This window comes from Schistocerca gregaria, chromosome X (assembly GCF_023897955.1).
Source record: "Schistocerca gregaria isolate iqSchGreg1 chromosome X, iqSchGreg1.2, whole genome shotgun sequence".
NCBI lineage: Eukaryota > Metazoa > Arthropoda > Insecta > Orthoptera > Acrididae > Schistocerca > Schistocerca gregaria.
This window is the reverse complement of record NC_064931.1, coordinates 402,958,016-403,102,194: the sequence shown is the minus strand read 5'-3', so window position 1 is coordinate 403,102,194 and position 144,179 is coordinate 402,958,016.

Below are 144,179 nucleotides of genomic sequence, written 5' to 3'. Positions count from 1 at the left end.
CTGGGACGGTTATCAACGGAGTCTGTGGATGACTCCGAGCTTGGAGCCCTTTGAAGCAGGGTCCCTTGGGCAGGCCAGTTCCAGAGTGGAAATGAAACCCTGATGATGGCGTTCCAAATGGTGTGGCGTTTTGGTTTCAGCGGCAACGAAGTCCAAGACGAGACTGATGGAGTGAGGGGCTGCATGAGCTTATAAAGTCCTGGCCTGCGTAGGAATATCTACATTGTCGATGCCTCTACATTGCACTGTAGCATAGCGTGATTTGTGCAGTAGCATCGTGTAGCCATTTTACATGGGTAAACCGGCCAGGCATTGCTATGTTACCATGGTGGCAGCTACGTGCATCGGCCGCACCTGCGCTGTCCAGCTCCTGGAATTGAGCCTCTGCTAAGAGCAGCTGGCCGAGGGCTGTCTGACATGTGCCCTGTGGTCCCATGGTGGTCGTGAACCGCTATCGGATATAATTTAAGTTGGAAATCTCTCTCGGCAGATTATTGTCGCTAAAGCTCGAATCATGGTGGCCGATGTCATGGAATTCAGAAAACTTGGAAAAAGTATCCGCAACAATAAGCCACAATGAATCCCAAAATGGCCCCTTGAAATTAGAGTGAATTAATTGCCAAGGGACATCCGGTCAGGGACAGTCGAAAACTGTTGGATAGGAGCAAGGAGGTTCTCAGCGCATTCCTTGCAATGTGAGATCATACGTTCAATGTCCTTGTCCATACACAACCACGTGCAGTGCTGCCTGGCCAATTGCTTTGTACAGACGATATCCCAATGTCCTTTATGAAGTAAAGCGAACACCTGCTGCCACAAAGTTGCTGGGATCAGCATGAGAGATTTTTCATTTGATGAGTATAAAAGCACAACTCCATTTCAGACCAAAAAGGTGTCCCGCTGGGAAAACCAACGCGAGGCTTATGCTCTGTGGATAGAAAAAATTTCCGGCCTAGAAGATATTGATGAAACTTGGAAACGCTGTAGATGATTGCCAAGGCCTCTTTATCCACTTTCTTGTATTATACCTCAGCTTTGTTAAGCAGCTCTAATGTGAAAGTACTTGGGCGGTCTGCGGTGCCAATCTTGTGGGTCAGCAATACTCCAGTGCTGTAGTGTGGTAGTGGATCACAGGTGTCGTAGGATCAAAGTGCGAAGTGGACTAGACATCTGTAGCTAAGCAAGACTGTTTAATGTCTTGCTCACACAACGAGACGAAAGGGGCATTTTTCTACAGAAGAGCCTGTAAGGGTGTCACAATCTGAGCTGCGATAGGTATGAAGCCAAGATAATATGGTATCCTGCCAAGAACAGCCTGAAGTTCTATGAGATTTTTCTGGGAAGGGAACTTCCGAATAGCCTTCAAGTGTTTGGCAGAAGGGTGAACCCCATAGGGCCATAGTATTCGATTTGGCTGCAGAAAAATTCGCATTTCTCGCGATTGCACCTGAGACCAATGTCGATGTGGGTTTTTAAAAGGCAATCCAAGTTCCTGAGGTGCTCATCTGGAGTCCTGCCTGAGATGACGATGTCGTACACATCACTGGAGGAGGAAGGCACCTTCGACATTAGTTCTCCAAAAACTGTTGGAAGATGGCCAGGACAAAGCGTTGTAAAATTCGAGACGCTGATATTGGAACAGAATTTAGTCGCGTCATCCAAAATGACTGCAAATAGGTGTCCTCGAGATCGATCTTCGAGAGAAAGCGCCGCCTTGTAATTTGTCCATTAACTGTTCAGAGCGAGGGAAAGAGTATGAGGGTACGAATACACGATAGAACGTGCATTAATGGTGGACTTAATATCTGCACAAGAGCGAAGTTGGCCATTGGGTTTTCTGACTATGATGACGTTTGACGCTCACTAACTGGAACAATTGGGCGTGATAGCCCTCAGATCCTGCATACATCTTAATTCTTCTGGGATGGTATCTTTCAAAGTAATGTGAGCGGAAATGTCTTTTTCCGTACCTAATTGGTCTTCAAAATGCTGACAGTATTTGTCACCGAGCTTCATGATACTGTCATAGGGGTGTGGAAGTTAATCGTTGCCACATTATCATAGATTTGGAATTTGAAGATGTCAAAGGCATTTAAGCCACAAATTTTAGGACTGTCATAAGAGTGAAGCACTGTGACAGGAACTGCCTTCGATGTAGATCGGTACTCCACCTGTAGAAGACAAGTGTCTAGGATCGTGATGCGATAGCCGTTGTTAGTGGTGATGCTCTGTGTCAGACCAATTGATGAACTTCAGAAAAGCCCCGGCATCCACCTCGAATTTTACAACCTAATTCTGAATACGCAGCTGAAAGAAAAGTCCCTTTGCTCACGCAGAAACACAGGAGGACACTCGAACCGCCCTACAACCTGGGGCGAGTCCTGCCTAGTCGAAATATTATAGCACGTCTGAACCGGGAACGACTCGTCAGAATCCAAATGGTTCAGGAGTGCGACATCGTCGACGTCGATCTGATAGGCACCAGCTGCCTCAGAACCGCGGGTGGCCGTGGGAACAGACAGGCCCTGCAATTTCTTTGAACATAGGTCTTCGATGTTCCAAACATTTCTGCAAAACAAACATTTGGCGGGGCGGAAAAGACAAGCGTCCCTATCATAAGATATGTAGCACTGAGGGTAGGATTGCAATTTACCTCCATTACGTGACTGAAACGGGCGTGCCGTAGATTGTTTACATTGCCCAGAAGAAGCAGACTTACCATGTGGGGAAACTGTCAAGAGTGGCCACCACAGAAGGCGGGTAGGTCCAGCTATGCGGTGTCAAACAATTCACAACCGAAGGATCCTATAGTTTGAGGACCTGTTCCCGCTATCGGGAATCAGTAATGTTGTGAATAACAGGGTCCTGCAACATGCCGTCCGCGAAAGACTTAGCACAAGGACATACAAATTTGCAGGTGCAGATCATACTGAGTAGCTCCATTGCCACTGCTGATATGACTGGGTAAGTTGGAGACTCGTTTGAAAGAAGTTACATCGAGAGGCGACCGACACATGTGTCGAAATACTTATCGCGAGCGGAAATGACTTCCGAGGAAGTAACAGATTCGGCTGAGTAAGGAGGAAGAAGAGGTTCCTCCTGAATGGTGGCCGCCATGGGGAAAAAGAGTAAACGACAAGTAAGAGAAGCGCAAGAACAAAGAGAAGGTCCCCCAAAACTTAAAGCTCAACGTCATCCGCTCTGGAAATCAACAAAAGAAGAAGATCCCTTTAGAGGAGATGAGACACAGCCACAGCCGTGTCTCCAGGGCAGAAAGCAGAAGCAATACTACCCCATCCTCGCTACCACTATTCGTCGTGTCCATGAATAGGCAACAATTAACAACAGCTGGCGTGAGTAGACAACAAGTTTATTCCACAATAAGGAAAAAGTCGAAAGAGCATAATACTGTGCACTAATGACTGATCTAGAGCAGCCAATGGGATGGCTATCAGCAGAGTCCGTGGTTGACACCGAGCCAGGAGTGCTGTGTCGCAGAATCGCTTGGGTAGGCTAGTTCCAGAGCAGGGTTGAAATCCTGATGATGGTGATCCGAATGGTGTGGCGTCATGGTTTCAGCAGTAGTGAAGTCCAAGACGAGACTGCTGGAGTGAGGCGGTGCACGCACTTCTATGGCCCCTGGCAGCGTAGGAATATCCCGCTGTCGATGAGTTTACTGCGGCGTGGCATAGCGTGAATGGTGCGGTACCATCGTGTAGCTGTTTGGCGTTAAGTGTGTCAGCCGGGCGTGCTATGTTACTGTGTAGGCAGAGAGAGAGAGAGAGAGAGAGGGGGGGGGAGAAGTCTCCACAAAATGTCTATTTGTTAGTTTTTATTATTTGGGATAAGATGCAGTTACAGATCAACACTTTTTCATCATTTTATAAATTGTCATATTTTTGGCGACATTTACATTATTCTTTTGCTTTCTATTCGTACAGAAAATCATTATATAACTTGTGATGGATTCAAGTGTGTGGCTGTTTATACAATAAAACCAAGAAACAAATGTCTGGGCATACTACTGGCTGCTATTTTCATAAGCACACTTCTTTGATTTGCTTGCTGTATGAACATTTCACTTCTATAAATATTTTTGAAGAGTTAAGTAAACAAATGAAACACATGTGAGAACATCATTGCTTGGATATGTTACAGCTTCCCTTTCGTTTGAATCATGTACTTGTTTTGTTTCAGTCTGGAACCGGGCAACCGCTACGGTCGCAGGTTCGAATCCTGCCTCGGGCATGGGTGTGTGTGATGTCCTTAGGTTAATTAAGTTTAAGTAGTTCTAAGTTCTAGGGGTCTTCTTTTTGTTTCTTGAGATGTGACAAACTCTTTACAATATGTACACTGATTTTTAATCACCTGTTGTGAACGATAACCTGGTGTATAACGGAGCAGTAGCTATGTGTCTTCCTCTGTTTCATCAACATCATTATCATCTACTACTAAATTTAAAAGCTCTGAGGCAGCTGTATCTTTAAAGCCTGTAATTCCACAACCAACAGCATCAACATCAAAAAGGCTAACAGCAGCATCACGAAATACTTTGGGCATTAGTCCAAGAGGACACATACTCTGGACCTTTAGTTTTCTTCCGTTTCAAATACTTGCCTTAAAGAGACAATTTTCTCCACTTAGCTGGCAGTATTTCTCGAACATGTTTTCTAAACTGTCTGTCTGTATTTTCCCAAAAAGCAAATATGCTCTGTTTTTCTCACACAAAGAGTAAATGCTAAAATCAATAAAGGCTGTAGCTGAGTGTCTGAGAGCAAAGTGTGTTTCCTTGGACAGTTTCCGTACATCAGTGGAATCTCCCATGCACACGAGGACAGAAAGTTTGTGTGTTTCTCTGGACAGTTTCCTTACATCAGTGGAATCTTTCCATGCACACAACAATGACATAAAGATTCTCAAAAAATTACGAATATATTTTGACTCGACAGGTTCCTGGAAAACGTTTTCATTAACTAGACCACTGATTTATTATTTTTATAAATGTATCAATACTCTTCCTTTTTCAATTCATTTCCTTTATCCTAACCGATGCAAAGCTACAACTGTCACGTTGTTAAAACATCCAGTGGTATCTTCACACTTTGCTGTTCAACTGAATTTGGATATAAAGACCTAAGTGTTAAAGTAATGTCATATTGAAACAGTTCATCTTTTTCTATTAAATATAGTTCCTTCACTGCTGTGATAGAAGAAAAGTATGAAATAGCTTTTTTGTTAATTGAATTTTTATCAGCTACTACTCTCACCACGTGAAATCCAACTACTTCTTGTTTAATAATTACATTTTTTTTATGACTGGAAAAAGAACACCAGCTTGAATTATGTGAACTGGGGGAGTATTCACCACATCTTTGTAAACTGAACCCTTGCTCTAGATATGAAATCACACGTTGCACAAAAAAATTATCAGCGTTAGAAGCATCACCTACGACATTCTCGCCTTTATAATCAATTTGGTGCTTTAAATGGATCTCAACAAGCAATAGGAGGAGAGTTTTGTTTTTTTATAGAGAAAACTTTAACATTGATTGTTATGTAATCAAGAAGCTGGTCACTCTATTGTTCAATGGATGGGTTTGTCGAAAGCCTGCTGTGAGGTCTTGATAAAGTATTGGTACTTGGTATGGAAAAATTGTAGGCACTTCTCAAAAACCTGTAAGCATGCGCACTGATCGAATACACTAATGACCACAGAATCAATTAAACACTTTCATACCTGAACCATGTTGAACTTTTGCATCTTATAAATGAAACTTCTTCTTCAAAAAATTAATTTTATCTTCACTTACAGGTAATGTCCAAATGTCTTCAATGCAGGACAAAGTCGCCTCAAAAGGAGAGTCAGTTACATCAGACATCACACACATTTATTTCAGAACATTCCTGACTGCGTGAATATTACTTACTTTCATGGGTAACTTCATCTTTACAGGACACTTTAAGTCTGCATCACCAACACAGGCACTCAACAATAAATAACTATTTATAACTACATAGCACACAACTCTTGGATAAGGTTCATCCCCCAACAGACAAGAAGCAAACTGTTTTGTTTGTTTATCATGACCTAGCCAATGTGCTTTTTACTATCACACATTTTAGTTTTGTATTCTTCTAAACTGCTAAATGAAATCGTCTCAAACATTTTTGCAAGCGATTTCACCCTCTGTTGAATGGCCACCTCGAGTGCCTTGTTTTCCAAAATTTCTCGACTACTATCTTCGAAGACAAATAAGTAGGGCACCCTGGAAAATTTAGTGCGACAGCATCTGGAAATAAAGAGATAAAAATGACATTAATACAGCAGTTTTTATAATGTACGTGCCTGTGCTGGACCACTAACAACATAGGAACAAAATTAAGGAATCGGTATTTCAATTTCGATTTTTTTAAAGTGATTACAAGTATTTCCTGCTAAGTAATAAGTAAATGTTCACCCAACTTCTTTATATGTGGACGGTCTACAGGTGCCCTAAGAAATTTACCAGCTAGTTAGTCATAGGCGCTGGTACTCCTTAAAGTGTCATCTGTATTGATATGCAGTTTACGTACCTAAAAAGAAAGAAAGATACACCTTACTGTTAATCTAGAGATAGGATGCAAACTGACAAAGGAAAATTGACTCAAGGCTGCACAAAGTAACGTTATATAATGCTTTGTTATAGTTGGCTTATTGGTTAGTATTGTCAGTTTTTCAGCATTACTTTACTAAAAAGAGTAACCATATATTAATCAAGATAACGTGCAGGTACTTATAACGGGTGCTTTACTGGTGGTCCAGTCTTTTTTGTGAACTGCTAAGATCCATTTCTGTCTTAAGGCTTTGTCAAACAAGAATGTAAGCAAACTAACTTTAGAATCATTATCATAATTTCCCCTAGAATTGGGCATACAACACTTACGTGACATACTGAAAAGACACTAGGTAACAATGCGAAGCGGGTATTTCAACAGTGACGTACAAGATTTCCATCAAAAATGTTACAAACGTTGCGTCTAGGAATCCGTGCTTTAAAATTGCGGCGTGTAGAAGAGATCATAATCTTCAGCCGCAGACGAAGCCCCAGAGAAAGAAGTAGGCCCCGATTGCGAAACGGTGACGTGACAGATCTCTCAGACGTACGTGTGTAGGCTTTCTTTCTAGGTGACGTTGGTATGAACTGCGCCTCCAGTGTCCAACTAGCCTGCACTGCGCGTAAGCAGAGAACGGTTGGTCGTGGGCTGTCTAAAATGTGGCAGCCGGCACCATGATGTACGCATTGATGATACTACATCCACTTCTAAGTGGTGTGCGAGATAAACGTTAGAAGAAGCCACCGTTTTTTTTTAATTTTGGAAGTATTTTGTAGTTACTTGCGCTCTGGTCAGCCGTAATGGAAAATGTCTCTGAGAAGACGCCATGAGGGAACAAGGCCGGTGTCCAGATTCGAGATCTTGAGTTATTTTCACTTCGTGATGGTTCAGTTCATAGCAAGAACGGCAGTGCACGGAAGAAAGCATGCTATTATAAATGATCACTTTTGCTAAAATTTTGCTAGTTGGCGAGCACATTTTTGCCTTTTATCCGGCGTAGTTTTCCTTTTTACAATACATTGCCCAAGACAATTATAGCCTCAAGTCATTCAAGAGACATGTTCTCGTGTTTATCAGATTTAAAATTTACATTCTTACTTTGTTATTCTATGTTATTCAGTGCATTTTGTCTTACAGCCACCTTTGTTGCACATTCCATACTTAACTTTTCTAATAGAATTTTGTGATTTTTTTTTAATCCAAGTAATCTGTTTATTTTCTCTAGCACTAGTTTTCCCACCTAGAATTTGATGGCAACATCCTTTGAAAATTAGTCATTTTGCTGTCCCTCTCAATCAGGCACTGGAATCAGTAACAGCCCTAAATGACCTAGGAACGATTTAAGTTAGATCGAAGGTAGATGAAAGAGTCAGATTTGTTATAGAAATTCAGGCTCATTCGGGAGGATACTGAAAGGCTTTCTTCCCATTTACCATCAGCGAACAGAATGAGAAGATGGGGAATATATTGGAACAATATCAACCTTGTGTCACACACCGTTCAGTGGATTACCGAGTAGAGCTGTGCATGTAGAGAAAGGTTGTTACCGATGGGCACCTAATGAAAATGTATAATAAAATCCTCGCATATTGTAACAAATATTTTATTTCCAGTGTAACTTGACCGATATCTCTTACATTTAACTATAGTGACACATAGATCATAAAAATTCACTATTAATAAAACATTTGAAAAATAAAAACATGTGACATTACCCCAATGAAGGGATTCGTTTCCTTCATTAGGCCAGGCAGTTTCGTAAATGGGATGTAGTGTAATAGCTGTTAAATACTATACACCTATAAATGAGTTTCAATACATTTCACATATTTTGTTTTTAGAAGTTTTTTGTTGGCATCTGAAGCCGAGTAATATGTATTCGAAACCAATGAGGGTAAAAGTATAAATATCGCCTTCGAAGCCAGACAGAAAGCTGGGCGACTGCCAAAACACTTACGGACTATTATCAAACAACTTAATTAAATTTTGACATAGTGGCGTACTTACTTAGGCCTAAGACTTGACAGAATTCGAGGTGACTCACTCAAGGCAACTCGCACTGCATGTCTTAACAATTCCTAGTCTCCGTCCACAGCACGTAACTTTATATTGTGAATATGACAAAATGGTATGACCTGCTCGTACTTTCCACCGATGGCTGCAGAAATTTAATCACTGTTACCATATCGTTACGCCATTTCCATCACTAATACTATTCAATTTGAGGAACATAGTGCAAATTTTACCTTTTTTCACTCTTGCTTTTTCTCTTCATGGAACAATTCACCATTAATATGGTGCATCATTGGCAACTCGGGGTGCACTTAATGACTGTCAGCATACGCCTATCGTCAATAACCACAGAAAAATCAATCCAGTCCATCGATGAAACCGGCCCATCATTAGTAAACTTACCTGAGATGAGGATGCAGATGCAGATGTGGAACTATTTTCTTTTACTTATCCGGAGCCTGCTGTGTGTCAAATGACTTGCAGCAAAAATAATGTTCTGGACGTAGGCCCCAGAGTCTTGATTATGCTTAACTCTGTGAAACTTGTGATACCAAAGACGAGCGTAGGTTCATACATCTTGACTACGAAAGCTCTTCTGTCATCTTGAAAACTGATTCCTTCCCTTAGCAAAGAAAAAAATATTGTGTTTTACATTTAATTATTTTGTGTAGGGCCCAATTTTGTATGTAAAATGGAGCTTTTTGTGGGACTGATTTTTATTATGTTTATGGGCATGAGATAAAAAAAGGTAAGATGGAACTCTGTGCCTGCCTACAATATTACCAAGGGGTCCATCGAACGTAAAGTCGGCATCCGGCGTACAGATCACCATCAACAGCCCCTGTTGCTCTGGGTTTACGACAGTGAGCAGTCGTAACTGTAAATCCCTTTAGAACCAGTATGCAATTTGTCTTTTGTCATAAAAACGTTGTTACAACCTCGTTCACAGAAAAAGGTGTTACAGATAGTTTCTCGTAAGAGGACTGTAACTTCGCTCGTGCCTTAATCCTGTCTGAAACGTAGGGGAAGCTCCTGCATGGCACCTTATTGCTTCCAGCCCCACCACAATCCTAACTAAACTGTAAAGCGCTCTCTCAAAGCACCGACGCGGATTTCAATCAATTTGCGTCGCACTATAACCAGAACATCCTCTGCCTTCCTTAATCTTATACTGGTGATCTGCGTGGTTCTTTTTTTACTGTGGTTAGGCTAAATTATTTTCATCCTGAATTTTCGAATTGAATTCTCTTAAGATCACTGAATATTTATTTCATCTGACAGTCATTTCATTTCTTGATTTTTCAGTAATGAAACCCTACTCCACTCTCTGTTCTGTCAAAGGCTACGTGCGAATCAGATTTTATTGTTTTCTTATTTTTCATTCTATACTAAGAACTGAGAATTGTAGACTATCCGAAAGAAAAGTCTTTATTTATTATAAACACTTTTGTTTAGTGTGTCCATTTGCAAACTGAACCATCAAAAAGTCTCTTGTGTGAGTCTGCAACTTCCAAAAAAAGGGATAACAATTCCAATATCCATCCTAGTTGAACGTGATACCGTAGTAGTAACGTACCTGAAGTCATAAACATCACGCGAACTATGTTCGATGATTCAGTGGATCAGGAGTGTATCGGTTAAGAACTACCCCGATCTTCATTTGTGAGTCGTTGTCACAATAAGTTCCTTTCCGTTTACTGGCCAACATGCGCTCTGTTGCTCTTGGCAGTTGGCTATTCAATGAAAATAAACAAATAGGTGACCTTAGCTATAGAAACTATTGTAAGAATGACCTAACGTGATTTTACAGGATTTGAACCACTCTTCGAAAATAAAAACAAGGCGATAAACAGAAATTTAATGTCAATGAGTATGAAATGTGGGGAAGAGGAAACCTGTAAGGTTAGGTCACTAACGTGGCGGCCGTTTTGAAAATCACCATCTTCAATGCAACTTGTTGTTGTTGTTGTTGTGGTCTTCAGTCCTGAGACTGGTTTGATGCAGCTCTCCATGCTACTCTATCCTGTGCAAGCTTCTTCATCTCCCAGTACCTACTGCAACCTACATCCTTCTGAATCTGCTTAGTGTACTCATCTCTCGGTCTCCCTCTACGATTTTTACCCTCCACACTGCCCTCCAATGCTAAATTTGTGATCCCTTGATGCCTCAAAACATGTCCTACCAACCGATCCCTTCTTCTAGTCAAGTTGTGCCACAAACTTCTCTTCTCCCCAATCCTATTCAATACCTCCTCATTAGTTACGTGATCTATCCACCTTATCTTCAGTATTCTTCTGTAGCACCACATTTCGAAAGCTTCTATTCTCTTCTTGTCCAAACTAGTTATCGTCCATGTTTCACTTCCATACATGGCTACACTCCAAACAAATATTTTCAGAAATGACTTCCTGACACTTAAATCTGTATTCGATGTTAACAAATTTCTCTTCTTCAGAAACGCTTTCCTTGCCACTGCCAGTCTACATTTTATATCCTCTCTACTTCGACCATCATCAGTTATTTTACTTCCTAAATAGCAAACCTCCTTTACTACTTTAAGTGTCTCATTTCCTAATCTAATTCCCTCAGCATCACCCGATTTAATTGGACTACATTCCATTATCCTCGTTTTGCTTTTGTTGATGTTCATCTTATATCCTCCTTTCAAGACACTGTCCATTCCGTTCAACTGCTCTTCCAAGTCCTTTGCCGTCTCTGACAGAATTACAATGTCATCGGCGAACCTCAAAGTTTTTACTTCGTCTCCATGAATTTTAATACCTACTCCAAATTTTTCTTTTGTTTCCTTTTTCTGCTTGCTCAATATACAGATTGAATAACATCGGGGAGAGGCTACAACCCTGTCTCACTCCTTTCCCAACCACTGCTTCCCTTTCATGCCCCTCGACTCTTATGACTGCCATCTGGTTTCTGTACAAATTGTAAATAGCCTTTCGCTCCCTGTATTTTACCCCTGCCACCTTCAGAATTTGAAAAAGAGTATTCCAGTCAACATTGTCAAAAGCTTTCTCTAAGTCTACAAATGCTAGAAACGTAGGTTTGCCTTTTCTTAATCTTTCTTCTAAGATAAGTCGTAAGGTCAGTATTGCCTCACGTGTTCCAACATTTCGACGGAATCCAAACTGATCCTCCCCGAGGTCCGCATCTACCAGTTTTTCCATTCGTCTGTAAAGAATTCGCGTTAGTATTTTGCACCTGTGACTTATTAAACTGATAGTTCGGTAATTTTCACATCTGTCAGCACCTGCTTTCTTTGGGATTGGAATTATTATATTCTTCTTGAAGTCTGAGGGTATTTCGCCTGTCTCATACATCTTGCTCACCAGCTGGTAGAGTTTTGTCATGACTGGCTCTCCCAAGGCCGTCAGTAGTTCTAATGGAATGTTGTCTACTCCGGGGGCCTTGTTTCGACTCAGGTCTTTCAGTGCTCTGTCAAACTCTTCACGCAGTATCGTATTTCCCATTTCATCTTCATCCACATCCTCTTCTATTACCATAATATTGTCGTCAAGTACATCGCCCCTGTATAGACCCTCTATGTACTCCTTCCACCTTTCTGCTTTCCCTTCTTTGGTTATAACTGGGTTTCCATCTGAGCACTTGATATTCATACACGTGGTTCTCTTCTCTCCAAAGGTCTCTTTAATTTTCCTGTATGCAGTATCAATCTTACCCCTAGTGAAATAAGCTTCTACATCCTTACATTTGTCCTCTAGCCATCCCTGTTTAGCCATTTTGCACTTCCTGTCGATCTCATTTTTGAGACGTTTGTATTCCTTTTTGCCTGCTTCATTTACTGCATTTTTATATTTTCTCCTTTCATCAATTAAATTCAATATTTCTTCTGTTACCCAAGGATTTCTAGCAGCCCTCGTCTTTTTACCTACTTTATCCTCTGCTGCCTTCACTACTTCATCCCTCAGAGCTACCCATTCTTCTTCTACTGTATTTCTTTCCCCTATTCCTGTCAATTGTTCCCTTATGCTCTCCCTGAAACTCTGTACAACCTCTGATTCTTTCAGTTTATCCAGGTCCCATCTCCTTAATTTCCCACATTTTTGCAGTTTCTTCAGTTTTAATCTACAGGTCATAACCAATAGATTGTGGTCAGAGTCCACATCTGCCCCTGGAAATGTCTTACAACTTAAAACCTGGTTCCTAAATCTCTGTCTTACCATTATATAATCTATCTGATACCTTTTAGTATCTCCAGGGTTCTTCCACGTATACAACCTTCTTTCATGATTTTTAAACCAAGTGTTACCTATGACTAAGTTGTGCTCTGTACAAAATTCTACTAGGCGGCTTCCTCTTTCATTTCTTAGCCCCAATCCATATTCACCTACTATGTTTCCTTCTCTCCCTTTTCCTACACTCGAATTCCAGTCACCCATTAGTATTAAATTTTCGTCTCCCTTCACTATCTGAATAATTTCTTTTATTTCATCGTACATTTCTTCAATTTCTTCGTCATCTGCAGAGCTAGTTGGCATATAAACTTGTACTACTGTAGTAGGTGTGGGCTTCGTATCTATCTTGGCCACAATAATGCGTTCACTATGCTGTTTGTAGTAGCTTACCCGCATTCCTATTTTCCTATTCATTATTAAACCTACTCCTGCATTACCCCTATTTGATTTTGTGTTTATAACCCTGTAATCACCTGACCAGAAGTCTTGTTCCTCCTGCCACCGAACTTCACTAATTCCCACTATATCTAACTTTAACCTATCCATTTCCCTTTTTAAATTTTCTAACCTACCTGCCCGATTAAGGGATCTGACATTCCACGCTCCGATCCGTAGAACGCCAGTTTTCTTTCTCCTGATAACGACATCCTCCTGAGTAGTCCCCGCCCGGAGATCCGAATGGGGGACTATTTTACCTCCGAAATATTTTACCCAAGAGGATGCCATCATCATTTAATCATACAGTAAAGCTGCATGTCCTCGGGAAAAATTACGCCTGTAGTTTCCCCTTGCTTTCAGCCGTTCGCAGTACCAGCACAGCAAGGCCGTTTTGGTTAATGTTGCAAGGCCAGATCAGTCAATCATCCAGACTGTTGCCCCCGCAACTACTGAAAAGGCTGCTGCCCCTCTTCAGGAACCACACGTTTGTCTGGCCTCTGAACAGATACCCCTCCGTTGTGGTTGCACCTACGGTACGGCCATCTGTATCGCTGAGGCACGCAAGCCTCCCCACCAACGGCAAGGTCCATGGTTCATGGGGGGGACAATGCAACTTATAACTTTCAAATTGAAAGGTTCTAAATGACATCAAACAGACATGTAACTACACGAGAAGAATATTGATGTATCTATCAACTGAGCATATTTTTATTCACTCTAGATTTATGTCGCATGTTGTACAGAACAAGGCAAATACTGGTGTCTGACGACACATAAAAGCTACAAGGGTAGTAGGGCAAAGAGGGCACCACCCATGTTGCATTGTTGCCAAATTTATTCAAGATGGCGGATCCAAGATGCCAGCAATAGATGTGGCAACATCGAAATGACGTCATGGCGGGAAGTTCAAAGTTTGCTGGGAAAATGGTTCAAATTAGCTACCTGCACTAGCTGAACCCCACCCCTACCCTCCCAATTCCCCTCCTCTCCCCCCATGAGAAAATCGTGGGAAAATTTTGGCACGAGAAAAGATCACTTGGGATACCTCCTCTAACCTAACAAAATGGAGGCAAAATTTGGAGGGAAAACAGGTCACTTGAGCTACCTCCACTAAACTACAAGGTGGAATCCAAAATTTTCCCGACTGGTGCTGCCATCTGGAAAGTAGGAGTAGTAGATATCTGCACTGCTAGGTGGCGAGAGGTGCATATCTGATGAGTCAGTGTGCAGAGTGGCATTCAACTGGGAGGACCTGTTGTGTGTCCACAGTGATATCCATAGTACTCTGTGTTTGGTGTGTGGCGATTTTACAATGGATCCGCAAACAGAGCAGTGTGTGTGTATCAAATTCTGTTCGACTCTCAGGAAAAGTGTTATGGAGACCCTTGCAATGATTGAACAAGTGTTTGGGGGACAGAGCATGAGCCATACAATCGTCCCAGTGGAAGAGCCCGGGCTCTCCAAGACCCAAAAAAGCGAGACAGGTGAAAAGCAAAGTGAAGAGCATGATCATCGTTTTCTTTGATACCGAGGGAATTGTGCACAAAGAATTCATCCCACCCAACCAAACAGTGAATTCCACATACTACTGTGGCGTTTTTTGACAGCTCCATGAAAAAGTGCAGCAACGATCTCCCGAACTTTGGCGTCAAGGGAACTGGCTGCTGCCTCACAAGGACACGCCGTATCACACTTCCTTGCTCACCAGGATCTTTTGACAAAAAACAACATAGCGGCTGTACCCCACCCACTCTACTCACATGATTTGGCACCTTGCAACTTCTCACTGTTCCCAAAACTGAAACTCAGGTTGAAAGCCTATCACATTGACACTCCAGAGAGTATTCAAGAAGCATCATTGATGGTGATAAACACCCTCAAAGAACAGGACCAGAAAACGTTTGATCAGTGGCAGAAGCACTGGGACTGGTGTGTACATACGGATGGGAACTACTTCAAGGGTGATGGTGACTATTAGTTCAAAGGTAAGGTTTTCAAGAGATGGCAGCACCAGTCACAAAAATTTTGGATAGCACCTTGTAAGTCATCCAACCACCACCTCTTCCTTGGAATTGGCGGGAAAAGGACTCAGCCTGCGTTGGGCTGCTGGATAGGATGGTTGTAAGTTTTTATTTTGCATGCAGTGTCTACTTAAACAATTTGACTTGTCATCGGCAATAGCTGCATCCAGTATGTTCAGCATGAGGTAGAGAGTCCTACTGACATAGTACATAGTACCGCCACCAGAGGGCGCTGTCGTCCCTCCCACGACAAAATCCAAGATGGTGGTCTGAGGAAAATGGTGGGAAAAGGACTCAGTCTGTGTCCAGCTCCTGGAGAGAGGAAGGAGTGTACTTTATTTCAGTGGGAAGTTGAAACAATTTATTAAGGGACAGACTTCACGTAGTTTATTTATTTATTTCACTGATAGAAAACACTCATCCTGATGTGCTTTGGGTCACAATCAAAGTCTACAGACCTCGAAACTGCTCGTAAATTACCGAAATAATTCAGTACACTGATGTACAGATACGCAGTCGGCCGCAGTGGACATGCGGTTCTAGGGACCTCAGTCTGGAACAGCGGACTGCTACGGACGCAGGTTCGAATCCCGCCTCGGGCATGGATGTGTGTGATGTCCTTAGGTTAGTTAGGTTTAAGTAGTTCTAAGTTGTAGGTGACTGATGACCTTAGATGTTAAGTCCCATAGTGCTCAGAGCCATTTCAACCATTTGAACAGACACGCAAATAACTCGTAAATTGTCAAAATAATGCATGTAAAACGCTCTGCAAACACGCTCACTAAATGTAAACTGTCGAAATAATGCATCGCACAGCCCACAGACCTGCAAACTACTCGTAAATTACCGAACTAATGCAGTACACTGATGTACAAACACGTTCGCTACATGTAAAATAATGAATGTATATCGCTCTGCAAACACGCTCACAACGCTTAAACAGAGGAAAATAATGCAGTGCACAAACACTCATTGTATGTAAAAACGCTTTCGAATTATCGTTAAGAAATTCGACCACGACGTATCAGCAATCTGTTCCCTACAGAGCTCCAAGGCGCGCACGCTGGGGCGGCACGCACACACTGGTCCAGCCATGTCCCACATGCGAGACACCTCTGGCTGCACGCACTTCTTTACCTAAGCACCGTTGCTGGCGCAATGACGCGTAGTTACGAGATGTTGGTCTAGCGACTCACCATTACAGCCGTAGCTAAAAGGATGTCAGTGTTATACTGACATCATATGTCTATGTAAATAAGGGCCAATTCTCGCTTTCGGAAATCGTAAAGTATCGCAGAAATAGTTAACGGCCGCCTATGTTGTTGTAATACCTTTCCTGATGTCTCAGCTTCTCCACAGGGAAATTCTTGTCCTAACAGGACATGTTTACGAAAATAGCCTAGAATATCACCGAATGCATTCTTCCTGATGGTCCTAAATAGGCACCCCGTCCATCACGTGTTAGCTTTCCCAGAAACCATAATGACCTGCTTCCAACATATGTCTCAGAAATGATAAACGTTCACATCTCTAAAAGCCTTCATCATGTCTGTGCACTTTTGTGAAAACACTGCTAATCATAGAACCTTTCTTGTTGTTTGCAAAGAGAGCACTGTCTAAGCACAGACGGGAAAATCGGAACAATTACACAAACGGAATCCGAAGCACTGCCCTACAGAAGAGGAAAATGGCTGGAATTTTCGGTGTCCTACAGCTGTTGGTCTGGAGATGTCCTAATGTTACAGTGGCGGATAAGGGACAGCATCCTGCCAGAGATGGATGGTCTGTTTCAACTTGTCTTTGAACACTTGAAGAAAGATGATATCATATTACTCTCAGAACTTCCCATAGATACCAGTACCTTACCCCACCCATTTTGATCAAACCAGTCTGTAGAGGCTCCTATGCCCCAGCACAAAGGATGTCTTGAGAATGAGTGGAGCATTATGATTTTCTCTTACTGAATTTACCTGCCAAATAACTGATGTTGCCAGTGTGGGAGCAGTGTCCACCATTTTTCTCTGCAGATGAGACTTTCAGTGACAAAACTATTTAGTACAGATCGCCATATCACATTGACAGCTAAACATTGCAAAAGTGGTCTACAGATCATGAAATATGGAAAGACGTTCCCTCAATTACACTGCTCTGCCACTGTCGAGGAAAGCTTGAATATTACAGCGTGAAACCGATCTCCAACCTGGCTATAAATCACCACATAGTGTATCGATATAGTAAACACACAATTCGTATTCTGCACCAAAGAAGATCATCACTTATGCATCCTGCATATAGCTAACGACCATCAGACACTCGTACATATATCACAGAGACAGACGGCATAAGCACATGGACTGTATATACACTCCTGGAAATTGAAATAAGAACACCGTGAATTCATTGTCCCAGGAAGGGGAAACTTTATTGACACATTCCTGGGGACAGATACATCACATGATCACACTGACAGAACCACAGGCACATAGACACAGGCAACAGAGCATGCACAATGTCGGCACTAGTACAGTGTACATCCACCTTTCGCAGCAATGCAGGCTGCTATTCTCCCATGGAGACGATCGTAGAGATGCTGACTGTAGTCCTGTGGAACGGCTTGCCATGCCATTTCCACCTGGCGCCTCAGTTGGACCAGCGTCCGTGCTGGACGTGCAGACCGCGTGAGACGACGCTTCATCCAGTCCCAAACATGCTCAATGGGGGACAGATCCGGAGATCTTGCTGGCCAGGGTAGTTGACTTACACCTTCTAGAGCACGTTGGGTGGCACGGGATACATGCGGACGTGCATTATCCTGTTGGAACAGCAAGTTCCCTTGCCGGTCTAGGAATGGTAGAACTATGGGTTCGATGACGGTTTGGATGTACCGTGCACTATTCAGTGTCTCCTCGACGATCACCAGAGGTGTACGGCCAGTGTAGGAGATCGCTCCCCACACCATGATGCCAGGTGTTGGCCCTGTGTGCCTCGGTCGTATGCAGTCCTGATTGTGGCGCTCACCTGCACGGCGCCAAACACGCATACGACCATCATTGGCACCAAGGCAGAAGCAACTCTCATCGCTGAAGACGACACGTCTCCATTCGTCCCTCCATTCACGCCTGTCGCGACACCACTGGAGGCGGGCTGCACGATGTTGGGGCGTGAGCGGAAGACGGCCTAACGGTGTGCGGGAGCGTAGCCCAGCTTCATGGAGACGGTTGCGAATGGTCCTCGCCGATACCCCAGAAGCAACAGTGTCCCTAATTTGCTGGGAAGTGGCGGTGCGGTCCCCTACGGCACTGCATAGGATCCTACGGTCTTGGCGTGCATCCGTGCGTCGCTGGGGTCCGGTCCCAGGTCGACGGGCACGTGCACCTTCCGCCGACCACTGACGACAACATCGATGTACTGTGGAGACCTCACGCCCCACGTGTTGAGCAATTCGGCGGTACGTCCACCCGGCCTCCCGCATGCCCACTATACGCCCTCGCTCAAAGTCCGTCAACTGCACATACGGTTCACGTCCACGCTGTCGCGGCATGCTACCAGTGTTAAAGACTGCGATGGAGCTCCGTATGCCACGGCAAACTGACTGACACTGACGGCGGCGGTGCACAAATGCTGCGCAGCTAGCGCCATTCGACGGCCAAGACCGCGGTTCCTGGTGTGTCCGCTGTGCCGTGCGTGTGATCATTGCTTGTACAGCCCTCTCGCAGTGTCCGGAGCAAGTATGGTGGGTCTGACACACCGGTGTCAATGTGTTCTTTTTTCCGTTTCCAGGAGTGTAGTTGCCGCAGCACTAGATATTTCCTGAGAGCTCGGTAGGTCATCCACCGCAGCTGACGGTCACAAGTCATCTGCCCTTGCACATACATTGGCCAGACGCATGACCAGAGGGCCCTCAGTGGAGCGAGGTCACTCTCCGAATTGTTGTACAAAGGCTGAGTTTGTTCCCATTGGCACAAAGGCGTTACTGTTTCTGGCGTCGACCTGCTTGTTTGCTTCCTTTCTACAACCATCTCCAGACTCTGGGATTACAAGAACGTATATATTTTCACGTGGTCTGCCAGAAAATCATACTATTTACGCGATACTTCTCTATATCAAGCACGTAGAAATATCGCTTGCACAGCAGTATCGCTTTCACAGTATAATTCCGAAGATACAGACCGGAAATTATTTTTCTAGAAACCCGAAACTTTAGCGAGGTGTAGCGTGCTGTAAACCACTGAGTAATTAGAAACTTATCTCCTCTGCGAAGATCTTAACGTGAAAACTCGAAAAAAATACTCACGAATACCGATGTCGGTGATATATCAGATTCCAAATCATCCTAATAATTTACAAAGTCAACTAAAATGCTTCTCATGTCTAGAGAACCAGAAAATGTGTCTTCTTCCTTACTTTCGTCTGCTAGATTCAAGGTTAGGAAAAGATATGCTGCTGTCTGAAAATGGGGCACTTCTTACTTTTTTTCATCATGAACGTCCTGCCACCTCATTACTAAACAGCTATCTAGTCAAACCTGCATATCCAGTTTCCCTGTCGATGGAGATGTCGTAGAGGTCTGGTGGAGTGGCTGCAACGCTCACCAGATTCTAGTCCATAAAATTTCTAGTTGTTGGATATGCAAAGGTTGTTTTGTATGCGGTGAAGATCAGGAACATTCCCAATAAACGAGCATCACTTTCTAGAATTGGCAAGTCTGAGCACAAGCCTACCTAGCCGTATATATCACAACATGTGGTGCTTAAATTTCATTAGGAATGGCTGAAGAGGCTTCCAGAGTCGTCAACATGTTGGTAACATAGCCTCACAGGTTGTCTCTTCCCCCTGTCTCATGATACAAGGTGCGTAAAGTGAAAGTGGCCCACACATTTTGAAACCGTTTGTGGCAGGATTGACGGAGAAGGAAAATACTTACAGTTACTTCCAACACGACGGAGCAACTGCCCATACAGCCAGCCGAACCTTGGAGCACATGTACACAATCTTCCACGCCTGACAGTGTTGTTAGGAAAGGTCAGTCTGGTCACGTCCCTAGCTGACCACCCAAGTCACCTGATCTGTTAGTGTACGATTATTTTGTGTGGGGAGCCCTCACGTCTAAGGTGTATTAAAACAACCCTCATAGTCCTCAAGAACTGCAGTAGAACATTTCGGATGAGACTGCAGCAACTCCAGCGTTCCAGCTTTCATCCAACTTCAGCAACTTGCTGACCAGGGTCCAATAGTCCCACGAGATGAATTGTGATCACGTTCAACATCTGCTATAGTCAGGTTAGTACTGTGTATCATTTTCTCTGCTGTGTTTTTTTTTTTTTACTTGGAACTCCGTTCTCCGGGCCACTTTTATTTGCCTCTCTCTGTACTTGATTTTAAACTTCTGTTTATCCATCTGTTTTTATTTTACAAGGGCGGTTTCACACCTATTTTGCTTGAATACTCGTCCAGTCATGCAATTCTCAATATGCCGGCCTGAAAAAAGAAATAGAAGTACTTCAGATATTTGTTTCTAGTGCTGTATCCGTATCTTTAATAGATACAAACCTGGATAGAAAATTTAAACGGATATCGTCGGACGCAGGTCATGTTTGTATCATCCAGCACTATGGGCTATTCTTCGTCCATCATACGCTGATAAGCAATTGAATCAGAAGCACTTGGCCACTAGAATGTAGTAAGCCTCCTTGCCCTATGGATGACGGCAACGGCTCATGAGATGCTGACATGGCACTGAAAGCATTGGGAAACATCCTAATAGATGGCTGGTCAGTGGCTATACACAGCTGATAGTGATTAGTTCCAGCTGCGTCTGAGGTTTCGCTGATATCTCGCTCGATGGAACGCCAGATGCGCTTAATAATAATGGGGTAAGTGTAGCTATGGGCCACAGAAGCACCCAAGCACCATTCTGACCGTGGGATGTTTCTCAAGCTATTTTGACACAGTTAGGGGGTGATAGGGTGCTGTATTGTCTTGCTAAGAGCAGTTGTCGCCCGTGGGCTGATGTGGGTGCACAAACGGGCATATATGATCGGTCGGTTTTTATGTCTTTCGTAGGGGAAGGGCAATGAAAGCTTTGTTGGGATACAGTTTCAATCCATGCAAATGTCTCCGACTAGAGAATACTTGCAAGATTTGTGTGAATGTTGCTCTAATGCTACGCATGATGCATCATTTTACATAGTTTTTAACATGCATAATCTGCCACCGACACATACCATGCCTCATTCTTACAGGCGACAGTTTTCATCTCTATGTCCTGTGTTGTATAGGCGAATGGAGATACACGTCTGGGGTTTTGGCTTTTGTATGCTGTGGATGGTCTGACTGCTCACCACTTATGGTAGCCCAAATGTAAACTGCTGCGAAGTGGTCCGTCTACCACTGTTGATATCCTCTATAGTCGCCAGGGATAATCTTTCCTCATCATCGTATTGCCCTGGAGAGCTGAATCTAGTGACGCCGCTTGTCTCAAAATCGAATCACTCGTGGTTCATTCCTGGCGCAGTGGCACGTGAAAATCTTGGAGTTTTATACACTGGACATCCATCATCTGGTGGCGATCAAATGCAGCTATACCGTGCATCTTGTCTGTTCTTTGCTCGACTGTCCTACGGACATTCACTACAAACTCCAATGTCCTGCATTTCATATAAAAGAATAGATTCCTGACAGCTTGTAGAACTGTTGCCATCTTTCAAAACCAAAGCGAAATAGGCTGCTGCCGGTTGTGAGACTCGGTAGGCAGCTAAGAAGGTCATATGAAACCTGCTCCCAGTGAAATTTTCACCCACAGAAGAATCTGTGAAGTCTGTGAATTTATTCATGAGAACTATCTGCTGACTAAGTCACGGTGTACAACATCCTGCTGTCGGAGTAAAATTGCCACGATTAGTTAACATAGCCTTCTGCGATATGCTCTCTTTCACACGCATATTATACTGGTTATAGTTAATTTAACATTTAGATAGTGCTTTAATTTCCTTTATGATGCCCTAATGACAAAGACTGTGATGCATTGTCATCTTATAAATTTTGTTTGTTTGTATCACGTAAGTTGTTTTATGACTGATGCTCTGTCCCTTTAAACTACAGGATGTCACAGAATTGTTGCAACAAATTCGAGGGGCTTTAGAAGGTCTCTTGAGGAACAAATCGAGAATGGGAATCCTTGAAAAGAAACATCATCCAACAACGCTTGAGAGCGTCGAAACTTTATGCTCCAGTACCTACTACTAGACCACCGCTTCGGCGGCAAACGTGACTTTGTACGCTGACGGACCGTAGGCGAAGCGTCGCGCAGCGTTGTTCCCTTATTTAGTGATAACGACAGAAATCCCATGATCACCAGTGGAAAAGATGGGGCTAGCTGCTGCATAGAAAGGCCTTGTCTCCTATATATCCGATGCTCTGTTACCACTGTGTATGATGGTTGCGGACATGTTTTCCCATCCATAGTTTATTCTTCTACTGGAACCCTCTAAAAGCTCCAATGTTTTTCTATCTACTTGAGAAAAAATAAACTGCAGATGGAAGCCCGTGTCTCAAACCGTCATACACTAAGGCAACAGAGTATCACATTCATAGGAGACAAGGCCCCTCAATGCAGCAGCTAGTTCCATCTTCCTCATCTTCCCAATCAGTAGCTTTTACTGAATAGCAAACGACATCGCGATGCATTCCATCCATGGTCCGTCAGCGTAAAGGGTCACGTTTGCTGTCGAAGAGGTGCCCTAATGCCAGACGCTGGCGCCTATAACTTAGACGCTCTGTAGCGTCCTTGGATGACATTTCATGACATTGGTTCCTATACTCGGTTTGTTCCTTAAGACACCCACCAAAACACGGCGAAGTTTGTCGCAACGTTTATGGGACATCCTGTATATCTTACTTAATAAACAATTTTATAACACTTACGTGCCTTCCAGTTGTCAAAAATGTCAGTGTTATGCTGAATTATAATAATAAATTGGTTTCATGTTTTGAGGTTACATATAGAGGACGCGCATGCAACGCTAGATGTGCGAGGAAAATCTGTGTACATCTTATATCACCTAGTTAGCACGACAATGTATATTATATGCCGGTTGGTCAGCTGGGTTAAGAAGGGGGGGGGAGGGGAGGGGGAAGGGACCAAACTGCTTGGTCATCGGTCCCTGTGCCGGTACATTATATGTACCATAGATTGATCCGTGGGTATGGGACATATTTTATTTAATGTTCATTTTAAAGCTTGATTGATTAAGTAGAAGAGATGCATTTTTAAATTCCGCTTTGCAGTTTCGTGTTTTACCGTTTACATGACAGTTTCCGAGGATACAGTCACCAGTAAGAATTTTGTTGATCGCGTCAGACAGAAGATAAAATAAATTATGACTACTTCTAGTTCCAAAAACTTGGTGTTACAGTTCTTGTTCGAGCACTTTCAGTGCTGTACATTATTTGTTGTTATAAAGTAAAACGCTTCGTAAGACCCCTTGACTCTTCTATCCGCCATGTAAGTTGCGGAGCTGGGACAGAGGAATCAATGGACTTTCCTCGACCTTTTATGGGCGCAAATCTCATTGGGAAAATTTCACTGGACAACAGCTGAGAAGATAACCTTTATGGGCTGACGTGTGGAGCGGGGATGCAGTCCTTCTCACCCCACGACAGTATATTTTCAGTGGTGCTGATCATCGAAATATTGCCTCACTATTAGACATCATTGCCAGCCTAGTCGTGTTTCATCGTTTGCTACTCATGGTATCGCAGTTTCTTTTGCTTTTTATGTACAGCACCAGTGGGAAAGAGGAGAGTCCCAGTGAAATGTGGAAACAGACATAGCATCCACGCTGTTAGGCAGAACCTAAAAAGATCACTTTCACTAACAATTTTTAGAGTGAAATAAATTAATTTGTGCTTATTTTAATTAATGTGTTAGAAGTAGCAATATGAAAGAATTATTTCCCGTCTTTTAGTTTACCATTGACTGGAGGGGTGCGATGTACGGGGTGTCACAGTACACTCTCTGATCAAACTATCTGTAAACCTTTTGGTGGACATTAATATGGAGGTTGTCCACTTTTCGTCTTTATGATCTCTTGAACTCTGCTGCAGACACTTTCAGTGAGGTGTCTGCATGTCTATGAAGGAGTGGCATCCGGTTCTTCTTCAAGAGCCGAAACCAACAAAGATAGTGATGTTGGACATTGAGGTCTGGAACGAACTTCACGTTCTAACTCATCCCAAAAGTGTCCCATTGGGTTCAGGTCTGGGCTCTAGGCAGTCAGTCCACTTCAGGAATTTTATCGTCGACAAACCATTATCTCATAGTTGCTACTTTATAACCATGTCCATAAAAAAATCATTAATCTCCGATATGATCCTCAACGCAGTACACAATTTTGTAAAATGTATTCATATCTTTCCACATTTAGCGTTTTCTTAGTCGCAATAAGGGCACCATATCGCGTACTCCAGACATTCACCAAATCCTAACCCTTCCATCCGATTGCCAGTTGATATGGAGTGATTCGTCACTCCAAACCAACGTTTTCAGTCATCTGCTCTCCAGTGGCATCACTCAAGTGTCGCTTAGTAGTGACTACAGGAATGTGGGGATAACTCTGAGCTGACAAAAGTCATGCGATACCTCCTAATATCGTGTCGGACCTCTTTTTGCCCAGCGTAGCACAACAACTCGGCAGGGCATGGATTCAGCATGTCACTGGATGTTCCCCGCAGAAATACTGAGACATTCTGCCTCTACCACAGTACATAAATGCGGAAGTTTTACTCGTGCAGGATTTTGTGCACGAACTGACCTCTCGATTGTGTCCTATAAATTGTCAATGAGATTCATGTCGCGCAATCCGGGTGGCCAGATCATGCGTTGGAATTGTCCAGAATGTTCTTCAAACCAATCGCAAGCAGTTGTGGCCTAGTGACATGAGGCACTGTCATCCACAACAGTTTCATCGTTGGTTGGTGCACTAGTGGCTGCCAATGGTCTGCAAGTAATTAAGATAAACATTTCCACTCAATGATCGGTTCAGTTGGACCAGAGGACCCAGTCCACTCCATATAAACACAGCCTTCACCATCATGATGGATCCATTACCAGTTTGCACAGTGTCTTGTTAACAACTTGGGCCAACCTCGATCCATATCATCGGGTCTCATCTGACCAACCGATATGGTCACGGGACCAGGAGAGACGCTGCAGGTGATGTGCTGTTAGAAAAGGCACTCGCGTCGGTCGTCTGCTGCCATAGCCCATTAACGTCGAATTTCACCGCAGTGTCATAGCGGATACGTTAGTCGTACGTCGTATACTGATTTCTGCGATTATTTCACGCACTGTTTTGTATATTTTAGCGCTGAGGACTCTACGCATAGGCCACAGCTCTCAGCCGTTAAGTAAAGGCCGTCAGCCACTGTGTTGTCCGTATTCTCGGTGCACCCTTGACATTGTGGATCTCGGAATACTGAATTCCCTAGCGATTTACGAACTGGAATGTCCCATATGTCTAGCTCCAATTACCATTCCGCGTTCAAAGTCTATTGATGCCCGTCGTGCGGCCATAACCACATCGAAAACCTTTTCACCTGAGTAAAAATGACAGCACCGCCAATGAACTGCTCTTTTACACCTTGTGTACGCCATACTACCACCATCTGTATATGTGCGTGTCGCTATCCCATGACTTTTGTCTGCTCAGTCATTACACCGTATTCTTCCTAATTCCCTACCCACAGTCATTGTTGTAGCTGGACTGCTGGTAGCACATTGGAACTCACGAGTGATTCCTTCTACTGATTTCATGAGATTTTTTACAACCAGTCTGCAATGCCCGACGGTACCTGTCGGTCAGTACACGAGATCTACCTTATCTTGATCTATCTGCGGCTGTGTCTTCGCGTTTCCACTTCACTATCACATCATCAACTGTCGATATGGGCAGGTTTAGAAAGGTTGAAATGACCCTGATGGAATTCTTACTCAGGTTACAAGGAATGACAAGCCCACGCACAAAGCCACTGGGCTCTTCTGACTCATCCGTTTCTTGTTACTGCTTCACTACTGCAAACATATTACCCCCCCCCCCCCCTTTCTCCTTTTATATTGGCGGGTCCACCTTTCGTAACATCCGGTGGTTAATTCTACATTACATGGGGGTGTGCAGATAGTGTAAGTCTGGGGTTTCAGAAGACAACTGCACAAAAGCATTCACAAAAGAGACACGCATCTGTGGATAGAGTATCTTTCCAAGTTTATGACTCACATTGCAGATTCTCAACAGAGGCACAGTTTGTGAGGCAGCAAACGTCAATACGTGCTTGCTATTCATTGACACGAGAAGTCAGGGAAGGAGAGCCAGCAGCTCTCTTTTCAAGTCTGCTCTGGAGTTTCTTATCTGCACACACGAACAATATGGAGAAATGGAGCAGAGGATTAGCAATGAAACTTGAAGACAGCACAGCCTGCAGGTACAAACTGTAATTATGCTAATTCGGCAAGCCACTAACATGTTCCCTTTACCTGGGGAACATTAATACATAGCAACAATGTGCAGCAAATTCCCACTGGTTATCTGGTAATCTATGGTGCGATACTAGTCCCAGTTAATAGTGAATAGATTAACTGAATAAAACGACACATGTATCTTGACGAAAAAGCGGGCTCTTCCCGTCGAAGGTTCGAGTCCTCCCTCGGGCATGGGTGTGTGTGCTGTCCTTAGCGTAAGTTCGTTTAAGTTAGATTAAGTAGTGTGTAAGCTTAGGGACCAATGAACTCAGGAAAAAAAATCAAATGGCTCTGAGCACTATGGGACTTAACATCTGAGGTCATCAGTCCCCTAGAACCTAGAACTACTTAAACCTAACTAACCAAAGGACATCACACACATCAATGCCCGAGGCAGGATTAGAAACTGCGACCGTAGCGGTAGCGCGGTTCCAGACGTCAGCAGTTTGGCCCCATAAGACCTTACCGTAAATGTCTAAAAAAAAAATCCATACAGCAGCTACTGATAACATATGCATACAAATGAGAACTTGTCCTACATCATTTTGGAAGTAGCAATACACTGACAATATTTGATTATTTACGTCATCCTAACGTCTTCAATTACAATGTTGATGTAACTGCATTCAAGAGAACTTTTAATAATAGCGCTTACTATTCTGTCTATGATATGTCAGACACGATCGTGTCACATACTTTCTTCTCATTTGCTAACAGTATGCGACTGAAAACAATAGTGGTCTATCGAGCTGCAACAGCACTGACACGTTGCTATAGACAAGTACGCAAACCCACATTACGTTACTGGCTGCGCTAGATTTGTTACCGAATTCTGTGAGTGGTACTGAAAATGGAACACTCTCCTTGATTCTTAAACATATTGATGTCTTTTCTCTTCTGCAGAAGAAAGGTTAAAGATTAATTTCCCGTCGAAATCAATATCTAAGCCACTAAAACACAGAAAATTAGCTGATCTGGAAAGTGGGCCGGGAGGGCAGAGGGGAGCGGAACTGGCCTTGCTGTTCTTTAAGAGACTCTGTATTCTCCGCTGATTCGAGACATTCACCGAAAGGCTAAATGAGGACAGATTAACTGTACTTTGAATCCCGCAAGTCCCGATATTACATTCTCTCGTTCGGAATTTTTCTGTTATGATCATCTCCTCATCAAGTGCATGACACACTTGTATGTTCTAAAACAAGAAATTTCAGCTGTACAATGTTTCTGATTGCATGTTGTCTGATGATGGAAATAGCACCGAACAACATGGCTTAGCACCTGGATGCTAGATATCTTTCTTTTAATTGTACTTTGAATCCCGCAAGTCCCGATATTACATTCTCTCGTTCGGAATTTTTCTGTTATGATCATCTCCTCATCAAGTGCATGATACACTTGTATGTTCTAAAACAAGAGATTTCAGCTGTACAATGTTTCTGATTGCATGTTGTCTGATGATGGAAATAGCACCGAACAACATGGCTTAGCACCTGGATGCTACATATCTTTCTGGGATTTGTAAAAACCAGTTTTCGACGTAATTATCCAGTTAGACATGTCTATTAAACTTTGTGTACCTTCAAGACTGATGTTGCGTCACTGAAAATCTGGAAAATACATAATACTGCTCCACTTCGTGTCTGCACCGCTTTCAGTTTACCCTTCTATATTTACCAGGTACCAGTGAAAGGTCATAATTACAGCTTATGTCTAGCCAAGTTAAGCATAGACACGAAAAGCGTCATGTAAGTGAATATTCCACGCAACTGTCCATTTATTTGACACAACAATGTAAATGTTTTCTCAATGTAAAGTTATTTTACTCTTCACATTTGGCGTTTTAAATGTGTAAGGAAGTATATGGAGCAGAATGACTTCCGTACCATCCAGTATGAATTTCTATAACATCGGTCTTGCGCAACACAACACGCGCTTTTCTCATACGACATCCAGAAAGCTATGCATTGAGGCAGTCAATGGCTGCTGTAGTTCTTCATTTCCGAAATCCATTTGACCCAGTTTCACAACAACGTTTATTAACGAAAGTAAGATCATATGTGGTATGAAACGACGTTTGACTGAACGTGACTGGACTGAGGATTTCCTGGAAGGGAGGAGGCAGCATGTTATCTTAGACGAACCGTCATCGGAAAACGTAGGGGACCAATATTGTTCATGTTCTTTATTAAATACCTGGCTGACAATAATAACATCCGAAATTTTGAATATGATTCAGTTGTCTATAGGGTTGCTCTCTACCAAAAATACGGTCCAGTAATGTTGGTAGAGTATACAAATGATGCAGTAAATGGTAGGATGATCGGTAGTGAACGTAGCATTAGTAGCGAAGCAAACATAATTTAATGGATTAGAGAGGAACTGGGAGCTGACTACTTCTCTTTGTTTTTTGTTTGTTTATTTTTCAGATAACTGGAACCGCACATCATTCAGTGTTAATCCATTGTGTGTTTTATATCCCTACAAAATATAAAGTGCCTTTTATAAGTAACAACTTAGCTGCTAACGTAATTTCTGCGCCTTCGTGTATCCAAAATAATAATTTCTGATGCAAGTACAGTTTACATGCACAACCAAAAAAAAATCCATTTAATTATTGTTGTTATATTGTGCTCAATAGAACGTTCTTCAGCTTGGTCAAAGGCAAGAGTTTCATGTTATAACTGATAACTGCGAAAGTTGTGGAGCAATAACAGAAATATGTTTTATATAAGCTCGACGAAGTATTGAAATCATGTTTCATATGTTTGTTTTTTGCATTTTTTTTATTTACAAACGTAGTATTCTACGCCTACGATATCAGTGAGTCACAAGTGCAATCAGTCAACACATACTAATACCGGGGTGTAACCGTTTGTGAGAATATCAAACGAAGTACTGAACGTCGGAATAAAGGGCAGCTCGAACGAGCACGTCTTACTTTTTCTCTCGGTAGAACGTCACGAAAATGCCGCAGAACCTGAACAAGATGACGCTTGAAGAGAGACGTCATCTGTCCCGCGAACATTTACTTACAAAGTTCAGAGAACCAGTATTAGGTGAGCTATCTCGGAGCATACTACTGGCCCCCTGTGTATCGCTACCGTAGGAACTGCGAGGGCGAGATTAGGATAATTCTAACGCCCACATTGGTATTTATTACACATTCATTCTCCCCTCCCTCCATGCCCGAATTAAACGGAATAATACCCTAATGCCTGATACAACGAGAAGTACCTTCTGCCATGCACTTCGCAGTGATTTGCAGAGTACAGATGTAGATGTAGAGTTACTTTTTGTAAGTCTCCTTCAACATCACAGATTTTACTAAACACAAATTACCTATAGACATATCACAGAAATAATAGTTCATCAATCTTTTGGAAATACACAAAACTGAAGATCTCCACAGGCGAATACCTCTTGAGTGACACAGTAGTGTGGATGTTTGTTGAATAACTCACACGGTTGGGCAGGAGAAAAATTTAGTACTCTGGCCAGTCAGATTTAAGTAACCTCTTGTCAAAAGCCTGAATAATCAGCTTTTGCAGCGCGAACCGCTGCGAGCCGTGCAGGAATAGAGTCAGGGAAGTTCTGGATGGTACCAACAAAGATGTGGAGCCATGCCGATGCAGAGCCGTGGCCAGCTGCGCTAGGTTTCTCGGTTGAGGACCCATGGTCCGAAAAGCCCGATCCAGGTGCTCCCAAAGATTATCGACTGGGTTTACAGCGTGGGCAGTACGGCAAAATCATCCTGGTGCTCTCCAAACCGTGCGCGGACACTGCGAACTGTGTCACACGTTGCACTGTCCTGCTCGTATACCATCGAGCCGAGGAAAAACAAAGCACGTAGGGGTGGACATGGTCCATAAGGATAGATACACATTCCTATTGATCCATTGTGCCTTCCAGGGAATACCCCGAAAACATTCCGCAGATAATAATGCTTCCTCCTCCAGCGTGGACCTTTCCGACGATTGTTCAGAGTGTTTACTTTTTGTCCAATGGAGCAAACAACGTTGTGTATCTGAAAACGCCACTCAGTGGATAGCCTGTTGCGGTGTTGGCGTGCAAATTCCAGACATCGTCGCCGATGAACAGCAGTCAACATGGATGTATGAACCAGGTGCTTGCTGCGGAGGCCCGTACACAGTAACGTTCGCTGAACGGTCGTTGAGGAGACACTGTTGATAGCCCCTTGGTTCACCTGAGCAGTCAGTTGCTCAACAGTTTCACGTCTGTTCGCCCTTACCGATCTCCGCAGCCGTCATTCACCCTTGACATCTTTTGTCCAATGTGCATCACAGTTTCCTCGGCGCCTGTTTTGAATAGCGCCATTTTTGTCACGTACGTTATACAACACAACACAGAATACAACAGAACACGAACAGTGTACAAACTTAGCCATTTTGGAAGTGGTTCAAACCTTGGCCCGAAAGCCAACGATCATGCCCTTTTGTACGTAGGGTAAATCGCTCTGTTTGCTCATTGCGACAACGACTGCAGTGTTGTCCGTGTGCCCCCAACACGTTTTATATACCCTCCACTGGCAGTGCTGCCACCTGCCGTCTGTAAGTAGTAATTTGACGTTGATGTCAGACACAGATGGTGGACACATTACTGTTACTGGGTAGTGTAGCTTCGACTAGGAAGCCCTCGAATACGAAAGATGCTCTCGGTGCACCCATATGCTATGGTTTGCTCGGTGAAAATACAACTCCCGATTAAGAGGTGAGTGAGGACAGTATCGCACTAGGCAGACTGGCTTTCTGTGTGCTGGGTACATGTCGTAAGTTAGTGCAACGATGTCCATAATGTCAAAACCATAGTCCAAGAGTAAATCACGTAGTGCAGAATCGTTGTCAGTTGGTATACTGGAGAGCTTGCTGTAAACATCAGCTGGTTGACAAGTGAGACCCTGACATACGGTGGCAGCCCTTAAGTCTGTCTCAGATGATTGAGCGTGTGAGCCGGCCGGAGTGGCCGAGCGGTTCTAGGCGCTTCAGTCTGGAACCGCGTGACCGCAACGTTCGCAGATTCGAATCCTGCCTCGGGCATGGATGTTTGTGATGTCCTTAGGTTAGTTAGGTCTAAGTAGTTCTAAGTTCTAGGGGACTGATGATCTCAGAATTTAAGTCCCATAGTTCTCAGAGCCATTTGAACCATTTTTTTTTAAATTGAGCGTGCGACATGGGGCGTGGGGATCTATCCACGCCAAACGACTTCACCAGATTTATGCATAGCTGTATCGATTTATCCATCTGATGCGCCCCGGAAAATTTCGGCCTACGAATTCTAAATTTTTTTATAGTTTTATTCCAGCCACTGCCATGCAATTGAGATCTGCTTGTCCCGATGTACTAATCAAGTATGCGACTGGGCAATACTGCTAACATTACGCCAAATGCTCCAGGCGGAAGGGTTTGCGACACCATCCACAATGAAGTGCATAGAACAGCTAACACCGAAACACAGTAGGACCAAGAACGGAGTAACATCTTGTAACTCAGAGCACTTGCTTGCTACCACATGCTCACACAGTGAAAATGTGACCACATCTAGCAACATGCACTTCCTGCGGAGCCCGCGAGTGTGCCAGAAAATCTGACAGGACAAGTAATGTTGAACAAACCCACTCATCGCTCCCAGTAAGACTACATCAGAAGCGTAGCAGTAAGTGCGTAAATAGCTGAGTCTAGAGGCTCAGGATATTCAGTCATGCCAATATTTTGTCCGTCCCTTGAACCTGAGGAAATGATGGTATGTTGAGTTTCAGAGAAACCGTGACAAACATTTTGGTGATGAAGATCTGCCCACTGATAAATTTGTTAATCTCCAGTCAGAGGCATGCCACACCCAAAGCGTAGCAATTAATGGACTTGGAAACTTCACCAATACGAGAGGTTGGTGTGCAGTCAACCTTTGCCCGCTAAGGGACTTCGGTCGACGAACAACAAGCTGTCTACAGTCTGGCTGGAAGAGGTGCGCCCTCACACCCTGCTAAAAACCCAGATGTGATCGGCCACTAACTTGGGCGACCTGTGGTGGGTGCCTAGGGCAAGTGCTGTTCAGCATAGAACGTCTAGTGTAAGCTATCGCACCCAAACACACGACATTGGGACCACAAGGAAGCACGTGTATGCATAGCTGTGCACACTCTGGAGGCTCTGAGCAGATCATGCCCATTTATTCGCCTGCTAGTGGGCTAAATGGCACCGTTGTAGCAGCTACCCACAGTCCAGGGCAACGGACGTAACGGTCTCCGACGGGGCAACAGCTGCACTGGCACACGCCCTGGACAGCCTAGAGGACGGCCATTGTGATGTACACTGTCCCTGGAAATAAAAGACTTGTTACTACTACCACACATTCATTGTGGGCCCCAGTGCAAACCAGCGTCTCCAGCACCAATTCTCTTGCCCATCCTGACGTGTAGGGGCGCCGAACCGGTCGGGTTGCTTAACGTTAATATGCCTGGTGAGATTACAGGATTACTTGATCACAGATCATTATAGTGATTTGACGGTTGCCAGTTACTGGTACAAAGTTTGTTCAAAAGGGTGTTTACGCATCCACGGTTTTAAAATGAGAGATCTTAAGCATCCGTTAGTGTATTCCATCACTGAGTTGTTGCCACGATCTTTCATATAAAAGTTCTATCAACAAAAGACAGTGGGAAATGCTAACTGTAGCCAGACTGCAACCACTTGCACAGGCAGTTCAGGATCCTTTGTTCTAGCCCCTTGATACTGAGTTATTATGGAGAGTACGAGTTCTAAGATATGCGAGCTCAATAGCACATTTTTCATTAGTTAGTAGGGGAGTCAGCAACCACGTCAGGCTCCAGCTTTGTTCTGCTGTCACCCCATCTGTGGGGGTAGTCTGGGTCGGCAGTAGCGAAGCGAGGGAAGCGATATCACTAAATCCTTTCGTTGGCCGTCAGCTTCGTTCACTGATGTGTCAAAATATTATGACTACCTTAATATCGCGTTGGTGCAGCCATGGAACTCAGTAGAGGAGCGATTGCTGCTTGGATATGGGGTCGACAGTTCCTTGATAGGTCTACGGTGGTATGGTGCACCAAATGTCTACGCAAAGATCACGAAATTCCTGTAAATTGTGGGTCGGTGGTTTGTCAGGTCGGAGCTGACGTCCGATTGCATCCGAGATGTGTTCCATCGAGGTCTGATCAGGCGAATTTGTGATCAGTGCATCAACATGTCATCTCTACCACGGTCCTTCAAAGCTTTATCGTTCTACCCTTATGAGACAGACAGTTATCGTTCTAGAAAATGCTATCGCCGTCGTGGAAGGCTTCAAGGCGGGAACAGTCGACGACCATCACCTTCCCGAGAAGCTCGTTTCCAGGCACGGTGCCGTAACAATTTGTTCTTTGCTAGAGTCGGTTATGTCAGTGTTGTTCCCTATTTGCGACACGTATCATAGCTAGAATCATACCCATTCGTCTTTGCTCCGAACGGCCATGACTTAACACTGAATCTGGCAGCGGGCAGTGATCATAATGTGCAGTACGTGCACTTACGCTTTTAGTTGTGGCCTTCTTTTAGTCATAGTTGTCTAAAACGACCGTGTGCAAATGAAAACAAATAGGTAAGACTATTTCTGAACATAGAGAACCTCTTTCTTGTCAGATGTGCTCTGGCAGAGGGACTGTAGTGTCTCCTCCCCTCTAGCTCGTAGTCTTCCGCTGGGGAGGTTCAGAAAACCTCCTGGGCGTTTAACTCACCTCCAAATCGTTGTCTTAGTTATATGTTCACTCGGTCTGTACTGCCATCTTGAGGAACGAAAATTATTCGGTTGACTCATGCATCAATAGTCCCTCCTTTGACACAAAAAGTGGTTCTCTTCATGAGGATACTAGTTAAAATTTATAGTAAGCCTCATATTTTAATACTGTACTAGAAACTTTAAAGATGAAGAAATACGGCTTTTAGATTGAAAAGTCATGGGACAATCACATGTAGATTTGACACAAGTTTTCATTTCCCAAACACGGATAAAGCCGAAGGTGTGCAGCTGAGATTGCTGTTTATTGGTGTTATTCATGGCGAGCTTAGATCACACATTTTCGTTCCACGGGACACGTGACCTTTATGCGACCATGGCTGCTGCTCTTTGAACTCAAATTAGCCAGAGAAAGGCATTCTAACAGTAAGCACACGGGCTGGAAAAGGTCACTTGAGGGCAGCAAAACGCGATGACACTTGCCCTCTAGCTTTTTGCTGTTATTTTCTTTTACTATGTCTTCATCTCCGCCAGAGAGGTTTTGTTGCTCTTCACCCAACGATATACGTAGTTTTACAATGAGAAAAACAAACTTATAAGATGATCATTGTGACTTTAAAATTATAGACAAACAAAGGACGATGCAATGAGATGCCTAGAAGATGCGATATGAGTGTAATGGCGATGAAAGGTACCTGTACTGGTGTCTATATGATAGGATATTGGAGGCTGTGACTACTTATTGCGGTTAATATTTTGGATTCCAAGGTGATGCAGTAAGACAATAAATATGTGGGAACTGAACGATTTGGAATAGTTTAAGGGTTGGGGAAAGTAGGTGGAACTGGGAGAAGAGGTAGAGTGGAAGTCTTTCGAGGACCAAAACACCAAAAAAACGTCGAGTAAACGTGGGCGCTGAAGTGATTCCTCAAGAGCTACGAGCGTTCGTTCATCTTTGATACAGTAAAACATATCTCATACGCTGAACAAGTGCTCATAGATTATAAGGTATCCATTTTAGAGCCCATATTTACTACACAATTCCTTCTTTCTTGTCCATACTACCTCCTCCCAAAACATGTAAAGCAAAGAGCTTACGGCAGATAAGGTCCTCCGCAAGAACTATAAGAATCATTTTCGCTTATAAATGTCGACTCGATCGTTTCCGGACGAATGTCCTTTACCTCAAATTGATACATTTAAGGTTCCACATTATCCCTGAAAGTCTGTTACATCGTAATGGAAGGAATAACACTACATATGCGGAACAGAGAAGAATGGGAAATCATTCTAGAGACGAAACCGGGCTCAAATATATAAACCCACTTACATAAGTGAATTTGACAAGTGATAGTTTGTTATGGGCCGTTGCATGAAAAAAAAGCATCTCCGAAACGGCGAAGCTGATGGACTGTTCACGTGCTACTGTCGTGAACATCCCACAGACTGTGGTTGAAGAACGGTGGAACCATGGGTACCCGAGAAGATGTTGGACGTCCTCGAAGCTCCGCAGAACCTCAAAGTCAGAGGCTTGCTCGCACCGAAGAGCACTGTAGGCGGCGGTCTGTGACTGGTCTGACGACGTAGAACCATGCTGGTACAGGCACAAATGTTTCGGAACGCACCCTTTACCGCACGTTGCTGAATACGGCACCTCACAAGAGACGATCCCTGCGTGTTCTCATAGTGTCTCTGCGACATCATAAACTACGATTGCAGTGACCATAGAGGCTGTACTTTGGATCAGTGAGAACGCTTCGCCTGGTCTCATAATTCTCGTTTCATTTTACAACAGGTCGATGGTCGAGGACCGGATACACCGTCTCTCAGGCGAACGGCTGGTCGAAACATGCACCGCAACACAGGCTCTGGCCGGTGGGGGAATTGTTATGCTATGGGGAACATTCCCCTGGCGCCCGCTGAACCTTTAGTACTGTAATAGCAGTAGGCATGATACAGCTGTGAACTACGTGCATATTACTGCAGAACACCAGCATACCTTCATGTTTGATGTCTGCCCTCAACGGTGATGCTATATTTCAACACGATACCTGTCACTGTGACATGGCTAGAATCGTGCAGCATAGTTTATACGAGTATGACAGTGAACTCACTTTAAGGTATTGGCCAGGAAATTAGTTTGATTTGAACCCGATGGAACAATTCTGGGATGTTATCTGGCGACAGCTCCACACCCACAAACAACTGTTAGACGTGTAGTGCCATATACACCCAGAAACTTGGCAAGTATTCATCAAATTCATGTCATGCAGAATTGCTGCTGCAATCCGTAGCAAAAGTGGGCGAACACTCTGTTAAGTAGGTGTTCTTAATGTTTTGGCTCGTCATTGTAGAACGGTTGTAAGGCTCACGGTCATACAGTCTTGAAGGATATGTGTGTGTGAATTCCTAAGGGACCAAACTGCTGAGTTCATTGGTCCCTAGACTTGCACACTACTCAAGCTAACTTATGCTAAGAACAACACACACAGCCATGCCCGAGGGAGGACTCGAATTTGCAGCGGGAAGGGCTGCTCAATCCATAGCATGGGGCCTCGAAAGCGCGCGGCCACTCCGCGCGGCAAGCTTGAAGGGTGAAAACAAAAATGAAGAGAGCTGTATCGATCGTTGTGTATGGTTATCAGCCAGTAGTAAATTTTCTATGAAACATCATTACACTTCATCGCGGAAAAGCAGTGTCACACATACAACTTACCTCTTTGAAAGGGAGTGTTAGTGGAACTTGAATGGGAATCTTTAGAAGAAAGGCTATGTTCTAACGACAATCTGTTGGGTAAATGTAGAGAAATCTGAGGACGATCGTGCAACACTTCTGATTATCCAATATAAAGTTTAGACGATGCTTAAAACAAGTAAGATATATTCGATAAAACAGGACAACCTCGGCTTTAAACCGTTTAACACCGAGAACTAATGGTATAATTGGGTATATTAGAAGTTTGAATGCGCCTTAAGAAAAATACCATATCAAAAATGTTACAGTGGGTACTATACTTTTTAGATACAGTCCATAGTCAAAAATATAGGAACACATTATTACTCAACATTTAACTCCAAATTGTGTGTAAACCATACTTGAAATATTAGAAAAAGGAAATACATTATAAGAAAACACTATCAAATGTCTATCTCATATAGGCCACTGTACATGATAGCAAAATAAAAACAAATAACTTTCATTGAAGCAACGCAACAGTAACATTAAATCTCTGGAGCAAACGTAAATATACTTTCTGGAAGTCTCTTATCATAATAACAGTCAGATTTGTCTTCATACTATGACCGGAATATTTCGATGACCTGTGTGTCTCCCACATACTTCAGGTTCCGCTGTATATAAACCAGTTCCTCAGATGTAGTTAGAGATAGTCTGTTTGGCAATGGAGTGTTAATTTGTCTGTGAGCTGACCATTTACGCTCACTTTCTGCCGAGGAAGGTGATACATTCAGAATTCTCGAAGCAACTGAATATAAGGGCTGTTTAGTACACGAGCCTTTCCACCACGCAGAAGAAGGTCATACATGTATTACTGCAGTCCTTAAAGCATTGTGTTGGAAAATGCCTTCGACTATCTGAAATGACGTCATATTTCCCATAATAACGTCACTATCATACGCCAACATTCACTCATTTTAACGACGTAATCTAGAGTCTGTGAGTGAGTCTCCCCCGTGAAACAGCTATCCAACATAATTGCCGCAGAATGAATAGCTTTACATGCATAACTGTGCCTGAGGCTTACGGCATCTTTAATTGAAGATTTATTTACTGGTAAATGAGTGTAACATTCTAGGAGTACAGCGTCTACTTCCCTAGAATTTCTGTCAAAGACTTCATGTACATTCGGAAGTACAGCATTATCGGCTTCAAGCTTCCTTATGACTTCTGACACTGATCGCAAGGGACGTTATCTCTCATCACATCGCTACCATGCTTCGTCCGATAACACAGAAGCTTTAAGTGTTTTGTCGCACTGCACAGCTGGACATACAACAATATCTGATACAGCCTGTTTATTCTTAAGTGAGATTTCCAAACAAATCACAGTAGCTGCCCAGCAGGTTGGTGGCGCAAGGTTTAGTGTCATAAGGGTATGACTGAATTTCTCTTTCCTCTTTGTTTTCGATAAACCATTGGGGACATGGATCTCCTTGAAGAATTTTACTCTTTCTTCGCTGAATGGAAGCCTCTTCCCGCGTTCTCAGTGACATTGTGTCCTTCAGTAGTATATTAAATATACGTGCTGCATAGACTAAGCAGTATATATATATATATATATATATATATATATATATATATATATATATATATATATATATATATATGCATACTGACCCTCTCCTATTTTCCAAACAGCAATTATAATAGGCACGGCGCTTAAATGCTGACAAATGAAACATTTTTAAAAGCAAATTTATTAAAATAAAAATAACATGAAAATCCTTTTACTTATAAGTAGTGGCATTTTTCAAGGGTAAAATCACTCGATGTAGCCCCCGTCAGCGGCAATGTCCGCCTCCAATCTTGTCCTGAAACTATCACATGCACTTTTTAAAACGGCGCTGTCCATATTCGCGAAAGCCTTGCAGACAAACAAAAATTACGCGAAGCGAAATGTAGTGCGAGGAGGGTAGTGTGAGGAGGGCTATGCGAGAGGCGTTTAGTGAATTCGAAAGTAAAGTTCTATGTACTTACTTGGCAGAAAATCGTAAGAAATTTTGGTCTTATGTCAAAGCGGTAGGTAGATCAAACCAAATGTCCACACACTCTGTGACCAAAATGGTACTGAAACAGAGGATGACAGACTAAAGGCCGAAATACTAAATGTCTTTTTCCAAAGCTGTTTTACAGAGGAAGACTGCACTGTAGTTCCTTCTCTAGATTGTCGCACAGATTACAAAATGGTAGGTATCGAAATAGACGACAGAGGGATAGAGAAACAATTACAATCGCTCTAAAGAGGAAAGGCCGCTGGACCTGATGGGATACCAGTTCGATTTTACACAGAGTACGCGAAGGAACTTGCCCCCCTTCTTGCAGCCGTGTACCGTAGGTCTCTAGAAGAGCGTAGCGTTCCAAAGGATTGGAAAAGGGGACAGGTCATCCCCGTTTTCAAGAAAGGACGTCGAATAGATGTGCATAACTATAGACCTGTATCTCTCACGTAAATCAGTTGTAGAATTTTGGAACACGTATTATGTTCAAGTATAATGACTTTCCTGGAGACTAGAAATCTACTCTGTAGAAATCAGCATGGGTTTTGAAAAAGACGGTCGTGTGAAACCCAGCTCGCGCTATTCGTCCACGAGACTCAGAGGGCCATAGACACGGGTTCACAGGTAGATGCCGTGTTTCTTGACTTCCGCAAGGCGTTCGATACAGTTCCCCACAGTCGTTTAATGAACAAAGTAAGAGCATATGGACTATCAGACGAATTGTGTGATTGGATTGAAGAGTTCCTAGCTAACAGAACGCAGCATGTCATTCTCAATTGAGAGAAGTCTTCCGAAGTAAGAGTGATTTCAGGTGTGCCGCAGGGGAGTGTCATAGCACCGTTGCAATTCACAATATACCTAAATGACCTTGTGGATGACACTGGTAGTTCACTGAGGCTTTTTGCAGATGATGCTGTGGTGTATCGAGAGGTTGTAACAAAGGAAAATTGTACTGAAATGCAGGAGGACCTGCAGCGAATTGACGCATGGTGCAGGGAATGGCAATTGAATCTCAATGTAGACAAGTGTAATGTCCTGCGAATACATAGAAAGATAGATCCCTCATCGTTTAGCTACAAAATTCTATAAATTATCTTGGAGTACGCATTAGGAGTGATTTAAAATGGAATGATCATATAAAGTTGATCGTCGGTAAAGCAGATGCCAGACTGAGATTGATTGGAAGAATCCTAAGGAAATGCAATTCTAAAAGAAAGGAAGTAGGTTACAGTACGCCTGTTCGCTCACTGCTTGAATACTGCTCAGCGGTGTGGGATCCGTGCCAGATAGGGTTGATAGAAGAGATAGAGAAGATCCAACGGACAGCAGCGCGCTTGGTTACAGGATCATTTAGTAATCGCGAAAGCGTTACGGAGATGATAGATAAACTTCAGTGGAAGACTCTGCACGAGAGACGCTCAGTACCTCGGTACGGGGTTTTGTTAATGTTTCGAGAACATACCTTCACCGAAGAGTCAAGCAGTATATTGCTCCCTCCTACGTTTATCTCGAGAAGAGACCATGAGGATAAAATCAGAGAGATTAGAGCCCATACAGAAGCATACCGACAATCCTTCTTTCCACGAACAATACGAGACAGGAATAGAAGGGAGAACCGATAGAGGTACTCAGGGTACCCTCCGCACACAGCGTCAGGTGCATAGAGATGCGAAATTACAATGCCTCGTCTTATTGGTAACTCTTTCGACTGCGCTCCAAATATAGTAGTCGAGGGGGTTCAAAGCTGGACTATTCGGGGGCCAGAATTCCTTAGACCAGAACATGTCAACGCCATCCGAGAGCCAGTTTTGGACTAAATGGTTCGTATGAGGCCCTCATCTGCCAGCCGACGCATTGTTCGCTCGCTGATATTCAATATTGACGCCAATTTCCTCAGTAATTGCCCCGGGTCCTCCGAAATCACCACCTGAGGCTTCTCGATGACTACGGCAGTTCGTGAAACGCGTTTCCTCGAATGAGGTTTCCTGGCCGGGTTACCGGAACCATCCACTGACTTCTCCAGAGCATTATACTCGGCCACAATATCGTACACAGGTGATCTCGGGTACCCGAAGAATCGAACTATTTCGGTGGTCGAACGCCCAAATCGAAGACTTTCAATAATCGCGGCTCTTCGTTTGTACTCCGCACTTGTCAGTAACATCTCGGCCATTTTGAGGTTCTGGCTGTTTACTAGATGATTTTGGGTTTCAAGAACGCCAATCACGACCTCCGGCGAAACTACGACATGGCGGGAAATTCAAATTGAAATTTGTACGGATTTAAACGCCGTACCTTGTACTTCGGTCGTTGTCTGTGACCACGGATACGAACCCTTCAAAACCTGTTTCACTAATAACTTCAATTAGTTACGAAGCAGTATACTTCGTAGTTTCCATGTCCTCTCAGGTCGTATACTTTTATAGAGTGTTGGCTGAGGTGTTGTGACGATAAAGTTCACGACATTATTCCCCAGTACATCAGTCAGTCCATCCGAAATCAATGCAACATCAGTTTATCAATCCAACTTCATTGTGACAAAGTTTTCGCACAAAATGATATTCCGCAGAAAGTAAAGATGTGCTAAGCAGGTGGAGAATAAGAGGCTCCTAGTCTGGCCGTATTTTCTAAAATGATTCCAGCCAATATTTCGAATTCAGCATATACATTGGAGCAGTTGAAGCATATATAATCCTGCTAACGGCTCCGTTAATGTCACTATCATTTGACTGATCGGTATCCTTATACCTAGATGAAGAGGGTTGTGATGTTTCTGTCGTAAGTTGTTCACTGAGAGAAGAACTGCAAGACACTGATGTTAGCGTAGATCAAAACGCCGCCCATGATACTTTAATATTCTGCATCCCATTGTTTCTTGGCATATTTTGCCATGCATCTTCCATAGCTACTCGCTGAACATACCGAGGGCAAAGATCGTTTCAAAGAAGCTGTTCTTTTAAATGTGACACCAGAGCGTTGTGATATTTAGTTACAGAATATTTACATGTTGCCTCTGTCATACCATAAACTTTGAAAGGTCTCTGTTGGATTCCTTTCATGTTAATTTCTTAAATCTGTTGTCATTTACGGCATAAATTCCACTTCTAAATTTACTGTGGTGTTTCTGACTCTATCTGGGAGGAGACTGAGCAGTGTAACGTGTTACTTTTACACATAAACAAGAACGATCTGTCACACTACTACACTTTAACACACAGCTTATATGTAATTCATGTCACACAGTCTCATATGGAACCTACATGCGCTTTCTTTTATATAGTGTATATGATAAGATACTGTCATCCCCCTTCCCTTCTGTGTGAAAGGATGAATGAGCAAATATATTTCTAGTTGCATGCTTGATGATAGCAGACAAGCCTGTCTGCTAGAGAACAGTAGGACCAACGTCGGAACAGATAGCTACGCTTTCTAAAAGCAGAGAGGTTTCTATTCTTAGTGTGGTCCTTTCTGTCCCTTGTCATGTTGGTATAGGAAGCTGCCTCTCTGGTCACTTCCGTTTGTATCTGTTAAGCACCCTCAGTAGGGCCCAGGCAGTCTGTCCGCGGCGAGCGTCTGAAGCGGTAAGATCTCCGGCTAAGCACGTGTCTGCTATGTCTGTAGGACAATGGATTTCTTAAGTTAAGCCTAACTGAAAATTTAATTACCTTTATTTCAGGTTTAGATCTAAAATATCTAATGTTATCTTACATTGCAACGCAGTGTAGTTCGAGTGTGAAATTCAGAATATCTTCCAGTAGTTGCTTTGTCGCTACTTTGTGAGTAAAGTGAAACAACGTGTGGATGATCCGTAACTCTAACTATGATCATCAATCTTAAATGCGAATTTGCGTGAGATTATAACGTCTCGTCTTAACGATATTTTTCAATATAGCAACTTTTCTTTATGTTCAACCCACGTGGGGTGTACTTTGTGAGACCAGTACCACATGCTTATATAATTGTTTGACCCAACAGGTTAATAGTATGATTATAGTAACCAGTTTGAGGTTTTGCTTTTGTAAATTGCGTTTCGATGTAATTCATTTTAATTATCAAAATTATTATGGAGTTACACTCTTTGTGTAAACCAAGTTTACCACGTGAAGCATGTGGTGTAATCATCAAAGTAGCCCTCAGCTACTCTTTTTGGGAAGATTTCACAGAGAGTTAGTATGAATTTAGTATACCAGTGTGTGGTAATTACATGACAGACAGGATTGCGCTACGAACGTAACTTCTTTGGGTGAAAATTGAATCGGATGGTTGTGGTTAATTTCCTCTTGCATATGCTTCAACGTTCTTCGTGTCTTATTTTATGAATAAGTGTTGTATGCAGTCTCCCAATCTTGGCTCCATATTTGATGTGTTCTGTAAGATTACAAACTCCCGTTTTCACAATCCTAAATAAGGCACCATTTTAGTTATGAATCAAGTTTAATATGCTAAAATTTTAAAGGAACAATGATCAATCTTAAAATAAATGTCCAATTATAAAGTGATTTTTTCTTTTTTTCTTTTTATTTAAATTATATATATATATATATATATATATATATATATATATGTCCAATTATAAAGTGATTTTTTCTTTTTATTTAAATTATATATATATATATATATATATATATATATATATATATATATATATATATATATAATTTAAATAAAAAGAAAAAAAGAAAAAATCACTTTATAATTGGACATTTATTTTAAGATTGATCATTGTTCCTTTAAAATTTTAGCATATTAAACTTGATTCATAACTAAAATGGTGCCTTATTTAGGATTGTGAAAACGGGAGTTTGTAATCTTACAGAACACATCAAATATGGAGCCAAGATTGGGAGACTGCATACAACACTTATTCATAAAATAATATATATATATAAAATATATATATATAAAATATATATATAAAAAAAATATATAAAATATATAAAATATATAATAAATATAATATATATATATATATATATATATATATATATATATATATAAAATAATATATATATATATATATATATCACCGATTGTCGTAAGATGACTGTTAAAAGATTATAATTAATATTAGTCTGGTTGGGAATTTGGTAAGCTAGACTGGATACCTAGTGAAACAGTTGCTCAGTAATGCAAGGTTAACTTCACCAGATAGCTCACAGCTTTTAACCCGCTTTTATTGTCTTGAATATCAGCACCGCTTTCAGAACAACTTAATGCATCAACATTACAACTTGTCTTACAGTGAAGTGATTCCGCACCATTGATCTAGGACGCAATCCACTAACTAAACAGTCCATTTCGATTGCATGAGACAGTTCAACATAACGTCAAGTGAGGCGTGTCAGAACTGTCTGGCTTGATATGGACCTGTGGTCTGTTAGCATACTTCTCTTACAGCGAGGAACCCCTTGAGTCTAAGATCGCAAGTTCAATCTTTAGTAAGGCTAACTTGAAAGTGTTGTGTCAGCATTACACTTCTCAAAATGGACATCGTCGAGTTTGAAGGAGTTTTCAATATGTACCATCAGCTAGCACCATAAACGCCGAATGAAAAATGGCGTGCCACAGTGATGACAAAGTTTCGCACTATCAAGATCGAAGACGAACTCCTTGGGAACTAAAAATGGTTCCGGACGTTCAGCTGGGTATCCGCCCTTGAAGAACGCATATAGAACTGATGGAATGTGATGGCATACAGCCAAATGCGAAACACTCGTCGTGAAGCATATCATGAAACTTGCTATCCTTTAGGGTGTATCAGTAGATAATGCGACTATATGTTTTATAGGTACGGAAAAAAGAGGCTAAATTTGTCCAGTGGTTCAAGGTAGTATGACTGCAATGTCACAAGCTTTTCAGGAGCGGTAGTTTTCTCTAAAGGAGTCAAGGAATCAAGCAAAAGCAAATTATTTTGACTAGATAGTGGCCAAAAGCAGTGCTCATACCATAGCTGTAGTTCTCGTACGCCCGTTTTCCCACTCTTGCTTGCAGTGATGTTAATATTCCCTACTGTTCTTGCAAGATCACGCACACCAGAGAGAGTCGTAGGGAGCAGAACACCTGCAACTCCTCCCAGCACAATAAATAAATTTCCAGCCAATTTACAATCCAGATTAAAACCGGGAATAATTGCATACGAATGCGTGAGGGCATTGATGTTAGTTGATCTTGATACAACTCCTTGGAGCCTCTAATTTCCAGGGTTCCTTCCATACGCATTTTCTCCTCAAATCCCGATTCGTCGGATTTTAAAACAAATTCCTTACTGAATAGTGGGATGTTAAGTACCCACATTCAGGACGATTATCCATTAGTACGTTTCACTGGAGACGGGATTTGTGGCTCATGATGAACTTGTTCAAAATGGTTCAAATGGTTCCGAGCACTATGAGACTTAACATCTGAGGTCATCAGTCCCCTAGAACTTAGAACTACTTAAACCTAACTAACCTAAGGACATCACACACATCCATGCCCGAGGTAGGATTCGAACCTGCGACCGTAACAGTCGCGCTGTTCCAGACTGAAGCGCCTAGAACCGCTCGGCCACAACGGCCGGTTGATGAACTTGTTAAGCAGGTATCGTCATTATTGAACTCCTCATATACACTTTCCGCACTGTCGAGCATATGATACACCATGCATTCTACTCACTCATCTTGCAGAAACGCTATATTTCATCTGTCTCTTCTTTCTCACTCTTCGAAATTTCTTGGGTTCGTTACTGACGAAATGTCAACTTCGGCATCCGTTGTTGTAGATATAATGCAATGTTTGTTTTGTTTATCGTTGTCATTGCTCTGCTAGGTATCAACTACACAACCACTGTAACACTGTTGTGAGATACTCGTCGACTATGGAGCTCAACTATGCTCCATAGCCTCATGCTGTGCTCACAATTGGATACCTGCTGTCCGACCCCCTGTTGGTATTAACAGTCAATATTGTGGTTGCATGGTAAACAATATGTGGGATGTCGAATGCAGTGAACGTCATTGACCTTTTGCGATCTCCTTGTAGGAATTCCCGGATTCATTCCGTTCATTCCAGTATGATTGCCCCTGATGTGTATGCACTACATTCTGTTGTATGGTATTGCAGGTTGCGTGACAACTGGGATGAAAAGAACCATTCCTACCAACCTTAAATAGTTTTAAACTATTCAAAACAACATGCTCATCAAAATCAACGACATTAAATCGTATTTTTTTTCTCTGATGCCATTATGTTTTTCTCGTAAGGACCATTCCAAAAAGACGATGGAAATTAGGACGCATACAGAGCGTCATTGACATTTACTTTTCTCCCACTTCAAACGTAAACTGAATAGGACAGAAGAGGATTAATATTAGTAATAAGTATCCAGTGTCATTCACAATACGATACCAGTGAAGTCTACAGTATATCTAGATATGAGTGTCGATGTTATTTCTATTACGGCAAAGTGCCGTCAATACGTGTGTGCAACGCATAGCCCGAAGAGAAATTGCTGAATCGGATCTGACATCCCTAGGAATGACAGAGTTCTCATCTACACGGCAAATTACAAACTACGGAGATTTAACTCGAGTGTTGGCATAATAGCGTTGGATTACCACTCCAGATATGATTTTCTCTATCTAAACTTGCTCCATGGAGTATTGCGTGTACGTATTCATTTGGGCCTTTACGTCAAACCAAAGACTGTAGGTACATCAGTGCATAGAATTATGCATCATTCCATGAAACGTCGTCTTTTGTGAAGAGGTTAACTACAATTTGGACTGTAGTGACTGCTGTTGTCTGCAGTTATGAGCACACTTTATTGAATTGAGCACAAATACACAGGACAGACACACAGTTGATCCAAGTAGATGTAAGACTGTCGTGACGCAAAGAGAATACAGCCGGCTGCAAGTGAGGTCCCTACAAATCCAGATTCATAGCCAAGCGTTACCACAAGATATCGGCCAGTGTACTGAATGTTCCATGAGCACGATCCCACGAGCGAGCGGGTTGGGGTGCACAGGTAACCACAGCTGGCGTTTACGGGGTCCCACCAGGTGTCAGGACGTCAGGTCCCGAGGCGTGACGTAGGCTGAGAGCTCCGCTTGCGATGAACTCTCGTTTATCGTGGCACTACCGTTGGTGAGGGCTGCTAGTGATGCTCGATTTCCAACACCTACTATAATTCCATATCGCTGTGGCAGTCGGTTGCAGCAACTATAGTGGAGATCAGGGCTGTTGTAGAGATGAACAGCATCTCCCACTTCTTAATATCGATCGAACACCGTCGGTGTCAAATATGACGGCGGTTGCTGTGGTACCTATCTGTCTGTGCATTCCCAGAACTGTATTACCAAGAAAAAAAGAAAACGAAAAAGATCGCATTACTAACAGGCATGGATCCGGGGTTCATTTCTGGGAAGGCTCAAAATCTCTTACTATTCCCCCTGTCAAGTGCAATTTGCTACCATTCCCACATTTAACGTAGCAGAGTTGCCTAGGGATTAATAACAGTACTAACATATGTAATACCAGCAAGAATATTATATATAAAAATGACTTTTAAAAGACATGTACGGAAATACGCGTGTGATGTTTCCGTCACTGAAAATAATAGAATTCTGATTCAGTACCAAGGAAAAAACTGAAATTTGAACAGAAAATTAATTACTCCTCCCACGAACTACAAAGAAATCGATACTTAACAATCTGACTGCGAGTTTTAAAATATCCTCTAAAGTCTCTGTTCTGCAATGCTTCTGTACGCAACAGACAAATTACCTCTTCTTACCGCCGCAACTGCGCGGTCAACAACATGCTAAAATATTTCAAAAAGCAATACTGCGATACAAGCTGAGTGCGATGCATGGACTAACTGCAACAATTACTGCTATACTTTCACACGTAGAAAATGAATGACCAGGAGGAGTTTGGACAACTAACCTTAAAAGTTGTAAAGAAAAATTAAAGAAACCAATAAAAATTGTTACTATACTCAGAAAATTGATTATTTAAATGCTGACAAACTATACGCAGACTTTAATTATTCCACAATGTCTATACTCAATAAACACGTTCCTGGCCGCAACAAAGGTACGGATATTACTCTGAGTGTATGCATACAAAAATCTGACAAAATCCCTCCAGTTCGCAATCAACCAACAACCAAGTGTAACAAAAAGGCAAATTAGCAAAAAATCATCAATTAACACAAAAATCTCCCCCAGCGCTACTAGCACGACCACGGCACACTGCGACCTCTCATGTCGCACGGCTTCCCTCCACCGACCCTGTGACAACTCATTTAACGAAATCCACTTTGCGTCTAACTTGAACCAAATCGCAATGCCATCGGTGTCTGCACTTAGAGATGCGGCCATAACTTAAAAATCTGAAACTAAGCCCTGCAGGCTTAATCACAGTGGTTTGTTTTACAAATCAATCCTGTAAGTCCAAGCACAACAGTGAAGTGAACAATGAGGAGGTAACAAATCAACCATCAGTGGCGGATTGTGGGAGGAAAAGATTGAGAACCTTATATCTCAGATCAGAGGATGTCGGAGTCCTTTGGCTGTTTTTAGTCAAAACTCAAAACTTTCTCTGGCGCAATTAACGTTAATTTACTTCTAAAGCCAGGAAATCTCTAAAAACCAGGGGAAACATGTAAAGAAAAAAATTAAAAATTTTACCTATAGAAGAAACAACATTGTCAGATGCGGTCGCCATGGTGTTACAACCACCCGAGCTCACGGGCTGTAAATTCTCAGAACAACCGAGGTATGGTTTGCGAGAGAGGGGTGACTCACGCCGAAGCATGCAGAGAAACACTGGCAAGTGTGTCATTGACTTTTTTACGTCGACGTCAAACAGCGGGCCTTCCATTGAACCTGGGGATGCCACCGCACAGCGTGCGTGCGTGGGTCGGAGCCAATGCCCATGCTGGCATATGCAGCGGCGGCGTACGGCCGCTCACCCTTGCTGACGTAGCGCTCTTGCTCACATCACGGCCAAGTGGGCGCTAAGTGCGTTAGTTGCGAACACGGCTGACTTCCATCAAGCGCGGCTCGTGGACTCCCTTGCAGAGCGCCAAAGGGAAGCACCCGATCGCCGTCGTTGTAGTGAGCCTTAGCAGCTCCGAGCGTCCACACAGTTCAGCTCAGTCAGTTACCACAGACAGCTCTGCACCCAGGAGGCCGCGAGTTCGCGCCCAGGTCTCGCCCCTGCGGACAGCAGCTTGCAATCTGCCGGACAATGTCACCCAGGGAGCGCAGTCAGTAGCCCTCTCGCTCCTCGCGACGGTGCAGCTCCAAAGTGCGGCGCTCCCCGCCGCAGTTATGACGGGTCCGGTGTAGTGGAGCTTGGGGATGGTTTCAAAGGGTGGATTGGCGGCCGATATCCATCACCAGAGGTCGTCGTGCCTGACCTTCAGTTTTAAAAATTGTCGTTCTCTCCTGTTCTAGACGCTTACAGAAGGGCGACACGATTGCTTGAGCCTTTGGGCTCACTTATTTATACGGTTTTTTTTTCCTACGCCTTTGACGTAGTTCCTATGGAGGGGACAAGTGGAGTGCTCTTTGATAATTCCAACATCATCTTTCCTCAGACCGCTTCGCCCCTACGCACAGGTCACTAGGCGCTGTTATAACTGCAACATATGGGTACTCTATAGCTCGTTAGTGCCCTATGTTTCCCTGATTACTTCACACTTGCATACAGTGTAGGCTGGAGAGTGGCATCTCGCCTGCGAGCGGTGGTGTAAACTTACCTCGCAGAATCGTTTGCAAAATGTGAACATCGCCAGCAGCTGCCATCCGATGTGCCAATCGGTCGTTTAACTACTACCTTCCAGCCATACCTGCGCAAAATTTACAAGTATTTCCCAAATCCATGCCTGTACTTATTCGTGACGCACCATACCACCTGTCCCGAATCTTTAACATCGTGCTCCCTCGCAGCTACCTTAACTCTAATAATTTACATACTGAGGGCAATCTCTCGAATTCACCGTACAGGACTTACGCTCACACTTTACTGCTACCATGTACCCCTTGTGATACTCTTAAGCACTAATTAAGACCTTAAAACTAATTGCTTCCCCGACCAGTGCCGATCAACCATTCTATTGAAAATTGGTGTGTTGGAACGTCCACAGCCTGTGCCCCCTTGCGTCTTGCCCAGAAATACAGTACGCAAAAGCCTGCTAGAAACACGCCACAACTGGTGGCCGATACGATCACCACTAATACTTTGTGCCCCTGTTCTTTCCGGAAATGGCGTACATGCCGCGACAATTGTTCCATCGAAATCCCCCTTGTTAGGACTCCATTAATCAGTCCAAGGACTGCAGAAGTTCTGAATTGAGTGTGTCATTTAAATACGTTAAATTTTGAACTGGTAATACCCTCAAAGTTCCTTCTGGCTAATACAACGTATTCTGTGACAGTGTCATTATAGTTGAGCCCGTAAGAGTACCCGGAAGACGAAAATCCATTCCACTACCTTACAGGTTGTGCCATTAATGACCATTCCGCTTCCCCCAGCTCTAGTTTCTTCAAACAGACCAGTCTGCCTCCTTCCCAACAGTTCAACCATACAGCTTCCGGCGTGAATACAGAGTATTTTCAATGTGCACCCACTCTCAGGAAGTACCTTCGGGTTGGGTTGTGTTGTTTTGTGCGAGGAGACCAGACAGCGAGGTCATTGGTCTCATCGGATTGGGGAAGGATGGGGAAGTAAATCGGCCGTGCACTTTGATACGAACCATCCGGGTATTTGCCTGCAGCGATTTTAGGGAAATCACGGAAAACCTAAATCAGGATGGCCGGACGTGAGGCTGAACCGTCGTCCTCCGGAATGCAAGTCCAGTGTGCTAACCTCTGGGCCACCTCGCTCGGTCGGGCTAGTAGGAGCTTCTTCCCACAACTCGTACCAGAACAAACTCGCTTCACATGTCGTATATCAGCCAGTACTTGGGCAAAAATTACTCTGTCACCACCTCCTTCCCTCCGAGTACGCAAATCAACAAATAAATAACATCAGTAATAATGCTATGAAAAACTAACAACAACAACAAACAACCCTATGACAATAAAAGTACATACCCCCTGATATACTAAACCAAAAAAGATAAACCAACAAATTACAATTACACAACTTACTTTCGTGACCTTAGTCTATACGGCAAATCACGCACCTTAAGTTGCACACCAATTCCTGATTCCTTTTGTTTACCCTTTGCAGCTTTCATCTCCTGGTTGGTGTCTGTTCCTTCGGACATGTACGAAAGAAGAGACACCACGCATTTATATAATTTGATTGACCTAGCTGGGCAATGGATCCATCTTTTTCTGTGAGGATGTACAAATACGTCCGACCTCCTCGCTCTATGGGAATGTGGATCGGCAGTGAGGCCTGCCGATATAGTCTGCGCAGGAACGAGGACGCTGTGTCCCAGATAGCGCAGTGGTTAACGCACCTGCCTAGTACGCAGGAGATCCCGGGTTCGAATCCCTGGCCGGTACATATGTTCACTCGTCGACGCACATTCCTCATAATGCCCCGATGCAACTGACAGCAGTGTTCCCCTTCCTTTTCTTTCCTTTCTTCCCCTCTCCACGTTCAATTTACATACCTCTTCTCATTTCGCCACCATACACGCTGACAATGGTCATTTGGGGTAGCACAGAACCGTGATTCATCGCTTAACACAATGCGACGCCAGTCATCAGCGATCCATGCTTCCCAGGACCACTCCAATCACAGGTTTTAGTGTTATGGTGTTAATAGCAAGGTACGGATGGGGCGGTAATTCCCTAGTCTGGCTGATGCTAGTCTCCGATCTGCGGTGTGAGATGTCTCATAATGTTGCCGGGTGACTGTTATCTGTTCACGGTAGGCGCAGATGAGAAGGGGTTATGACGTGCTTGGTCAGACTTGATCGACCGAAATCTTGAGCACGACTACGACGTTCCCATGCGGTCAAACGTCGGGCCACTGTCACATCCGAACGCCTGATAAATCTTCATATTACATAATACGACTATCCGGCGAAATGGAGACACACAGTCAGCCACCTGCAAACTGACAAGTACTGATAACGCTGTCTCACATGTGTACTCGATAGCTCCGTGTCCTTCACAGTGGTCACTCAACATCTGACTCTGTTCACGCCCCTTATATATCCTATGCAAAAAGTGAAGTAATGTCCTTGGAGAAAATCCGCAGCAACTGGTTTTAAAACAATTTTTTATTGTTTGTCTTAATTGCATCAATTTTTTAAAACGACTGGTTTCAATTCAACATGAAACAGCCAAAGATGTATAGACAACAGACAAATGCGACAAATGTACCAGACGCCACCTCTTAGCTGTAACATTACAGGCTACATTAATAACGTGGATTCTACCAGACCACTATTTTATTCTGTTCCGTAAAATGTAAATTTCTGATGATAGATGAGTGAGCTATTCTTGTAGGCTATACAGTCTGGTACATTCAGGTGTATATGATGTCTGCTGCTGCTACGGTATGATAACATTAAATATTCCTTAGAGTAACAGTTGATTAATTACTGTACTTTTGTCTACAGGTCTGAGGGTGGCTTATATTAAACAAAGCCATTAAATTAATGTAATCGAGTTCTAAAATAAAAAAATCGGTCTTATATACCCTACAACACCTAGTAACAACAATAAACACGAACAACACTAATGCCGGCCGGGGTGGCCGTGCGGTTCTAGGCGCTACAGTCTGGAACCGCGCAACCGCTACGGTCGCAGGTTCGAATCCTGCCTCGGGCATGGATGTGTGTGATGTCCTTAGGTTAGTTAGGTTTATATAGTTCTAGGGGACTGATGACCTTAGAAGTTACGTCCCATAGTGCTCAGAGCCATTTGAACCATTTTTGAACAACACTAATGCATTCTGGTGGCCATTTCTACCTGTCACAGAGAAGTTCAACTTAAAGGATTTACACATCGACTAGTTGGGTGTACTTGTATGAATGTTTTCATTACGTCGCACCTTGATGCTCTTATTTGTTGAGGACATTTTATTCTTACGCAGAGCCTGTAAATGAGTATCTCGAAAACGGCGAAGCTGGTCGAATGTTCACATGCTACCGTTGTGAGCATCTACAGAAAGAGGATGGACAGTGAAACCACAACTAGACGATAAATGGTTGGACGTCCCGACTCTTCACAGAACGTGGCGGTCGGAGACTTGTCTGCTCTGTAAAGTAGGACAGATGGTGATCTGTGGCATCTCCACTGAAAAAACACAGTACTGGAGCACGCACAAGAGTTTCGGAGCACATCGTTCATAGTACATTGTTGAACACGGAGCTCCACAGCAGACCACCCCTACGCCTTTGCATGTTGATCCAACGACGTAGTCAACTGCGATTGTAGTGGGCACTGGACCATCGGGATTCGACCGTCAATTAATTGAAACGTGTCCTCTCTTCGGGTGAATCACATTTTTGCTATACTAGGTTGATGGTCGTCTCCACAAACGCCGTTATCGAGGTGAACGGCTGCTCCAAACGAGCACCGCGCCACGGAAGCAGGCTGGTGGGAGCAGGATTATTCTACAGAAGACATTCTCCTGCACTATCGTGGGACCTGTGGTAGTAATCGAAGACACGCTGATAGCTGCGAACCTGTCGCATCCCTTTGTGCTTCATGTCATCCCCGACGGTGATCTCGTCTTCCAGCAGTATAACTGTCCGTGTCTCGGAGCCAGAACCTATTACAGTTGTTTGAGGAGTATTATAGTGAACTAACGTTGATAACTCATCGACCAAGTTCGCCCGACGTAAATCCTGTGGAACCCATCTGGGTCGCTGTAGGGCACCATCACCGCGCACGCACATCAGCAGCCCATTACTTACGTAAATTACATGACCTGTGCGTAGACGTCTAATGCCACATACCTACACAAACCTACCAACAAACAGCCGAGAGACGGACAAACGAGCAATTAAGTTAGTGGTCATAATGTCTTGGCTCATCTGATCGTCCACTCATGGTCCGTGTCTCTATGAACTGCCCGAGTAATGTTAAGGTGCTCTCGTGGCCATCCAGATTCCCAGATCTGCCATGATGGAACATGTGTGGTAGCAGTTCTGCTCTCAACTCAGTCTCAGTGCCAGCATCGGGATGTTAACGGCCAATTGCAACAATAATGGACCACCTTGCTCCAGAAGAGGACACGACTGCTTCATGACACACATCCCAACAAAATATGTACGTTCGTCCAAGCCAGAGGGAGTGCAATGCCATACTGATAAGTGAGCTTATACTACGGTGTTCTTTGTGAATTTAAGTATTTTTTTAACCATCGAAATTTCATAGTATACCCTATTGACCGGTAAAAGTTTATTTCGTTTCTTCCTCGCCTTCTGGGTGATTCCTTTTTTTGTTAGGAAGTGTATTTACACTACTGGCCATCAAAATTGCTACACCAAGAAGAAATGCAAATGATAAACGGGTATTCATTGGACAAATATATTATACTAGAACTGACATGTGATTATATTTTCACGCAGTTTGGGTTCATAGATCCTGAGAAATCAATACGCAGAACAACCACCTCTGGCCGTAATAACGGCCTTGGTACGCCTGGGCATTGATTCAAACAGAGCTTGGATGGCGTGTAGAGGTACAGCTGCCAATGCAGCTTCAACACGATACCACAGTTCATCAACAGTAGTGACTGGCGTCTTGTGACGAACCAGTTGCTCGGTCACCATTGACCAGACGTTTTCAATAGGTGAGAGATCTGGAGAATGTGCTGGCCTGGGCAGCAATCGAACATTTTCTGTATCCAGAAAGGCCCGTACAGGACCTGCAACATGTGGTCGTATATTATCCTGCTGAATTGTAGGGTTTCGCAGGGATCGAACGAAGGGTAGAGCCACGGGTCGTAACACATCTGAAATGAAACGTCCAGTGTTCAAAGTGCCGTCAATGCGAACAAGAGGTGACCGAAACGTGTAACCAATGCCACCCCATACCATCATGCTTCCAATGTGCGTTCACCGCGATGTCGCCAAACACGGATGCGAACATCATGATGCTGTAAACAGAATCTGGGTTCATCCGAAAAAATGAAGTTTTGCTATTCGTGAACCCAGGTTCGTCGTTGAGTACACCATCGCAGGCGCTCCTGTCTGTGATGGAGCGTCAAGGGCAACCGCAGCCATGATCTCCGAGCTGGTAGTCCATGCTGCTTCAAACGTCGTCGAACTGTTCGTGCAGATGGTTGTTGTCTTGCAAACGTCCCCTTCTGTTGACTCAGGGATAGAGACGTGGCTGCATGATCCGTTACAGCCATGCGGATAAGATTCCTGTCATCTCGACTGCTAGTGATACGAGGCCGTTGGGATCAAGCACGGCGTTCCGTATTACCCTCCTGAACCCACCGATTCCATATTCTGCTAACAGTTATTGCATCTCCACCAACGCGAGCAGCAATGTCGCAATACGAGAAGCCGCAATCGCGATAGGCTACAATCCGACCTTTATCAAAGTCGGAAACGTGATGGTACGTATTTCTTGTCCTTACACGAGGCATCACAACAACGTTTCACCAGGCAACGCCGGTCAACTGCTATTTGTGTATGAGAAATCGGTTGGAAACTTTCCTTATGTCAGCACGTTGTAGGTGTCGCCACCGGCGCCAATCTTGTGTGAATGCTCTGAAAAGCTAATCATTTACATTTCACAGCACCTTCTTCCTGTCGGTTAAATTTCACGTCTGTAACACGTCATCTTCGTGGTGTAACAATTTTAATGGCCTATAGCGTATTTTTTCTGCGTATATTTTATTTTCTTGGTTGATGGGCATATGTGTCATTAATTACTGTGTAGAACTTATTTGCACATTTCAAGAAAATTGTCATTATTCTGTTGGTGACAGGCTTTGCCTGCTGAGTTGCACTCTCTTCAGTTGCTTCATATGGTGCCTCAGACCTGGTGGAACCCTGGTATGCATGCACTGTTTTTATGAAATAATTTTTGCTCCCTTGGTCATATTTTGATAATACTTATTAGCACTGTTTCTTGTCCACCGTGAGACTCAGAGACACTATGTGTTACTATGAACATTTCTTAAGCTCTCGTCGTATTTATGATGTGTAATATGCGTGCAAATTACCAATCCGCCACTCCAATTGCGTCTTCATTACCCAGTATATAAATTATACATAGTTTTTGATGCAGCTGGTTAACAACGTTCACAGGATTAACTGGCTTCCGCCTACTCATGTCTGCTGTTATTACGTGCACTCAATTACCACACACAACACAAGGCTTACTAGTAGTGTGCGTAGAGCTACAACGCAGTGAGTCTAGTACCATCAGCCTCAGATGGTTCCAGTAGCTGCACACGTAATTTACAAAAATGGTTCAAATGGCTCTGAGCACTATGGGACTCAACTGCTGTGGTTATCAGTCCCCTAGAACTTAGAACTACTTAAACCTAACTAACCTAAGGACATCACACACATCCATGCCCGAGGCAGGATTCGAACCTGCGACCGTAGCATTCGCACGGTTCCGGACTGCGCGCCTAGAACCGCGAGACCACCGCGGCCGGCGTAATTTACAAATGAGTGTCATTGATAGCTATTAAAATAGGCGGAACGTAATATTCTAAGAGTGTTTACAGTCGGTTTAGGCCTTTCGAGCAGGATTTGGTAACGAAAAATTCTGTTATGGCAAATTCTAGTACGATTCAATTTTCTTGTACCCTGTACATGATAATTATTACAATTGGCAAGCCAGCAGTGATAGCTTCTCTAGATTCTTCGCACAATGGATTACTAACCGTGTAGGAATATTTCTCCGTATTGCAGTTTGGTATATCCAGAACACTATATTTAGCCCTCAAATGGTTCAAATGGCTCTGAGCACTACGGGACTTAACATCTGTGATCATCAGTCCCCTAGAACTTAGAACTACTTAAACCTAACTAACCTATGGACATCACACACATCCATGCCCGAGGCAGAATTCGAACCTGCGACCGTAGCGGTCACGGGGTTCCCGACTGAAGCGCCTAGAACCGCAAGGCCACACCGGCCGGCATTTAGCCCTCAATTTATGTCAGTAGCTCCTCTCTTGACTTTCTTTAGATCGCCATTTCGACCAACTCCCATCTCCCAACAACGAAATTCTTCCTGAGATTCATGCTTTCATCCAACCCCAGTCAACAACAGTCCTCCTCAACACATTCTTCTGCCTCGTTCTTATTCCTTGCATTCCCTTAGTAACTGTTAGTTGATTCCTGTGGTTCCACTGGGTTCCATTGCACTGCACATCAGTCTACCTCCGTTATAAACATGGGAGCATTCATGAAACGTCAGCGTCTCCATTATATCATATCAGCATCAATATCATCATAAATAATTACATCTTAGCTGCTGTGCAAAATCATCTAATTTTTTAATCATAAGAAATGTTCAGTTATATACTCTTTAAAATAGACTTTACTTAATATAAAATTAAAACTTTATCAGCAATGCGAAACGTTTGGCAGAAGAGCTCGTCAGCTATCCGAAAACGAAGTAACAGTAAAGGAAAAACTTGATGTTGTTTTTGTTTTTCTTCCATTTTCTTCATTGGGACGAGTATTACATTTTGCACTTTGCTAAGCACCTATCATTAGGAATCAATCGGCAGTGTGCAGTACCCGTGAGGTTCCTGCATCACAACCAAGCGTGGAGACCGTTGCACCATATCACTTTGATAATCAAGTTCCATTTATAATTTAATTTAAATAACGTTGGATAAACAATGGCGATCAGTTGGCCTGTTACTCTAAGGTAGATGTCTGATGCACCTTGTTAACGTTACTCTTCAGTTTGACTAGTCTCTGTTTGCTATAGCACCTGAACACTGGTTCTAGATTACGAAAGAGATATTACACGTGTAACTACAGTTTAGATTTACAGCATCTAAGATTTAACACAAGATTCCCTACTTCTTAATGGAATGCGCATACGTACTCGTGAATTTCAATAGAATAGATAACAGTACTCAAAAGTAATAACATTTAGCTGTATGGTTATGTTAATGTGGTAAAGGTAAATTATCTGTTTAACAATACTGGTTCAAGCCTACAGGAGTTCATTTCACAGTGGTAAGAAACTTAAATATTTTTAAAGCCTATCGCACTGCACGAGGTATATGTCGCAGACTTGTACGAATGTATTACAGAAAATCTATTCACACTGATCCCATTCAAAATTAATGTAGGAATAGATATTAAAAATAAAACCCCTAACTCGTCAATATCACGTCAATTTCGGTAGCAAAAAATTACTTACGTAATCCTTTTATTAACGGAAATTCAGTCCCGCGAAAATTACACTCTTTTGTGCTGTAAATTTATCACAGTATCAGAGATTAAGCGACAAGCCAAGTCAGCGATATAATTTAACACCTATATCGGCTTTATTTTATTTTGCTTTTAAGCTAATAATCTGATTTCATTTATCTTTTCTGTCTTTGTCGTATATAATCAGTTTGCAGTATTAATTTGGAAGTAAGTGTCTGTTAATAAAAAATATCTTTCTATTTCAATTTCGATACTCGTAATAAAATTCTAAATCTTTGTGTCAGCTTTATTCCAATTACGTCTATCTATAATACACTCCTGGAAATTGAAATAAGAACACCGTGAATTCATTGTCCCAGGTAGGGGAAACTTTATTGACACATTCTTGGGGTCAGATACATCACATGATCACACTGACAGAACCACAGGCACATAGACACAGGCAACAGAGCATGCACAATGTCGGCACTAGTACAGTGTATATCCACCTTTCGCAGCAATGCAGGCTGCTATTCTCCCATGGAGACGATCGTAGAGATGCTGGATGTAGTCCTGTGGAATGGCTTGCCATGCCATTTCCACCTGGCGCCTCAGTTGGACAGCGTTCGTGCTGGACGTGCAGACCGCGTGAGACGACGCTTCATCCAGTCCCAAACATGCTCCATGGGGGACAGATCCGGAGATCTTGCTGGCCAGGGTAGTTGACTTACACCTTCTAGAGCACGTTGGGTGGCACGGGATACATGCGGACGTGCATTGTCCTGTTGGAACAGCAAGTTCCCTTGCCGCTCTAGGAATGGTAGAACGATGGGTTCGATGACGGTTTGGATGTACCGTGCGCTATTCAGTGTCCCTTCGACGATCACCAGAGGTGTACGGCCAGTGTAGGAGATCGCTCCCCACACCATGATGCCGGGTGTTGGCCCTGTGTGCCTCGGTCGTATGCAGTCCTGATTGTGGCGCTCACCTGCACGGCGCCAAACACGCATACGACCATCATTGGCACCAAGGCAGAAGCGACTCTCATCGCTGAAGGCGACACGTCTCCATTCGTCCCTCCATTCACGCCTGTCGCGACACCACTGGAGGCGGGCTGCACGATGTTGGGGCGTGAGCGGAAGACGGCCTAACGGTGTGCGTGAGCGTAGCCCAGCTTCATGGAGACGGTTGCGAATGGTCCTCGCCGATACCCCAGGAGCAACAGTGTCCCTAATTTGCTGGGAAGTGGCGGTGCGGTCCCCTACGGCACTGCGTAGGATCCTACGGTCTTGGCGTGCATCCGTGCGTCGCTGCGGTCCGGTCCCAGGTCGACGGGCACGTGCACCTTCCGCCGACCACTGGCGACAACATCGATGTACTGTGGAGACCTCACGCCCCACGTGTTGAGCAATTCGGCGGTACGTCCACCCGGCCTCCCGCATGCCCACTATACGCCCTCGCTCAAAGTCCGTCAACTGCACATACGGTTCACGTCCACGCTGTCGCGGCATGCTACCAGTGTTAAAGACTGCGATGGAGCTCCGTATGCCACGACAAACTGGCTGACACTGACGGCGGCGGTGCACAAATGCTGCGCAGCCAGCGCCATTCGACGGCCAACACCGCGGTTCCTGGTGTGTCCGCTGTGCCGTGCGTGTGATCATTGCTTGTACAGCCCTCTCGCAGTGTCCGGAGCAAGTATGGTGGGTCTGACACACCGGTGTCAATGTGTTCTTTTTACCATTTCCAGGAGTGTATATTCAATCTCTCCGTAGCACTTCACAGACATTTTCAACATGCTGTTGGTCAACACTTTTAAGCTTGTTTCCGTAAAACAGACAGGTGAAGGGTGATGTATTTTTAAATTGTAAGGCAAATTTTAATTTTCAGTACCTTGCCTTTATTTTCTTTCTTCAATTTCAAAATTCAGTTCAGCCAGTTCGTCTTAAGTGTATGATACCCAGAAAAAGTATAAGTCCCCACTGACGTACAGTAAACATTAAGATGAAGGACAAACAAGTAGCATAGGTGCCGCCTCCATTTTAGTTCATGCAGTTAAATAATCATATCAAATTAAAACCTCTTAAGATGTTGGCAACACGCGCCCCACTAAAAATCCATATATGAAATGGTCACTCGCCACTGTTAATCATACGTAACAGCTTTACTATTTCATGTCTTTTAGGGTGGCTCCTTCGAAAGTCCTCGCCTTTCTTTAACTATGTTAGGGAAGATCTTCACGAACTAACAGGTAAATCATCACTAGAATAACAAGATAACCTTCCACTTTGAAATGCTAGGATCTTTGACCTGAAATAAAACGCTCATGAGTCATTTCTTCACTCAAAGCCTAAAACCTTACAATACACGACCAATAACCTGCCACAAATTTATCTTCTAAGAGTGCACCACACAACAACAGAAAACCACAATTCATTTCCCTCTGAGTATGCTTTCAGAACCCAAAACGCATAACCACAATCAATAACTCTTGTTCCTTATAGCCTCTTAATATACCTCAATGCCAATAAATAATTACGCCGGCCCGTCAGATTCGCAATCTCGCAAGCGAAAATCTCCCTGCATCACATAAATCGTAAGGCGAATCCTACCTGTTCATCCAAAAAACTAGTAAACCAAATCCTCCCAAATTTATGTTGGCAGGATACTCGAAGCAGCATGTATTGTCGGCAATCTCTCCCAATTACGACTTCCCTACACAGTAGCTCGATCCCGACAACTAGCGTACCCAAGACTATCCCTTCAAGACTTGAACCGACTTCTCGTTCGGTTGAAGCAATACTGCCTACCTATACCACATGAAACACGATGGGAAGCGTTAATTCTGAGACATGAACAACGCCACTATTCCTTTTAACAATTTAATATTGTTGTTGGAGGCCGTCGGCTTCGCACTCAGCGGCCAGCTACGGTAGGCTGTAACGTCTCTGGACTGCGGGCTCAAAGGTTGTGGTCCACCGCAGCAACTCCCGAAAACACGCATTTACTGCATCTCGACATTATGTAATAAAGCACAGTTACAAAATACAAATTTGAAAACTTTTTTTTCATTTCCTTGTGTATTATCTTATTTCCGGATGCAAATTTCTGCAATTAGAGGCGACATTATAAAAAAGTGCGTTTTCAACATGACACAGTATACCGTTGTAAGGTCGCAGTTTTGCTCTATACATTACTCAGCATTCATTATATACTGGTCTTCGACGCAGTTTGATTATGGGTTTCATTTTCCAATTAACGTGAACCCTATACTGAATTAAACCGACGCTGCACCCTAATTTAGAATTAAAAGCGCCGCAACGAGAACTGCAGTCGAAGATAATACAATTTTGCAACGGGCTTTCGCGACTGGAAATTCACGCTTGATTATTTTACTCGCACCCCTGCACACTTACAGCCCTATTAGTGTGTACTGAAAATGTATAACACCAAGGTTAGACAACGGTCACATCTTGTAGGTACACGTATTCCGCTCATCACATTTCTCATGTCTAATACGCGGGCTATCCACAAAGTACATTACGTTTTGGAATTAAAAATAAATAAAGTATTCATAATCTTTCTATTATATACAGATGAAAGCCACACTCAAATACTACTTTTCTACATAGTTGGCATTTAAATTAAGGCACTTATCGTAGCGATGGACGAGCTTGGAAATTCCTTCGTCGTAAAATTCGGCCGCCTGCGCCTTCAACCACGTGGTTACCTCTTCTTGCAGTTGTGCGTCGTCATCAAAACGCTGCATAGCGAACCACTTCTTCATTGCTGGGAATAAGTGGAAGTCGCTCGGTGCCAGGTCGGGAGTGTACGGCGGATGAGGAAACAACTCCCACTTAAAACATTCGAGAACTTCACGCGTAGCATTTGCCGCGTGGGCCCGGGCGTTGTCGTGAATCAGCAAGATCTTTGAGCCCAACTTTCCCCTGCGCTTGTTTTGTATTGCTCTTCTGAGGTTGTGCAGAGTTTGGCAATACCTTTGAGAGTTTATTGTAGTGCCTCTTTCCAGGAAATCCACAAAAATCACAACTTTTCTGTCCGAAAAGAGGTAACCACGTGGTTGAAAGCGGAGGTGGCCGAATTTTACGACGAAGGAATTTCCAAGCTCGTCCATCGCTACGATCAGTGACTTAATTTAAATGGCAACTATGTAGAAAAGTAATATTTAAGTGTGGCTTTCATCTGTATGTTGTTGTTGTGGTCCTCAGTCCTGATACTGGTTTGAAGCAGCTCTCCATGCTACTCTATCCTGTGCAAGCTTCTTCATCTCCCAGTAACTACTGCAACCTACATCCTCCTGAATCTGCTTAGTGTATTCATCTCTTGATCTCCTTCTACGATTTTTACCCTCCACACTGCCCTCCAATACTAAATTGGTGATCCCTTGATGCCTCAGAACATGTCCTACCAACCGATCCCTTCTTCTAGTCAAGTTGTGCTACAAATTTCTCTTCTCCCCAATCCTATTCAATACCTCCTCATTAGTTATGTGATCTACCCTTTCTAACCTTCAGCATTCTTCTGTAGCACCACATTTCAAAAGCTTCTATCCTCTTCTTGTCCAAACTATTTATTGTCCATGTTTCACTTCCATACATGGCTACACTCCATACAAATACTTTCAGAAACGACTTCCTGACACTTAAATCTATACTCAATGTTAACATATTTCTCTTCTTCAGAAACGCTTTCCTTGCCATTGACAGTCTACATTTTATATCCTCTCTACTTCGACCATCATCAGTTATTTTCCTCCCCAAATAGCAAAACTCCTTTACTACTTTAAGTGTCTCATTTCCTAATCTAATTCCCTTAGCATCACCCGACTTAATTCGACTACATTCCATGATCCTCGTTTTGCTTTTGTTGATGTTCATCTGATATCCTCCTTTCAAGACACTATCCATTCCGGTCAACTGCTCTTCCAAGTCATTTGCTGTCTCTGACAGAATTACAATGTCATCGGCGAACCTCAAAGTTTTTATTTCTTCTCCATGGATTTTAATACCTACTTCTCTTGTTTCCTTCAGTGCTTGCTCAATATACAGATTGAATAACATCGAAGGGAGGCTACAACCGTGTATCACTCCCTTCCCAACAACTGCTTCCCTTTCATATCCCTCAACTCTTACAACTGCCATCTGGTTTTGTACAAATTGTAAATAGCCCCCGCCACCTTCAGAATTTGAAAGAGAGTACTCCAATTTACATTGTCAAAAGCTTTCTCTAAGTCTACAAATGCTAGAAACGTAGGTTTGCCTTTCCTTAATCTAGCTTCTAAGATAAGTCGTAGGATCAGTATTGCCTCACGTGTTCCAATATTTCTATGGATCCAAACTGATCTTCCCCGAGGTCGGCTTCTATCAGTTTTTCCATTCGTCTGTAAGGAATTCGTGTTAGTATTTTGCAGCCGTGACTTATTAAACTGATAGTTCGGTAATTTTCACATCTGTCAACACCGGTTTTCTTTGGGATTGGAATTATTATATTCTTCTTGAAGTCTGAGGGTATTTTGCCTGTCTCATATATCTTACTCACCAGATGGTAGAGTTTTGTCAGGCTTTGATCTGTATATAATAAAAAAATTTCAAATACTTTGTTTATTTTTAAATCCAAAACGTAATGTACTTTGTGGATTGCCCTCGTATAATATTTACTACCCCCCCATGAACCATGGACCTTGCCGTTGGTGGGAAGGCTTGCGTGCCTCAACGATACAGATGGCCGTTCCGTAGGTGCAACCACAACGGAGGGGTATCTGTTGAGAGGCCAGACAAACGAGTAGTTCCTGAAGAGGGGCAGTAGCCTTTTCAGTAGTTGCAGGGGCAACAGTCTGGATGATTGACTGATCTGGGTGATCTGGCCCTGTAACACTAACCAAAACGGCCTTGCTGTTTTGGTACTGCGAACGGCTGAAATCAAGGGGAAACTACAGCCGTAATTTTTTCCCGAGGGCATGCAGCTTTACTGTATGAGTAAATGATGATGGCGTCCTCTTGGGTAAAATATTCCGGAGGTAAAATAGTCCCCCATTCGGATCTCCGGGCAGGGACTACTCAGGAGGACGTCGTTATCAGGAGAAAGAAAACTGGCGTTCTACGGACCGAGCACTGAAAGACCTGAGTCGAAACAAGGCCCCGGGAGTAGACAACATTCTATTAGAACTACTGACAGCCTTGGGAGAGCCAGTCCTGACAAAACTCTACCACCTGGTGAGCAAGATGTACGAGACAGGTGAAATACCCTCAGACTTCATGAAGAATATAATAATTCCAATCGCAAAGAAAGCAGGTGTTGACAGGTGTGAAAATTACCGAACTATCAGTTTAATAAGTCACAGCTGCAAAATACTAACTCCAATTCTTTACAGACGAATGGAAAAACTGATAGAAGCCGACCTCGGGGAAGATCAGTTTGGATTCCGTAGAAATGTTGGAACACGTGAGGCAATACTGACCTTACAACTTATCTTAGAAGGAAGATTAAGGAAAGCAAACCTACGTTTCTAGCATTTGTAGACTTGGAGAAAGCTTTTGACAATGTTGACTGGAATACTCTGTTTCAAATTTTAAAGGTGGCAGGGGTAAAATACAGGGAGCGAAAGGCTATTTACAATTTATGCAGAAACCAGATGGCAGTTATAAGAGTCGAGGGGCATGAAAGGGAAGCAGTGGTTGGGAAGGGAGTGAGACAGGTTTGTAGCCTCTCCCCGATGTTATTCAATCTGTATATTGGGCAAGCAGTGAAGGAAACAAAAGAAAAATTCGGAGTAGGTATTAAAATCCATGGAGAAGAAATAAAAACTTTGAGGTTCGGCGATGACATTGTAATTCTGTCAGAGACGGCAAAGGACTTGGAAGAGCAGTTGAACGGAATGGACAGTGTCTTGAAAGGAGGGTATAAGATGAACATCAACAAAAGCAAAACGAGGATAATGGTATGTAGTCGAATTAAGTCGGGTGATGCTAAGGGAATTAGATTAGGAAATGAGACACTTAAAGTAGTAAAGGAGTTTTGCTATTTTGGGAGCAAAATAACTGATGATGGTCGAAGTAGAGAGGATATAAAATGTAGACTGGCAATGGCAAGGAAAGTATTTCTGAAGAAGAGAAATATGTTAACATCGAGTATAGATTTATGTGTCAGGAAGTCGTTTCTGAAAGTATTTGTATGGAGTGTAGCCATGTATGGAAGTGACACATGTACAATAAATAGTTTGGACAAGAAGAGAATAGAAGCTTTGAAATGTGGTGCTACAGAAGAATGTTGAAGATTAGGTGAGTATATCACGTAACTAATGAGGAGGTATTGAATAGGATTGGGGAGAAGAGGAGTTTGTGGCACAACGTGACTAGAAGAAGGGATCGGTTGGTAGGATATGTCCTGAGGCATCAAGAGATCACAAATTTAGCATTGGAGGGCAGTGTGGAGGGTAAAAATTGTAGAGGGAGACCAAGAGATGAATACACAACCAGATTCAGAAGGATGTAGGTTGCAGTACGTACTGGGAGACGAAGAAGCTTGCACAGGATAGATTAGCATGGAGAGCTGCATCAAACCAGTCTCAGGACTGAAGACCACAACAACAACAATATTTACTAATTCTCGTAGATACTTAATACGCAGAATAACGGCAAATATTCAGGATTGAGTCAACGAAGTCTCTAGGTGTACTAGTAACACATAATTTCTAAAAAAAAAAAGGTGAGTAAACACTAAACTCTGCGGTACCAGATCAAGCAAGTAAACTTCACAGTAAAAGACATAACATTACAGGCATGGTAATTTTTTTTATATGTCGTAGCAATCTAGATGACAGTTCGATAGTTTAATTCTGGAGGAAGTCGAGCGATTGCTACAACACATACAAAAAATATTAGTTCCGACCAGCAAAGCTTTTTAACCTACGAATAATTAACTTGGATGAAATCCGTACTCACATAATTGACGGCATTGTACAAGACGCTCAGCAACAGTCTCAAAAGGTTGTAAAGATGTTGCACGTTAGGTTGTGTCGAGAAATAACTGTTAAGAAAAAATTCAGTACTTGGCGCCGTTTCCGAGTTAATTAGCATTGAAGTTAGCCAGACAGTTGCGCGCGCTACGTCAAGCGGCCCAGCAAATGCAGTTTTTGTCAGTTGATCTCGTGGCGTAGATGGCAGCGCAAGAGTTCGCTCAGTGTTTGGCTAGTGTTTTATACTTACTACCGTCCTATGTCCAATTTTTATATCGCTCTCTATTTCGGTTTTAGGAAACGAGACGAAGAACACGTTTGACGATGCAGTCTGACAGGCCGCTTGATTTTGAGTGTGACAACCTGATTGGCTAACTTAAGTGTTAATAAACTCGTAGACGGTACAACGTAGCGATTTTTTTTAACAATTATTTGTCAGCAAGCTCTATCCCTGCAACAGTATTAGAAGCCTTTAAGACTATTTCTGACAACCCCGTTTCCGCAGCCGATGGTCGTGCGGTAGCGTTCTCGCTTCCCACGCCCGGGTTCCCGGGTTCGATTCCCGGCGGGGTTAGGGATTTTCTCTGCCTCGTGATGACTGGGTGTTGTGTGCTGTCCTTAGGTTAGTTAGGTTTAAGTAGTTCTAAGTTCAAGGGGACTGATGACCATAGATGTTAAGTCCCATAGTGCTCAGAGCCATTTTGACAACCCTGTGTATTTAGTAATGTCGCTGAACGCAATAATAACTGTTCAAATGATTCAAATGGCTCTGAGCACTATGGGACTTAACATCGGAGGTCATCAGTCCCCTAGAACTTAAAACTACTTAAACCTTACTAAGGTAAGGACATAACACACATACATGCCGGAGGTAGGATGCGAACCTGAGACCGTAGCGGTCATGCGGTTCCAGACTGAAGCGCCTAGAACTGCTCGGCAACACTGGCCGACAATAATTGTTTATTACTTGAATAGTACTGAATGACAGTCAAACATCACATCGCATTTAACTGTGACCTTCGGCACACAGAACTGAGTAATAATACTAGCTCGATCCTGGATCTGAACTACGATGAGTCTGCTATCAGAGTGGAGCGAGCAGCTCTGCGCTCTGACGCAAGTAGACTTCCAGCAGCGGCGGCGTACGGAACCTCTTGGGGGCATGTCTTCGTCGACGTGTCATTCGTGACTGAGTCTCGCTGCAGCCGTCCTTAGTTTGTGCTTCTGTCATGGGACGGTACTTTTACTACGGGACCTTACTCTCCGGATGTCACCACAATGATGAACGTGACTTCCTGGCATATAAAAACTGGCTGCCAGATCGGAACTCCATTCTGGAATCTAGCATTTTAGGCTACTTCTCTTGTGCGCTGAGCTTTCTAGGCAGATGCAAGACTCGTCCTAGCAGATTCACTGCTGCCAATAATTCTCTCCTAATTTGCTATCCTTACGGACTTTCTGCTGTATAATTTGTGGAACTAGCACTCCTGGAGGGAAGTATATCGCTCAGACTATCATTCCCTACAAGCACTATTGGTCTATAGAATGATAAGGCAGTTCTTATATTTCAGTTGTTTCAGTTAGCAACTTTAAAATCTGATTGCAGACCTATAGAGAAGATATAATCACTATTTCACTGATTAATTGAAAATATTTATTGAATGAAACCAATTTGCATCTAACATATTGGCATTAATATTATTGTTTGTATCTCAAAGAGTTGTAGATGTTTTTGGAAACTTTTTGTACAGAAAAATTAATTATTACTTCTATATTCAGATATTACGAAGCTTTTTCTCTTGTGCTACAAGTGGAAAAATATTTTTTCTTATTGGTAAGTAATTTTTTCATTGCCTGACAGAAAAAGTGAAGCCCACAGAAGGCATGGCCGGATATCGTTGTAACTTCACACACAAACACACACCATCAGTGGATATGTAAATGATTAGAACTGGAGTTCTCTGTGACAGGTAAAACGGTCTCCACAGTGCATTAATGTTGTTCGTGCTTAGCGTTGTTACCACTCCTCGCAGAGTATACACTGGCCGAGAACAACGTCAGATGTTGAAAGAACACTGTGAAGGATACGGAGAGGCCACGCACTCGTATGAGACAATGTTATCGGCGCCTGACAGAGTATGAAGGTGACATCACAGTGGGACTCCATTTTGTCGGCTGATCGAACCGTCCAATATCCAGATTTGTGGGGCAGTCGGATCTGACAGTAGCCTGATGTTCGCTTGCGAGGGACCGTGATGGCAGCCAAACTCGTCCTCAACGTTCCTGTCGACCACATCTGACGACCACAAGGGAGGATCGTCGTGTTGTGCACCAGCCACATCGCGATTCTGCACTACCCCCGATGACTATCGTCGGCGAATATGACGGCGAACTGGAAAGTGGTCCGATTCTGGTTCGAACTTTTCCGGTGCAAATATGGTCCATCCTCAGTTTTTTGCCAGGAAGAAGATGGTAGGTGCTGGGTGTTGCTTCTGATCTCGAGATCATACACCTTTGTTCACTATCTAATCCAGATCTCCATATCAGTATTTAATAGAGTGATTGCGAATGTCATTGTTTGCGGTAGTCGAATAGAAAGGAGAACAATAAGCTTCATGGGTTCCTCGAAACTACTGCAACGGCTCAGATTATTATTTTGATACATCTACATAATTACTCCGCAATTCATACTTAAGTGCTTGGCAGTTGGTTCATAGGACCACTCTCTTTCTTTGCCCTTTCTCTCTCGAACAGCGCGTGGGAAAAACGAACATTTCAATATTTTCGTGCGAGCTCCGATTTATCATATTTTAATAAGACAGTCTTTTCTCCTCATGTAGGTGGGAGCGGACAAAATATCCAGAGTTGTCTGAGTATATATTGATCCCAGTCTTCTATCAGCCCATCTCTCTCTCTTTCTCTCTCTGTCTCTCTCTTTCTCCTTACTCTATCCATCTCCTCTTCTCATGCCGGCCGGTGTCGCCGTGCGGTTCTAGGCGCTTTAATCTGGAAGCGCGTGACCACTACTGTCGAAGGTTCGAATCCTGCCTCGGGCATGGATGTGTGTGATGTCCTTAGGTTAGTTAGGTTTAATTAGTTCTAAGTTCTAGGCGACTGATGACCTCAGCAGCTAAGGCGCATAGTTCTCAGAGCCATTTGAACCATTTTGAACCTCTTCTCATCTGCAAAACTCTTTCTCCCACTCTCTCTGTCAATCTCCTCCCCTCTCTCTGTCCATCTCCTCCTATCCCTCCCCCTGTCCTCCTCCTCCTCTTACGTTACATTCCTACTCCCCACACCTCTTTTTGTCCATCACCTCTACTACTCTCTCTCTCTCTCTCTCTCTCTCTCTCTCTGTCCATCTCATCTTCAACCCCTCTCTCGGCCAATCTTCTCCTCAGAAAGACTGCAATCGCATATATTTTCCTCACCATTCTCTATATCCATCTCCTCTAGTCTCGTTCATTGTCCTTCTCTTCCTCTTCACTATATCTGTCCACTTCCTTCTCCCCTTATCTCTCTCCAGACAGCCGGCCGAAGTGGCCGAGCTATTCTAGGCGCTAAAGTCTGGAACTGCACAACCGCTACGGTCTCAGGTTCGAATTCTTCCTCGGGCATGGATGTATGTGATGTCCTTAGGTTAGTTAGGTCTAAGTAGTTCTAAGTTCTAGGGGACTGATGACCTCAGCAGTTAAGTCCCTGCCGGACGGGGTAGCCGAGCAGTTCTAGGCGCTACAGTCTGGAACCGCGCGACCGCTACGGTCGCAGGTTCGAATCGTGCCTCGGGACTGGATGTGTATGATGTCCTTAGGTTAGTTAGGTTTAAGTAGTTCTAAGTTCTAGGGGACTGATGTCCTTAGAAGTTAAGTCGCACAGTGCTCAGAGCCATTTGAAGTTAAGTCCCATATCGCTCAGAGCCATTTGAACCATTTTTTCCTCTCCAGTCTCCAGCTCCTCATCTCTCTGTCCATCTCCTCCTTTCCCCTCTCTGTCTCTCCATCTCCCTCTCCCCCATCCTTCTCTGTCCATGACCCCCAACCCAATAGGTTGGTGGTTCCTACCTCACAGCATTTCTTTTCAGACAGTAAATAACAATTGTACCAAGTTGGTTAACATCGATCCTTTGACTTAAAAGGAGTTCCTTATCCGTATCTTTACCCGCGTACGTACATGTCACATATACACTGAAGAGCCAAAGAAACTGGTACACCCGCCTAATATCGTGTAGGGCCCCCGCAGCCACGCTGCAGTGCCGTAACACGACGTGGCATGGACTCAACTAATGTCTGAAGTAGTGCTGGAGGTAATTGACACCATTAATCCTGCAGGGCTCTCCGTAGATCCGTAAGAGTGCGAGGGGGTGGAGATCTCTTCTGAACAGCACGTTGCAAGGCATCCCAGATATGATCAATAACGTTCATGCCTAGGGAGTTTGGTTACCAACGGAAGTGTTTCAACTCAGAAGAGTTCCTGGAGCCACTCTTTAGCAATTCTGAACATGTGGGGTGTCGCACTGTCCTGCTGGATTTGCCCAAGTGCATCGGAATGCGCAATGGGCATGAATGGATGCAGGTGATCACACAGGGTGCTTACGTACATGTTACCTGTCAGAGTCGTAACTAGACGTATCAGGGGTCCCTTATCACTCCAACGGCACATGTCCCACACCATTACAGAGCCTCCACCAGCTTAACAGTCCCCTGCTGAAATGCAGGGTCCATGGATTCATGAGGCTGTCCCCGTAGCCGTACACCTCCATCCATGGAATGCAATTTGGAATGAGTCTCGTCTGACCGGTCAATACGTTTTCAGTCATCAACAGACCATTGTCGGTGTTGACGGGCCGATGCTAGGCGTGAAGCGTTGTGCCGTGCAGTCATCAAGTTTACACGATTGTGCCTTTGGCTCCGAAAGCCCATATCGATGATGTTTCGTTGAATAGTTCGCACCCTGACACTTGTTGATAGGCTAGCATTGAAATCTGCAGCAATTTGCGAGGGGTTGCACTTCTGTCTGAAGTTGAAAGATTCTCTTTAGTTGTCGTTGATCCCGTTCTTGCAGGATCTCTTTCCACTGAAACGATGTCGGAGATTTAATGTTTTATCGGATTCCTGATATTCACAGTACACTCGTGAGAAGGTTTCACGGGAAAATCCCCACTTCATCGCTACCTCGGAGATGCTGTGTCCCATCGCTCGTGCGCCGACTATAACACTACGTTCAAACTCGCTTAGCCGCGCGAAGTGGCGGCTCGGTTAGAGGTGCTATATCCCTGATTGCGCGGCCCCTACCGCCGGAGGTTTGAGTCTTCCCCCGTGAATGGGTGTGTGTGTTGTTCTTAGCATAAGTTAGTTTAAGTATTGCGTAAGTCTAGAGATCGATTACCTCTGCAGTTTGGTCCCACAGGAATTCACAAACATTTGGACATTTGAAACTCGCTTAAATCTTGATAACCTACCATTGTAGCAGCAGTAACAGATCTAACAACTGCGCCAAACACTTGTTGTCTTATACAGTATAGGCGTTGCCGACCGCAGCGCCGTATTCTGCCTGTTTACATATCTCTGTATTTGAATGCGGATGCTTACACCAGTTTCTTTGGCGCTTCAGTGTATTTCACACATAATTAACGTACATCGCACATGTTTGTACACATACTTCACCCGTATCTCGAGCGAATTTCTCCCTGCAATTTCGCTTTCACTAAGCTCATTGTTTATGATGTCTCTCCAATGACATAATTTTGCAGCTGCATTCAGCAGCATATGCGTATACTGTATAAAAAATGTGTTGATAATAGAGTTATTACTAAAGAAGGTATTAAAACGACATGCCTGATGCGGCAGTGTTACTTCATGAACAGCGAAAATGTGTGTAAGTCTTAAACTTGTTTCCTTTCATCATTTTTTTGGGAGGGGGGGGGGGGAGGAGTGTCAGCGCGAAAAAGTACAGTAAAAATTAGAGATTATGTTTAATGAAGTTCCGATAGGTGTCTATGCGATATGTAACCTTCAAACTGGCGTCTGTTACGGTGGTTCTTTCCAAATGTTCAAATGTGTGTGAATTCCTAAGGGACGAAACTGCTGAGCTCATCGGTCTCTAGACTGACTCACTACTTTAACTAACTTAAAACTAAGGAAAACACTCACACCCACACCCGAGGGAGGACTCGAACCTCCGGCGAGAGGGGCCGCACGATTAGTGACATGGCGCCACTAACCGTGCAGCCACTCTGCGCGCTGGTGCATTCCAGGCAGACAGCTGTCATTGAGTTTCTTTTGGTGGAAAACCAGAGCATTGCAGATACTCATAGGCGTCTGCATAATGTCTACTGAGACCTGGCAGTGAACAAAAGTACGGTGAGTTGTTGGATCAAGTGTCTGTCATCATCGCAACATAGCGGCGTGCCGGCCATCCACACACGCTTTGCCTCCTGCAATGTTAGAACGTGCGGACACTCTCATTTGAGGGGATTGACGGAACACAATTAAACACCTCGCTGCTCAACTGGACGTTTCTTTTGGTAGTGTTGACACACTGGTCCACCAGTTAGGGTTCTCAGAGGTGTGCCCCCACTGGGTTCCTCGCCGCCCAACGAAGGACCATCTCTACGGAGATTCTTGTGCGTTACTAGGCAATTTTTTGACGAATCTCGTCAAAGGCGATGAAACATGACTCATGGACTCATCACTTCGAACCGGATATAAATCGGAAATCCATGGAGTGGCTCCCATCAGCTATCCTCCGAAGATAATGTTCAAAGCCGAATCCTCAGCCGGTAAAGCTACAGTCTTCTGAGATTCTGAATGGGTTATTCTATTTGATTTCCTCCCTCATGGTGCAACGACCATCTCTGAAGTATATTGTGCTACCTTCAGAGCATTGAAAAAACGAGTTCAGGGTGTTCGTCGCCTCAAACTTCTCTTTCTCCATGGCAACGCAACGCCTCACACAAGTCTGTGGTCCCAAGAGTAGCTCACAAAACTTCATTGGGCTGTTCTTTCTCATTAACCCCTAAAGCCCGGATCTCGCACATTCCGACTTCCACCGGCTTGGCCCAATAAGGGATACCCTATGCGGGAAGCAGTATATGGATAGTGGGGAGCTTGTTTATGCAGCAAGTCGTTGGCTCCGACGTCGACCAGTACAGTGGTACCATGCAGGCACATAGGCGATTTCAGTAAAGTGTCGTAAGACCTTCGCACTGAACAGAGATTATACTGAATAATAGGGTTTTGCAGTCAAAAGAGTGGGCAATATTATAGTGTATTGGAATCCTGAATAAAACTAATCCGCTTTCAGAAAAAATATGTTGCATTGCTTATTGAACGTTCCTACTAATTGCTCTGTGGCATTTCGTTATTGTAATTCTTCCGTTTCTCTTTAACACAGCTACATTCTGGTAATGGTGTATCGAAACGTGTTAGTAAAGTAAATTGCAACCAAAAATCCATAATACATTAAGTGCAATTCTGCATTGTCATCTACTTCATAGCTGGAAGCATTTATCAATCAAGTGAATATTAGAGAAAAAAAACGTAATAACCGTTTAATGTCATACCATTAATGCTATGTAGTTGCCAAAATAATTAATAATACAAGTAAGTACTTATATCACATTTACGATGTATGCTATTTTACATTATATGTATAGAATTTTGTTAATGATACCATTCAAAGTTTTCCTTCACTTGCACGGCTGCTCGTGATGAAGTGTTATATCTCTCTTGTAAATTGAAGACCTGTTTGTAGTAGATTTCGGTGTACATCCCGGGAAAATGCAACCTCAGCATCGTTTACTGATTCGAGATCGCAGATCGTGTTGTGTAACAATGTTATGGCTTTCAGAATGTGTACTGAATTTTCTACACTGATATCGATAGGTTCATGTGAAATTATAATCTTACAAGCTATACGGGGTGATACCTGATGATCTTACAAACTTTCGTGGTTCAAATGGCTCTGAGCACTATGGGACTTAACATCTGAGCTCATCAGTCCCTCGAACGTAGAACCACTTAAACCTAACTAACCTAAGGACATCACACACATCCATGCCCCAAGCAGGATTCGAACCTGCGACCGTAGCGGTCGCGCGGTTCCAGACTGAAGCGGCTAGAACCGCTCGGCCACACTGGCCGGCCGGTAAATGTACCAGTTTTAGGTAAGAGACTTTGAACAGGAAACGATCGAGTCGAAAGTTATTAGCAAAATTGCTCAACTCTAGCAGTGGACCTCTTCCACTGCAAGCACTCTACTTCCCATACTTTAGGAGGAGTAAATATGAACCAGAACAAAAAACAGTATCCATTAAACATGGGTTCTAAAATGCTTTCTTCAAGAGCTATGAGCACTTGCTGATCTTTGCTTCTGTGAAACACATCTCTTGTTCCAAACAAGTAAGTTTATCTCTTAGTGTGTGTGTTTTATATCCATTTTTACCGGACAATTTTCTTCTTGTTTTGGTCCATACTACTTCCTCCCAAAATATGAGAAGCAAAGAACTTGCAGTCGAAGAGATCCACTGTAACGGGTATGAGAATGATTTTCGCTTATAAATTTCGACTCGCTCGTTTCCAGACAAAGGTCCGTTACCTGAAATTAATAAATGTACCCTTCTCTATCATCGTTGAAAGTTCCTAACATCATCACGGAACCAATCTGTAGACCCAAAAGAACGTTTCTTTCCCAAGATAATCGGTTGTTGTTTCTTTATTTAGAGTCATCTACAGTCATTGGCCTTTCAGGAAAAGGCCTCATTAAATATTGCTTTAGAGGAAATGCTGTATCCCCTAGGGAAACATACGGACACTTGATCATGGATCTTCTGAAGAATTCTTCTTTATGGATTTTTAACCTTCCCGTATCCATTGCATGTCGGAAGGAGCAGTCATCAAACATATATTTCGTTATCTTTGTCATATGAGCCTTTATTCGCCAAAACAAACCTACAATTTGCGTTAGTGACACCTAATAACCCAATAGAAAAGAATTCGATGTAATAATACTTGGAACCAGATTTACTAACATTCTTAATACTAATGTGTTACTCTTCAGCACTTCCAAGACATTTACGGAATTGCCGTCTGTCCCGAAAATACTTTTTTTGTAAGTCGTCTCCTATTGGCTTGGGCATGTGCTTTATTAACAGCGTTGTCGAGATAGCTTTACTAAATTCTACAACGTTTTTGGAAATGGCGTTTTTGAAATTCTGAAACAAAAAGCGTGTTTGCGGAATTTCCTGGTTGAATTCAACTGCAAAACAGGTTTTATAGCGTCCACGATATAATCAAGCTTTGTAGGCAACATTCGAGCATATTCCTTGTATAGAAAAGGTGGGCATTTCAGTTCTTCATACAAATGATGATATTCTTCATGACTATGCCTTTCATAATAAGCAACTTCGTTTCACTCCTTTGTCGTAGACGTTGTTTCTTCCGTTTCTTCAGTATTTGATATGTAAGGTACGAGTTGTCCATTAAAAAGTCTTTTGTATGTCCTTTATGAATGTGATGTACTAACTGGGTGGACATACTGACGGTGGAAACGCTTCTAGTTTCACCAACTGTTACGACTGAGCTGTCCAGGCTAGGCCCTAGGCGCCAGCGCTTTCAAATTACATACAACTTTTGTTTCAAAATGGTTCAGATGGCTCTAAACACTATGGGACTTAACATATGAGGTCATCAGTCCCCTCGACTTAGATCTACCTAAACCTAACTAACCTAAGGGCAACACCATGGCCGAGGCAGGATTCGAACCTGCGACCGTCGCAGTCCCCTACACTTAGAATTACCTAAACCTAACTAACCTAAGGACAACACACACATCCATGCCCGAGGCAGGATTCGAACCTGCGACCGTATCAGCAGTGCGGTTTCGGACTGAAGTGCCTAGAACCGCTCGGTCACAGTGGCCGGCCAACTTTCGTTTCCTCCATATAGTGAGGTATGGCTTCCGTTTCAGCTTTAAAAACAATTTCGATGTGTTCACTGCGTTTGATACGGAACCCTTGAAATTTTATGCAATAGCCTACTTAGAAATTAGATTTCACTAAACTACGACAAATATCACACAAATAGACACTTCTTCGTTAAGCTGTGGTGTGAAACTATAAGATGTGAAAAACATCAGTTCTGTGTGCCATTAGTTTTCCCAGAGTCGAGTGAGAAGTACTGTACAGTAAATAAAACGCGCAAAACCGAAATACGTGGTTTTAAAAGAGAAAAAGAATCTCTACCGAAAAACTAACTTCAGGGGGCTGCGCACGCAGGACAAAGTAACCGTTTCGAGTTGGATCGCTCGCCTACTCATGCGATCCCGCACCATGCCGCATTCGCATCAGACCGCTACTTCAGGCGACTCAGCGGAAAGCGACATACAGTAAGCCAGCGGCGCAGCATAAGGTGGAGAGGGCGTAAACTGTAGCGTGTTCGACATCAAATGAGCAAACAGACGTAGTCAGGGTGGCTACTCTGAAAGGAACGGTGGCTATTGAAATGAATAATTCAAATGATAATGCCGAAGGGAAAACAGCAACAATTAGAAAAGCAGTGAATATACGAGGGTTGCCCAGAAAGTAATTCACCGCACTTCTTTTCTCAGCCGAAAACAATACTACGATTACAAAACGTATGTACTATTTTAAATCTCCTGAGTGAGCGCGCCAAGTTTCCACCACTTCTAACATAAAGCGTAGCTGCACGACAGTTTCAAAATGGCGTCTGTAGGTGATGTACGTCACAAGCAACGTGCCGCCGTTGAATTTCTCACTGCAGAGGAAGAAACTCTGGGTAATATTCAGAAACGCTTGTGCAGAGTCTATGGCGCATGTGCTGTCGACAGAAGTACAGTTAGTCGCAAGTCACGGATGGTGTGGTCCTCAGAGGGCGGTTCGGCGGAGCCCCACGATTTGCAGCGGCCGGGCAGAGCACCCACGGCTGTCACACCTGACATGTGCAGCGAGCACTCATTTGGCCCATTATAGTATGCCATTTGTGGAAGCCATTTTGAGGACGACGAGGAGGTAAATCACACACTCGCTCCGCCACCAGGACGAGGATTGGCTCTGAGCACTATGGGACTTAACATCTGACGTCATCAGTCCCCTAGAACTTAGAACTACTTAAATCCAACTAACCTAAGGACATCACACACATCCATGCCCGAAGCAGGATTCGAACCTGCGACAGTAGCAGTCGCGCCGTTCCGGACTGAAAAGCCTAGAACCGCTCGGCCACCCTGGCCGGCTCCAGGATTGTTACTGACGAGCATACACACCCCTATTACGCCGTGGAGGAAGGCCATAGAACGGGATAGAGATTACGTGGAAAAACAAGGGTATACATAAAACACCATTTTTCGTGTATGTAATTCTCATTACGTTCAACAAAGAATTGTTGAAGAGAAAAAGTGATGCATTACTTTCTGGACAGCCCACGTAAAACAGTACTATGAAGACTTGAAGGAATTTATTGAAAAACAATTTTCTAGTCAAAAGAGAACACAGGCAAGAGCAAGCGAATTGAAACTGCAATTAAAGAAAAAAACTATAGGAATGGGCGATAGAGCAGACGTTGTTTATTGGCACGTTGGAAGTACTAGAAAAATAAAATGACAGTTATAGAGAAAATTCACAAAAACCAGAGAAAGCTTATGCAAGTGCTGTGCTAACTATGGCATCTGGTAGAGGTGCAACCAAAACAGCTCTTGCAACTAAAATTGCAGCAGCGCAAAAGAATGTAACAAAATATTGTGTTCATAGACTCATGAACAGTGGAAGAGGCAAATTTAGTGCAACAAAAACTAAGTACTTCACTAAAACTTACCAAAGGGGAAAGTCTTATAAAGAAGATCAAGCAAAGCAATAATGCAATAATGTGATCACCCTGGTAAAAGCTACACAAAGCTACACAGAAAAAATAATGAACAAAAGAAAGTTGCAAGAGACACTGATTTGCCAACAGCCTGAGAAAAATAGACCTTTAATGGCACTGTATGACAACATAGAGGACACTGATACAAGGACACTAAGAGACGCAATGTGCATGCACAACCCTGAAGATGATCTGACCAAGGAAACCTTCGAAAGCCGCTTTTCAGTACGATTCAGAACAGGAACAATGGGAAGAAAAGAAGATTATCGAGTTACTGAAGGTTGACCTTAAGGGATCGGACGCTTATTTTATTTTATTTTTTTTTTTTGGTCGTTGCGGACGTCACATGACATCCGTTCAAGTTTTTGATCCTTTCACTAAGTTTTTTATTACAGAAGCCAACAAGCTCTCTGACTGAACAAGCTGAGCTACCGTGCCGGTGCTATTCGGGCAGCCGCACTTCCAAAAATGCGCGCGCCGCCAGTTAACTCCTCTGCGTTTCCTATAGCCACCACCGCGGCACGAGGGCGCTGACACGAACGGTTACGCCGCTGAAAATGAGATGCAAGCAGCCCCTCTCAGGAGCGCTTGCGGCGGGTGTACTTAAGTTCAAACATCCATGCACTGACCCCATTTTGAGTACTTGCCAGCTGAATAACACTTACAGACTATCATAGTGGCCAAGGCTCGACATCTGAATACACATTGTATTGAAGAGTGACAGATTATTGAATCTTTTGTATCTGTATATATTTCTACATTCACATGTTCTGTTAGCAATTGACGCTGCAAATTCAGCAACAAAGTTAATATCAGATGTAGACTAAACTAATATCTGAATTCTCTGTTCATGAACAGTATCTATTTGTCGCTCCTGTATTTACTAAAGAACCACACAGCGTGCATAGGAAGATATATGAGATTGGCGACGAGAAAAAAGAAAGTGGCACATGGGGCCATGGACGCCGGAGCAGGACAATTTTTTCTTCCTACTGAATTCTTTTTTGTTTGTATGCGTATGTTAAGTTGAAATACTTAAGCTGAAACACATAAGTTTTGATATTTAAGGAAGCATGGCAAACAAGGGAGAGCAACATCTACATCTACATCTACATTTATACTCCGCAAGCCACCCAACGGTGTGTGGCGGAGGGCACTTTACGTGCCACTGTCATTACCTCCCTTTCCTGTTCCAGTCGCGTATGGTTCGCGGGAAGAACGACTATCTGAAAGCCTCCGTGCGCGCTCTAATCTCTCTAATTTTACATTCGTGTTCTCCTCGGGAGGTATAAGTAGGGGGAAGCAATATATTCGATACCTCATCCAGAAACGCACCCTCTCGAAACCTGGCGAGCAAGCTACACCGCGATGCAGAGTGCCTCTCTTGCAGAGTTTGCCACTTGAGTTTGTTAAACATCTCCGTAACGCTATCACGGTTACCAAATAACCCTGTGACGAAACGCGGCGCTCTTCTCTGGATCTTCTCTATCTCCTCCGTCAACCCGATCTGGTACGGATCCCACACTGTTGAGCAATACTCAAGTATTGGTCGAACGAGTGCTTTGTAAGCCACCTCCTTTGTTGATGGACTACATTTTCTAAGGACTCTCCCAATGAATCTCAACCTGGTACCCGCCTCACCAACAATTAATTTTATATGATAATTCCACTTCAAATCGTTCCGCACGCATACTCCCAGATATTTTACAGAAGTAACTGCTACCAGTGTTTGTTCCGCTATCATATAATCATACAATAAAGGATCCTTCTTTCTATGTATTCGCAATACATTACATTTGTCTATGTTAAGGGTCAGTTGCCACTCCCTGCACCAAGTGCCTATCCGCTGCATATCTTCCTGCATTTCGCTACAATTTTCTAATGCTGCAACTTCTCTGTATACTACAACATCATCCGCGAAAAGCCGCATGGAACTTCCGACACTATCTACTAGGTCATTTATATATATTGTGAAAAGCAATGGTCCCATAACACTCCCCTGTGGCACGCCAGAGGTTACTTTAACGTCTGTAGACGTCTCTCCATTTATAACAACATGCTGTGTTCTGTTTGCTAAAAACTCTTCAATCCAGCCACAAAGCTGGTCTGCTATTCCGTAGGCTCTTACTTTGCTTATCAGGCGACAGTGCGGAACTGTATCGAACGCTTTCCGGGAGTCAAGAAAAATAGCAGCTACCTGGGAGCCTGTATCTAATATTTTCTGGGTATCATGAACAAATAAAGCGAGTTGGGTCCCACACGATCGCTGTTTCCGGAATCCATGTTGATTCCTACAGAGTAGATTCTGAGTTTCCAAAAACGACATGATACTCGAGCAAAAAACATGTTCTAAAATTCTACAACAGATCGACGTCTGAGATATAGGTCTATAGTTTTGCGCATCTGCTCGACGACCCTTCTTGAAGACTGGGACTACCTGTGCTCTTTTCCAATCATTTGAAACCTTCCGTTCCTCTAGAGACTTGCGGTACACGGCAGTTAGAAGGGTGGCAAGTTCTTTCGCTTACTCTGTGTAGAATCGAATTGGTATCCCGTCAGGTCCAGTGGACTTTCTTCTGTTGAGTGATTCCAGTTGCTTTTCTGTTCCTTGGACACTTATTTCGAAGTCAGCCATTTTTTAGTTTGTGCGAGGATTTAGAGAAGGAGCTGCAGTGCGGTCTTCCTCTGTGAAACAACTTTGGAAAAAGGAGTTTAGTATTTCAGCTTTACGCCTGTCATCCTCTGTTTCAATGCCATCATCATCCCGGAGTGTCTGGATATGCTGTTTCGAGCCACTTACTGATTTAACGTAAGACCAGAACTTCCTAGGATTTTCTGTCAAGTCGGTACATAGAATTTTACTTTCGAATTCACTGAACGCTTCACGCATAGCCATCCTTACGCTAACATTGACATCGTTTAGCTTCTGTTTGTCTGATAAGTTTTGGCTGCGTTTAAACTTGGAGTGAAGCTATCTTTGCTTTCGCAGTAGTTTCCTAACTTTGTTGTTGTCCCGCAGTGGGTTTTTCCCGTCCCTCACAGTTTTACTCGGCACGTACCTGTCTAAAACGCATTTTACGATTGCCTTGAATTTTTTCCATAAACACTCAACATTGTCAGTGTCGGAACAAAAATTTTCGTTTTCATCTGTTAGGTAGACTGAAATCTGCCTTCTATTATTCTTGCTAAACAGATAAACCTTCCTCCCTTTTTTATATTCCTATTAACTTCCATATTCAGGGATGCTGCAACGGCCTTATGATCACTGATTTCCTGTTATGCACATACGGAGTCGAAACGTTCGGGTCTGTTTGTTATCAGTAGGTCCAAGATGTTATCTCCACGAGTCGGTTCTCTGTTTAATTGCTCGAGGTAATTTTCGGATAGTGCACTCAGTATAATGTCACTCGATGCTCTGTCCCTACCACCCGTCCTAAACATCTGAGTGTCGCAGTCTATATCTGGTAAATTGAAATCTCCACCTAAGACTATGACATGCTGAGAAAATTTATGTGAAATATATTCCAAATTTTCTCTCAGTTCTTCTGCCACTGGTGCTGCTGAGTCGGGAGGTCGGTAAAAGGAGCGAATTATTAACCTAGCTCGGTTGTTGAGCAGTGTCTAACATCCCTTGTTCAGCGTAGTGGCCGAGCGGTTCTAGGCGCTACAGTCTGGAGCCGCGCGACCGCTACGGTCGCAGGTTCGAATCCTGCCTCGGGAATGGATGTGTGTGGTGTCCTTAGGTTAATTAGGTTTAAGTAGTTCTAAGTTCTAGGGGACTGATGACCACAGCAGTTAAGTCCCATAGTGCTCAGAGCCATTTGAACCATTTTCTTGTTCAGTTTCAGAGTCAGCAAACAACAGAACTGCTGTCATCAGTTTCTTGCCTCGAACAGGCGCAAGCAGCCAGCAACAAAAGGCATCAGAAGCTAAAGAAGGAATTCAGTTGCCGCCTCCGCCCTTCCGACAGTTCGATGAGATGAAGGAAACATGGAAAGAAAACGCAACACAGCTGCATCAACATTTCGACGCCTACAAAATCACAGGTGAATCACGTCGTGCATCTTTCTTTTCATATGTGGGTGTGTACACCTACTGTCTCCTAGTGAAATTGCTTCTCCTCGGAGAGTCCCAAAGCAAGTCCTACGAGGTCATAATTGCAATTTAGACGAATTTTTTGCGAGATATAGACACGTTGCTGCTGCAGAGTATAAAAGCAATGTCGTAGTGATGAGTCTTATGAAGAATGGATTACGGAATTGCAGGACGTGACTAGAGACTGCAAATTCTTTGTGTCTGAGGCGCAACTTATCAGGATGAATTGCTTCTAGACGCTATTTTTCAGAATCTATCAGATCGGCGACTGAGGTCCGAAATTCTAAAGCATCGCTACCCTAGCCTCAGAGAAGTGCTTCAAGTTGTGGATGCATGCGAAGTTCAAGATTTAGCAGAACAAGATTTCTGTCTACCTGTTATCGCTTCACTTGAGACGAACAACCCCTGCCGCAACCACAGCCCTGGCCCCAGCACTCGCTAATCAGCACCGCGTAAACACGGCCAGACCAGCTCGCTAATCCGAGATCCCCGAGGGGAGGTCGAACGTATTTGTGCATCCGTACTGAAGGAGGTGGATTCGTTGCCCATCTAGGCGAATCAACTATGTGAATGCATGGTGTCTGCTCTTTCGGACAAGACCTTGCCTTATGCACTAAGACCCACTCGAAACACTTGTTTTTGCCGTCGATGCCTCGTTTCATAGCATCGGGGCGGTTTTATCCCATAAAATTGGCTAAAAATAACGCCCCATTGCACTTCTTCCGAAAGTTGGAACAGTGTGATTAATTTTATCATTAGCTGCATGGCAGAAAATTTTTCCTGGTCACGGACCATAAGCCTTTGACTGCACAGTTTCATCCACCTAAACAAGTTCCAGATCGCAAGGAGATAAAGCTTCAACGTTAGTCGCTATTATTGACAAATTACCAGAATGAAATTCTGTATCGCCCGACAGTGCCATACGCAAACGCCGACACATTGTTTCGTTTTAGCTGTCTTCCGTCTGCCGCAACGTTTGCCGCGCCGGCGCAATGCTGAGTACATTGCCCCATCTCCGCACAAAGTGAAGTCATGTGTGGAATGCTATGTCATTCATGACTGGAAGAATTGCTTCTTCTGACCAGCTGCATGCAAATTTTGTCAACGCACCGCACAGGACATACAAAACTGGTCTGCCTACAAAAGAGCAGAGAGTCCACCCCTGTTTCACGCGGAAACAAAGCAAAGCATAAACGCATGGAAAACCGATGTCATTTCATGTTCAGATTCTGCGCCTCCTTCTGCCCAAAAATCAGACAATCGGTGAGGCAGAAAACGCTTACACACGCGTTTAAAGCGAATACCACTCACTTCACCAAGGCTCTCCCAGGCTGGATATTCAACGAAAGCGCTATAGTGCCTAGGTGGAAACGAAGAAACGGAGAACAGTTTTTCACAAGACAGAGTGGATAATTTAATCCGAGAATATGGCGCAGACTGTGGATTACATTGCAAATTTGTAACCAGTCGGTGCCTTTTCAATTAATTACCAGAGCTCTGTCACGTTGCTTAACCTGAAAAATTGGTCGGCCAAGATTTGCTAACACCGAGTCTGCATCTCACAGTCTATAACGGCGACTGCTTGTAACGGCCCACTTACTTACAAAATACAGCAGCAACACGTCTAAGAAATTCCCTTTCACTGCAGTCCGCCCAGGAGCCCAAATATTTTCGGCATGGATGCGTTTGATTCCTTCTGATTAGACATACGGGACATTGTGCATGCCATTGACGCAAAAGATGTCGCAATTCAACAACTCTACGACAAGCATCAACATTTTTTCGACGGTACTCTAGGCTGTAAAAAAGATTATCACCCTCACATTACACTGGAAGCTAACGCGCAACCCAAATTTTGCTGCTCAGGTCATGTGCTGTATGCATTACGTGAAGACGTGGCTACAGAAATTCAGAGACTGGAACCCGTTGCTGCCTTAAAACCTATTTCAGCAAATATATGTAAATTGAAGGTGGAGAGGGGAAGAAAGGGGAAGGGAAGGGACTGGTAATGTCAGCTGCATAGGGACTTTCCGCGGAAATAGCAGCGACGAGTGAAAAATGTATGCCGGACGGAGATTCGAACGGGGGCAGATGCGTTAACCTACTGCGCCACGCAGATACCGCGTTTGTAGCTACTGCACGGACTACCTCGGTACCCCTTCTGTGGATCCATACTCCCACCCACTGCCACGTATCTGCAGTCTGTCCATTTCCTCCATGCTCGCTAATCCGAGATTCCCGAGGGGAGGTCGAACGTATTTGTGCATCCGTACTGAAGGAGGTGGATTCGTTGCCCATCTAGGCGAATCAACTATGTGAATGCATGGTGTCTGCTCTTTCGGACAAGACCTTGCCTTATGCACTAAGACCCACTCGAAACACTTGTTTTTGCCGTCGATGCCTCGTTTCATAGCATCGGGGCGGTTTTATCCCATAAAATTGGCTAAAAATAACGCCCCATTGCACTTCTTCCGAAAGTTGGAACAGTGTGATTAATTTTATCATTAGCTGCATGGCAGAAAATTTTTCCTGGTCACGGACCATAAGCCTTTGACTGCACAGTTTCATCCACCTAAACAAGTTCCAGATCGCAAGGAGAAAAAGCTTCAACGTTAGTCGCTATTATTGACAAATTACCAGAATGAAATTCTGTATCGCCCGACAGTGCCATACGCAAACGCCGACACATTGTTTCGTTTTGGCTGTCTTCCGTCTGGCGCTGTCTCTCTCCACCCTGCGGGGATTCCTAATGCTGCGACGTCCTTCTCAGTGTCATCCCTCCCCCGTGTGCGAGGTCGGCCCAATGGTCTTGTTGCTGGTAGAGTGCTCTCAAATGCCTTCTTACGAATTCTGTTAGTTTCCATTCTAGCTACAGGCCCTGCCCATTGCAGTCTCCTACTTCTTAATTTCTGGACGATACTGAGTTGCTTCTTTAACTGATAAATTTCAGTGCTCTTTCGAACCCTTCAACACAGGTGCCCAAATTGTTCTCATCACTTTGCTTTCGTAAACATCCAGTTTTTCTCTTTCTTTCATGGTATGCTCCAGCTTTGCGAACCACACAGCACTGCTGGGCAGATGGTGTTACATATTTTCATGTTAGTGATGAGTGACAAAGGTTTACTTTTGAGTGGGCTGTTAGAGCGTACCGACATCTTGATCCTGAGATTATTCTCTCATTTGTATCCAGTGTTACGATATTTTTACTGCTGAAGCGAGATATTTAAAACGAGGAACTTTTCTAAATTTATAATGGTGGTCAGTTTAAAAGTGGTGATTTGGGTTTATCACTCGACCTATTTTCATATATTCTGGTTTTTCTTGGTTTATCAAACGTCCCATTTTGCTGGAACTGTACCTGAGAAAACTGTACATGTTCTTCATCTCTTCATCTCTTCTTCTACTTCACTGAGTAAGAGTATATCATCTGCGTTTTCCAGGAGTTTTACTTTACTGTATTCGAATCGGAGACATCTTATAGCTGAAAATTACTCTCTCGAACCACTTTCTCTCATGCAAGGTTGAAGAGAACACATGAAAGAGCATCTCCTTGGCGTAAGTCTGTTTTGATTGGGAAATTGGGGGATACGGATCCTCTGAATTTCACTACTTCTGTGAGATATCTATGCACAGGTATATCATCCTAATCATTTTACTGTGTATCCTAAATTCTCTTAATGTATTCTAGAGACTACTTCTGTGGATGCTACCATTTTTGTTAAATTCCCAGTATTTCTCAAAGATCTGACGTAGAGTAAACAGATTATCATTTGTGGTACGGTTTGGTTTAGATAAGCAAATAGAACGCGTGACGGCTCAATGTCGTGCTTGCACGGTCAATCAGGCAGCTCGAAGCCAGGAATTTTTCTCCTAGCGACATTCTGATACTCCACGGCAACGTCTCCATAAAGACTCTGCTGGCCCCTTTTGGGAAACAAGTTGTTTATCATCCTCGACGCCTACAGCAAATGACTTCCCACGGACAATTGTTTCCGACAATGGACCTCCGCTTTCTCCCAAGGAATTTTCACAGTTTTGCAAACACAATGGAATTCATCATGTCACGACAGCACCATTCTCACGACAGTCTAACGTAGACGCCTAACGTTCAAGACGCATACATCAAATGTTCGACATTCACATTCAAGTGAAGATGCCTTACTGATGTTCCTGAGTTCATACCCCACTTTGCTTGCTTCTGACATTTCGCCGGCAAAATCCTTTAGTGGGAGACGCCATCGGACGTTGCCGCATTTGCTCCGCCCTCGTCGCTCGGGTCCAGCTTCAGACTTCACCCCGAAGTTTCACCCGAACGTCAGAGTTCAATATCGAGTGGACAACAAGCCAACGCGGCAGCGCAGGCACGCATGAGCGCCACCAAAATCAGCTACGGCTCCGTGAATTGAGCGATCCTGCGTGCCGTAGATCAAACTGTTTTAGACTTCTTCACTGCGCGACACGAGCACCCGTGACACAGCCACATCCGTCCACCGCAACGCAGCTCCTACGGAACTTCCGAGCTGCCTCCACCCACGGAGTTCTCACCGATGAAAGTCTCCGTCTGCACACCTGCGGCGCCGTTGACGCCAACGCCACAGGTAGCCTCTCCCATGGACATCGACGCCGTCACCGTAGGCTAGTCGCCGGCAATCTCTGCAGCATCCTCCATGTTCTTACCTGTGCTGTCTGAAGCTCCCTGTGTCTGGTTTCCCTGGCACCCGCAAGACGCAATGTCGGAATGCGCGTTTGTCTGCTCTGCCCCGAGCCGACTAGCCAGCCTCATCACAATTCACGGCAAAGGCCTCGCCCAGCAACTTCCAATTTGGCCTGGTGATGGGTATGGTATCGGCCCGTATTCCGGGGGTCGCACTTTCAAATTCGCACGCCGCCTTTCCTACAGCCGCCACCGCGGTACGAGGGGTCTGACTCGACCGATTACACTGCTGCCAATGAGCAATGAAATGCAAACATTATCCCTCAGGAGGACCTGTGGCGGATGTACTTAAGTTCGAACATTCGTGCACTGACCCCATTTTGTGTGTTTACCGGATGAATAACATGTACAGACTTTCATAGTGGCCAGGGCTCGACATCTTCTGAATAGACATTGTATTGAAAAGTGACAGATTTATAAATCTGCTGTATCTGTATATATTTCTACATTCAAATCTGCTTATATCAACTGACGCTGCAAATTCAGCAACAAAGTTATGAATTATTTTTACTATTTGGTATCAGGCGTATACTAAATTGATATCTGAACTCTCTGTTACGAGCAGCATCTGTTCCTCGCTCCTGTATCCACTGAAGAACCACACAGCATATAAAGAAAGACATAACTGGCCTGAGGTTACAACACGTATTATGAAGCAACAAGAAGTATAACTTGGATTGCCTTCGGTTTCAATGAAAGACTATAGACGGAATATTTCAGCCTGCCCTTTCCCTAGCCTTCACCTTTCAATGATGTGAAGATTTCACCAGGAACACCAGTTGGATCGGATTCCAGGATAAACTGAAGGTACTATTTTCCTGGTAGGTATACAGAGAGAGCTTGTGACACGCAAGTCGATGTAGTGGTTTCCAGTTGAGGGGCTGAGAGAGCAAGTGGTACAACTGCTTGCGAAACAAACTGAGTAAATGAATGTCAAAGTTAAATGGCTATTCATAGATCATGTGAGTTACTATAGATACTTGAGATATTTTTCCCTAATGGTCAGTTAGCCAGTGTATGATTTCAGGTATTATAAGGGACTGTAGTTAGAGATTGTAGTGTCCCTACTTTATTTTTGTAATATGTTGAAAATACCTATGCTCCTTGCGTACTATAACTTTTTAGATTGAAACTAGTACAGGTGTAACACTGTATTTACTGTGCTATATTTTGAAGAATTTTTTGGTACAACGCACATGATATACACATTCATTATATTCATTATAAAAAAGGATCTGTGAGTAAATAAAGCAAAATTAATATAACAAGCTGAAAAACAACAGACTAGTAGAAAATAAAATTAAAATACCAGAACGGAAAAGTATTCGTGTGATTCCAACATATTCGAGAGATTATTCATAGTTACTTTGTATAATCGCCTCACAGTCAGTGTCTAAAGAATCATAATCATTTCCTTTCGAGGTATCTCTTGAAGAATGCCCCTCCTGGGGCAACACTTGTGATGCCGTACTATTGTGTTGTGCATTTTACAGTCTTCCACGCCATCTTCTTTGGCCATATCCTCTTCTTCCTCCACTCCCTCTTCTTACACCCACAACAGCTCTTGCTTGCCAAAACGGAAATATTGTTATAAGATCCATGATAAAGAGGAAGGATATAATTCTTTGCCTTCTGAAGATTTTTTTCACTTCTGAAACTTTATTTCAAACTTATCTTGGTACAAAGGCTGTATTGATGGGGGACCAATATTGGGATTCCTAAAATCCCCTTCTGTAAACTAACGACCACCGTTCAGTGAATATTTGAATTGTATTGTTAGAGGATTTCAGATCCAACTGATTTTCCTCCACTGTGCACTGCGGGAAAAAAAAATCGAAACACCAAGGAGGAGTTGTGCGACATAAACGAAACTTGGTAGGAGTGTTTCTACAACTAAAAGATGATATCTGTTCAAAGTTCACGCCAATCGCATAACAGTAGCGTCACTAAGAGAATGACAATCAGGCTTCATAATATTACATAACGTTATTGGGAAACAGTGATCTGTCAGCTAAGAGAAATTAGTAAAAAAGAGTCTCGATCGCACAGCCACTTATTTAACATACGGCCGGTTTCGGCCTCTAGTCGTAGGCCATCTTCAGAAATGCGTCGTAAAGATAAAAATTAAATGTGCTGACTTACATACGGAAGTCAGAAAATATTAAGAAGAACATATGTTAAAATGACGGATCGTTACCCTCCCGGCTGACGTTGATGACTCTTGGTACAGCTGTGCTGACCCCAGTCGCAAAACTGCAGCTGACGTGCTGATGGCTCAGCAGCCGCGGGCTAAATAGAATGAGAATGCGATCAATTTTTTTTTTTTACTAATTTTACAGGTCAGGTTTGCTTTAAACCCACGCTTCAACGGCCGTGAGCGTTAAGCTGCCTTCGAGATTGGACGTGGTGTGTTGACGTTAGTCAATAAAGCCTTTAAGGCGACAGAGACGCTGTTATCAACACCTCACTGAGTCTGAGCGATGTCATGTAACAAAGCTACGAGAATCTGAATGTCTCTTCTGCGGTACTGCAGAAAGACTTGACAGGAATATAACCACTGGACATGACTGCTGGTAGCGGTGGACACGAGAATGTAAGCTGGCAAGAAGACGGGGCCTCGTGACACTATCGAGAGGGAAAAGCATCATGTTCGGCGTATGGCTCTGGCGCATCGTACTGCATCTGTAGCAGCAATTTTATCAGCAATTGGCACCACAGCGGCACACCGAACTGTTGCGAGTCGGTTACTTCAAGGACAGCTTCGAGCCAGACTCCCTGCAAAGTAGATTCCACTGACCCAAAACCACAGGCATTTGCGACTTCAGTTGTCCTGGCACTCATCAATAACATTTAAGGGAGTGTTTTCTGACAGGATAATGCTCGCCCACATACCGCAGATCTAACCAAACGTGCTCTACCGACTATCGACATTTTGCCATAGCCTGCTCGATCACCTGATCTGTCTCTAATCGAGCACATATGGGACATCATCGAACGACAACTCCAGCGTCATCCACAACCAGCATTAATCATCCCTGTATTGATCAACTAAGTACAACAGTCATTGAACTCCATTCGACAACCTGATATCTGCCACCTGTTCAACACAGTGGATGTACGTTTGCATGTTTGCAGTCAACATTCTGGCGGTTACACCGGTTGTTAACGTACCATCATTTCAGATTTGCATTTCCATTTCACGTTAGCATGTGATTTTGCAATATTAATCCCTTAAATATGTTATCTAGACAAATGAATTCCCGAAAATTCATTTCTCTACATTAATTAACTTTTTGTGCAGCAATATTTTTTTCACCGTCAATGTATTTTGTTTCCTTCCTTTTAGCACTTTTCCCCTAAATTGAAAGACTCACGCCACGCCATTGAGTGATAGAGAATTATTGTTTTCTTAAGTTCTTCGTGTACTAAATACCTGAAGTAACCGAAATAAAATGTTTGGTAGGGTTTCAGTTGGTAGCTTCATTGTGCAAGAAGTAACAGGGAAGTTTTAGTGGTGTGGACAAATTTTATGCGTCATTCAAACGAATGCATTACAACTGGCAGTCGTCATTTTCAACACTTGATACGAGCTTGACTTTTTATGTGGAGCATAAGTTGTGTAATGGGTAACAACTAAATCTTCAAGGTTAAGAAGGAAACCAATTTAATTTTGCTTCCCTAATATTTATTTCTTAAGAACCGGCTTTCTGGTTACTAGGCCACAAGTCGGTAACACCTGACTAGTGTTTACTTCATAAAAAACAAATATTAATACAATGTTTACAGTGTACAGCACCTGTTGTCTCAGCTACTGTGGGAGTCAGCACCGACACAAACAAGGAACGAGAGTTGTTGCGATGGCTGGTGGCAGGAATCCTAAATGCTCTGTACATTAAACTTTCTAGTTAAATAGACAATCTATTTCTAGAAAGAAAAGAAACATAACTTCTTGTTAAGAAGTGGCTTGCTGAGCATCCTATGTGCAGTTTATTTACACTCTACTACTCGGAGAATGCAGGGTAATTATAGTCTTCCTATTTCTCATTAATGATGCTGTCGAAGTTTGGGACCCGACTGTGGCCGACCAGCTTTTTTTTTTCCTTTATTGATCTTCAATTCCCCCCCAAGGGGGCGGGCTGGTAGCAGCTTAGTACGCTGCTCTACAGCCTACAGCCTTTTTTTAAAAATGGAAGAAGAAAAGAAACAAGAAAAACAGGCGATAAAACGATGACTTAAAGTGTAAAATGGCGGAAAAAGCCGGTAAGTTAAAACAGAGAGCAAAAGAGGTTGACAATGTGAATAAAATACGCAGGAATCAAACAAGTAACACAGTAGACACACAATTAAAAAACATAGCGACAGTTTGGTTTCTGTTCGTAAGAGATAAAAAATCACACCCAGCGACAGTATGATAGCCGTTCGCAACAGTTCCCAAAAGACACAACACGGAACACTCACTGTAAAAAAACTCACTGTAAAACACTGCACGAAAATGGCGGCACAAAGATGACACTCCCGAGCCAAAGGCAGATGGGGGGGGGGAGGGCCTGGGGGAGGGGGAAAAACAAGGAGGGAGGAGGAAAAAAATGGTTCAAATGGCTCTGAGCACTATGGGACTTAACATCTGTGGTCATCAGTCCCCTAGAACTTAGAAATACTTAAACCTAACTAACCTAAGGATATCACATACATCCATGCCCGAGGCAGGATTCGAACCTGCGACCGTAGCAGTCCCGCGGTTCCAGACTGAGCGCCTGAACCGCTAGACCACCGCGGCCGGCGGAGGGAGGAGAAGAAAAAACGATAACGGGGGGGAGGGGGGGGACCAAGGAGAGAGAAGCCGACAAGCAATGGACGGTTGGTTAAGTCAGCGTTGAGAGTGGGTGCTGAACTCTGTCTTCCTGGATGTGTGGCACTGCCCACTCTTTCCATTGGCTCACGGGTCAGCGCCTTCTTGATGCCGTTACACGGCGCTGCTCTGGTCTGTGCGCAGTCGATGCTTTAGAACCGCAGAGCACCGACCACCAATAAGTTACCTATGGTTTACATTATTGAAAAAGCGTCATTCCTAATTTCAAAATTAAGGATTCTTCGAGAGACGGCATGAATGATTTTAGAAAAACACATGTTACGTCGATCTAAGATGAGTTGCCTTGAATTAACAGAAATAATCAGTTTCAAAGGTGTGACAATGATGGTTGCGCCACATACTTGTTTTAGTATGCAACTTATGTGGAAATAACACCTGTTCTTTCTTCAACGAATAACTTTCACGTTGTTCTTGATGTTTTCATACTCACTCACAGTGATACTCACAGTTATTCACGTCTGGGGGACAACACAAGCTATCAAGACATACCATATGCTCTGACTGACTATATTAAACGAAAACAAATCGTGGGTAATCAAAACTAGGAGGCGTATACTACGCTAAATTAGATTCAAGGGTATATTTTAGAAGAAACATAGTGAGTTGGATGGAGAGCGATAGAAGGCAATTTCGGGTTTTGCAACATGAGTGGTAGAAAATGCAGTCCGTTTTTAAACGTTAAATATGAAACTGTTCAACCAAGGTGTCGTTGGATTCGGTGGGCGAACTGTTATCCAGAAGTGCACATTTGCTTTGATTAATTTCGTACGAAAATTTCAGTTTTTAGAAAGGTTTTTGGTGTACAAGGAGATATCTGGTCTAGAAAGGAAGTTTTTTATGTCTTAAAGAACTTAGATCTTTTGTTAAGAAATTAATTTTTTTATTTAAGCTCAATATTGAAGCATTTAACCTTTCAGTTTTACAGTTCCGGATACGAACATTAAAGCCACTGAAGCCAGGCCAGGTACTGACGAGCGCAAGGAGGCCCTGTAAGAAAAAAAAAGTAATGAAGATGTGTTAAAAACACTACGTGACTGAGATTCCACATTAAACTCTAGGGCACCTTTACCCGGTAGGTTTACTGGGGAAGATTAGAGGGAGGCAAGTCCCCGAAGTGTAGTCCATTTGAAAGATCCACATCAGTCGGTTGAAGATGCCTCTTGCACGACTACCACCCGATCATAGCATACGACTATTTTCCTTGTTTTTTCTTTTCCCAGTAAGTAAGGGCAGAATACATTATTATAACTACGAGGGTAATCCCAAAAATAAGTTCAAAAATGTGTGTGAAATCTTACGAGACTTAACTGCTAAGGTCATCAGTCCCTAAGCTTACACACTAATTAACCTAAATTATCCTAAGGACAAACACACACACCCATGCCCGAGGGAGGACTCGAACCTCCGTCGGGACCAGAAGCACAGTCCATGACTGCAGCGCCCGAGATCGCTCGGCTAATCCCGCGGGGCCCAAAAGTAAGGTCTCCTATTTTTTTTATAAGTACATAGACCTGTCTATTTCTACAATGTTTTAGATCAGTTTACAGCTTGAACATTTAGCTATTTTTCGACATAATAACCATTTCTGTCGATGCATTTTTGTAGACGCTGTGGCAGTTTTTGTATGCCCATGTCATACCATCTCGCCGCCATCCTGTTCAGAAAGTTATGAACCTTTTCTTTCACCTCATCGTCGGAGCTGAATCGCTGGGACCAAAATTAACGCTGACAGGTACGAGCAATTCAGAACCGGAGAAAAGGAATGTTGAGCAAGGGCGTACACATTCTCCATGACAACGCTTGCCTACACATCGCTTGGCAAACCATTGCTCTCCTGCAACAGTTTCAGTGGAACACAATCACCCACCCACCCTATAGTCCTGACTTGGCGCCCAGTAACTATCACCTGTACCCTAGGTTAAGAGAGCATTTGACCGGAATGCGATTCAGCTCCGACGACGGGGTGAAAGAAGAGGTTCATAACTTTATGAACAGCATGGCGGCGAGCTGGTATGACATGGGCATACAAAAACTGCCACAGCGTCTAAAAAAATGCATCGACAGAAATGGTGATTATGTCCAAAAATAGCTAAATGTTCAAGCTGTAAACTGATGTAAACCATTGTAGAAATAAACAGGTCTATGCACTAATAAAAAATAGGAGGCCTTACTTTTGGGATTACCCTCGTATATTTCGTTTCCAAGCGCTAATTCCTTATTCCAACCGTTAATAATCTTATTTCAAGGCTCTTAGTGTAGGATCCTCTACCATTTGCGTAATTGTGACTGAAAGGTTTAGGTCACACAGTACATGTACTACTTTTGATGTGAAAATCGTTAAATTTCTGGCGTAAGTGTACTGATGCAGGTCGTGATTCAGTTCTTAATAACTGGTAATGCTGAAAGATAGGATTTCAAGATACGTCGGCAACGGGAGGTCATCGGTAACAGAGTGTAATCTCGGATAGGACAAACATGGGGAAGGAACCATCCCGGCGAAAGCAAAGAGAGCTTCACTCCAAGTTTAAACGCAGCCAAAACTTATCAGACAAACAGAAGCTAAACGATGTCAAAGTTAGCGTAAGGATGGCTATGCGTGAAGCGTTCAGTGAATTCGAAAGTAAAATTCTATGTACCGACTTGACAGAAAATCCTAGGAAGTTCTGGTCTTACGTTAAATCAGTAAGTGGCTCGAAACAGCATATCCAGACACTTCGGGATGATGATGGCATTGAAACAGAGGATGACAGGCGTAAAGCTGAAATACTAAACTGCTTTTTCCAAAGCTGTTTCACAGAGGAAGACCGCACTGCAGTTCCATCTCTAAATCCTCGCACAAACGAAAAAATGGCTGACATTGAAATAAGTGTCCAAGGAACAGAAAAGCAACTGGAATCACTCAACAGAAGAAAGTCCACTGGACCTGACGGGATACTAATTCGATTCTACACAGAGTACGCGAAAGAACTTGCCACCCTTCTAACAGCCATGTACCGCAAGTCTCTAGAGGAACGGAAGGTTCCAAATGATTGGAAAAGAGCACAGGTAGTCCCAGTCTTCAAGATGGGTCGTCGAGCAGATGCGCAAAACTATAGACCTATATCTCTGACGTCGATCTGTTGTAGAATTTTAGAACATGTTTTTTGCTCGAGTATCATGTCGTTTTTGGAAACTCAGAATCTACTCTGTAGGAATCAACATGGATTCCGGAAACAGCGATCGTGTGGGACCCAACTCGCTTTATTTGTTCATGATACCCAGAAAATATTAGATACAGGTTCCCAGGTAGCTGCTATTTTTCTTGACTCCCGGAAAGCGTTCGATACAGTTCCGCACTGTCGCCTGATAAGCAAAGTAAGAGCCTACGGAATAGCAGACCAGCTTTGTGGCTGGATTGAAGAGTTTTTAGCAAACAGAACACAGCATGTTGTTATAAATGGAGAGACGTCTACAGACGTTAAAGTAACCTCTGGCGTGCCACAGGGGAGTGCTATGGGACCATTGCTTTTCACAATATATATAAATGACCTAGTAGATAGTGTCGGAAGTTCCATGCGGCTTTTCGCGGATGATGCTGTAGTATACAGAGAAGTTGCAGCATTAGAAAATTGTAGCGAAATGCAGGAAGATCTGCAGCGGATAGGCACTTGGTGCAGGGAGTGCCAACTGACCCTTAACATAGACAAATGTGATGTATTGGTTGGTTGGTTTGGGGAAGGAGACCAGACAGTGAGGTAATCGGTCTCATAGGATTAGGGAAGGACGGGGAAGGAAGTCGGCCGTGCCCTTTGAAAGGAACCATCCCGGCATTTGCCTGGAGCGATTTAGGGAAATCACGGAAAGCCTAAATGAGGATGGCCGGACGCGGGATTGAACCGTCGTTCTCCCGAATTCGAGTCCACTGTCTAATCACTGCGCCACCTCGCTCGGTGTAATGTATTGCGAATACATAGAAAGAAGGATCCTTTATTGTATGATTATATGATAGCGGAACAAGCACTGGTAGCAGTTACTTCTGTAAAATATCTGGGAGTATACGTGCGGAACGATTTGAAGTGGAATGATCATATAAAATTAATTGTTGGTAAGGCAGGTACCAGTTTGAGATTCATTGGGAGAGTCCTTAGAAAATGTAGTCCATCAACAAAGGAGGTGGCTTACAAAACACTCATTCGACCTATACTTGAGTATTGCTCATCAGTGTGGGAACCGTTCCAAATCGGGTTGACGGAGGAGATAGAGAAGAGAAGATCCAAAGAAGAGCGGCGCGTTTCATCACATGGTTATCTGGTAACCGTGATAGCGTTAAGGAGATGTTTAACAAACTCAGTTGGCAGACTCTGCAAGAGAGGCGCTCTGCATCGCGGTGTAGCTTGCTCGCCAGGTTTCGAGAGGGTGCGTTTCTGGAATATATTGCTTCCCCCTACTTATACCTACCGAGGAGATCACGAACGTAAAATTAGAGAGATTCAAGCGCGCACGGAGGCTTTCAGACAGTCGTTCCTTCCGCGAACCATACGCGACTGGAACAGGAAAGGGAAGTAATGACAGTTGCACGTAAAGTGCCCTCCGCCACACACCGTTGGTTGGCTTGCGGAGTATAAATGTAGATGTAGATGTATTCACCGTAACGAAAGCAGGAAAACAATGGAAAATCGGAATCGGATGACAGTGTGGGGATTTCGTACCCGCTCTTCCCACATGCGTGTCCAGCTCCCCTACTGAGAATTTTGATGACCAAGCACTAAGATATATGGCGCAAAAATGTCGTTCAGTGAAATGTGAGTTTAAATTCCTATAGTTTCATGTTGTAACGGTAAAGACACTTTATGTCACATTGTAGTGGCCAATAAAACGGTTCCATAATTCAAATACTGGAGTGAGTACATTTTGTACCGCAACATAGTGTAAAAAAGAACTTTTCTCTGAATTAAAATGCAAATGTGTATCGAAGCAACGTGTGGTGTACAGTTCGCTATCGGCTACAAATTAAAACTGGTCACAGCAGTTCGTAACTTTTCAGGACTTTCAGCAACAGGTGCCGCATCCAAACAAAAAGCGAAAGCCTGTCATACTCAAACAAAGCGCTTTGTGCGCGATGGGGCGCAAATAAAACGGCGCAAAAGAGAAAACAAAATCACAAACGTTGACAGAAGTCGTGATCCTGCGAATGGTGCGTGACAGAGAGGGCAGCGTACGAAAGAGGCATTTATTTGCTCGTCAGCGTCAGGTAGTTGCAAACAGCAGTGAGGGCAGTAGATAACACCTGGGAGCTCCACGCAGGTCTCTGCTGCTGAGGTCACGGGCTCAGCAAATACCGGCAAGCACGATGGAAGTCGACACAGTGTTAAAAACATTCTTGTGACACAATTATTGACCGCTGCTCGAAAAGTAATCCTGAAAAACTTATTATTCCACCTTCTTCTCACTCAGAGAGATGCACCGATGAACTAAAGCATTATAACCGCTGTTCACGCGCTACTGAATGCAACCTGCTCTCATTGAGGTATGTGTATAAGCGAGGCAGAGAGGAATGGGTATATGGGACGCAGATGGGGAAATTCACAAACGTCAGCATCTTTGACGAAAGGCGAATTGTTACAACACGGAATCTGCGAGCGAGCATCTCGGGAACGGCGAAGCTGATCGGTTGTTTGCCTCCTACTGTCGTGAGCGTCTACAGAAGTTGTTTGAACTACGGTAAAAGTACACTACTGGCCATTGAAATTGCTACACCACGAAGATGACGTGCCACAGACTCAAAATGTAGCCTACAGGAAGACGATGCTGTGAAATGCAAATGATAAGCTTTTCAGAGCTTCCACACAAGGTTGGCGCCGGTGGCGACACCTACAACGTGCTGCCATGAGGAAAGTTTCCAACCGATTTCCCATCCACAAACAACAGTTGACCGGCGTTGCCTAGTGAAACGTTGTTGTGATACCTCGTGTAAGGAGGAGATATGCGTACCACCAGGTTTCCAACTTTGATAAACGTCGGATTGTAGCCTAAGGCGATTGCGATTTATCGTATCGCGACATTGCTGCTCGCGTTGGTCGATATCCAGAGACTGTTAACAGAATGTGGAGTCGGTGGGTTCAGGAAGGTAATACGGAACGCCGTGCTGGATCCCAACGGCCTCGTATCACTAGCAGTCGAGATTACAGGCATCTTATCCGCATGGCTGTAACGGATCGTGCAGGCAGGTCTCGATCCCTGAGTCAAGAGATGGGGACGTTTGCAAGACAACAACCATCTGCACGAACACTTCGACGACGTTTGCAGCAGCATGGACTAGCAGCTCGGAGGCCGTCGCTGTCGTTACCCCTGACGCTGCATAACAGACAGTAGCGCCTGCGATGGAGTACTCAACGACGAACCTGGGTGCACGAATGGCAAAACGTCATTTTTAGGATAAATCCAGGCTCTGTTTACAGTATCATGATGGTCGCATCCGTGTTTGGCTACATCGCGGCGAACGCACATTAGAAGCGTGTATTTGTCATCGCCATCCTGGCGTATCACCCTGCGTGATGGTATGGGGTGGTTACACGTTTCGGTCACCTCTTGTTCGCATTGACGGCACTTTGAACAGCGGACGTTACATTTCAGTTGTGTTACGACCCGTGGCTCTACCCTTCGATCAATCCTCTGTAAAGCAGCATGAGCGACAATCTGTGGCAGATCTGGCGTCAGAGTACATGTCTTTCTTCTAGGCGCTTCAGTCCGGAACCACGTGGCTGCTACGGTCGCAGGTTCGAATCCTGCCTCGGGCATGGATATGTGTGATCTCCTTAGGTTAGTTAGGTTTACGTAGTTCTAAGTCTAGGGGACTGATGACCTCAGATGTTAAGTCCCATAGTGCTTAGAGCCATTTCAACCATTAGTACATGTGTTTCGGAGCGCACCGTACACCGCACATTGTTGAAAGTGAGACTCTGCAGCTGACGACTCCTGTGGTCCCAGTGTTAACCAAACGACATAGTCATTTACATTTGCAGTGTGTGCGGCATAATCGAAACTGGAGACTGTATGGATGGAAAAGTGTCAATGGTCAGATGACTCATGTTTCTTATTACACCAAATCAGTGGTCGTGTACGGACACGCAGTCATCCAGGTGATCAGTTGCTCGAAATACACGCCGCACCGCAGACGCAAGCCGAGAGGTCAACATTGTGCTGTGGGAACGTTCATCCGTTCACCTGGGCTAGCTGTGGTTGCAACAAAATGCACCACGACAGCTGTGGACTGCGTGGCTACATGCGTACATTCATGCTTGATGTTTTCCGCAATGGGGATGGCATATTCTATTACGATAACTGTCTCTGTCACACGCCCAGAATCACTTTGATATCTAGGCCAACACGCTATAGTGTGCCATCTCCGCGCCCACAACCAGCTGTCGCGTAATTTGTAGGAATTGCGTAACCTGTGCATCGATACTTGTTTCCATACACCAACCGTAACCCACCAGGAGCTTGTCGAATGATTGCTAAGCCGCACTGCTGCTGTACTGCGTTCTAAATGGGAAGCAGAACGCCATTACGGTGGTCATAATATTTTGACTCATCAGTGGTGCGCTGTACTTGTAACTTTTGGTGTGGATGATAGAGTACTTCAATGAGTCGAATTCAAAATTCTGACATCTACTGTGTACATTTTTCCGTCCGCCCACAGTAGCTGAGTAGTCAGCGCGACAGCATGTCAATCCTAAGGGCCCGGGTTAGATTCCCGGCTGGGCCGGAGATTTTTCTTCGCTCAGGGATTGGGTGTTGTTTTGCCCTAATCATCATCATCTCGTCCCCATCGACGCGCAACTCACCGACGTAGCGTCAGATCGAGAGACTTGCACCTGGCGAACGGCCTACCCGACGGGAGGCCCTAGTCACACGACATATGTTTTTCCAACGGCTTTGCTTCGTTGAATACACCACTTCGCGTCAGATCACTGAATTTAACCAACGTCGGGCCTGGCCAGTACTTGGATTGGTGGCCACGTGCTGTTGGCTAATTTTATCTTTGCCTTTACTTCGAAGGTGAGTAGGGGTGGTGACCTAAAGTTTCTCATCTCCAGACTTCTCGCCAATCTCCTTCATGAATCTGCAAACTTCTCTGCAAAATCTCATTAAGTGAGGGCTTGTGATACCGTCGATGGGGATCTTGTAATGCCATTCGAGAGGAATAAATTATGTGCCGGCACCAGGTTTCAATCTTCCCCTTTTTCCAATATCATCCAACACAAGCATGACACCACACTATACACACCTATATTTAACATATACAGTTAAACACACAGCTTTTACACTTCATGGAGGGAAGGACCTCTATGCGCGAAGGACATAAAAAGCTTCCCAATTAGGCGTCTGAACTTTCCATAGCGGGTCTCCCAGCCAACAGCGCCATACTATATTTTTTTACGGTCCACTGAAACAGAATCTTTAGAGCGCTCTGTCAGATAAATCCTAAGGCGCTGCAGTTTGGTCTGTGCGGCTGCTCCCGGCGGAGGAGGTTCGAGTCCTCCCTCGGCCATGGGTGTGTGTGTGTTTGTCCTGAGGATAATTTAGGTTAAGTAGTGTGTAAACTTAGGGTCTGATGACCTTAGCAGTTAAGTCCCATAAATTTCACACACATGTTCAGATAAATCTTGTTCGGACACTCGAAGCTAACGTCTCCATTTCTTCACAATTATCCATTGATTTTGCTTTTTTCTTCACAGAACAGCAACACTGCCGCAGTTGGCTCACATCATACTATCCGTCGACTGCCTCAAGTAATTAGTGACTTATTCAACGCGAAATAGTTGAATGACAATTACTTTATTTTATTATCTTTTACGATAACATTCATAAAAACGCAAAGTATAGTTACCAATTTCTACCAACTAGTTGTCACGCTCAGACTGTCTCAGAATGAGATTTTCACACTGCAGCGGAGTGTGCGCTGATATGAAACTTCCTGGAAAATTAAAACTGTGTGCCGAGTCTCGGTCCGGCACACAGTTTTAATCTGCCAGGAAGTTTCAGGCTGTGTCACTGCACGTGCTCCAAACTTTACATTACCGTTTTTAGCATGTACATTTAGAGCTGAAACAGTCACCTATGACTGCGTTAAATTATAGTAATTCACCCACAGGATAATATACGTTGAATTTCCTATGTTTATTGTAACGTCTTTTTGGTGTCATAAATCATAGTATTTCAGCCTGTCATCCCCAATATCACCCAATGAATAACCAGTAAGAGTACTGGTGCAGAGTTTTTTTTTTTTTTACATTAGGGTTATAAGTTACAGTTGAATAAACACAAGTGTATCACATTTTAAGTAAAAATGTGTGCAAGTAGGATACTCGGAGAGGGGCAAGGTGGGGATGATCTTGAAAGTGACAGGTCGTGTTTGTGTACGTAAGATATATATATCTTTGGGCCAGACGATATCCTGCGTTACTACTAGCATTTCTGTTAATTTAAATATGTTCAGGATTTGCTAATGTGTCTGAAACTTTTTTGTTCACTTCTTCACATATGTCCTGGATACCATGTGGTACATCACGGAACAAGTGCAATCATTCATTCGTTATTACATTGGAAATTAGTCTCAGTAATCACTATAATAACTCAAATATCTACGATTAATTCCTTACCAAGTCACGTAATGAATCCTATGCAAAAGACTGGATTGCACACTCACTTGTGTATTAACTCTTGAATTCGAATTTAATTTGACCATGAACTTTATTTTGAAAGCTGCCGTCAGCAAAAATAGTAATGAGTGCGAAGTCCAACGGCACTCAGCAGAAGCCTTTTTCAATTCCTTGCATACCTTTCCAGCTGAGAATGTAAGAAGTGCTGAAGAGATTTCCAGACTACTTGCTGTTTACCAAATTATGTTATGTTCTTGTGTGGACAGGTATTAGGGCATTACACTGCGGCTCACATCCTCATAGCACTTTGTCTATCTACAGGAAGGATTAAATACACGTTATGAAACTTCTAGAAGAAGTAATAATGGTATGAAGTACCGTCCACTACACACATCACGGTGGCTTGCGGAGCAAATACTGTATGTAAATGTAGACAGTAACCTCTCCTTTCTGGCTCAAGGTTGAAACGTCTCGATTAAAGCAGATTTCTCTTTCTGCTCCACTACTTCATTTTGTGAAATGAGTATATGATGAGAGGAGGGTGCATTTTTTTGCAAAATTTGCCACAAGGCGTTTTGAACCTCAACACACGGGTGGAGTATATCTCTTTAGCAACCAGAGTTAATGGCCAAGCTCGTTGAATATTCTGTTGGCAATTATAGTGTGAGGTGACTCTATTTTGGATGCTGCTTTTCCTTGTAAGTACCTGCTGAGTAAACTTTTACATTTCCTGATATGGCTAATATTTACATAATTATTCCCTAGGCAAATTATTTATAGTGTGAATTGTTAGGTGGAGACTAAACTTTTTATTAGTAATTCTTTCACTGTTTAACAATTTCACGACTGGCACGTATGTGTTCAGGAAGACATTAAATCAGAATTAAAATGCATTTTATTCAAAGTGCTCTGTTTATAAGTATGTAATCAACGTAACGAAATGCCTTTAGGATTTAACACTTGTGCTGAAGTCATTGTTAATGACAATATTGCTCAAGGGTATGTACTTGCATTCATATATCAACTTTGTAAGCCACATGTTCGCTTCGTTAAAATATATTTTAAGTAGGTTTTGATTAAATTTATCCCTAATTTCCATGTTTCCTCTTGACAGTAAAACCTCACCTCGAATGACTATTCTCACATGCACTGCACATTCTCGTGATTAGTTTCATAAAACTTGATGGATGCACTGCACTTTGGCATGAGCTATTTAATAAGACTGCATAGCTGCGAACTGCACAAGCAGCGTGATTCATTTTCAGGTCCATATGCGGTTACGTGAGTTACTGCTGGTATTATTGTAGAGCAGAACATATTTTCCATCTCACATGTAAGGTTTCAGTTTTAGGGCCGTAATGGTGCAATCTTTAGTGTCCTACGGAGCACAATGATTTATTTATTTTTATATTATTTCGATGCAGCATCAGGAACTGTATGTGGTTTTTGCATGTAATAATTATCGTTAAAAAGGCATTACTGTTGAAGAAAAAGTTGTTGTACGGCATGTTTTACAGACAGTTCCTTCTCGTGCTCAAATCGTTAGTTATCAAAGTCAGGGAACAGATGGCAAATTATCGTTTTCAGTTTAGCATAATAAAGTTTCACGCAATGAGGGCTATTTAGAAAGTAAGGGGCGATGGTTCTGTAAATGGAAATCACAGTGAAAATTTAAAAAAAAATGGTTTTATTTGCAACAGTTAGTTACACCCTCCAGCTACGTCTCTACGAAGTCGCCGCTCCGACTGAGACATTTGTCGTAGCGTTGTACCAGCTTTCCAATATCCTCGTCATAGAAGGAATTCACCTGTGCTTTCCACCAATTCTCTACACTGATCTGCAGCTTATTGTCTGTGCCAAAATGTAGTCTTTATAGCCAGCAGTTCATGTGAGCAGACACAAAATCTGAGTCTGTATGGTGGGTAATCAAACAGTTCACATCGAAAACGCTGCAGGGGCGTCCTCATTGCCCTGCCGTGTGCTGCCGAGAATTGTCAGGAAGAAGGAAATGCACGACAGTTACACTGTGTGGGCTGCAAACAATCAGGCGAAATCTCTCACAGGCATTCACACTTGGCGTGATACACTATTTTCTAGGCATCTTTACACTCGAAACTGAAAAGAGTGATGCAACGCGATCGATGGACTTCTGGAGACACTGTCCAGCACATGTATGCAAAGCTTCATCGAAGTTTTGCTGTGGTTTCCCTTTCGCGACCAATCAGACATTACTTTATTAATAGCCCTACTAGTTTCCGTGTATTAAGTTAATACCTTGTAGCAAGAGAATAATGGTCATTATAAGGTTTTGCATCGACAAGTTACAGCTACTAAGCCTTCGTTCACAGTCTCTAGGCCACATTCCACATTAGATTTAGAACTTAGAATTTTGATCGCTGCAGCCCAGAATATTTCTCTGAAGTTACAATCTAAGGATTACATTATGCGTTTACTTATAACATTACAGTTAAATGATCATCTTTTGGACATCGCAGCCCTTGTAATCCTCGTGTACATAATACGTGTGCAACCACAACATCAAAAGAAACAAGCATATTAACAACGCACAAGCAAGGGGAAAAAGACGCAGAATCAAAAACCACATGAAACACCCTAAAAACGCTGTACATAACGATTCCCATTTGGAAATGTACAACAGAGATAAAAAACTGCGTTTCGTTGTTTGCAGATAACAAGCTCCCAGACTAAAAGTTACCCGATGGCGAAGTATGTGAGGAAAGTAATAAGACTGACAATACTGCGAGCGATTTGGAAACTTTGTGTTGTTCTATCTGTGTAGACAGGTGTGTTCATTCCTTCCAGATGCTCAGTCCAAGTTTCAGCTCCGCACTGCCATCACGTGATTTTTGAGAGCACCGTCAGTGAAGCTGTGTTTTTGTTGTGTGTTATGAAACTGGAATAGCGGAATTTAGAGCAACGTTATGCCATCATGTTTTGTGTTAAACTTGGGAAATTCACTAGTTTGACCTGAAAAGCTGAAAAAGGCTTATGGGGAACATTCCTCAACAAGAGCACAAGTTTTCCGCTTGTACAAATCATTTTTGGCAGGTCGAGAACATGCTGAAGATGAATCTCACTCGTAGAAACCTTCAGCTTCAAAAATCGACGAAAACGTCGAATGCATGCATGCTGTTGTGGGACCAGGCCTGTTAAACGTAAACACTTTCACCGTACATCAAATTTTGATCGAAGTTTTGTACTTGTGAAAGTTGTGTATCAAAATGACGCTAAAAACCTCACAACTGAGCAGAAGGACAACCGAAAAACAAGTGAGTTGATCTTTTTGACAACGAATGCTTTAGTCGTGTAATCACAGGCGATGAATCACGGATTTTTGAGCACCCTTCTGAGTCAAAGCAACAACGTGATGAGTGGCTCTTTAAGATATCTCCTCGATCAAATAAAGCTTGCATGACCAAGTCAAAGATAAAAACAATACTGATATGCTTTTTTGACAGTAGGGGTATCGTGCGTAAGGACAAACTGTCGACCAAGTGTTTTACAAAGATGTCCTTGAAAGGCTCAGGAAAAGGGTGAAGCGAGTGAGACCAGGCATTCCGGACAAGAGGATGCTGCATCATGAGAACGCCCTATGTCACATGACATCTTCTATCATGGAAATTTTTACCTCAAATGGCATTCCCATTTTGCAACCCCACATTCACCAGATCTGAGCCCTTGCGCTTATTTCCTTCTCCCAGAATTGAAAAATGTCATAAAAGGACGCGATTTTTGTATTCTGGACAACATTCAAAAGAATGTGAGCAACATGTTAAAGGCCCTACCAATTGAAGCCACTCGGTGTTGCTACCAAGACTCGGAACAATGACTTAAAAATTCAGACTCATTACTCATACATATCTAATAGCATCATGTGATGTACGTAAACAAATCTATATATCAACATTAATTCCAAATTTAGTACATAATCTTTAAACATATCGTACGTAAACAACATGCACTGTCCAAACTCAGTGACATATGTCTTAAACTTTTCTTATATGCAAACTAATGTAAAATATTTGACACTAAATATTTATTCCTTTTGCAAATGTAAGTACTTTTGGTCCAAACGCTCATATAACCTACACATGAGGTTAACATTTAACAATAACTTTTCACAAAGAAAATAGAAAAACCCCACTGAATAGAGTGCATAAAGTGATGAAACATGCATGGGTAAAAGAAAGCTATAGAACAATGCCTGACATACGGCGAAATTCCTCTACAGTACTGCACATGTCGTTCTCTGTCATTCCAGTCTGATCGAAAGATAAGAGGTAAGAGCTTTCTTCCAAATTTGTTTTGTTTTCTACACTATGGAAAGTTTCCGCTGAATCAGTTTCTGCAACATTCGTGAAGCATTTATTTCGTGAAGTCAGTCATGTGTACATGGTTGTATCAGATACCAGACATCAATTTCCATCGTTGCACTGGATGCAAAGTTTACAATGCAGAAAGATAAAACCAATTTTTATGTCTCGCTACCATCCTGCCCCAAATCCAACAGGTTACGTGATGAAAGAGTTAGGAAAGCTTTGAAGGTTATATTCATAAATGTTACACATTTACATTACACTTTAACATTGCACATAAATTTTACAACGTGATATCTGTAAATGACCTACCTCTTGGACAGACATGATTAACTCAGGATCTGTATTTTGAGAAGGCACAAATGTGGCTGCAGAAGATGTATAGCAAGCTATAAATTTTGTAATGAGCAGATAATGCATAGTATCATCACATGGCTTACAGAAAATAGGTCGTCACTTGCTAGTGACAAAATACTACGCACACATTGACTACACGTAGTCGTATTTAAGATGCATTTCGTATCATATGACGATTAAATAACCAAAAAATGTAAATTGTTGGTATTTGAGATAGATGGGAAAATTGTTTGTATGTTTCAGTCTGGGTACCATGTAGAAACTGAGGGCTTCTATCATCAACTACAGAACGTTCCCCTTTCCTCTTAGTCAACTGAAACACATAATATCTTATGTCTTTTCGTATTTTCATTATATTATGTTCTACAGTACTACGTATAGGCTAGGCTGACCTTCCAAGCCCATAAAATAACTGTCAGAACAGTTTGCATGGTCACTTTATGAAAATATCCTAGGCTAGTGTTCAAGCACAAACAATTCTTCCTCTGCTATCCCGTAACATACGAGTGTTTGAATAAGAGATAGTTCATATTCTGACTTTCGAACAAAACATTTTTTGTTTATCGTATATAATAAGAATGCCTTACTATAAAAATCACTTTATTATGTTAGAAAATTACAGCTATGATGAAATTTGACTTTACCTCATTATCAGCGGTGGAGCTCCTAGTTTACTAGTCTACATCTTAAGCAATTCATGTAGAAGGCGAGGTACACAGAGGCACGTAGGAAAGATATGTATTTCTTGGGGTTCTTAAACTTTGCCCCCGTGGTTCATTTTTCCTTCTCTTTTAGCACACTTGAGAGTGGGAAATGACCCCCTTCATATTGCAAAGTCTCAAATCTTCAATGTCATCCATAACGTGCCTGAATTTCATTACCACTAAACCGATGCATTCTATGTACATTTTTTAGTTTGTAGCTGTTTTGTTTGCTATCCATCTGTAGCCTTTTGAGAACCTTACTTGGCAAATCATTTAAAATCTTTTACTAGTATGCTCGAAAACCTGAAATGGTTAGTTCTTCTTCGTTTTTGACGCTAATTCCATTCAGCGTCGAAGCACATAAATATTATTTCTGTAGCAAGCTTTCTCAATGACAACAAAATCACCATCATGAGACAGCACCAACGACATGTTCTCATAAATTGTTGGTCGTAAATCCTCGTCTCCTTGTGAACAAAAATAGCATCTCACCATTGAAATTTTGAAATTGTTGTTCCTTTCCACACTGCTGTTGGAATGTGTTACAGTATTGTTCACGTCATTATCCAGGTTCTCAATGTAGTATCAAATTACGCATGACACAATTTCGGAATATGGAAACACAATTTAAACACTGTCTGTAGCCCCATTCCTTAATAGCCTACAATTTCCTTTAGTAGCAAAAATTTTAAACTCTGATCATTGAAAGCGATATGCTGAAAGAATTACCCTTATATCTCTTATTCTACTAAATGCAACTTTTAACTTAACAAGCAAATATTCAGTATACTGTCCTGTATTTACTTACTTTTATCATTTTCAAAGTACCTGTTAAGTGAAACTCAAATTCACGGTCCGCCGCGTTCAATTCAATACACGGTGGACAAGTCCCATTCTGTTACTGAGTCTTAGGAGAACGCACATCTGTAAATAAATGGCGGGCAAATATACAATCCTGCGTGTTGTGCGTTTTTTCCTTGTTAATTATTTGGTCAGTTAGTTCGGCGTTTCGTAAAACGTATTCACGACATATATTATAACTGTTTACTTGTGCTTTCTGCTAACAGTAACTTTTACTTATTTCATGTTTAGTTTAACGCAAGGCGTTTCGAGATTGTTCTGCCCATCTGCAGGGGTTTATGTGTACAAAAAATTGTTATTTAAAAGTAAATTGCCTTAAACTAGATTAAAATGGAATTTTTTGTTTACTGTTCGCTGCTGAAAGAGCTGTTGGTGTATTTCGAGGCAGTTGGGGGTGGGGGTGGTATCAGTGGCTGGCCAGAAATTGATGTGTTGATGTCCACTGATATCGTCTGCTATGTGTCACACCGGTACACCGGTTATTTATGATTGACACCACAGCCTGTGTGGGAAGCAGATAGATTTCCATTGGCTATTATGTTACGAAAATCGCGCGATATATTTTTCTATATGACACTTTTTCACTTACGATTTTGAATTCCCAAAGCTTCGTTTTTCGTCTTAGTACACTAACGGTGTTGTGTAACATTCCACATTGCACTATTTATTTCGTCACTGTTTCTTGACGTGATTCACTGCACAATATTTTTTCTACATATGGGTAAACACTGTACACTTAATACGATACACTGAGGTGACAAAGTCGTGATATAGCAATTCGTACGTATACAGATGGCGGTAGTATCATACACACAAAGTATAAAAGAGCAGTCCATTGGCGGAGCTGTCATATGTACTCAGGTGATTCAAGTGAAAAAGTTTCCGACGTGATTATGGCCGCACGGCGGGAATAAACAGACTGAACGACGAGTGGTAGCTGGAGATAGACGCATGGGTCTATCCATTTCGGAAATCGTTAGAGAATTCAATATTCAGACATCCACAGTGTCAAAGGTGTGCCGGGAATACCAAATATCGGGCATTACCTCTCACCACGGACAATGCAGAGGCGGACGGCCTTCACTTAACGATCGAGAGCAGTGGCGTTTGTGTAGAGTTGACAGTGCTAATAGACAAGCAACACTGCGTGAAACAACCCCATAAATCAATGTGTGACATGCGACGAACGTATCCTTAGAACAGTGCGGGAAAATATAGTGATAATTGACTATGGTAGTATACGACCGACGCGAGTCCCTTTGCTAACAGCACGACATCGCTTGCAACGCCTCTCCTGGACTCGTGGCCGTATTGGTTGTACCGTAGGTGACTGAAAAACTATGGCTGGTCAGATGAGTCCCGATTTCAGCTGGTAAGAGATGATTCCGGGGTTCGAGTGTGGCACAGAGCTCACGAAGCCAAAGACCCAAGCTGCTAACAGGCACTGTGCAAGCCGGTGGTGGCTCCACAATGGTGTGGGCTGTGTTTATATAGAATGGACTCCGTCCTCTGGTGCAACTGAACCGATTGATGACTGAAAATGGTTATTTTCCACTACATGGAGACGTCTGCAACCATTCTTGGACTTCGTGTTCGCAAAGGATGGAATTTTTATCGATAACAATGTGCCATGTCACCGGATCACATTGTTCTCGATTGGCTTGAAGAACATTCCTGACAATTCGAGCGAATGATTTGGCCACCAAGATCGCCCGACATCAATCGTATCGAACATAATAGAGAGGTCAGATTATGCACAAAATGCTACTTTGGCAACGCTTTAGAAATTACGAACGACTATAGAAGCCGCCTGGCCCAGTGTTTCTGCAGGGGATGTTCAGCGACTTGTTGAGTCCATGCCACGTCGAGATGCTGGACTACACCGGGTAAAACAAGGTCAGAAGGATAGTTGGAGGCATCCCATGACTTTTGTCACCTCATGTATAGCGACCTTGTAGCGTAGATGAGTATCGATTATCGTATTTACAACGATACTCGCGATGTTGACAGCAGTGGCGTAGCGTGAGGGGGGACTTTGAGACTTAGTCTCCCCTGTATTCGTGCTTAACAAAGATGCAATAGTAATTCACAACAAAAATATAAACGACTTTCTACTGAGAGCACTAAATGTGCGAAGACATCAGCTTTGTAGGCCGCGCCGCCGCACCCTGAGTATTGGTGTATCTGCCTGCTTGAGACTCGACTGCTCTGTCTCCGCCTCCCTTCTCTTACCTGGCAGTGTGCGTCTGAGCGTTAGTGGCGTTCTCGGTTCCCCTCCACTTCCCCTTCCACAAAGGCCGGCGCGTTTCACTTGCTAGCAGGTATGGAGACTAGTCTCTGCCGCTTCTACGCTGACTTTTAACACGAAAGTGAACAGTCGCGCGGTCTGTGTTCATAGTCTTTCTTGTGTGATTTTAGTGCATATTTTCGTTGTGTCGCCAACATGAGTGAGCCAGCAACTGAACATCTTATAGAATTTTTATTAAAAACGCCTTTTTGTACATTAACGTACGAAAAAAAAGTGAGAGTTGAAGGATAAACGACCTACTCCTATACTCAGTGTAGTTTTAAGTGAAGCCAAACAAAAACGCACTTTTCAGACAGCCTGGCACGAAAAGTATGCTTGGCTGACTGCGAGTGCAGTCAATAACATATTATATTGTTATATATATCTTCTGTATATATATATATATATATATATATATATATATATATATATATATATATATATATATATATATCACCGCTATCGGGTGGAGAAATGTAGGGTCCCCCTGAATAGGTCAGGCGTGCACTACACGCCGGAAGCGGCTACGAGGGTAGCGGAGTACGTGTGGAGTGCACATGGGGTTTTTTTAGGTTAGAGAATTCCCTCCCTAGGCCCGACAAGACGCCTCCTGAGACGCGGCAAGGCAGAAGTAGGCAAAATGCAACAGGGAATAACAATATTAATGTGCTAATAGTAAACTGCAGGAGCGTCTATAGAAAGGTCCCAGAACTGCTCTCATTAATAAACGGTCACAACGCCCATATAGTACTAGGGACAGAAAGTTGGCTGAAACCACATGTAAACAGTAATGAAATCCTAAACTCAGATTGGAATGTATACCGCAGAGACAGGCTGGACAGTGAAGGGGGAGGCGTGTTTATAGCGATAAGAAGTGCAATAGTATCGAAGGAAATTGACGGAGATTTGAATTGTGAAATTATTTGGGTGAAGGTCACGGTTAAAGCAGGCTCAGACAAGCTAATTGGATGTCTCTATAGGCCCCCGGGCTCAGCAGCTGTTGTGGCTCAGCACCTGAAGAATAATTTGGAAAATATTTCGAGTAGATTTCCCCACCATGTTATAGTTCTGGGTGGAGATTTTAATTTGCCGGATATAGACTGGGAGACTCAAACGTTCATAACGGATGGCAGGAACAAAGAATCCAGTGAAATACACTCCTGGAAATGGAAAAAAGAACACATTGACACCGGTGTGTCAGACCCACCATACTTGCTCCGGACACTGCGAGAGGGCCGTACAAGCAATGATCACACGCACGGCACAGCGGACACACCACGAACCGCGGTGTTGGCCGTCGAATGGCGCTAGCTGCGCAGCATTTGTGCACCGCCGCCGTCAGTGTCAGCCAGTTTGCCGTGGCATACGGAGCTCCATCGCAGTCTTTAACACTGGTAGCATGCTGCGACAGCGTGTACGTGAACCGTATGTGCAGTTGACGGACTTTGAGCGAGGGCGTATAGTGGGCATGCGGGAGGCCGGGTGGACGTACCGCCGAATTGCTCAATACGTGGGGCGTGAGGTCTCCACAGTACATCGATGTTGTCGCCAGTGGTCGGCGGAAGGTGCACGTGCCCGTCGACCTGGGATCGGACCGCAGCGACGCACGGATGCACGCCAAGACCGTAGGATCCTACGCAGTGCCGTAGGGGACCGCACCGCCACTTCCCAGCAAATTAGGGACACTGTTGCTCCTGGGGTATCGGCGAGGACCATTCGCAACCATTTAAGTGCTTTATCTGAAAACTACCTTGAGCAGTTAAACAGAGAACCGACTCGTGGCGATAACATATTATACCTTCTGGTGACAAACAGACCCGAACTATTTGAATCAGTTAATGCAGAACAGGGAATCAGCGATCATAAAGCGGTTACTGCATCGATGATTTCAGCCGTAAATAGAAATATTAAAAAAGGTAGGAACATTTTTCTGTTTAGCAAAAGTGACAAAAAGCAGATTACAGAGTACCTGACGGCTCAACACAAAGTTTTGTCTCAAGTAGAAATAGTGTTGAGGATCAGTGGACAAAGTTCAAAACCACAGTACAATATGCGTTAGATGAGTATGTGCCAAGCAAGATCGTAAGAGATGGGAAAGAGCCACCGTGATACAACAACCGAGTTAGAAAACTGTTGCGGAAGCAAAGGGAACTTCACAGCAAACATAAACATAGCCAAAGCCTTGCAGACAAACAAAAATTGGGCGTAGCGAAATGTAGTGTGAGGAGGGCTATGCGAGAGGCTTTCAATGAATTCGAAAGTAAAGTTCTATGTACTGATTTGGCAGAAAATCCTAAGAAATTTTGGTCCTATGTCAAAGCGGTAGGTGGATCAAAACAAAATGTCCAGACACTCTGTGACCAAAATGTTGCTGAAACAGAGGATGACAGACTAAATGCCGAAATACTAAATGTCTTCTTCCAAAGCTGTTTCACAGAGGAAGACTGCACTGTGCTTCCTTCTCTAGATTGTCGCACAGTTGACAAAATGGTAGATATCGAAATAGACGACAGAGGGATAGAGAAACAATAAAAAACGCTCAAAAGAGGAAAGGCAGCTGCTCCTGATGGGATACCAGTTCGATTTTACACAGAGTATGCGAAGGAACTTGCCCCCTTCTTGCAGCGGTGTACCGTAGGTCTCTAGAAGAGCGAAGCGTTCCAAAGGATTGGAAAAGGGCACAGGTCATCCCCGTTTTCAAGAAGAGACGTCGAACGGATGTGCATAACTATAGACCTATATCTCTAACGTCGACCAGTCGTAGAATTTTGGAACACATATTATGTTCGAGTATAATGTCTTTTCTGGAGACTAGAAATCTACTCTGTAGGAATCAGCATGGGTTTCGAAAAAGACGGTCGTGTGAAACCCAGCTCGCGCTATTCGTCCACGAGACTCAGAGGGCCTTAGACACGGGTTCACAGGTAGATGTCGTGTTTCTTGACTTCCGCAAAGCGTTTGACGCAGTTCCCCACAGTCGTTTAATGAACAAAGTAAGAGCATACGGACTATCCGATCAATTGTGTGATTGGATTGAGGAGTTCCTAGATAACAGAACACAGCATGTTATTCTCAATGGAGAAAAGACTTCCGAAGTAAGTGTCATTTCAGGTGTGCCACAGGGGAGTGTCATAGGACCGTTGCTATTCACAATATACATAAATGACCTGGTGGATGACATCGGAAGTTCACTGAGGCTTTTTGCAGATGATGCTGTGGTGTATCGAGAGGTTGCAACAATGGAAAATTGTACTGAAATGCAGGAGGATCTGCAGCGAATTGACGCATGTTGCACGGAATGGCAATTGAATCTCAATGTAGACAAGTGTAATGTGGTGCGAATACATAGAAAGATAGGTCCCCTATCATTTAGGTACAAAATAGCAGATCAGCAACTGGAAGCAGTTAATTCCATAAATAATCTGGGAGTGCGCATTAGGAGTGATTTAAAATGGAATGATCATATAAAGTTGATCGTCGGCAAAGCAGGTGCCAGACTGAGATTCATTGGAAGAATGCTAAGGAAATGCAATCCGACAACAAAGGAAGTAGGTTACAGTACGCTTGTTCGCCCACTGCTTGAATACTGCTCAGCAGTGTGGGATCCGCACCAGATAGGGTTGATAGAAGAGATAGAGAAGATCCAACGGAGAGCAGCGCGCTTCGTTACAGGATCATTTAGTAATCGCGAAAGCGTTACGGAGATGATAGATAAACTCCAGTGGAAGACTCTGCATGAGAGACGCTCAGTAGCTCGGTACGGGCTTTTGTTAAAGCTCCGAGAACATACCTTCACCTATGAGTCAAGCAGTATATTGCTCCCTCCTACGTATATCTGGCGAAGAGACCATGAGGATAAAATCAGAGAGATTAGAGCCCACACAGAAGCATACCGACAATCCTTCTTTCCACGTACAATACGAGACTGGAATAGAAGGGAGAACCGATAGAGGTACTCAGGGTACCCTCCGCCACACACCGTCAGGTGGCTTGCGGAGTATGGATGTAGATGTAGTAGATGTAGATGCAGTGAGGGCATTTGTACAATAAAGAACTTTGACAGGAAAGCACAAAAGTATCAGATATCAAAACGTCACCTGCAGAACAAAGAATCATTTCAGTTATTGGGCAAAGTACAATTGAGCACGCCCTTTCTGAAGCCGCTCGTCTGACAGCAATAAAATAAACAAACAAGTTGCATCCAGCAGGAGAGTATTGGCTCGTCTTATTCTGGCAGTTGTATTTCTTTGTAAACGAGAACTAGCCTTTCGCGGTCACCGAGAAAACGAATCCTCCAGCAACAAAGGTAACATCTGGAATTGTTAGATTTGCTAGCTCAAGGAAAGCAGTTAATCCGACATCTGTCATCATCTTCAACCTTTAAAGGAACATCTCCAGTTATACAGAATGATGTAATAGAAATGATAACTCTGGCAGTTAATGAGAAAATAGAATCTGAAATTCAGAAATGCGGTATCATTTCGATTCAGGCTGATGAAATATTTGACGTGTCATGCAAGAGTAAAATGAGTATAATAATTAAGGTACTGTATTCCAGACAAAATGAAGAAAGATTCGTTGTATTTTACGAAATTTCTGGAGATAAAACTACTGAAGGTTTATCAAACATTATTCATGCAGTATTGAAAGAATGGAAGGTGGAAGGAAAAGTGGTTAGTTAGTCAAACATGTGATGGGCTTCAGTAACGGCGGGCAGAGAAAGAGGACTACAACAATTGGTGAAGCAGTTCTGTCCCTATGCGCTGTTTATTCATTGTTACGCACACCAACTGAATTTGGTACTGTTACATGTCTCCAAAATCTTACGAGAAGTACGCATGTTTGTAAGTGATCTTACTGCATTCCATTCGGTTTTCAGCAAATCATCAAAACGAACTGTATTGTTAACTGAGAAAGGATTTAAACTGCCACATGCGAGCAACACTCGCTGGAACTTTCTTTCCAGGGCAGTTTCAACAACATCTAGTCATCGCTCAGGGCTACATAATGTTTTTAATTATATATTTGGTGATACAGACTCTCAGTGGGACCCAGAATCTTTGAGCTGTGGGAATGAAACGACGGATGGATAATCCTACGTTTGTCAACTTGCTTTGCTTCTACCGAGGATGCTTTGTTTATGTTGATCATCTCTTTAACGTTCTTCGGTCAAAATCTGTCAGGATAACTGCTTGCCACGACGAAACAATAATTGTTCTGAGAAACGTACGACAATTAAGAACGGAAACATTCGTTGATGAATGCATTAAATGCAGCTTGTGTTTGAATGGCAACTCATCATTCTGTGACACTCAAAACACAGGACACTAACTTACGAGATACTGGATTTGCAAATTGTTCAGGTGGAAAGAAGGTTTCAAGACTTTCCCCAAATTCAGTATGTTGAACTTTTGAACGAAAAGTGTTTCCCGAACTATCAAAAGGAATTCCCAGTGTTGAAACTACTTCAATTATTAGAACAGTACCCTTTTTTCAAACAAGAACAACTTGAAAATGAACTGTGTAACATATACGCTGATAATAAAAAACAGTATCTCCAAGAATCCTCTTAAAGTACATTGTCAACAATGATTTAGACTCCGTTTATAAAGAAATAAGGAAATTCCTCCGCTTGGTTTTGACCGTACCCGCAACTACAGCAATCAGTGAACGAAGCATGAGTAAGTACTCTTAAACGAGTGAAGAATTATTTAAGGAATTCGATATCCAACATCCGGCTGTCGTGTTTGAGCGCGTTAGCAATAGAAAAGACACTACTTGGAGAGCTATCCGGTGATCAGATCTTTGTAGACCGAGTCATAGACTTATTCGTGGAAAGAAAAGACAGGTGCATTGCACTTGGGTACAAGAAAATGTAAGTGCTTCTTCTCTTCCTGCTGGAGTTCTACAAATTTGTCATCGTTTCTTCAACAAGTTATTATTATTATTATTAGTGGCGGTGGTAGTGGTAGTAGTAGTAGAAGTAGTAGTGGTAGTAGTGGTTGTTGTTGTTGTTGTTGTTTTATTTCATGCATTTTCTTTAATTTGTTTAAATTGCTGTTTATTGTACCATTTCGTCTCCCTATAATCACTGCAGAGTCTTCCCAATCTTTTCAACCACGCTAGCCCACTGGTTGACAGTATGGTAGCTGTTTGTTTCACATTGACATATCTTAAATCTATTATTGCATTAGTAGTGGCTCAAGACTACTTAAGAATTTTGAATTTTTGAATTCGTTTATGTAACTGAGAATATGATTTGTCCGTATTATGAATGAAAATTTCCATTTCATCCATAGCATCCATTACCTTATTTCTTCAGATTTTGCGAAAAATGGACTTCCTAATTTGTCAGGCATTATACAAAGGTATGGAAATTTTAGATATCTAACTGTTCGGATGCGGTCAATTGTTATGGAAATTGATGTTGATTGTTCAGTTTATTCTGTATCTCTTGTGACATTTGTAAGGTGTCAGGCAAATCCAACACCTTTCATGAAAACCCTGACATGATAAGCAAATCCAGTAGTATGTCACATAGCTCCGAATAAATCGTGACATTAAATTAACCAAAGTAATACGACTAACGAGTGAGCAAATGGAATGCCACAGACTAACACAAGAATGCCTAAACGCATGTCATACCTTCCTACTGTGAGACAGACGCAGTTCCGAGGGGAGAAACGAGAACAGAAGCCGAGAGCAGAACCGTGTTAAGCTGAAGGCCCTACGATAAGGGATGGAATGGACATCCACGTCGCCAGCTAACCACTACGACAACCCCAGCTGCAAGTTGTAGCGTGAGACTTTTTCGCGTCTCTTTTACGTCTGGATCACCACCCCAGTCCATGTTAAAAGCTAGAGCCCTCCAGAAAAACAGTATAGATCTTACGATAACACAAAAAGGGCCACACCACCCACAAGTTTTAGCGTGAGACCTTTTCGCGTCTCTGTTACGTTAGGACCACCCCCCAGTCCATGTTAAAGGATAGAGCCCTCGAGAAGAACAGTACAGATCTTACGATAACGTTAAAATGACCAAACCAGCTGCAAGGTTTAGCGTGAGACTTTTCCGCATCTCTGTTACGCGCCACCACTGGCAAAAAAAATGTGTAAAAGTCACACTACTGCTATTAAACAGCACGCTGATGCACGAGACTGAAGAAAACGTCCACAAAGTAGAAATGACATGAACAAACAATTTATCAAACTGTTACTAAGAGGAGAACTTCAAAGCGACTAGTTATCAATAAATATTTCCATATCCTGCCCAGAGAAGAACCAAGAATCAAGTATTAAGCAGAGAAAAAGCAGGAAGAACAGAAGTTGACGATTCGCAAGATTGAGACCAAGAAAGAAGATGGATGAAGAATAGACGACATACCTTCCCAAATCGCTATCCAATTGTAAACTAGCCGTCTGCGAAGTATTACAACGAAAAACGACCGCTTTCAGCGACACATAACGATGACTTTCACGCATACAAAGCCAGTAAACCACGAAATTCTATACTCACAGCTCCATTCTTTATGGGACCTCCACAACAGCAACACACACTTGCAAAGCCAACAAGGAACGACTAACGAAGCTGTACATCAAATACTTGCCCACATCCATCTCGCTCAAGTCCATCACTTTCGTGCAGAAACATTCGCCAACCTCATGCTTAAACATTCATAGGATTGTGTGAATGTGTGAAATCAAATTATGTGATGTAGGAATTGTGCAAAAGATACGTGTATTAAAACTAAATAAGTTAAGCACACCAGACAACTAATAAACTACAAAATAACAGTCATTGACTATGGACTAAAGTAAAAAAATAGACTATCGATAAAAATAAGTCATTAGTTCTGAAATGGACAATATATAAAGAACAAAAGTAAGGCATAACAAACACTAAAACTATATGCCACTTATTTTCTCCTCATAAAAATAAAAGAATAACTTTATATTACTTATTTTCTCCTTATAAAAACAAAGAATAAAAAATTATCTTGTTGGATGTTTTCCCTTTTTTTTAACATTTGTACCATTTTTAGGATAATATCTCAATTCTTGTGTATGTATATTTCTTTGTCAAAGCAATTCTTGGAAATAATTCTTATTTGTTAGTGTAACAATGTTGAAATGAGTGTCTAGAAACAAAAACATTTTACTTGTACACGATATTTAGAAAATGTATTAGGAATAGATTTTACTTAATTACTACATTGATAAAAACAATACCTCTAAGAAAATCGATGTGAAAGACTCCTCACTTTCGATAACAAACTTCTTAAAAAACAAACTTTACACTTAAATAAAGAAAGAAAATAATCAAAAATTAATAAAAGCATAAAAATATTCTTCCCTTGTCATTTTTAATCATAATGTGGAAGAATATAAAAATATAAATTAGTAATACAAACTAGCATAGAACAGAATAACGTGGCTGAACAGTACGCAACAAAATTTGGATAAATTAGAGACAACGATTCAATCATTGCCTAAATTTAGTGCAAAAATTAAGTTCAAAGGGTGGTGATATTTAAGGTGTCAGGCAAATCCAACACCTTTCATGAAAACCCTGACATGATAAGCAAATCCAGTAGTATGTCACATAGCTCCGAATAAATCGTAACATTAAATTAACCAAAGTAATACGGGTAACGAGTGAGCAAATGGAATACCACAGACTAACACAAGAATGCCTAAATGCATGTCATACCTTCCCACTGTGAGACAGACGCAGTTCCAAAGGGAGAAACGAGAACAGAAGCCGAGAGCAGAACCGTGTTAAGCTGAAGGCCCTACGATATGGGATGGACTGGACATCCATGTCGCCAGCTATCCACTAGGACAACCCCAGCTGCAAGTTTTAGAGTGAGACTTTTTCGCATCTCTGTTACTTTGCAAAGTTTAAAAACATTGCCCCATCACGAAAAGTATAACATTTCTCATTGGATAGACAGAATTTCTGTAGGCGGAACTTAAGGTTAACACTGAGACCCTGATTGGTCAGATGAAAACACAGCCAGATAGTTTTTTTTAAACCAACTTCGGTAAACTGTATTAAGGAGAACTTAGGAGAGAGTTGCTTCCGAGACAGCGAGGTGAGTGGAGCTGTGCTGCCCTCCGCCCCCTGACGAACACCGACAAGGTAATGAAGGCACGCGATGCCGCATAACAGCGCATAAAGCTTCACTCAGAACTGCAGGAGTCTCATCTGTTACACCCCCTTTTTGCGTAATACTAGTGTCGATCGTCAATTAAAGCTCATGGTGTTCACATTTGCCACTTGAAGTAAAAATCTGAAACGCGATGATTTTTCTGTTATATACACTCCTGGAAATTGAAATAAGAACACCGTGAATTCATTGTCCCAGGAAGGGGAAACTTTATTGACACATTCCTGGGGTCAGATACATCACATGATCACACTGACAGAACCACAGGCACATAGACACAGGCAACAGAGCATGCACAATGTCGGCACTAGTACAGTGTATATCCACCTTTCGCAGCAATGCAGGCTGCTATTCTCCCATGGAGACGATCGTAGAGATGCTGGATGTAGTCCTGTGGAACGGCTTGCCATGCCATTTCCACCTGGCGCCTCAGTTGGACCAGCGTTCGTGCTGGACGTGCAGACCGCGTGAGACGACGCTTCATCCAGTCCCAAACATGCACAATGGGGAACAGATCTGGAGATCTTGCTGGCCAGGGTAGTTGACTTACACCTTCTAGAGCACGTTGGGTGGCACGGGATACATGCGGACGTGCATTGTCCTATTGGAACAGCAAGTTCCCTTGCCGGTCTAGGAATGGTAGAACGATGGGTTCGATGACGGTTTGGGTGTACCGTGCACTATTCAGTGTCCCCTCGACGATCAGCAGAGGTGTACGGCCAGTGTAGGAGATCGCTCCCCACACCATGATGCCGGGTGTTGGCTCTGTGTGCCTCGGTCGTATGCAGTCCTGATTGTGGCGCTCACCTGCACGGCGCCAAACACGCATACGACCATGATTGGCACCAAGACAGAAGGGACTCTCATCGCTGAAGACGACACGTCTTCATTCGTCCCTCCATTCACGCCTGTCGCGACACTACTGGAGGCGGGCTGCACGATGTTGGGGCGTGAGCGGAAGACGGCCTAACGGTATGCGGGACCGTAGCCCAGCTTCATGGAGACGGTTACGAATGTTCCTCGCCGATACCCCAGGAGCAACAGTGTCCCTAATTTGCTGGGAAGTGGCGGTGCGGTCCCCTACGGCACTGCGTAGGATCCTATGGTCTTGGCGTGCATCCGTGCGTCGCGGCGGTCCGGTCCCAGGTCGACGGGCACGTGCACCTTCCGCCGACCACTGGCGACAACATCGATGTACTGTGGAGACCTCACGCCCCACGTGTTGAACAATTCGGCGGTACGTCCACCCGGCCTCCCGCATGCCCACTATACGCCCTCGCTCGAAGTCCGTCAACTGCACATACGGTTCACGTCCACGCTGTCGAGGCATGCTACCAGTGTTAAAGACTGCGATGGAGCTTCGTATGCCACGGCAAACTGGCTGACACTGACGGCGGCGGTGCACAAATGCTGCGCAACTAGCGCCATTCGACGGCCAACACCGCGGTTCCTGGTGTGTCCGCTGTGCCGTGCGTGTGATCATTGCTTGTACAGCCCTCTCGTAGTGTCCGGAGCAAGTATGGTGGGTCTGACACACCGGTGTCAATGTGTTCTTTTTTTCATTTCCAGGAGTGTAGTTATTGAGAAGCCACATCAGCCGCTGTAATTTACGACAAGTTAGATAAGTAATTAAAGATAATTGAGGGTCACTGTAGACCATTTTCATAGTTTTCTCTTTTGTGAAACTTAATTTAAACCTAGATTATAGATGTGATATGGCATAGGTCATCCTTCGATCCATTGTAGAACTTGGAAACCCATTCAGGGAATATTCGTTCACATTTTTGTTGAACACAGTTGGTTTTTACCATCCTGTATTAAAACATCTCCTTTTATCAATAGTGCAATTTATAAACAATGTTTTGTGAGTAGAATAAAATTTCCAATGGTAAACTTAACTGCTTTTTCGACGTTATTTTACCAGCTAACTAAAAATAGGAAAGCCTTGAACCGCTTCCACTAAATTTAGTTAGTATTATGTTTCTTTTACAGGGAGTGCAGTGGAGCTGCAGCTGAAATCATTAAGTATTTGGTTATATCATCGCTAGTCTCACTGAACTCTTCTGAATTCTACATGTCATGTGTGGACTGGCGTCTCCTTACCAACAACAGGTCCCAGGTTCAAACTAGTCAATTCCCTAAAAACCACGCTCAGAGCGTAGCGTCGTTGCGCGAAAGTGGTAGGGAGACACGATATAGAACAGACACCACGCAGAATGTTAGACATTGTATCAATGAGTGAAGGGTCATGTCCATTGCCTGCTGCAGTACAGCTTATGATTTCTGTTTCTTACAGGAGTTCTGTATGCTGAAGCGGAAATTTTTGGGCCCTGTTTAGCATTTATATATGTGTGTGCAGGTTTTTTGTGGGGCGCAGAATGTGTACAGGATTTGATATTGTGGTGTCTGTACCATTATGTTTTCTGTAAATACTGAAAGAAACCTTATGATTCTGTTTTGATATTTTCATGCTAATAAAATGTAGTATTATTTTCGTCATGCTCAAGGGAGAATTGGATATTTTTATACACGCTACTGAATTTATTAAAAAGATATGTTACATACCTCCTATAGAATTTAACTTTGCTTGTGATGCTACATGTTAGTGTCAGTACTGTATTCTCTATGTTGTTGATAAATATTTCTACTACTGGGCCACTGGGAGGGCTTAGAATTGCTAACCCTACATCCTGTTTGTAAATTTTGTTGCTCAAAGAGAAGTAATATGTTAAAGTGCTAATTGAACTACATCTACAAGCCTTATTATTTCTTTTCTGCCCACTGTCTTCCTTTTCAATATGTTCTTTCTTATTATATAAACTGTTTCATCTACTGGTATACTGCTGTGTATTTTACAATATCTAGGGATAAAAACATTGAAGTAACAAACCCTTTTAATACATTCAGTAGCCTGTACAAAACATGCATTTCAGCTTTGATAATTGAGAAAACACAAAACTCCTTTCATCGACATGAAAATATCAAAACAGAACCAAAAATTCTCTCAGAATTTACTGAAAACCTACTGGTACAGACAAAACTATAGCATACTCCCATATACATACTGCCTCTCACAATAAAGCTGCACATCGATCAACGCTACATAGAGCTCACAAACTTCCAATTCAACGTACAGAACTCCAACACGAAGTAGCAAGCATAAACTGTACTGCAACAGACAATAGATATGATTCTCCAGTCATTAATACAATAGATACAAAACATCAAATTACACTCACAACCGACTGCACCTGAACAGTTAAATATGTAAAATTGCCATACTTTGGTATTATGTTAGAGAAATTATCAAGGCTAACGAACGTATCAACAACAAAATTTACCGATATTTAATTGAAACACAGTATTCCCGAAATAATCAGCCTTAAAACAAAAGTTTTGCCAACTGAATTGCATGCGTGTTACCAGGTATCACCAGTCAAATTTGGCATGAGGGAGCATAAGGTATAAGAACTGAATGGTGAATTAATTCATATCAGCTGTCCTTTGGAAAAAATATCTGCCAAATGTGCCCATACAAAATGTACGACGGCTGATGCCGGTGGAGGTTCGAGTCCTCCCTCGGGTATGGGTGTGTGTATTTGTCCTTAGGATAACTTAGGTTAAGTAGTGTGTAACCGTAGGGACTGATGACCTTAGCAGTTAATTCCCGCAAGAGTTCACACACATGTGAACATTTTTTTGAAAATATACGATATTGCAGTGCCTATGGAATGTTCCTTGGGGCATGCATGCATGTCCAGAGAAACAGGGGAAACATTTTCAACGAAAGTCGCTTTCCCGGTTTTGGTGGATAAATACGATATTGCAGTGCGACTACAGCCATTATGCAATAAATGAAATATATTCTAAGTTGCAAATATGGATAACCATCAACTGTATAATGGAATGACCACGATTCTGACACTGCATCTTTCTTCTTAACAACACATTTAATTCTCAATAAAAATGTTTCCTCTGTACGGGAAAATACAGGGTGATTATAATTAACGTTACTCTTTCAAAATGCTGTAGAAATAACACCAGTGGCCAGAATGACGTCAAACTCCAACGGAATATTATCGGAGAAGGGGGAAAACGTATGGCAGAAGAAAAAAATAGTGTGAAAATTGATTAATAGATGGCGCTGTATGTGTCAGAATACGTAAATGAAAACACCTGTTCTGCGCACGACCCACTGAAGCTGGTATAAACACGCCGGGTACACGGCTTTTCCTCCATTCGCGTCTGCGACGTTCACCATGACTGTGTCAATGCAGGAGCGCTCTGCTTGTAAAGCTGTATTACAAGAATGATGACTGTGCACACGTCGCTCTGCAGAAGTTCCTTACACTGAAGAGTTTAAAAGAAGGCGTTGGTCCGATGATTGCCGTGGGTCTGGAGAAAATGATTCGGAAATTCGAAAAAACGGGTTCTTTTGGTGTGAAGCCTGGTAGAGGGAGTAGAAGCAAAGGCCACAGCAATGCAGGAGAAGACGAGTAGTGGTGTGCAAACGTGTAGTGTACGGAGAATTGCCCGAACATTAGACATACCCGTGAACACGGTGCGTAAAATCCTACGAAACAGCCTTCTTTGCTATTCATTCAAAAGTACCCATGTGCACGAGTTGCTTCCTGTTGACCTGACAGCAAGAGAGACCTTTGCTTTAGAATTTCGTGCTCGCATGGAAGTGGACAATGATTGGCCGTGGAAGATTTTGTGGACAGACGAAGCCTACTTCCATCTGACAGGATATGTCAATACACGGAATTGCCGAATATGGGTAACGGAAAATCCACACGCAAATCAACCAGTACCACTTCATCCTGAAAAGGTCAATGTGTAGTGCGGGTTTACGGCAACATTTATCATAGGGCCATACTTTTTATAAGAGATAGATGCCTCCAGTGATGTTACCCACACCGTCACTGGTAAGCGCTACGAGTGTCTTTTGCACAACCACGTCATTCCACCTCTCCAACAGCGTGGATGTGTGGATGGGACCATTTTTATGCAAGATGGCGCGCCTCCGCACACTGCAACTCCAGTTAAACAGCTGCTGAAGCGCCATTTCGGAAATGCTAGAATTATCAGCAGCCATTTCCCTACAGTCTGGCCGTCCCGACCACCTGATCTTCACCCGTGCGACTTCTGGCTGTGGGGCTATCTGACAGATGTTTTCAGTGTTCCGATTCCGAACTTTGCTGCATTGAAGGCACGCATTGCGCAACACATTCTGAACCTGACCCCGGAAACTCTTCCATCAATTGCGAAACATGTTGTTTCTCGATTTCAACTTGTTGCAGAAAACGGTGGACAGCATTTTGAACATGTTTTGCGCCAGTCACACGGAAATTAATAATCTGATTTGATTTTGATTGGTGTTTTTTCTCTAGTTTTTGGCCTAGGACAATTAAAAACTTACGTGATTTCTGCTTTTTATGCGGTTTTTGGCCTCAGGACAATTAAAAACCAATTTTTCCTATAGGATGTGATTTGACCTTGCTGTGGTAGATGGGCTTACGTAACTAACAGTATCACTCCTGTATACCCATGGACACTGAGTAGTACAGTTCGCTAACGTCAAATGTACGTCTTAGGTATTGTTGTATGATTCATTTATCATTTGTAGTCGACCACTATTAAATTATGATGCTTACAGAGCCATCTATTTCTACCTTTTGCAAATATTTCTTTTTCTTCTGCCATACATTTTCCCCCTTCTCTGATAATATTCCATTGCACTCTGACGTCATTCTGATAAGTGGTGTTATTTCCACTTAACTTTAATTTTAATCACCCCGTAGATGGAGGATTCAGATGCCAACCAGTATAAGTCAGTCCACAATGAAACTGAAGATAATTAGATGTTTTCAAAATGTAACACAGAAAATTACATGTGTACTGCATTGTGTATTGAAACCGGGGACCTAGAAACGACGGAGGCTTCATCCTGATGTAGCCCACAGTGGTCCACAACCCCACAACAGGCCACAGCAGGCCCCAAAGCCACCCCACAGCAAACCCAGTGTTATCGTGCGGTTCAGTCCCCAGTAGACCCTCTCTGGTAACGTCTCATACTAAACGAGAGTAACCCCAAGTGTTTGCGTGGCAGAATAATTATGGTGTATGTGTATTTCGAGACAGTGTTTGCGCAGCAATCACCGACATACTGTAACTGAGGCCGAATAGGGGGAACCAGCCCACACTCACTAAGGTAGATAGAAAACCGCCTGAAAAACCATCCACAGGCTGGCCGGCACACTGAACCTCGACACTAATCCGCCGGGAGGATGCGTACTGGGGACCGTCACGCCTTCCCGCTCGGGAAGCATCGCGTTAGACCGTACGGCTAGCCGGGCGGGCTAAAATTCAGGTGATTCACGCAATGAGAAGACTTTTTTTTATCGAAAACTAATACAACAACTCACCTATTGTAAGGATACAGAAGAACGTAATTTAAATAATTGCAACATAACTATAATTTAAGAAAAAACTGTGACTTATGGTGACTGCCCTCTGCACTTCTTGATGAATTTAATCTATATATTCATCATTATCGCTACCATACTCTGGAGGATTCTTCATTCCTTTTGTTTTTGAGGATGATGCACGTGTGCTTTGGTTTATTGAAGGTATCCATCTATAAAATGAGTGGTAATTTGGTGGAATATACTGCAAAAGTTTCAACATATGCTTTTTTTCAGCTCTTTAACAGGTCGACGATCTTAATACAGGGGATCTTGAACAATATTGATAAAATGAGGACGACTTGTTTTTCAATTTGATGTAATGTTAATCTCAAAAATGCAATATCTTCCAGCAATGTTTCTTTGTAGAAAATAGAATTTTCTTGGTCTTTGCAGTATCCTATCCATTTCATTTTCAATCAGTTTACTTTAACCCGTTCATCATTGGTTTTTGAAGCTTCCACATTTTTGGTTGAAAGAAACTCTCCTCGCTTCATCTCTGTTGCCAGAAATGGATTTTTGCGTTTGGCAATTGTTACCAAATCAATACAGTCTCTTGGACCAAATATAAATTCTTACCTTTTTTGCTTTGGATTCGCTAACGCCAAAATCTGCATCATTTGGGAGGTAACTGTGTCCCGATACCATACATTTGTGGTCAATGTAATCAGCTGCCATCCCTGGATCTTGAAAAAGTTTTTGAAACGATAAGCTTAGTTTGAAAATCCTGTTTTGACCTGTGTAAAAATCTGAATACATGACAATATGGCGATGAGAGGAGGCACGTTGTTTAAGATGTTTAACAAGACATGCACCAATTTCCTTTGATCCTCGATATCCATGTGTTTCGTCCCACATGTACATGTAACCTTTGGAGTTATTAAAACTGTCCACTCCTAGGTTATATACATATATATTTAGTTTGCAATAGGCAACAGATGTGGGAAGTCTTGGGAAAGGTTAAGCTTTTCCAGATCAAAAGTAAAAGCGTAAACTTCTTCTCCTGCAAGCAACTTGTCTGAATTAAAAGAATCTGTTGCTTTTTGTGATCGCCGAAGATGAAGTTCTTTTGTGATCATTGCCTCGTCCTTTTTTGCGTCATCGTCCTCAAAAGTAAGGATGTTCTGCAGGGAATCGCATAACTGATATGTGTCTTGGGCGGGTGTTTAAAATGGAAATTGAAATTAATAGAAAACACGTGATAATACATCTTCTCTTTGACAGGTCCTCCGCGTAAAGGTTGTTCAGCTTTCTGATATTCAGATCAGACTGCAAATATCTCCGATTTGGTGCATCAGAGAGGGTATAATGAGTTTTATAAGAGGGAAACGATTCCATGCGTTCTTACACTTTTGTCACATCGATTTTATTTGTTGGAGGCTTATGGCCTCTTTTATCACTACATGCGGATGGTTCTGTACTACCCGATATTTCATAAAGACGACAGTCACTATCTTGAAACGTGTCCATAAAAACCTTTTTACGCACATGAATTGACATCACTGTTGTTGTCAAATAATATGTCAGAGTTTTAGATTTTGGTGCCTTCGATGAGCTTCTTGGACGACGTTGCTTCACCTTCGTGTTGTGGATCATTCCTCGAAGATAGACGTTCTGTTTGGCACTGTCGCTCAATTTAGTATATAAGGATTCGAACAGTGGTCACCGCTCTGCAAGATTTACTAAATCAAAACACTTTCGTGAACATTTACAGTTCACACTGATTACTGTTGGTACCTGCAAAACGCTTACACCGTTCTTGCACGTACACCAAGGCGCTATACGCTCTTTGAAAATTATTTATGCATTGTTTTCGTAAATCCCTCCGCTAGTTGGATAGTGCCAGGCTCAGTATAACGTACGATCCGAATTACAAAGAGTGACAAAGGAAAGCGATTAGCTGATTGGAGGAACGCTGCATTCGTTGAGGTATTAGCAATGCAGCAAGAGTTTACTGTAGATATTATAGACGTGATTGATGGACATAAAAACGCTAGTGACAGTCGAAATATACAAAGCTATTTTATTTTATACTTTAATCACATTTTTATTGTAACATTTTGTTTTATAGTAATTTCGTTTGTGCACATCTACCAATTATAATCATGTAATTACAAAAACAAATAAATAAAGTTACGGACCCTTGGAACCTATCCCTTTGGAGAATTTTTGGGAATGTTAGGGGCAACACCTGAAGAGGGATAGTTCTTTTTTTTACGGTAGATTTAAAGTGGCGTTACCAAGTAGGGGTAGATTTGATTTTCGATTCTTTTATTTTTGGAGATTAAACTTAATTAGATGAAAAGATAGGTCCATCACAAAAAAGAAAAACAAGAAAAAGTGGAAAAAATGGTAAGGTGACCGCTCGCGATAAGCGAGAAATCCGCGTTCGAGTCCTGAAACGGCATAAATTTCCATTGTCGTCATTCCATTATAAAGCTAACGGTTGTCTACATTCGCAACTGCGAATACATTTCATTAATTACACTACGTCTTTAACGATTATAAAGGAATCCACACAACAGTTTTAAACGAAAAATGTGTATTTTAAATTTTTGTTGTGCTCGCCCTTTGTAGTGGGGGCCCATAAGCAGAGGGCCGAACTAGACTGGGATTGTGTCCCAGGACTGACTGTATATGTAAATGAAAAAATTAGGAAAAATTAGAATTCCTTTTTCCACTGTTCTAAGTATGTCTTTTGGAGAAACATAGGTATCTGCGATGCAGTATTGGCCCTAGGACTTAACTTTGAAGATACACTACGTGATCAGAAGTATCCTGACACCTGGTTGAAAATGACTTACAAGATCGTGGCGCCCTCCATCGGTAATGTTGGAATTCAATATGGTGTTGGCCCACCCTTACCCTTGACAACAGCTTCCACTCTCGCAGGTATATGTTTAATCAGGTGCTGGAAGATCTCTTGGGGAATGGTAGCCCATTCCTCATGGAGTGCTGCACTGAGAAGAGGTATCGCTGTCGGTCGGTGGGGTCTGACACGAAGTCGGCGTTCTAAAACATCCCAAAGGTGTTCTGTAGGATTCAGGTCAGGACTCTGTGCACGCCAGCGTTATTGTCGTGTAACCTCTCCGCCACAAGCCGTGCATTATGAACAGGTGCTCGATCGTGTTGAAAGATGCAATCGCGATTCCCGAATTTCACTTCAACAGTTGGAAGCAAGAAGGTGCTTAGAACAGCAGTGTAGGTCTGTGCTGTAATAGTGCCACGCAAAATAACAAGAGGTTCAATCCCCCTCCATGAAAAACACCTCCACACTCTAATACCACAGGCCCCGAATTTTACTGTTGGCACTACACACGCTGGTAGATGACGTTCACCGGGCATTCGCCATACACACACTCTACCATCAGATCGCCACATTGTGTAACGTGACTCGTCACTCCACACAACGTTTTTCCACTGTTCAATCGTCCAATGTTTACGCTCCTTACACCAAGCCACATGTGATGTGTAGCTTATAAGCAGCCGCTCGACCATGAAATCTAAGTTTTCTCACCTCAAACCTAATTGTTATAGCACTTACAGTAGATCCTGATGCAATTTCGAATTCCTGTATGATAGTCTGGATAGATGTCTGCCTATTACACATTAAGACCCTCTTCAACTGTCGGCTGTCTCTGTCAGTCAACAGATAAGGTCAGCTGTACGCTTTTGTGCTCTACGTGTCCCTCCACGTTTACACTTCACTATTACATCGAAAACAGTGGACCTAGGGATGTTTAGGAGACGGACGTTGTGGCCAAGCGGTTCTAGGCGCTTCAGTCCGGAACCGCCCGGTTGCTACGGTCGCAGGTTCGAATCCTGCCTCGGCCATGGATATGTGTGATGTCCTTAGGTTAGTTATGTTTAAGTAATTTTAAGTCTAGGGGACTGACTTAAGGTATTTCATGCAAGCAGCAATGCGTTTAACTTATTTAGTAATGTAACAAAAATTTGTAAGTATAAATTCCTTATCTACATTTAAAACGTCTTCACTGATATGAGTCGGGCGTCCCGTGTTTTGTTGCACTAATCAGTTGTGAATAATCTACTGTAGCTCATAGGTAAACCCAAAAAAGTCATTTGACGGTTTGCCTTGAAAGAGTAGGAAACACACTGTCAATGGCTACATCTTTTCCAGCAGAATTAAGAACAATTACAGCTTCTGTCAAAATCAATCACCTCACTTTCATTAAAATCCTGAGACAACCACAGGCCAAAAAACGCTTTTATCTAAAGTTTTGATTTTTTTTTCTTTTTTATTAACTTGGAGATCAAATCTCTGTCATCTGCGCCGAGTGCACATTTTTCAAATTAGAGATTAACGTCTCTGTCATCTACGCCGACTGCACAAGAGGATAATTAATTTCTTGTTGCCTCAGAAGCCAGATTAATTAAAACGTCATTTAATGGGTTTCATTAAGTTTCAGAGATTTTGAGGGGTAACGTAAAGCCAAGTTTATATTCCGATTATCATATGACTGGAAAATGGAGTCTGTGGAAATTCTTTCTGCTATCTCTGAAAACGAGTGTGATTGATCTCTCATCGAACCTTATTACTGGACGTCATATTAACACGACCATCCATCGCCTCGAAAGAAAAAGAAAAATTCGATACTATTGCATAATTATGACTAAGAAATTTTATTAAATTGATGACACAGATGAACTAGATATAGAACACAGATTGCAAAGGCATCACTACTGCCGCCTCAGGAATTCGAACATGCACTTTGGCAAATTTTACTACAAAGCCCAAGCGGATGGAAAATCCACACACTTCATAAAAATGGATGTACGTACATGTGTATGTTCCATGTCTCCTCCTAAATTACTGGACCGATTTCAACCAAATTTGGTAGAGATATCACTTACCGTCTGTAAAGAATTTTTGTTGGGGTCGGAAGTACCGAATTGTCAAAGAGGAGGGGGTGGTCCTGAAAAAGCGGTGTAACTCACGACGCACGAACACCCAGACTTCATTCATCCAGTATTGGGAATGAGCGCACGTAGTGACTTGCAAAAAACTTTACACATAATTTAAAAACCATTACGAAACATTTTCTCGCTGATAACCTCCACAAAATGATAAAATGAAAAAAGTTTATCGGTTACTACATTTTCGTTGTTCATGCCACATCAGAAACGACGTTTTAAGTTATTATTTTTTTACTAGAAACTCTATTCATGACACATTTTACAGACTGTAATCACATATACCACCTGAATGTATCTGCAACACTATATCAGTATGTAACACATAGTTCAGGAGATATGACATCATAAACATAGAGATACGTGAAAAACTGCTACATCATACATGACGTTTAAATTTATTAATCCTGTGCTACTAGCTTTATTTGCAACATATTTCGCAGACAGTATTCGCATATGCCGCTGAGTGTACCTGTAAGATTATAGCATTGTATGTCGCACAGTTGCTAGAGACACAGGTGATATATTTGTACAAATATGTGAGAAATATTTTAAATATGTGTGACATGTAGGTATGCATGGAAAATCGTAGATAAAAGTTTTCTCCTAAACCTCTGGATTTATTTCGATCGAACTTGGTACACATATTATTTACTATCTGGAAAGAAATATTATGGAGTAAGAACCAGCAACCTCATATTGGAGTGAGTCTGATAATGTTGAGACAACGACGAGATTGACACAGGTAGTGGGAAGAAGAAATGGACAGAGAAAGGGTTGTTTGGTTAGTTGGTTGGGAGAGGAGACCAAACAGCGAGGTCAGCAGTCCCATCAGATTAGGGAAGGATGGGTAAGGAACTCGGGCATGCCCTTTCAAAGAAATCATCCCGCCATCTGACTGAAGCGGTTTAGCAGAGGAAGGGAAGAGGATGAGAGGAACAGTGAGAGGGGACAGGAGAAGATGGGCAGAAGAAGAAAAGAGGAGATGGACAGGGAGATGAGGGAGGAGGAGAAGGATTTGATTAATAGAGTGTGTAGGAGAAGGTGAACAGGAGAAAACGGACAGGGAGAGCAACATAGAGAATGGGGAGGTGGGGATGGACTGAGAGAGGAGGAGGAGGTGATAGACATAGAGTGGTGGGACGAGGAAATAGAGGGGTGAAGAGGAGATAGAGGGGATGGGAGGAGATGGACAGATGGGTAAGAAGTAGATGTACAGAGGGAGGACGAGCAGACCGACAAAACAAGTGGTTCAAATAGCTTGGAACACTATGAGTTTACCATCTTATGTCTTAGAACTACTTAAATCTAACTAACCTAAGGACATCACACACATCCATGCCCAAGGCAGGATTCGAACCTGCGTCCATAGCAGTCCCACGGTTCCGGACTGCAGCGCCTAGAACCGTACGGCCACCGCGGCCGGCAGAGCAAATGGAGATGGGTAGATGGACAGAGACAGGGGATGTAGCAGATTTTCAGAGAGTGGGGAAGAAAGAGATGAGCAGAGAGAGGGGTGAAGGAAATGGATGGAGAGCGGGGAGAATGGGCAGAGTGAATGTCACGAACCCTTTCTTCTTCTCTTATGTTTTCTACTGAAAATCTCGTGCTTGTACACTTCTTAACTTTACTATTACACAGATCGCCTAAACTTTATTTTTTTTAATCGGTCCTGTGCTCAACAAATAACTTACTTGGTCTTTCTGCTGCCACTGCTTGATCTTTTACATTCCATTATTTAACAAAAATATAAAAAACCTATTATTCATGCTGAATGCAATGCATGTTCTGTATGGCGGCTCCTGCTGTTGCTGCGGAGGCTGCTGCTTACTACAACTACATATAATTCAAGAGAAAGTGTTTAGTCAAATCTAAACTCGATAAATGATAACCCAAACAGGTAATTCCTTTTTTCAAAAACTATATTCTGAAAGCGATTCTTTCTCATTCAATTAACAAAACGATAGAAGCTCTTTGAACAATCGCTTCGTATGTAAATCTGCCTTCAGTGGCATTAAAGCAATATCACAAATTAATCAAACTCGGGAGACAGACTGAAATACTTCTCAATTAAATACATAGTTAAACATGTCCATGACAACTACAAAATAAATCAATGACAAAAATCAATACTTAATCTAATCGCCTAACAACTGTTTCCCTTAAGAATTCAACTCCTATCATTATCAGAATTACCGTCTGCTGCTACACACATACACAAACCCTTTTCTTTAAATTAATAAGCGCGCTGCAGATTATAAAAAATATCAACTCACTACCAAATCCTGTGTCGCTGCTAGCGGACGCGGCAGTACGGCAGCTCGGCGACGACCCCTCGCCCAACACACGTGCGCACCACAGCAGGTAGACTCCTACACTGGCTTCCAAACTGCCACAAAAACCCGTGCGCTGCGAAGCGCGAAAACAATATGTTAGACTCCAGAGCTTGTGTATGCGTGCTGTAGCCAACCTTTAAATCCTAGGAGAGTGTTGCCAACTCTCAAGAGAAGAAGAAGAGGAGGAGATGGACAGAGAGGGAGCAGGAGGTGATGGACTGCGAGAAGCGGAAAGAGAAGATAAACAGAGATTGGGAGGTGGAAATGGATGGTGAAAAGGACAGAGAGAGGACGTTAACTGAGATTCCTGTATATGAAAACCAACACGCATGTCAGCAAGCCAGATCATGTGAAGCAGCTCTTTACCAACTTTTGAGGAGGTGGAAAGACGCCACACTTTCAGGTAACTGCACTCAGCATTTTTTTGGATACCACGGAGGCTTTTAGCAATACGACTTTCGAATCTATGATTAGAGCTGCTGAAGGGCATAGCAATGAAAGCCCAATACGTAGGTCGATTAAGACTATGCTGAGCAGAAGAAAAGAAGCAGCCACCGTGAGGATGTCTGCGAGGAGGGGTTTTGTCCCCATTGCTGTGAAACCTGGTGGAGAATGAACTCATTTAGGAGCAAAATACTAGAGGCTACTTTTGCCAAGGGTACAAAGATGACATAGTCATAGTAATGCTTGGCAAATTTACTAGTATTGTTAGAACACTGGCACAATGCGCAGTAAACATTCTACAAGACTGGTGCAGGAAATAGAGTTTAAGGGTCAGTCCCAAGAAACTGTTCTAATAACATTCATGAGGAAGCATATCCAGCACACGAACTGGACGAAACACTACCTGTAGATGGGGTAGTGAACTATTTAGAGGTAACCTTGGATGAGGAAGTATCATGGACTCCTCACGTAAGTAATATATGTTCCAAGGCGAAAGGTAATCGTACATGCATTAGAAGAGCTTATGTAAAAAAAACTAGGGTCTAAACTTCAAGAGTAAGTGCTGGGCATACACCACTGTCATAAGACCTACCATAATTCATGGGCCTACAGTATGGTAGAACAAAGTAGAACATAACGTGGCTGCTGAGGAGTTGTCAAGATGCAGAGATGGGCCTGCTTAGCCCAAACAGCGGAATTAGCAGCACACCTGTGGCTGGTATAGAGACCCCGTTGGGCATGTCCCCATTACACCTTTGTGTTACAATGAAGGTAGCAGCAGGAGCACACAGGCTAAAAATTTCAAATAACTGGATATCTTTAAGATATCCAGAATCCCACACCAGAAAGTGGATTTTGTAAATATAGAAATGGATGCGGAAATGCCGACTGGCAATACAATAACTTCCAACTGCTTCAATAAACCTTTCAATGGAACAGTTGGAAGTAGGTAGTAGTGGAAAAACTAACGCGACCATGTGCAGGAGACACAGTATTGTTTACTGACAGGTCAAAAACAGACGAAGGCCCTGGTGCTGGCGTTGACAATAAATAGCATAGACTAGAGAGAGCCATCTCTTTAGGGAAGTTGGCCACGGTATTCCAGGCGCGGGGGAGAATTTGTGTACGCGCTACAAAAGTCGTAGCATCTACATATATTGAGACAGTCAGGCAGGTCTGAAATCCCTATCAGTCCCTGCAACGATACCAAGGATCGTTTCAGAATACTAAAAAGCGCTTATGAGACTATGGGAAAGCAACAGGGTAAACTTGCAGTGGATTCCTGGTCACTTAGGAATCAGTGGCAATGAACAAGATGATAGGCCGACCTGGACAGGCGCGACAACTCCGTTTACTGGAGCGGAACCTGCCCTAAGCATCACTTAGGCAATGGTCAAATCAAAACTAAGAAGCTGAATCGGATGGCAGCACATAGAATATTGGTCTATGATCGGAAAACAACAGGATAGCAACCTAATGATACCAATGTCATACTCTAAGAGAAGTTATGTAATGGTGGACTGGAACAGTACAGAGGATAAACTCATAGTAGTAATGAAATAAAATGAGCGTTTGGCGTCACTGGCCTGGAAGCCCGTTACGGGGCAGGTCCGGCCGCCTTGGTGAAGGTCTTACTACATTCGACGCCACATTGGGCGACCTGTGCGCCGCATGGGGATGAAATGATGATGGAGACAACACAACACCCAGTCCCTGAGCGGAGAAAATCCCAGACCCAGCAGGGAATCGAATCAGAGCCTCTTAGGACGGCAGTCGGTCATGTTGACCATTCAGCTATCGAGGCGGACATGGCACTAATAATGACATACAATGGGACCTTTAAGAAATTTCTATACACGATGGGCAGAAACCGCAGCACACCTAACTTCCACTGCAAAACATTGGAACTCAAATGACACAGAATATTCGGGTCATCAATTTCTGAAGAAATTGTGTATAGAGAAGAACTAGTAAAGGGCCTCCTCCTAACCTTTAAAAGTACAGGTTGACCTTACTAGAATCACAGGGAGTGAAACGCACAATAAACTTTGTTTCGGTGTGGGAAATTGTGGGCTGGGACTCCAGTTGTTTCTCTCTCCCTGTTCAAATCAAATCAAATCAAAGCGTTCCGAAGTAATGCAAGTCAGATAATGGTGTTGTACAAACAAAGTCGTTGGACCCCTTTACATTTCCAAACTCTTTGGCTGGAGAGCGACACATGCAGATTTGTTTATTTACAATTTCTCAGAGTGACAAACAACACTACTGCAGGATCAAACCCAAATCGTACCTCCTTTTTTCTCATATGTCAAAAAATGAGGGTGCACAATATTTTTATGTATATGAAAATGAATCTGTTCTTTCAGACATGTCCGAAAGAACAGATAGCATCTTGATATATATATATATGGTTAAGGCTCACCGGCCATTTGACCATCTTCTTCTGTGCGGATGCACAAACACTGCCCGAACTCTTAAGGGAATCGGCAGCAAGCCGCGAGTAATGAGTATAATGGGCAGGGGCACTAAGAATATAGTGCGGGGCAATAAGTTGGGAATGTGGGTCTCACGGGAGGCGTGCCAGAGATAAATCCCTGCAGTCGCACTGTCCTCTCTGTCTTCGGTGGCTCAGATGGGTGGAGTATCTGCCATGGAAGCAGGAGATCCCAGGTTCGAGTCCCGGTCGGGGCACACATTTTCAGCTGCCCCCCTTGACTTATATCAACGCCTGTATGCAGCTAGGTGTATTCATTTCATTGTAATTACACAATATTTTTGACTTACAACTCTGAACTCGTTTATTATGAACAAACGATTAACACAGAATCTGCTGGACTTATCTTCCCAGGATCTGATATGTCTGGAAATGCCCACTAAAGAGAACCAGTTCTTAAAGCTTGCGAATTCTCTCTACACGGATAGAGTACCCTTTGCCGTTCACACCGACTTCGAATATCTTTTCGCTCCTGTGGCGGGCTGTGCGGTTGACCCCATTGCCTCACATACGATTCTCACAGAACGTCATTTATGTTCTGTGCCAGTGTATCAAATTGTACGTACATTTTTCATAGTCTTGACCATTTCGATTTGCAGGTGAGGGTTGATCCTGCGGGATGGTTGCTCTCTGAGCACGATGACCTTGCAAGGAAAGTTGATGATATGACCAAAAGACAGGAAGATAAGTTACTGTACAAGACTTCAGTTGATTGTTAAAGTTTTGGGCAACCACTGGATACAAAAGCGGGAACTAGGCAAAGAGGTCATTTCCATCTAACCAGTATGGCTCATATCCGTCCTCATCTACAATTTAAGCGGATTTAATGCACTCTTTCTAATTGAGCCTTTGGTTGACACAGTCTGACTGAGTTAGCGTCCTGCCCGAGAATACAGAGCAATACGAGTACATCACGTTTTTAAAACGAATCAGCAAAAAATTACGTTGCAGTTCCTGAAGCCAGTGAGATTCATGCAAGTACTACTACAGAAACTTGCTGAAACCACAAGTCAGGAAGATCTACATCTCACTGGAGTCGCATTTCCTGATGATGCTAAGTTTCAGTATTTAACGATGAAGAGGGTCTACCCAAATGAATAGCTGGATTCCTGGGAGAAATTAAACATAACCTCTCCTTCCAGCAAACTTTCAAGCAGTGTCATATCGGATGCAGTGTATGAGCTTGCAGTGAGTGTACGGCAGAAGTTCAACATCTCTAATTTAGGGTAATATGCAAATCTTTATATGGACACAGATGTAAACTTGTTGTTGTAGTCTTCAGTCCTGAGACTGGTTTGATGCAGCTCTCCATGCTACTCTATCCTGTGCAAGCTTCTTCATCTCCCAGTACCTATTGCAACTTACATCCTTCTGAATCTGCTTAGTGTACTCATCTCTCGGTCTCCCTCTACGATTTTTACCCTCCACGCTGCCCTCCAATGCTAAATTTGTGATCCCTTGATGCCTCAAAACATGTTCTACCAACCGATCCCTTCTTCTAGTCAAGTTGTGCCACAAACTTTTCTTCTCCCGAATCCTATTCAATACCTCCTCATTAGTTACGTGATCTATCCACCTTATCTTCAGTATTCTTCTGTAGCACCACATTTCTAAAGCTTCTATTCTCTTCTTGTCCAAACTATTTATCGTCCATGTTTCACATCCATACATGGCTACACTCCAAACAAATACTTTCAGAAATGACTTCCTGATACATAAATCTATATTCGATGTTAACAAATTTCTCTTCTTCAGAAACGCTTTCCTTGCCATTGCCAGTCTACATTTTATAGCCTCTCTACTTCGACCATCATCAGTTATTTTACTTCCTAAATAGCAAAACTCCTTTACTACTTTAAGTGTCTCATTTCCTAATCTAATGCCCTCAGCATCACCCGATTTAATTTGACTACATTCCATTATCCTCGTTTTGCTTTTGTTGATGTTCATCTTATACCCTCCTTTCAAGACACTGTCCATTCCGTTCAACTGCTTGCCGTCTCTGACAGAATTACAACGTCATCGGCGAACCTCAAAGTTTTTACTTCTTCTCCATAAATTTTAATACCTACCCCAATTTTTTCTTTTGTTTCCTTTACTGCTTGCTCAATATAAAGATTGAATAACATCGGGGACAGGCTACAACCCTGTCTCACTCCTTTCCCAACCACTGCTTCCCTTTCATGCCCCTCGACTCTTATGACCGCCATCTGGTTTCTGTACAAATTGTAAATAGCCTTTCGCTCCCTGTATTTTACCCCTGCCACCTTTAGAATTTGAAAAAGAGTATTCCAGTCAACAATGTCAAAAGCTTTCTCTAAGTCTACAAATGCTAGAAACGTAGGTTTGCCTTTCCTTAATCTAGCTTCTAAGATAAGTCATAGGGTCAGTATTGCCTACCGTGTTCCGACATTTCTGCGGAACCCAAACTGATCTTCCCCGAGGTCGGCTTCTACCAGTTTTTCAATTCGTCTGTAAAGAATTCGCGTTAGTATTTTGCAGCTGTGACTTATTAAACTGATAGTTCGGTAATTTTCACATCTGTCAGTACCTGCTTTCTTTGGGATTGGAATTATTATATTCTTCTTGAAGTCTGAGGGTATTTCGCCTGTCTCATACATCTTGCTCACCTGCTGGTAGAGTTTTGTCAGGACTGGCTCTCCCAAGGCCGTCAGTAGTTCTACTGGAATGTTGTCTACTCCGGGGCCTTGTTTCGACTCAGGTCTTTCAGTGCTCTGTCAAACCCTTCACGCAGTATCGTATCTCCCATTTCGTCTTCATCTACAGGTCATAACCAATAGATTGTGGTCAGAGTCCACATCTGCCCCTGGAAATGTCTTACAACTTAAAACCTGGTTCCTAAATCTCTGTCTTACCATTATATAATCTATCTGATACCTTTTAGTATCTCCAGGGTTCTTCCATGTATACAACCTTGTTTAATGATTCTTCAAATTTGCAAACTATTCTGGAAATATACTCCCCGGACCCTGCCTAATACTGAACTGTCCCAGGGCTTTCATGGAATGCCATGCTGAAAAAGGCGCGTGTTAACATTGAACTCTCAACCGATATTGATTTTCTGTTGTTTTTTGAATCCGAGATTTATGGTTACTTTGCCAACGTGTCCATAGGCACGCTAAGGCAAATATCACGCAGATGAATGAGCAGTTCACTACGTCTCGTGATTTAAGTTAAATCACATACTTGGATGGAAACAACTCACTGCATATTGGAGGGTTTCAGTGGCTGTCTGATAACAAAATCCTCAGACTGGGTAAATTCAAAGATGTGCCAGCAGATTCTTAAATGAAAAACGTTCTACAGGTAGATTTAACGTATCCTATTAGTTTTCATAACAAGCACAGTGATGCACCACTATCTATTGGTGCTGAGTTTCACGAAACGGTTCCCACCCCGAGATGTTGATAATAGTGGTAGGTACTATATTACCGTAATCACCACCAATATACACTCCTGGAAATGGAAAAAAGAACACATTGACACCGGTGTGTCAGACCCACCATACTTGCTCTGGACACTGCGAGAGGGCTGTACAAGCAATGATCACACGCACGGCACAGCGGACACACTAGGAACCGCGGTGTTGGCCGTCGAATGGCGCTAGCTGCGCAGCATTTGTGCACCGCCACCGTCAGTGTCAGGCAGTTTGCCGTGGCATACGGAGCTCCATCGCAGTCTTTAACACTGGTAGCATGCCGCGACAGTGTGGACGTGAACCGTATGTGCAGCTGACGGACTTTGAGCGAGGGCGTATAGTGGGCATGCGGGAGGCCGGGTGGACGTACCGCCGAATTGCTCAACACGTGGGGCTTGAGGTCTCCACAGTACATCGATGTTGTCGCCAGTGGTCGGCGGAAGGTGCACGTGCCCGTCGACCTGGGACCGGACCGCAGCGACGCACGGATGCACGCCAAGACCGTAGGATCCTACGCAGTGCCGTAGGGGACCGCACCGCCACTTCCCAGCAAATTAGGGACACTGTTGCTCCTGGGGTATCGGCGAGGACCATTCGCAACCGTCTCCATGATGCTGGGCTACGGTCCCGCACACCGTTAGGCCGTCTTCCGCTCACGCCCCAACATCGTGCAGCCCGCCTCCAGTTGTGTCGCGACAGGCGTGAATGGAGGGACGAATGGAGACGTGTCGTCTTCAGCGATGAGAGTCGCTTCTGCCTTGGTGCCAATGATGGTCGTATGCGTGTTTTGCGCCGTGCGGGTGAGCGCCACAATCAGGACTGCATATTACCGAGGCACACAGGGCCAACACCCGGCATCATGGTGTGGGGAGCGATGCCCTACACAGGCCGTACACCTCTGGTGATCGTCGAGGGGACACTGAATAGTGCACGGTACATCCAAACCGTCATCGAACCCATCGTTATACCATTCCTAGAGCGGCAAGGGAACTTGCTGTTCCAACAGGACAATGCACGTCCGCATGTATCCCGTGCCACCCAACGTGCTCTAGAAGGTGTAAGTCAACTACCCTGGCCAGCAAGATCTCCGGATCTGTCCCCCATTGCGCATGTTTGGGACTGGATGAAGCGTCGTCTCACGCGGTCTGCACGTCCAGCACGAACGCTGGTCCAACTGAGGCGCCAGGTGGAAATGGCATGGCAAGCCGTTCCACAGGACTACATCCAGCATCTCTACGATCGTCTCCATGGGAGAATAGCAGCCTGCATTGCTGCGAAAGGTGGATATACACTGTACTAGTGCCGACATTGTGCATGCTCTGTTGCCTGTGTCTATGTGCCTGTGGTTCTGTCAGTGTGATCATGTGATGTATCTGACCCCAGGAATGTGTCAATAAAGTTTCCCCTTCCTGGGACAATGAATTCACGGTGTTCTTATTTCAATTTCCAGGAGTATATATTCACTTATGAAATTTGTTATTAACAATCCGAACGAATTCAAAAGTAATAGCAATGTACATGGCTACAACACTAGGAGAAAGGATGATCTTCACTACTCAAGGTTAAATCTAACTTTGGCTCAGAAGGGGGTAAACTATGCTGCCACAAAAGTCTTTGGTCACTTACCTAATAGCATCAAAAGTCTGACAGATAGCCATATAGCATTTAAAAGGAAATTAAAAGAATTTTTAATAGCAACTACTTCTACTCATTAGATGAATTTTTGGATATAGTAAGTGGTAACTTCAAAACCCCCACAAAAAAATTAAAAATTTTGAGTGTCATGTAATATTTTGTCTAATGTAATACCTTGTATAGACACCTTTTATTAACCTGACACGCTCCACATCATTACCAAGTTTCGTATTCATGATCTATGGGACAAGTACTAATCTAATCTAATCTGGCTGTGGACGTGGTGTAATAAGAAACATGATTCATCCAGCCCAATCTCAACGATCCAGTGCCCAATACGATCGTACTTGACGATATCGTTATGCCACTATGGGAGTACAGATGTCCATGTTCAACAATGGCAACTGAATGGTGTACTTCTATACACTTTTGCCTGAACCAGCACAGTATTTTGACTTCAGATCTAATATAAATTGCAACCTATCCTGCTTTCCAGAGCCTCTGACCATGATGTTCCGTGACGGGGCGGGGGCATTCAAAACATGTGTCGATACTCGTCATTTCAAATACTTTCCATTGATGCTAACGACAGAAGCAAGCGAAAAGTGTACCAATATGGCCGTTTTCCACATGCACTGTACCGGTCTTTCGCCATAACAGTATGTCCTTGATCAAAGTTACTTACGTCAATGGATTTTCTCATTTGTGGTCCATATCGTCACTAGAATCTCCCATTCGTCTCTTCTCCAGTTACGTACTTTCCTCACTGCGTCACGTTCCTGCAACCCTACCAACCAGAATTCAACGTAATTCGAAATGCTGACTTCAGACCTATGAAGAAAGGAACAAAAGCTAGTACGTTTACAAATTCAGAGATGACGCCATGCTCAAAGCTGTGGTCACAATGAAATACGCAGTACGCCTATAGAGTCCTCAAGGAAATGGAACCAAAAGAAAGTGATTGTTTTCGATGTATTCTCGAAAGCAATGTACACGATTCACCTTACAAGCGTGAATCTAGCAGTGAATTTTGACATTGATTTACTACGTTCACTTGTGGGAACGTGTGTGTACAGGAAGAGCAATATTGTGATTAGAACATGGGGAAGACCCAGATTTAACACTTTAACTGAAATAAATTTTTCACATTGATGTTGTGGCCATCAAATTCAGCTGATCGGAATCCGATCAAACGCGTCTGGGCCGCCATCAAGTGCAAGCTCCGCGCCAGCAAAACACAGGCCAGTAAACTATGGGAATTAACTGCCTGGCCAGTGCATAGGGATATTGTGCCATAAACCTCGGGCAACGCACCAAGCACTTGTTGAAACCAAGTCACTCAGAAGCTCCAGAAGTGGACCAACACCATTTTAAAGCAAGTGGTGTCGCTTTGTTTTTGCTCTCACTGGTAATGGACATTACTTTGTAAAATTCCTTTTTTAACAAGCAATTTCGAAATTTTCTGGGCTACTGCCGCCAAGAGTTTCACAACACCAATACGTTCGCATTTTAAACCGCCAAATTCAAGTCTCTTTCCTTCTTCAATAAGATCCTCAATCCAGAAAAAGTTTTTATTTGTGCATTTACTTTTTAAAATTATAGTGGAAAGAGAAACGCATGTGGAGAATCGATGCCCGGTGAAGGGACTGGCAGTTGACCCTCAACGTAAACTGGTGTAATTAACTGCGCATAAATAGCCGGAAAAAGGAATTATTACTGGATTACAAGTTTGGCGATCAGTCACTCTAAAGAGTATCAACAGTTGAATATCTAGAAATATACCAAAGAAACTGGTACACCTGCCTAAAATCGTGTAGGACCCCCGCCAACACGCAGAAGTGCCGCAACACGACGTGGCATGGACTCGACTAATTTCTGAAGTAGTGCTGGAGGGAATTAACACCGTGAATCCTCCAGGCCTGTCCATAAATCTGTAAGAGTACGAAGAAGTGGAGACCTCTTCTGAACAGCAAATTGTAAGGCATCCAAGATACGCTCAATAATGTTCATGTCTAGGGGGTTTGGTGGCCAGTGGAAGCGTTTAAACAGAGAAGAGTGTTTTGGAGCCATTTTGAATAATTCTGAACGTGTGGGATGTCGCGTTGTCCTGCTGGAATTGCCCAAGTCCGTCGGAATGCATAATGGACATGAATGGAAGCGGGTGATCAGACAGGATGCTTACGTACGTATCACCTGTCGGAGCTGTATCAAGACGTATCACGGATTCCATATCACTCCTACTGCAGACGCTCCACACCATTACAGAGACACCACCAGCTTGAACAGTCCCCTGCTCACATACAGGGTCCATGGAGTTATGAGGTTGTCTCCATACCCGTTCACGTCCATCGACTCGATACTATTTGAAACGAGACTCGTCCGACTAGGCAACATGTTTCCATTCATCAACATGCCAATGTCGGTGCCGACGGGCCCAGGCGAGGCGTAAAACTTTGTGTCGTGCAGTCATCAAGGGTACTCGAGTGGCCTTCGGCTACGAAAGCTTATATCTATGATGTTTCGCTGAATGTTTCGCACGCTGACACTTGTTGATGACCCAGCACTGAAATCTGCAGTAATTTGGGGAAGGGTTGCGTTTTTGCCACGCTGAATGATTCCCTTCAGCCGTCTTTGGTCCCGTTCTTGCAGTATCTTTTTCCGCTCGCAGCGTTGTCAGAGATTTGATGTTTTACCCGATTCCTATATTCGCGGTTCACCCATGAAATGGTCGTACAGGAAAATGTCCACTACGTCGCTGTCTCGGAGATTCTGTGTCCCATGGCTCGTGTGGCAACTATGACTCCACGTTCAAACTCACTTAAAGTTTGATAACATGCCGTTGTAGCAGCAGTAATCTATCTAACAACTGCGTCAGACAGTTGTTTTCTTATATAGGCGTTGGCGACTGCAGCGTCGCACTCTGCCTGCTTACATATCTCTGTATTTAAATACGCATGCATGTAC